General features: G+C 37.3%; 1 protein-coding gene across 4 annotated transcripts; it reads left to right on the plus strand.

Moving 5' to 3' along the window:
• Nucleotides 1-408: 408 nt before the first annotated feature.
• Nucleotides 409-93,232, plus strand: AEBP2 (AE binding protein 2). 4 transcript variants are annotated; one of them, XM_042945935.1, is made up of 9 exons: nucleotides 409-1,255; nucleotides 22,753-22,960; nucleotides 30,856-30,963; nucleotides 53,156-53,342; nucleotides 57,125-57,249; nucleotides 63,430-63,497; nucleotides 66,076-66,189; nucleotides 68,792-68,818; nucleotides 93,043-93,232. In XM_042945935.1, the coding sequence occupies exons 1-9, from the start codon at nucleotides 588-590 to the stop codon at nucleotides 93,080-93,082; spliced, it is 1,545 nt and encodes a 514-aa protein (XP_042801869.1). In that variant the 5' UTR covers nucleotides 409-587; the 3' UTR covers nucleotides 93,083-93,232. The 4 variants fall into 4 exon arrangements, with proteins under 4 accessions (XP_042801869.1, XP_042801870.1, XP_042801872.1 ...); XM_042945936.1 differs by lacking the exon at nucleotides 93,043-93,232 and adding an exon at nucleotides 75,544-75,628; XM_042945934.1 differs by lacking the exon at nucleotides 93,043-93,232 and adding an exon at nucleotides 69,360-71,907 and having other exon boundaries at nucleotides 410-1,255.
• Nucleotides 93,233-115,109: the final 21,877 nt, after the last annotated feature.

The following is a 115,109-nucleotide window of genomic DNA, read 5'->3' on the forward strand; positions in this document are numbered from 1 at the left end:
CCTATGGATTTAGTACCTTGCATTGTATTACTTATTTTTATCCATTTTAAATATCTCTCCTCGTAGATTACAAGCTCTCAGAAGCCCGGGGCTCATTGCCTGGCTCATTGCCGGTACCCAGGGGCACTCCCCAAACATCCCCGGAATGAATGACTTTATCGTGAGAACTCAGACGGCTGTTAAAATCCCCGGCTAGCACTCAAGCTTTCGTTCTGCGTGTCCTGGCGGCTGCGAGGAAGGGGAAGGCGTGGGAAGGCCCCAAAGAAACTCTGAGGACTCGGCGGATCCGGGCGGGTGCCGGGCGGGTACACGGGTGGGGGCGCGGGCGCGGAATCCGCGGCCCGGGGGAGGCGCTACCTCGTGCCGCCGCGCAGGCGCGCAACCGTCTCCGCGTGAATGCGCGCAGTCGCGCGCCTGTCCCCGCGCGGGCTCCGTAGCGCGTGTGTAGGCTGACGCAGCTCGCGGGCCCTCCTCCTGCTCTGCAGCGGCGTCGGCGGAGTTTTGGGCGTTTGGGAGGGGGCGAGGGAGCTAGAGTCGGGAGAGGGAGGCGGCGGCGGCGGGGAGGAGGAGGAGGAGCAGGCGCCGCCATGGCCGCCGCTATCACCGACATGGCCGACCTGGAGGAGCTCTCTCGCCTGAGCCCTCTGCCCCCCGGCAGCCCTGGCCCGGCGGCGCGGGGCCGGGCTGAGCCCCCCGAGGAGGAGGAGGAAGAAGAGGAGGAGGAAGAGGAGGCCGAGGCCGAGGCGGTGGCTGTGCTGCTGTTGAACGGCGGCGGCGGCGGTGGGGGCGGCGGCGGTGGCGGCGGAGTGGGGGGCGGCGAGGCGGAGACGATGTCGGAGCCGAGCCCCGAGAGCGCCAGCCAGGCCGGGGAGGACGAGGACGAAGAAGAGGACGAGGAGGAGGAGGACGAGAGCAGCAGCAGCGGCGGGGGCGAGGAGGAGAGTAGCGCTGAGAGCCTGGTGGGCAGCAGCGGCGGGAGCAGCAGCGACGAGACGCGCTCGCTCAGCCCCGGCGCCGCCAGCAGCAGCAGCGGGGATGGGGACGGCAAGGAGGGCCTGGAGGAACCCAAGGGACCGCGGGGCAGCCAGGGCGGCGGCGGGGGCGGCAGCAGTAGCAGCAGCGTCGTCTCTAGTGGCGGCGATGAGGGCTACGGGACCGGGGGTGGCGGAAGCAGCGCGACCTCCGGGGGCCGGCGAGGCAGCTTGGAGATGTCGTCGGATGGGGAACCCCTGAGCCGCATGGACTCGGAGGACAGGTCAGTGCACTGAAGCGTTTTCCCTTCCCTTCCTCCTTTTGCACTCATGGGCCCCTCAGAGGGGGCCGAGGGGACTTTTTGCTGAGATCTCCCCGCTCCCCAAATCTTCAGCCCTTCCCCCAGGTTCTCAACTCGCAAATCTCTCCTGGTCGCCGCGCCCCTCTCGCTGCGGATAGCCGCTTCCAACTCTCAAACCATTTCCCCCCAACTCTCCTTTCCCCGCCCTCTTTCCCCTCGGCTCTACACTCTTTACGAACCTAAGCACAACTCTAACTCAGAAACAATCCTCAAAGTAGGCCCAGATCCTCTGGCAGGGCTTAAGAGGGCCTTGATGTACACACCTCAGTACACAAGGTTAGCTTCATCCAACCGTGTTCGCGAACACTTGTCAGAACTATAATTGACAAGTGTTTTCCAACATGGCTGGTCTCGCCTGGATTTAACAGAACTTCCTTGTTCGGGGAGGAGACCCCAACTATCACTTTTCGCTACTTAATAGGGAAAAGACTAGTCTTTTATATTTAATCAGTGCTTCTAAAATCCCTAATGTGTGGTCATTAATATGATCTCCAAACTGATTTTAGTAGCTTCTATTTGTGATCAAATCTGGGAGAAAGTTTAAAACAAGTATAAATTATTGTAGAAAAGAATAATGAGTTGATATCCTTTAAAGTAATTTTACGGAATCAAAGAGTTGGAATCATAATAAAATACAGTGTGGAAGGAAACACTCTATTAGTGTGTGGTTTATAATCTTTATATAGTAGTGCTTTAACATGGATGTCATGATTTTAGAGGATAATATTTAAAGTCATGTATTGGAGAGCTCGCTGAAGAAAGTAACATTTTTTTAAAGCTTGTGAGAAATAACGTGGATACCAACAAAAATAAGCTTCATTTTTTTCAAGACATTAAAATTTATTGTATTAGTATGTTTCAATTGTTATTACTTTTGATCACTTTGGAAACTAATTGGTTTTTAATGTACTTTTTTAAGCGCAGAGAACCATGTCATGTATGTTCTGCTTCTAAAGTATACTAGCATGTATTTTGACCATCTAGTATTTTGATGAACAGTAGAATTTTTAACAATCCATATTGATTTGGCTTGAAAAGCTTTAAGTATTCTAAAGTTCTAGAAATTCTGATTGGTAACTGATAAAAAGACCATTTTGGTTCATATTTAATATTATAAGGAATACCAAGCTTTAAATATTATGAAAATACAGCTTTAGATACAGCTAGTGAGGAAAACATCTTGGATGGGCTAAAATAAACTACAAAAATTGTACTAAACTACATAGGCATGGCAGGAAGGAGAATGTCTTCAAGACCACTAAAAATTGATGAGAACCACACAATGAAGTATATGTTATTTATCCTTTTATTATATCCTCCTTCATTGGTACCAGTAGATGTTTGAAAGTTGATATTAGTTTATACAGTTAGCATCTACCATAGTTCTTCCATTTATCTAGAGTGCGGACACACACACACACACACACACACACACACTCACACTTAGTACTGCACAATTTAAATATCTCCGCCTCATTCGCACAACTCTGGTGCAAGATAGGTATTATTTTGACTTCCATTTAACAGATGAAGAAGCAAGTTGAGTGTCTTACTCAAAACAGTAAGTATAGAATGCAAGTGGTAGAGCTGGATCTGAATAGAGTACATTATCAAGTCCCCTGCTATTTCCACTTCACAAGAGTAAAAATACTTCACCTTAAATAACAAGGTGTATGTGTCAGGATTTTTTTTTCTTAATCTTGTTTTTTTTTTTTTTTTAATATCTGTCTACTACATCCCTTTAGGGGATGATGGTTGGTCAAGTAGTATTTCAGGAAGTGGAGTTTTGACTTCATATTTATAAGGTATACACTGGAATATCTAATTTTACATCATATTTCAGAGTAAGGAGTAAGAGATATTAGTGCCACAAGTCCAAATAAGGTTCAGACCTGATAATCAAACATACTTGGTTTTCTTAATGCTTGAACATAAGAGACTACAAAATCTCGTAATCATTTTACTGTTTCAAGGTAATAAATTTATCACTTGTATGAAAAAGCTTTACTGGTGAAGCTGGTTATGGTGGTCTTGATAATCTTAATTCTGAAATGACCCCTTGTTGCCTTTTAAGTTTTTTTTTATTTTTTTAAGAGTCCTTTTAAATTTGGGAAGGAATCATAGTTCTTAAGAACTGTCCTGCAGATTACACTAATCTATGTGGATTTTATAAATTGATTTCATGGTAGGAGGTGTATATTTTGTAACCGATGGAAAGATATTGTGGTTTTAAAGTGCTTTTAAAAAACTTGAGGCATTCTTATCAAAATGATTTTATCATTAGAATTTACTGTTTCTTTTAGAATGCCATTCAGTTTTTCTCACTTTGAAATGAGATCATGCTTTTGAGTTTATCTAGCATACTTTAGAATTTGTTGAAATATCTTAAATATTTTTGACTGTAAGTGCTTTTTAAGAAACATTTAGATATAAAGACTTAGATATGAAAGCTCATGATCCAAAGTGTCAGTCTACAAGTGTGTACTATAAGTGTTGTGTGGTGAACAGTGACTAATTTATAAAATGAATAAATGACACTTGGTACAAAAACATTGGTTATTTTCCCTGTGAGAAAGTTATTCAAAACCAGAGTAAGTGTATTATTAGTGTGTTTATTTTGATAAAGTTAGAAAAACAAATGTAATTTCTTTTCTTTGGAGGAATATTGAGCTGTGCAAGACCATTAAAAACTAGTTTCTCTTTTACTTTGAACCTAAGCTTAAATACTTTTTAAAAAATTACCACTTAAAAATTATAACCTTTTGGGTTACTTTAGGGGCTAATTAATGTTTAAATAGAATTTTAGAATTTAAAATGTCTCTGAAATTTTTTTAGTTGACAAATTCTAGCTATTGAGTCAGATTATACATTGAAAATATTCTTACCTTCTTATCTGTATAAGTGAACTGATAATAACTTTTTTGTGGTTGTCTTTTTGTATATATGTCTATATACATATATTTTCAACTAGAATAGAAACCATGACTTATTTTGAAAAAGCCAAGACTGCTTTTCAGCCACTTTTATCAGCCTTCCTGGGTAAGTCCAGATGTCAAGTAAAAGGGCATGTGTAAGGATGGGATGATAGGGAAGGGCATATAGTTTGAAACTTAATGATCAGGAAGGCCAGAGGCCCTTACCATTTTGTGGATCAAAATTTGGAATCCCAGCCTTACAGGTTGCAAACTTTGAGGTATAACTAACATTGCTCAGATGCTGGCGAGATAGACCTATATTGCCCAATTTCTCATTAGTATGATTTGGAAGATCTTATGATATAGAGGCTAACCAGTCATTCATTCTTTCATTTATTTAGTTCTGAGAGATACCCTGAGCGTGCGGGGGGGGGGGGGGGGGGGGGGGGGGGGGGGGGGGGGGGGGGGGGTGGCAAAAAGCGAGGGAGAGAGAATCTCAAGCAGGCTCCACAGTGTCAACCCAGAGCCCAATGTGGGGCTCTTCTCTCTCATGACCAACCATGAGATCATGACTTGAGCAGAAATTAAGAGTCGGACGCTTAACCGACTGAGCCACCCAGGTGCCCCTTGGACTCCTTTTTAAAAAAAAAATGTTTATTTATTTTGAGAGAGGGCTTGTGCAAGTGAGTGGGGAGGGGCAGAGAAAGAGAGAATCCCAAGTAGGCTCCATGCTGCCGGTGCAGAGCCCCACAAAGGCCTCCATCTTAAGAACCATGAGATTGGGACCTGAGCTGAAGTAAGAGATGCTTAACCAACTGAACTACCCAGGTGTCTCCATGATGAACTTTCAGTATTTGCCTCTTCAACTCTGAAGCAGCTGTCTATAGGCTTTGAAATCATTCTTTAAACTACCTTTTTATTTTGATTAGGGAAAGAAGCTTGTAGTAGCTCTCAGTTTTCATTGATAATCTGTATCTCTCTGTTAAAGGAAGGTATGGCTCTGTGCCAAAAACAAACCATGAAAAAACTACAGACTTCAGGGTTGAATTTATGGAGAGATTCTAAGGGGCCATTTTACTTTTAAGAAACATAAAGACTACTATGTTTAGTCAATTAGAGAATCCTGTGTGTAAGTTGACTTACTAACCAAACAGGTATTTACTATGTGCAGGACTCTTCACTGAGTTTTGTGGAAAATGGGAGGAAAAAATACTTCCCACTTCATGTTGCATATTGCTGTGAGACTTAATTCCAACTGTAGGTTTTGCTCTAGTTCCTAGCACAAAACTTCATTGGCTCTAATGTAAACAAAGTCAAATTTCACACCTTGCCAATTGTATTAGCTGTTTATTGCCGTGTAATAAATTTGTCTCAACTTTAGCAACTTCAGGGAACAGAATTTCTTACCACGTGTGGTTTCTGAGAGGAGTGGAAAGGCTTAACTGGGTGGTTCTGGCTCAGGGTTTCATGAGGTTGCAGTGAAAATGTTGGCCAGCATTGCAGTCATCTGAAGACTTGACTGGGGCTAGAAAAGTGTTTCCAAGATGGCTCACTTATTGTAGCACTTGGCAGGATGCTTCAGTTACTCACCAAGTCAATATCTGTTTGTGTGTGCTCCTGACATAGCAGCTATTTTCCCTCAGAGTAAGTGATCTGAGACAGCAGGAAGAAGCCACAAAGGCTTTTTATGACCTAAATATACCTGCTTATGTTTTATTCTTCCTGTCTTTTTATTCAGCAGAGAAGTTTTTCCTATTTTTCTTTTCATTCATACCCTGTTACACAATAATTCTTTCAGATTTTTTCACTGAGGCCACCTTTTAAAACCCATCAAAATGCCACAACGAATCCTTTCCTGGTTTTCATTTCTTTTTCCTTTTAGTTCTCACATATGTATTTTTTGTCTTTTTTCTCTCCCAGCCTATGGCTCTATTCTATAGGTGGAGAGGTTAGAATATTTCAGTATTAAGAGCATGTAATCTGAGTTAAAGGAAACAATTCAGATCTTTGTATTATGATTTTAAGTAATATCTTTGAGTCTTAGTTTCTTAACTGTGAAGAAAGTTTAGCTTTTACTGTGAAGATTTTAAGAGTCCTGTGAACTTTTCTGAAGAATCCATGCTATTTGAGTGCTTGCTTTATCCTTTTTTGTTGTACAGTGGTATTTTTGAGAACAGGGACAGTTCAGTTCATTTAGATCTTTATCGTGTCTAAACACAGTATCTTGGATATGGTGGGTACTCAGTTATTAGAATTAAATGGAAATGCCAATAATAGAATTTGTATAAATAAAGGAGACTATAAACTGAGGGCTAGGAATTAGTGCCTTTGGTTGGATCATTGTATTGTGGTATTGATAAATTTAAAAGGGTATTGGGTCAGTGTACTCCAGTAAGGCCATTGAGGTCATATGCAAAATTTTATGTGTCTCTGAGAAGATGTCAACAACTTCTATCAGCTTTTCAAAAGAGTTTGGTCTAGGTTAAGAACTACTGCTGGCTCAGTTGGTAGAACATATGACTCTTGATCTCAGGATTGTGAGTTCAAGGCCCATGTTGGGACTAGGGTTTACTTTACCAAAAAACCCCCCCAAAAACCAAACAAAAAAAAAAAAAAACCCCTGCCAACTTAGAGGAGGTCCAGAGGTGCATGATAAATGTTTAAGTGATCAGACAATTCTGAAATTGTGAATTTTTATAAGACACGTTTTTATAAATGAGTATGAGTGTGGAAAATCCAAAACGGATAGTCACCAGAGGGTTTTTTCCAAATCATTGTTAAGGCATTTATTGTATAAAAATGCTTAATATTTTATTAAAGTTAAATGGAAATTTTGAAGTTAAGGAGAAAGTATAAGGAGTAGTGGTTTAAGTCTGTGATTTGAGTCAGAATGTGTGGTTTGAATTCTGGCTCTCACTTAAACTGGTGACTATGAGACCTCACGAGGAGGGGAGACAGACTGCACAAATGAACTAGAAATAGCTAGTAATGATCTTTTGTTGTTATGAAGCAGTATAAGATTTGAATGCCAAAAAGTGCCAGACCAGCTGTTAAATGTGTGGCAAGTATCTGTAAATGAGTGCTGCAGAAACTTGCAAAAGGAAATGCCAGGTCAAATATTTCATTACAAAATCTACATTTTAATCAGCTTTCTTTAACATGTATATCTATTCAGTGGTTGACCTAAAAGGTCTCAATACTTTTTAATGGTTTTTAATATGTAAGCGAAGCTGCTGACCTATTACTAAAAGTCTTTGGGGTATGTTTTCTAGTAATGGTAATGGATTTGCAGTGATCTAACCACATGTTGAGTTCATTTTTATGACTGATAGTTTGCTTTTGTGAAAATAGTGGTTATATTGGCCTTAGAACTAAATGGACAATTTTGGGCATGGATCAGAGGGATGGATGGATGTTTAAAAAAAAAAATCACATTTTGAGCATTTACTCTGGTAGTTAGCATGGTGCTCTGTTTAGTGATAAGAGAGAAATGTGATAGTGCCTCCCCAGATACTTCGTTTTTATTTTAATTTAATTTAATTTTATTTTAAAGTAGGCTCCATGCCCAGTGTGGGGCTTGAACTCACTACCTGGAGATTAAGAGTCCCCTGCTGGGCAGACTGAGCCAGCCAGGCACCCCCAGATACTTAGTTTTTAATGAGAAGACTAAAAAGATGACTCCGTTGTTTCCTAGTTTTTCTGTAAATTGTTTGTGACACAGTACATTAAAATAAAAAGTCAGTGATTAAAGTTTTCGTGGGGAGAGGGCTGAGTTTTAGGGTTAGGTGAGTGATGAGAAATTTTTAGAAAGCCTAAATGAAACAGAAAAGAAAGAGCCCACCATGTTCACGAGGCTTTCTGCCTAGATCAGAGGATTCACATTGGAACTGAGAAATAAGAACGGCTAAAGTGAGATTTTGCATGCCAACACAGATGTGGGCATTTTGTCAGTATAGGTTTGTGAATCAGATTCTTTTTCCTCATCCCAACTTCTGTTTTTGTCAATCCTAGTCACATTCAGATCTTATCTCAAGCATTTTCTCAGGCGAACTATTCCTGATTCTATGTTAGTCACATTGCTAGCATTCCCAGGTTCTTCCTTGACCTTGTTAACATTTTATTATTTACTGTTTATTTCTCCTGCTAGAATGTATGCTCCCTGAGAATAGGAATTGTGTCTCTTGATGATTGTTCTATTCACAGCACCTGGCACAGTGCCTGATGCTTATTTTAGTTTTTTTTTTTTTTTTTAAGATTTTATTTATTTACTAAAGTTTTTTCTTTTTTACTTTATTTTAGAGAGAGCAAGCAGTGCGGGGGTGGGGGAGAGGAACAGAGGGAGAGAGAGAGAATCCCAAGCAGGTTGTACCCTGAGCAGTTCCCATGATGCTGGGATCGTGACCTGAGCCAAAATCATGCCCCTGACTGAGCCACCCAGGTGCCCCAAGATTTTATTTTTAAGTAATCTCTACAGACCTAACATAGGGCTCGAATTTATGTAACCCTGAGATCAAGAGTCACATGCTCTGACTGAGGCAGCCAGGTGCCCCTTAGGTATTCTTGAATGTATTTTGGATGAATGATGAAACTGCTGTGTTACAGGAAAATGTGGCAAAGGTTGGAAATTTTGGGAGCTGGGAGACCAATTAGGAAGTAGTAGGAATAGTACAGGTGTGAACTGAAGAGATTTGAGCTGGGGTAGAAGTTGGAGGAAAAGTCATGCTTGGGAAACAGAATCAAAGGAAAGAAAAGCTAATTTCCTGAGTGCCCTGTAAGAAAAATATTGTTATTATTTCTGAGTAAAAAGCTTTTTTCTTGAGGATTTCTTTGGAACAATAGCTTGCTTACTTTTCCAGGCATATCCAGCACTAAAATAACTAAAAGAAAAGTTGGGTAGTGAAAGGGCATGAACCTTAAGTTAGAAGGAATTATAATTTAACTTCTTAGAAGTTGTTTCCCTGCCTGCAAAATAGAATACTTTCGTGTTGTGATTAAATGAGATGGAATATGTAAAGGGCCTAGGGCTCTATTTAATTCAGAGAGTCATTTATCCTTCCCTTTCTCATGCCTAGAGATGTGAAAAGAAAACTCTGGTGAAAATAAGTGATTGAAATTGTAGTACTGGCTTTACTAGAGACTGCTTGTAATCATTTCATTTCTTTGAACTTCAGATTGATTCTTTTTCTTAAAAGTGAGGGTTTAAACAACATAAAATAATTTGGAGCTCAAATACGATAATTCAGATGTAGACTTGGCAAATATTCTCTTTTATCCTTTAGACAAACCCAGAATATTGCAAGCATGGCTTTGCTTTATCCAGGATCTCAAAGATACTTTAGATAGGTTCTTCTGGGTTCAAAAATCACCGTAATTTATGGTGTTGTATTGAAATATTCATTTGTGTTTGTCTTGTCTAGGCTGTAACATTTTTTAAGAATTAAAATCTGGTTCTATTTATTTTTATACTTCCTTTATTACCAGCTGCACTCACTCACCTATTACATTGCCTATCTTCAGAATTCAGGGATTGGTTGAATTTAATTGCATGTGGATGTACTTGATTACACAATTTCTTCTTTCTTACTATCAGGACTATAAGAAATAAGGAGAACTGTTTTGTGCCTTATATCTTCCCCAAAATCTTTTTAAGTTTTTTTCTTTTTTTTAAATTTAATTAATCTCTAAACCCATTATGGGGCTTGAACTCATGACCCGGAAATTGAGTCACGTGCTCTTCTGAGGCACCAAGGCATCCCTTCCCCCCATTCTTTTTAACAGCATATGTGGAAACAGTATTTGAGAAAAACCGTGATGTTTGAATTATTTATTTATTTTTTGATTTTTGAATTATTTAGAAAGTGGACCTCCCATATTTTGTTTCCCAACAACAAAAAATAAATGCATATACTATTTTAGGAGAAAACTGCGAGTGTCTATTTTGCTTATGAATCTGAGACTCTTGAGCTAATTGAAAAGATTTTATGAAGTTCAGTTCACTGCATCCTCACAAACTGCTAATGAGGCGAGAAAGCACAGACATTATAACTTGCCCAGAGTTACACAGCTCCTTGAGAATGCAGGCAGTCCTGGCTCTGGATGTGGTGTTAGCTACTATACTGCCTAAGTGACTCTTATAACCAGCCTGGACTAGGGAAGTTTAATTAAAATAGTATTAAGTCAGTGGCTATTTTAAATTTCAACCTGTTTCTTTTGCAAAGAATAACTTAAGTACTTGAATTCATTTACATTTCTGGGCCTCATTTTCATTTGTAATTATAATATACATAGCCTGTATCTCTTTTAAGACTATGAAATACAAAAGTTGATATTTAAGTGTTGTAGTTTTTCAGTCTTTAGGGGAATAGAGAGTCTTTATTGGCATTTTATTTCTTTAATTTTAATGCTTTTCTAAGTCCCTGTCTTTCTGGTTTTCATTTATGTTTCAATATTCTAGAAAGATGAAGTGATACTAATTAGAGAAAACAGGGATTTTAGAAGGGCATTTGTATTTCTCAGTAAATACATTTACTAGTTCATTTCTTTTTTTTTCCTTCTATGTACTGATGTTGATATAAACTAGCATTGTAATGTATTCTTTTTTTTTTTTTTTACTTTTTTTATTTATTATTGAGAGACAGGCACAGAGCATGAGCAGGGGAGGGGGAGAGAGAGGGGAAGACACAGAATCTTAAGTAGGCTCCATCCAGGCTCTGAGCTGTCCGGTCAGCACAGAGCCCGATACGGGCTCGAACTCGCAAACTGTGAGATCATGACCTGAGCTGAAGTTGGTTGCCTAACCAAGGGTGCCACCCAGGCGCCCCAAGTTCATTTCTAAATTATAAAACTTATGTCATTGCTTTTTATAAATACTTGTTAAAGTTCTGATAGTGGATGAATCAGCTGTGGAATTTTTTAGTGCTTTAAATTCATGTTGACAGTCATTTGAAATGTCTTTTGAGGTGTTGAGGACTACTGGAGGCATTTTTGTCAGAAATGTGTGTACTGAAATCATCTGATAAAATCATATTTATGATTTAAAACTAACTTAAAAAAAAAACAAGTAATGATTGCTTCTGTATAAAATGGGTGTTATCCTTCACAGCAGATTTTTTTACGTACCGTCTTTGCATATAGACATTTTCCTGGAAATCTTTGTAAGAAGGTAAAAGATAAAAAAGGTAAAAGATAACTCCTTGTAATGTAATTATATTGAAATAGAATGTTTCTAGTATTACAGTGTTTTTGAAGATAATTTCTTGCTGATCTTGTCTTAAACTGTGAAAAATGTGGGTGGAGTAATCTTAAAGAGAGCAATAAACTAGACTATTGCTTTCTGGACTAGACTAGAAATGAGAAGGAAATTTAAAATGATGTGCACAGTGCATAGTAGTGATATAAGAATGCAACCTACTTGTTTTCCATAGGCTATATTTCATCATTGTTGCATAAAGTCCCTTTTGACCAATTTAGTGAATGCTGCTGGGTCTTGAGGAAAAAATCTTTTGTTTTTATTCAGAGAAATAATTGTAGGGATGGAGAGTAGTCTTTTTCTTGATTAGAAAAACCCATTTTAGCTTTTTAAATTACAGTGATAATAGCTTGTAATTACAGTAACAATAGTAATAATAATATCTTGGTTTTGGCTAATGATTTTTAGTGTGCCTCCAATTAATTTTTATGATTATCTCAGTGTGACAAAGCCATATATTTTCCTTGCCTTAAAAATCCTACTTAAATTTGTCACTAAAAGTATGTGAGCATTTACTGTGTGCAAGGCACTGCACTACCTAGATTTAGGAGTTTACTCAAAATGAGAGGCTTATAGGTGATTCATAATACAAATCAACCAGATCATAAGGAAGCAGAATTCTTTCCACCTTAGGTGAGTAGGGAGGGCCTTAGGGAGATGTGACTTGAGCATGTGTAACACACGTAATAAAACAAGCACTTGTCTTTACTTCTTTTTTTCTTTTTTACTTATTTTTTCTAATTGCTTCTGAGTTTAGAGATCTAAAAGCCTGTGGTACCATAGCAGTTTGGAAGACAAAATCAGATGGCCTTACAGAAATCTGATGTGATCTAAATTCTTTTAGTCCCATTTACGACCAATTTCATAATTATTTGATCTTTTTAAAAATTTTTTTTTAGTGTTTGAGAAAGACGGAGTGTGAGTGGGGGAGGGGCAGAGAGAGAGGGAGACACAGAATCTGAAGCAGGCTCCAGGCTCTGAGCTGTTAGCACAGAGCCAGACGTGGGGCTCGAACCCACAAACCATGAGATCATGACCTAAGCTGAAGTCGAACGATTAACTGACTGAGCCACCCAGACCCCCCCCTATTATTTGTTCTTCATAAAGAAAAATGAAAGTGACTTCCCCTTTATCTCTAAACAAATTAATATTTGGAGTTGGATTTTATGTTGACTTTGTTAGGCTCCTGTTCTAATGGTCTAAGTTCTAAATTTGGGACAAGTTCTACCTGAGGATTGGGTTGCTTTCTGTGACCTTGAATTACTTTTTTTATGAAACTAATTGACTTGTAGGAATCAAATTTAATAGTTTATCTTGTTATCAAAGCTATCCGCCTAAACGAGTCAGGTTATATCTAAGTGTTAAATATCCTTTGTGTGTGCTATATAGGTGTGCAAAAGCAAAGAAACAACTTCTTGTGTGTGCACACCAAGTGAAACTGTCAGTTATTTTGATGTATGATATGGGTTGTATTTCAGTATTTCTCAAATCTGTGATTTACTCAGATTTTTCCTTTGTGTAAGTCTGGCAATCAACTTTGGCATTAGTGTTTTATATTTGTCTGACTTTGGGCAAGTCATGTAATTCTGTGTCTCAGTCTGTTTTATTAAGATGAGGATACTAATAGTACCTACCTGATATGGTTGTTGTAAACATTAAATGAGTTACTACATATCAAGCATTCTTCTAGTTACTATGGCTGCATGATAACCAACTCCAACATTTAATGGCTTAAAACAGTCATGTTGCCTTTAAATCTAAGATCTGAGCAGGGCTGGGTAGGGTTAGATCATTCCTGTTCCACTTGGTGTCAGCCTAGAACAGCATAAAGGCTGGGGACTGTAGTCACCAAAAAACTCACCCACTGACATTATCAGTCACACGTGTGGTGCCTGGGTTGAGAAGACTGAAACATCTGGGACTCCCTGGTATCTCTTTCTAGGTCTGTGTACTTTTTTCATAAGATCTCTTCAGCATGGTGGCTTCAGGGGAACCAGATTTCTTTACATGGTAGGTCTGGGCTTCCAAGCTGTGTGTCCTGAGAGAGAGTCAGCTGGTAGCTGTAGTATATGACCTTACCTTGGAAGTCTTGCAGTGTCACTTTTGCAGTAGTCTTGGTCTTGTTCAGATTCAAGGGTAGGTAATATTGAGTCCCATCCCCATGCCATTTTGAAAGAAGAGGATGTGGAAAGTGTATATGGTGTGGCTGTCTTTGGGAAATAGACTCAGTAAGTATTGGCAGTTATGATAAAGTATAGGAAGTCAGATTTAGATAGGCTATCTTGTTTTTGTGATACAAATTTTGATATAGTAAGTTACATGATCCCTTTTTTTCCTTAACAGAAAGTCATAAAATGTAACAGGCAGGCAATTCATAATTTTCTTTTTTTTTTAAATGTTTATTTATTTTGAGAGAGAGTGTTTGGGGGAAGGGCAGAGAGGGAGAGAAAGAATACCAAGCAGGCTCTGTGCTGCCAGGGTAGAGCCCAATGTACTGGATCTTGTGAACCATGAGATCATGACCTGATCCAAAACCAAGAGATGCTTAACCAACTGAGACACCCAGGAGCTCCCATAATTTTCTTGAACTGCCTGTTTCTTTTTTTTTTTTTTTTTTTAGTTTTTATTTATTTAAGTAATCTCTACACCCAATGTGGGACTTGAACTCACGACCCCAAGACTAACAGTGGCACGCTCCTCTGACTGAGCTAGCCAGACGCCCCTTGAAGTGCCTGTCTCTTTTAACTGGTTTAGTTTTGGCTTTTAATCTCATTGTCGGTGCCTAGAATAAGGAGCAGGGCACAAAATTATAGTCTATTCCAGCAAATGGAGGTGAGGAATGGTAGAATTTCACTCTTAAAGTTGTATATTATTAATATATCCATATAATATTAGGTATACAACTTCATACTTTTGAAGAAGGCTTGTCTTAAGTGCTTGGCACTCTTGAATTTTAGCCTTTAATAAATTTGATTATAAGTATAGAAGAGACATAATCATTCTACTAGTAAGTGGCAATTTCATAGATGAAAGGAACGTCACCCACCTGTTAGCCAAATAACAACTTACCCTGCACTATGATTACATTAGGAATCCCTGATGTGTGGGTATAATGTTTACCTACAATTTGGTAAATACTTTGAAACTTTATATAGTATACTTATTTCTACACAAAGCTTATTACCAGTTACAAAGTTAAGCTAAGTTTATAATGCTCGATTTTACCTTGTTAAATGTAACTTACAAATCTGTAGAATTTTTGTTTCCTTTTATCTCATGCCACTTTCTTCAGTCCCTAGGGAGGACCATGTTCCATTCTTTAAAAATGAGAATTATAGAATATTTGGTTTTTTTGTTAAAAAAAATTTTTTTTTTAATGTTTATTTATTTTTGAGAGAGACAGAGACAGAGTGTGAACAGGGGAGGGACAGAGAGAGGGAGACACAGAATCCAAAACTGGCTCCAGGCTCTGAGCTATCAGCCCAGAGCCTGACGTGGGGCTCGAACTCACAAGCCATGAGATCGTGACCTGAGCTGAAGTCGGACGCTTAACTGACTGAGCCACCCAGGCTCCCCGAATATTTGTTTTATAATAATTCAGATGGAAGCTATGAACCTAAGACTTCCTAAACATATAGTTTTCATCAGAGAACAAAAATAAAACCGCCTTGTTTCTTTAGAGATTAGTGAGGTTCTTTTGTGGAACCTCAATCAAGAACTTCCAGATCCTGAAAGAATTGGTTAGATGCCTTGATCATCCTTTTTTCCTATTACATTCTTTTTTTTTTTTTTTTAAGATTAAAAAAAAAAATTTTTTTTAGTGTTTTATTTTATTATTTTTGAGACAGAGAGAGACAGAGCATGAATGGGGGAGGGTCAGAGAGAGAGGCGAACACACAATCTGAACCAGGTTCCAGGCTCTGAGCTGTTAGCACAGAGCCCGACGTGGGGCTCGAACTCACAGACTGTGAGATCATGACCTGAGCTGAAGTTGGACACTCAACTGACTGAGCCACCCAGGCGCCCCTTAAGATTTTATTTTTGAGTAATCTCTATACCCAGTGTGGGGCTTAAACTCACAATCCCCATATCAAGAGTCACAGGCTCCAACTGAGCCAGCCAGGCGCCCCTTGCTACTACATTCTTTAAGTTTATGGTACCTTTTATCCTTGATGTCTCTTACTCTGTATGTAATACAGCTCTATGGTTTTTTTTAATTTTTTGTTTTTTTTTTAATTTTTTTTAAAGTAGGCTCTACACCATCAGGACCCTGAGATTATGAGTTGCATGCTGTACTGACTGAGCCAGCTAGCCGCCCGTTTTCTTACTTTTTAATGTAAAATGCCATTCATTTCATAGTTAGTAGTTCCATAATTTTAAGGACTGTTGTTGAGAACATAAACAGTCTAAAAACAATTTATAGATTGAGTAGTGGATGAAATTTTTTCCCCAAATGAGTTTTTGTGTGGAACTCCAGTGCCTGAGACATGTTCAAATGGTATTTTATTAGTATTTAGTATTTGTAATCTCAAAATTTTTACATTAATTTATAAAGTCACTCAGAACAGTATAACTTTTTAAGTAAATTTAAATTCGAAGTAGGGTTTGTGAATGTTACAAATATATGTCAGTATTCAAACAGAATTTCCTTGTTCTATTTTGGCTGCTTAGTCTTGAAAATTTGACTTGCAGATATGGGCAGCTTGTCTTTCAGTCTCCATGTACTACACTTTAGTTCTGCTGATCAAGAGCTATGAAAGGGGATTACTAGTATGGAAATTTTGTTTGAAAAACACCATTACCTAATAATTGTCTTTATATCACAAATGCAAAAGTGACTAGAACCTCAAACTTAAGCTGTAAAATTCTTAATAATTGTCTTATGTCAACCCTTTAATTTGTTATTAGCTCCCCAGGAGAGGAGAGCACATAGTAAGTAACTGGTCTTCTTGGAAGGTGTTTAATTGGGTAAGGCATAAGGGTATGATTTACAGATCTAATTTTTTATAAATGGGACATGTGGAGGCCTAAATTAAATCTATAGTACAGACCTGCAACTTTGCTAATGAATGACATATTTTATAGGAAATTCTGATGTTTTAATTTTTTTTTTGAGTGAAGAGAGTAAATTATACTTAAATTCAAATTATACACCCATATCCATTTGGGTCTCTGTTCCTAACTCTTCTTTCAAGTTAGACATTTTAGGGGCACCTGGGTGGCTCATTCGGTTGAGCGTCCAACTTCGGCTCAAGTCATGATCTCGCTGTCTGTGAGTTCAAGCCCTGCGTTGGGCTCTGTGCTGACAGCTCAGAGCCTGGAGCCTGTTTCGGATTCTGTGTCTCCCTCTCTCTCTGCCCCTCCCCCACTCATGCTTGCTCTCTCTCGCTCTCTCTCTCTCTCAAAAATAAACATTAAAAAAAATTAAAAAAAAAAATAAAGTTAGACATTTCAGTAGCCTTGTAATCAAGAGCAGGAGAAAGAAAAGGACCCAAAGATACCAAGGAGAATCCATAGTAAAATGAATTTCCTCACAGGTGAAAAGAAGACTCCTGATAAGGCTTCTCTACCCATTGGACCTCAGATTCAATTTCCAATTCAGGAATTAAACTCCAAATAAAACAAAAATATTCCAGCTCAGAAACCTACTCTTTCCAGTACATTTTAGAGAGTCATTTAAACTTTGCACCAGAACAGTGGTTCTTGAACATTTTACTTTTAAAAACTCCTTTGCTTTCTTAAGTATTTAGGAATATGAATTATATCTCAATAAACCTGTTAAAGTTATTAAAAAAAATTAAAGAGCTTTTGTTTATGTGGGTTATATTTATCAATAAACTTACAGGATTAGAAATTAAAACCAAGAACTTTAGAAACATTAAAAATAAACCAATTATATGTTTGTTTGTTTGTTTCTTTCTTTCTTTCTTTCTTTCTTTCTTTCTTTCTTTCTTTCTTTCTCTTTCACATAGGCTTCATGCCTAATGTGGGGCTTGAACTTAAGACCCTGAGGCTGGTAGTTGCATGCTCTACCAACTGAGCCAGCCAGGCACCCCTACATAGTATTTTCTTAATGTAAAATAACTTTTACTGTTAAAAAACTAGAAGAGTGATGTTGTTTTATATTTAACATCTTTAATATCTGACTTTACAGCTAGTTTTTCATATCTACTTCTGCATTCAGTCTGTTGTAGTGAATTGATTTGGTTGAACTATGTGAAGACTGGCCTCATACAGATATGTAGTTGAAAAGGAAGGAGTCTTTTAATAACCTTTTTAGATTAATTGTGTGGCTATTTGATTATACACCCAAACTTGACAGGTGATAGTTTTTTTACAATGTTTGCAATGTGGAATCTGAAACTATATCAGTGAGCTTTTCTTATTCTGTGGCATTTAGACCGTGGGCTTGTCCTCCATCTTGATAATGTAACATCCATGTATTGCTTCCTCTATTCCTGTGTTTTGTCATTAGTAATCTGCCCTTTGCTTTTTAAAGTTGGCAACCCTGATGGCTGTGGTTATGTCTACCACACAAATGTTTTGCTTGACAGTAATTTGAGTTCTCAAAGAAGGGTATATTCTTACGTGTATTGGTTGGCCCTTGAGTTCCCACAGGACATAATTTTTTTTTTAATGTTTATTTATTTTTGAGAGAGAAAGCAGAGTGTGAGCAGGGGCGGGGAGGGGCCTAGAGAGAGAGAGAGAGGGAGACACAGGCTCCAGGCTCTGAGCTGTCAGCACAGAGCCCAACACGGGGCTCGAACTCACAAACCGTGAGATCATGACCTGAGCCGAAGTCGGACGCTCAACCGACTGAGCCACCCAGGTGCCCCCAGAGGAAATAATTTTCATAATAGCAATGTAGTTTACTCTAGATGTTATGGTAGAAATGGCTGGTGTGCCGGGTAGTTTCTTAAGAGGAAAAGAGAGAAAATGTTATGTTGAAAATCCTTCCTGTCCTTCCCTAAATATTGCGTTTGAATTTCTAACATCGTGTGGGATTTTCTTTTTTTTTTTGAAACTTATGGATTATGTGTTATCACAGGGTGTGTGTGTGTGTGTGTGTCTGTCTGTCTGTTTTTGTGTATGCTTTAGTTTATGTGATTGTGCAGTATCAGACACACACTTCATGAGATAGTCTGACCTGTCTTACTTGGGTAATAGTAAAAGATCTTTTAGTCTTGCTACTCAAAATGTTGTAGTAGTAGCATCAACAAGTAGGTGCTTATTAAAAATACAGTATCTCAAAAGAAAAATACAGTTATCTCTGGTCCTACCCCAAAATTCACTAAATTGGTATCTGCACATAATAAGATCCCAGGTGATTGTTAGAATATTAAATTGAGAAGCACTGCATTAGATTATTGTAACTATCTGAATAGTAGGAGTGCTTTTTTCTGGCTTAGGTTTCCTTCCAAATACTAAGCTGCTTTTGTTCACATTTTACAGAATTAGTAGGTGTTCACTGGGAAGGAGAACTAAGTGAATGAAAAATGTTAATATGTAGGATCCTAGGAATATTACAGGATCAGGTGGAATGTCTTCTTCTAGTTCAGATTATCTTGTTATCTTACTGTTACAGGAGGAAGGACACTGTTTCTATGGGATCTATATCTAGCTCAGTGTCCTGTCAAAATAAAAAATTAACTATAACTTGTCTCTTTTGTTCTCCCACGTCAGGACTGTTGCCTTTTTGTTTTAGGAGTGGAGAAAACCATAGATTCCAGCATGGATCTAGGGCCAAAAGGGATCCTGGAGGCTTAGGATTTGGACATTTCCTAGAATTTGCAGGAGCCTAAGAGGGGCTACGCAGCAGGACTCCATTTGGCCCTGCTAGGCTTTGGGAGGCTCTGTGGTATGCTGCACATATGTGAAGGTCTCTTGAGTCTTCTAGGGCATGAGGTCTGTCCCTTACCACCTCTGCCACTGCATATGCAGCTCAGTTGCCAATGATAGACACAGTTCATATTCTTAATATCAGCATTATACTGTCTTTTTATGAGGATCTGTATCCACATGAAGGCTTGTGTTTCAGTGATACTGCACATAGACTGATTACATGATCTTCAGTGTATATGGATGTTTGCAGTTACAAGGTTCCCCTTCTATGGTAAGATTAATAAAAGTACATTAAGCACTATGTAGATAGACTGTATATTGCTAGTTGGATTTATTATGAGTCTCTTGGCCTTTGTCCAATTTAAGGAAAATTGGTTTCATTTTCAACTGAGTTTGGACTTTTCCATAAAAGCAGTACAGGTATGTGGTTAAAAGTGATACAAAAAGGTATTTATAGTGAAAGATTCTCTCCTTCTGATCCTCCATCTGCCCCTCCAAAAAAACATGGACGATGTTTTGTGTATCCTTCAAAGGAAGTTTTGCCTTAAAAAACAACAACAACAACAACAACAACAAAAGTTTTGTCTTGAGAGAACACCCATGTCTATATCTGTCTCCCTCCCCGGCCTAGGTATGGATATGGAAATTGGAGCATTACTACCCTGTGTGTTTGTGTGTGTGTGTTACACTTTGCTATACCTTAGAGATTGCATTGCAATAGATCATTGAGATTAATCTCTTTTCCTAAGATGGTTTATAATTTGAGTGTGGTTGGTTGTCCACTGAAAACTATTAATATTTTATTTGCCTTTGGTGTTAATTAGTATGGTTTATAAAAGTATGAGCTTTACAGTTAAAATGTTTTAAAATCTATGAAATCTAGGAAAATAGGTGATTGTTTCATGGGTTAAGGGCCTCATGAAACTTGAAATTTCTAGGGCCCAAATAAAAATAATGTATTTCTGTATAGAAAAAACGCCATACTCACAATTTATTCCTGCAAAAAATATGACTAAGTATTCAGATAACCAAGCTTATTTGCATTTGAGAACTTAATAGAGATTACAGAAAAATTTTTTAATATCTACACCCAATGTAGGGCTCAAACTCACAACCCTGAGATAAAGAGTTGCATGTTCTATGGATTGAACCATCCAGGTGCCCCAAGATTACAAAGTTTAGAATGAAGTTTTAAAGTTCTAATTTAGAACTTATATTGACTGGTAGATAGCCAGATGAATTTAAGCATGTGAATATTCTTTAAAGGGGAATCAGACATTTTTCATGTCTGAAGCATCCTATTAAAAAAAAAACAAACATTTTTGCTAGCTCTTTTTAAATGGGTGCATTGGATGTTAGACACTTTTTTTTTTTTTAAAGTTTATGTATTTATTTATTTCAAGAGAGAGCCCGAGCAGGAGAAGGGCAGAGGGAGATGGAGAATCTCAAGTAGGCTCCATGCTCAGCTTGCAGCCTGACGCGGGGCTCAAGCCCATAACCCTGGGATCACTACCTGAGCTGAAATCAGGAGTCTGACGCTCAACTGATTGAGCTACCCCCAGACACAAATCATTTTTACTTTAATAAGTTAAACTTTATTTTGACTCTTACATATAAGCAAATGAAGTTGTGATTATAGATAAATGTTCTTATTTTTAGGTGGTGTGTGCTGAAGTGATTGTGGTTGAAGTATCACGTTTGCAACTTGCAGATGATTGAGAAAAACAAATTACATATAGCAAGTAGGACAAAATGTAAATTAAAAAAAAAATTTATTTTAAGTGATCACTATACCCAACATGACACTTGAACTCACAACCCTGAGATCAGGAGTCGCAGGCTGTACCGACTGAGCCAGCCAGGTGTCCCCAAAATGTAAATTAAGTTCAAATTTATATAACTTTTCTGTGTCTTTGAAATTTTCTGTAGTAAAAACTTGGGAGTTGGGAACATACTCCTTAAAAGTTAATATAATTTTCATAATTTATTGGTACTTAGATTGCAAGCAGATAAATAAATAGCTTTTGATGGATTTAATGTGCAAACATTCTTACTGTTGAGCCCTCTGGTTGAAGCTACTTTCCTGTAGTCTCTGTTGGGAAGATACTGAAAAAAATTGTTTTAATGAATTGCTTTTAATTTTTTAAAAATTTTATTTTTATTTTTATTTTATTAAAAATTGTTTTTTGTTTATTTGTGAGAGAGAGAGATAGAGTGTGAGCAAGTGAGGGGCAGAGAGAGGGAGACACAGAATCTGAAGCAGGCTTCAGGCTCTGGGCTGTGTCAGCACAGAGCCCGATGCAGGGCTTGAACTTTTGAACCTTGAGATCATGACCTGAGCTGAAATAGGATGCTTAACCGACTGAGCCACCCAGGCACCCCAAAAAGATTTTATTTTTAAGTGATCTCTACATCCAGCATGGGGCTTGAACCTACAACCCTGAGATCAGGAGTCAGATGCTCTACTGACTATGCCAGCCAGCCGTCCCCTTAAATGAATTGCTTTTGAAAGGAAGGCAAAAAAGTGTTTATTAAGATGAGAAATTTTGAGCATTCAAAATTCTATTACTTTCATTTCTTTCTTTTTTTTTTTTTTTTACTTTTATTTCTACTAGTATGTAATTTTCTTAGTAAATAAAAGTGTCACTAATATGTTATACTTAGTTTAGTGAATAAAAAATAAAAAAAGATTGGCTTTTTCAGTCCTTTTTTTGTGGATAGAGATTAGCAAAAAAAAAAATTGAGGTCTAGAAAAAGACATTTTATTTGGACTTTGGTAAAATTGGAGAAACTTTTTATTGCACTCAGTTTTCTCTCTTCTGCTTGTTTATTTAGAAGGGAAAATATTGCACAATTTCCCAACTTTTTTGAGTTGGAGAGAAGTAGGATATGACAGCAGTTGTATTCTTAGATTAGTGAATAGAGGAAATGATTATGGATTAACAAGTGATTTGCAGAATTGTAAACATACTCTTGGTTCTGAATTATTTATAGCTGGACACTATAACTCTATTACTTTATTGTGCTTCTCAGAGCTATGCAAGGGCTGAAATTTGAGGAGCTATACGTATGGGGTGTGTGTGTATGTGTGTGTGTGTGTGTGTGTGTGTGTGTGTGTGTGTTTGCTTTGCTTTGCTTTCTGTAGGTTATAGTATTGAGTTCATGTCTGCCAAAAGTTACTTAAATTATCCCATATCTGGTTTTGAGGTACCAGCATTTCTTTTTTTTTTGCCTTGATTTGCACTTTATTGCCAACTAAATGATTTCAAAGTAGTGTTGTTTTCTAATAGAAAATATGGTTTAGTATGCTTTGTATGGAGCAGAATGTCAAGTAGTAATCTTAATTAAGTATAAGATCATATTCATGTTAGTGAATTTCTAGGAATAACACAGCCTTTTTTCTTCTTTTGTAGCATAAGCAGTACTATAATGGATGTAGACAGCACAATTTCCAGTGGGCGTTCAACTCCAGCAATGATGAATGGACAAGGAAGCACTACTTCTTCAAGCAAAAATATTGCCTATAATTGTTGTTGGGACCAGTGCCAGGCTTGCTTCAACTCTAGTCCAGATCTGGCAGATCACATCCGTTCCATACATGTAGATGGTCAGCGAGGAGGGGTTGGTTTTGTCATTTCTTTTTTTCACTCCCTGTTTTTATTAGTTTTATTAATTTGTAATCGCTAGCTAGGTTTTTTTTTTTTTTTTAAAGTAATTTGAGATTGTTTTTACACAGGCTTTATTTTTTTCAATTTTTTTTCATTTATTTCCCACATAACTTGAAAGGATCAAATGAACATATGTGTTGGATTTTAATTTGCTCTTAGAAGAGATTAGACTTTCTAAAATACAGTGCGAAGAAATTCAGTTTTCTAAAATACAACAGTAATATTAGACTTTCTACAGGATTAGTATAAACAGTTCTGTTAAATGACGGCTTGCAGTCATTATTTGTGAATGAGAATTGATCATCTTTTCCCAGGTCTTAACAGAGCTGGCTTAGATAGGAAGTTCTGGTTAGTGAGTATTGACCTATACCTTTTTAGGAATAAATTTAATTGTGTCAGTCTATATAATTTTTATTGGATAGTGCTTTAAGAGCTAAGCAAATTAGGTGAGTCAAAGTGTAATGGATCAAAGTATTATAATGTTACTTACAACTTTTTTCAATTTTATCTAGGTTTGTCTTGAATAGTTAACCACACTTTAGTGCACTTTCCAGAAATTAATGTCACATTGTTAAGTACAGATAATCTTTAGGCCACATATTTCCTATCAGCTTGCCATCACTGTTGAGATCTACTGATACTAAAATGGTTTAGGATCATTATGGTTTAAGTGAGTGGGTAGCTGTTTCCAAGGTTGCATTGATAGTTAGATTGCATTGATCTTTTTTAAAAACATGCAACCATATAAGCATCTCTCACATTGTAACCAGTGGTATTTGTGCATTGAAATCTTTTAAGAAATCTTTGCCTTTGTCACAGTATGTTGTAATGTATCAGCAATTTTTTGATTATTGAAATTTGATGAGTAAACATTTGTCTTACTAGATTTGAATTTTGTGATGTCTAGGTAGACAACAGATAGTGTATTAAAGAAATTTGCCCATCATATGGTATTTTCACCGCTTAACCCAACCCAGCTCAGTGGTTAGGTTACTTTTGTAACAGTCTTTTTTCCCTTCTTACATATATCAGATTTTTATTGTGAGCTATGTTAACCAAGTTGGTTTCCTAGTTATTATAGAGTTGTTTTTTGTGAGCCAGTGCTTGATATCATTCGGTATATATCACTAAGTCTTTTGAGCCATGGCATGATGCTTTTTTAGTCACTTGATTTAGCAACTATATATAGGATCATGAACTATGTAGAAGGTTACTGAGCTTCGTGTAGTAGGTGTGGGAAAATCTCACATTTCTAAGTCTTAGATCTTACACATTGAGGAGTTGGTACATAGCCTTATGAGAATGTTTTCAGCTCTTGAAGGATCTACAGAAGAAATCGAGGTGCAGACTGAATCTATCATGTAGTCACGGCAGCTATATTTACCTTATGTCATAGAGCAAGGCATGAAGTCTTGGTATTTCTACAATAAGTATAAACTTGTTGAAATGACCCCCCCCCCCCCCCGTGTCATTTCTCAAATACTTACTCATAAAATTACTTTATTAAAAATAGGATTCTCTGGCTAATTTTAAGCTTAATGCTGTTTTGACCACAGAAAGGAGGCCTGATCTTTGAAGGACATTAATTGCTAAACTACAAATGTTAGAGAATAGAGAAAATACACTCAGATTATTTTTACATATCAGTCATTGGCCTATAGATCAAGCTTTCAGTCTGTATACCGATGTATGAACGAAACTTTGAAAACTTTGTACAACTATGTAACAGGAAATCTTGATCTGGTTTTGTGCTTAAAATAGAGTGGATGTTGGTTGGGACATCTTTTTTTTTTTTTTTTTTTTTTTTTTTTTTTATGGCCTCTTTGAAGGGAACTTTAAAAAAAAAGTGTTTTTAAGTGTAGAGTTCATTGACGTTAAGTACGTTTATATTGTTGTACAACCATCATCACTGTCTATCTCCAGAATTGTTTAATATCTCAAACTGACATCTGTACCCATTCAACAATAATTCCCCATTCCTCCCTTTCCTCAGCACCCCAGTTCTACTTTCTGTCTTCATGACTTTGTTCTAGGTACCTCATACACCTGGAAAACAGCTGATTTTCATAACATAATTTTTTTTTAGATTTCTTATCTCTTCTTTCTACCCCAAGTGTTAAACTGTCTTAATGGAACAGAAGCAAATGAGGAAAAAATTGGTAACTCTAGAGGACTTTATGCTTCTACTTATTAAAAGTTGACGGTTTTATTGGAGTAGTATGTTAGCAAGATCTGAATACTATATTATATTAATTCCTGTTCTTTTTCTCATCCCACTCTAAGCTTCACCCTGGGAAAACAAAACCATCCTATAATAGCTTAGAAACTTCTCTCTCCCCCCATCCCCCCTTTAAGCTTTTTATGTTTCCATGTCACATGGACTTTAATTATATTTGGAGGCTGAAATTGGGTAGAGTTTGGGTCTTCATTGACCTTTTCATATATCAAAGTGGGTAGATTCTTCTATTTCAAAAGTTAAGCTAACCACTTAAACACCAGATTGTGAGTGTACCTTTTTTTTTTTAATTTTTAAAAAATACCTTTTTTTTTTTTTAATTTTTTTTTTTTCAACGTTTTTTTTATTTATTTTTGGGACAGAGAGAGACAGAGCATGAACAGGGGAGGGGCAGAGAGAGAGGGAGACACAGAATCGGAAACAGGCTCCAGGCTCCGAGCCATCAGCCCAGAGCCTGACGCGGGGCTCGAACTCACAGACCGCGAGATCGTGACCTGGCTGAAGTCGGACGCTTAACCGACTGCGCCACCCAGGCGCCCCTAAAAAATACCTTTTTAAAAAAATGTTTATTATTTTTGAGAGAGAGACAGCATGAGTGGGGGAGGGGCAGAGAGAGAGGGAGACAGAATCCGAAGCAGGCTCTAGGGTCCTAGCTGTTAGCACAGAGCCTGATGTGGGGTTCAAACTCACAAACTGCAAGATCATGACCTGAGCTGAAGTCGTATGCTTAACTGACTGAGCCACCTAGCTACCCCAATTTTTCTTTCTTTCTTTCTTTCTTTCTTTCTTTCTTTCTTTCTTTCTTTCTTTCTTTTTTCTTGCTTTCTTGCTTTCTTTCATGTTTATTTTTGAGAGAGAGCGTGCGTGAGTGAATATGCCTTTTAAGGAAGACTCATGAAAGTACTTTTTCCTATTTAAAATACTAAAAGACGCAAAACATTTTTAAACTTTTTTTCGTTAGGTATAATAGAATCGGGTTCTGGGGTCATACTTCTGTGCATGATTGGATTTCAAAAACTAGAATGAGGTATTTTATTAATCACATTTCAAATCCCAGTGTCCTATTCATATACACTGAAGTCTTGGTAAGCAGGAAACTTTGTCTTCTAGGATTTCTGTGGTTTAGTAATATCCATTAGTGTTGTGTTCTTTCCGTCTTAACTATTTCTTATTAAAAAAAAAAAAAAAAACAGATTTGCCAGAAAGAAACCTGTTTGTGTTTCTTGATGCACGAGTTATTTTACACGTGTCATTTTATTAAGTTCATTTTTGTGTATGTTCTTTGGTGTGTTTGAGGGCAGAGGGCCTGAAGGAGATTTCGGGGAAGGGATGGTAGGGTATTATTCAAAGGCTTGAATAAGATCAGTTACCTTTATACGTTACATAAAATGACACTCAGGGTTAAATTGGAATGAGACTAGAAAGTGAAATCAATCTTAGGAGGTCACTTTGAGTTTTGATTGCCTATCTGATGGCTTCTAAAACATGCATGAAATTGGTCATAGATTTTGTAATAAAGGAAAAATACTTAATTCTTGTAATTTGAGTGTTCTATTAAATATTTTTGTCCTCTGTTTTATTAAATATCTTTTAGCAGAGAAAATTGAAAATGTTCATTTAATGTGGCTAAAAATAATAGGATATAAAATGATAGCTGTTGTTTTAGATCTTGGAAGAACAAACTGATTAGAAACAATAATTACATGTAAAAAATATTTTATTTCTCTTTTGTTCGCATTTTGTAAAAGAGTGAGCTGGGTTTTTTCTAAGTAATATTAAAGCTTGGGGTGCCTGGGTAGCTCAATCAGTTAAGCATCCGACTTCGGCTCAAGTCATGACCTCACAGTTCATGGGTTCAAGCCTCGCGTTGGGCTCTGTGCTGATAGCTTGGAGCCTAGACCCTCTTCAGATTCTATGTCTCCCTTTCTCTCTGCCCCCCACCCTCAAAAATAAAATAAAACATTAAACAAAAAAAGAAATGAAAGTTTAAGGGATCCATAAAAATCATCCAATCCCTTCCTGACTTTAGATGGTATTATCTCTTGCTTTATACAAAATCTTTTTGTATTATTTTACTGCAAAAGGAATCTAATTCCTTAGTAAAGCCAGCCCCTTCCCCCACTCCTGCATGTAAATTATATTGCCTTCTGGCTCTATTTAGAATATATTTGGCTGATTTTAATTTACCTTACTACTAACTGAATTTTCCTTATGCATACTTAGATTCTGTCAGGTTACATTGCATTTTTTTTGCAGTAGATTTTACAATTTACTTACAGAAAATTTTAATGGATCATTTGCACACTTTAGTGTGAAATGTTAGTGACCAGATAAGTACAAGTATCTTTATACTGTCACACAAGCTGTCAAAGGTGTAGGCCGTGAATAAATTCAGAAAACTACGTTGCTGCATTTGGTCAAAGAAATTGATGAAAGTGAAGAACACTTAACACTACCCTTGGTTCTCAGGTTTGTACCAGTCTTTTTCATTTTGGGCATTTTGGAGGAGTTGCCTTAAAGTTGACAGTTTGAATGAGTGAGGATTTCTAAAGGACTTCTCAACAGAAAGCCCAAACCTATAAAATTGAAATTTTAGACCTCTACATCTTTAGTTGGGTCATTGTAAATTTGAAGATTCTTTGGTAGTCCAAAAATATTCTGATTTAATTTAATTTAATTTAATTTAATTTAATTTAGTTTAGTTTTGTTTGAGAGAGAGCCAGGGAGGGATGGGGGTTGGGGGAGAAGGAGGGGAGAGAGCGAGAGGGAGAAAGAAAGAAAGAAAGAAAGAATCCAAAACAGGCTACACGCCCAGCATGGAGCCTGATGTGGGTATCCCTGAGTTGAAATCAGGGAGTCGATCGCTTAACTGACCAAGCCACCCAGCCACGTCCACAAATATTCTTTTAATAACTGTGTGTTTTGATTTGATTTTTAAAGATAGTTTGGCAGAAAAATTTATTTGGTGGCAGTTATTTTGAAAAGGGGCCTCCAGTGTCTAATATAAACCCAATTTTTCTGTTAAATAGTTTAGAGTATCATTTTGCATTTTCATTGTATTTTGGAGTTAGTGAATGTGTGCTCGTAGTGTCTGTTTGATGAGAAAGGAAATAGACGCATAAAGAAGTGATTCTTCCAGGATTACAAAGCTGCAAAGTATGAAAGCTCTGTATACAATTCAGGTCATTTACTGTGTGCTATTTTTGTTACATCTAATAACCTAATATAAGTCTGTCTATTATGAGAGACTAGACTATGTACCTATATGTCTCAGTATTCTGATTAATATAGCTAGATCTTAATTCATTTTTTTTTTAGAACTTAATTCATCTTAAGGTATTATAGAGGAAGCATCATAGATTTTATGCTTGAATAATTCCTTTCACATTTGGATTAGATTCCTGTGGTGTTTGGTTTTCAGAGTTAATTTTTACAATGAAGAAGTTTCTAAAAATTGATTATGAGAATGTTTTTCACATATTGTGCATCTAAAAACTCTCAAGTTTGAAGAAAGACCCTTCTGTCAGATTTTAACTCTTTATCAAAGGGTGTCCTAACATAGATTAGGGAAAGAAATTCAGCTTTTAACAGTTTTGTGATTTTTGTGGATCCATGGTGTGGAGTTTTAGTGCCTGTTTTGTCTTTGTGCAAGTTTAGTGCTTCCTCTCCCCCTCTCTCCAAACCCAAAAATTATTTTCTAAATATTTCACCCCAGTATAGCTAAATATAGTTAGCTTTGGTCTTTTTACACTTACTTCCATTTCCTATAAAATTCATTAGGTTGAAGGTTATGGTTTTTCTTTGAACCTGAAGGTGTTGCTCTAATAGTGTTACTAGACATTATTTCATCTAGAGTCTGGACCATAACTACTCATCTTGAAGGCTATTATCTGGTGGAATTACAGTCTGCCATTGTCTCCATATGTGTGTTTATTTCTAGGAAAAAAAATTGCTAGTCAGAGATTGTTGTTTCTTTCACATATAGTGGTTGGCTAATGTAAGGGGCAGTGTTTGAATATTTATCTTCTTGTTTCTTTGAGAGTAACTCAGCTTAAGAGTTAAGACGATAGAATTCTTCACTGTTTTAAAAATTATTACATAAATGATGGTAGATTTGTTTCAAGTTACTTTAATGCATCTCTCTTTATGTGGTATGGCTTGTGAGAGAATTTTAAATCAATCTCTGATTCCTATTTATTGCTTGAACATTTAAGACTCAGAGTTGTCAGTAAGGAAGTTGATAGCACTACTGATTATCTGCATGTGATTATTAAACATTGAATTAATTTCCACAACACAATTCATGTAGTTTTGAAAACATTTTTTCCTTTTTTTGGATTCATTTTAAAAAGTAGCTTTGAATTCTGGGAACTTGTGGAATCATTTTATAAACACAAACTAGGGTCAAGGATTTTAAATATGAAGGAGGAAATGTTTTGATTTCTGTGTCTGTTTAATTGAAAGAAATGAGCCAATCTGTAGAGGAATCAGGATACATGATAACTCTATAAACAGTCATATCAAACAGCAATAGCAGTATTGCCTTGTTAGACCTATCTAATATAAAATGACTTTGGTTTTGAGTAAAAATTCAGTTATTTTAGACTGTTGATTTTTCTAGGCTTTAAAAAAAGTTTATTTTAAACTGTTTAATGATGCTTCATTTCTGCATGTATCTTCATTCTATTCTACATGTAGTATGTAATAGTCTTGAAAGTATGGCTCTATTTATAATTACTCTTCCCTTAGAAAAGAACAGAGCTTATATATAAGTGGCTCTTTGAAGGCTATAACTACAGTGGATTCAGACTTCTTTTACTGGTGTTGGGAAGCAATTTTAAATGTTCAGTTTGATGGAAATACAATCAGTTAGAAACTTGATATGTCACTAGTAAGAAGATGATAAAGATTAGATTGTTAGTTGTTAGACTGGTATTTTCCAAACCCAGTCATACTCAATTACCTGAATCCAAGAATGTGGATCTGTTATGATAAACAGCTTATGCCCATTGCTTTTACAACTGTATTAATTTAACATTTTGTATTAGATTTTGTTTCATAAGATAATGGGAAATAATTTTTAAAGAATAGAATAGTATAAAAATAAGTATTAGCATGCATATGAGAATAAGGAATCTAGAGCAGAAAATTTTAACTTAGTAATTTAATTACTATACTCATTTTCTGACATTCATCTTCAGAGATTAATATTTGAGTATTTTGATTTATTTTCATTATTTCTTTATACCGTTATATTTTCCTGTCATAAATAATACATGTTAGTTCCCTCATGCAGTAAATACAAAATAATGGTGTATAGTTCTGGTTCCAAGGCTATATTGTTAATATTTTGTATTTTTCCTTCTGAGTGACACTTTGGGATTGGTTTTTCAGTCCTCATTGAGGGAATCGGACAGCAGCCTTAAGGGGAAAGGATTGACACTGTGCTTTTCATACTGGAAGTTCAGAAGTTTATGCTAAGCATTTTGATTGACTCCTACATTAATGGCTCTTTCTGTCAGTTAAAGACTTGCAGCATGTTCATTTGAACTTACAAGGAATAAAACTGTTGAAATAAGTGATGAAAATTATTATGGCTCTTCTTTTAACAGGTATTTGTTTGCTTATGGAAAGGTTGTAAAGTATATAACACTCCATCAACCAGTCAGAGTTGGTTACAGAGGCATATGCTGACACACAGTGGAGACAAACCTTTTAAGGTAAGTAAGTATATGTGAGTTGTTTTTAACTTTTAGTTGATGTATTTCTTTTAAAAAATTTTTTTAAACGTTTATTTATTATTGAAGGACAGAGAGAATCAGAGCGTGAGCAGGGGAGGGGCAGAGGGAGAGGGAGACAGAATCTGAAGCAGGTTCCAGGCTCTGAGCTGTCAGCACAGAGCCCGACGCGGGGCTCGAACTCACAAACTGCGAGATCATAACCTGAGCCGAAGTCGGACGCTTAACCGACTGAGCCACCCAGGTGCCCCTGGTTGATGTATTTCCTAATGGGCATATTTTTGCCCTTCTAGCAATGTTTAAAAATATTCCTGTAGATACATGGAATTTAAAAAAGTGATGGAGGTAAAGATAATTTAATCCAATTTGTAAAATTTGGAGAACAGAAAAAAGTCACTGTGGAGGGTGGATTGAGAATAGCTAATGGGCAGACCTGTTTGAATGCATGTCTTTAAAATTGGTGGCTTTTAATACCTTGTGATGTGTGTTTTCATTGCTATAGGTTTCAGCCTTTTTATTAGCAAACAACACTGATTATTAATAATTCCAAAAAGTGAAATTGTACAACGTTAAGGGAATTGATTGCTTTCACTCAGGTTTGAGGTCATGTTACTGAGTTTACTTGTAAATTACTGTGTCAAATGGATGTATTCTGAAAAATTGTATGAAGAACCAGTTCTGTAAAAACCGTTTTTCCATTTATCTTCATTAAAAATTAAACAAAATATTTTGGTTTGTAATTATGGAAAGCATATACCATAGAGGTTAAAAGTTTGTGTTTAGAAAACTTTAATAGCTGTTAAACCCATAATTTACTGGTATGTAAATACCGTGCCAGAAACGTCCCCTGGGTTTCATTAGAGAAGGAGGTAATTCTTATGGAGCTGCTTTTTAAAAAAATTAGTTTATTTTGAAAAGACAATCTTTAACAAGTTAAAAAAATTTTTTTTTAAAAATTTTTAATGTTTAATTTTGAGAGAGAGAGAGACACACACACACACACACACACACACACACACACACACACACACACAGTGCCAGCAGGGGAGGGGCAGAGAGAGGAGACACAGAATCAGAAGCAGGCTTCAGGCTTTAAGCTGTCAGCACAGACCCCAGTGCGAGGCTCAAACTCAGGCACCATGAGATTATGAGCTGAGCTAATGTCAGACTCTCAACCAACTGGGCCACCAGGCGCCCCAAGTTAAAAAAAATTTTTAAGGAAATTATTTACGTAGAGAAATCTTGCTCCCTTTTCTTCTTTCCTTCTTCCCTCTTCCTCAAATATGTAACCACTGTTACTAGTTTCTAGTGAATTCTTCTAGTATTTCTTTATGAACCAATATATGTAGTTTCATTCTTCTTTCTTACACAAAATCCAGTAAACTATATACTGTCTGTACTTTATTTCTAACTATCTTTTTTTAAATGTTGGTTGGTTGGTTGATTTTGAGAGAGAGAGAGAGCGTGCACAAGCAGGGGAGGGTCAGACAGAGAATCCCAAGCAGTCTCTACACTGTCAGTGCAGAGCTGTATGCAGGGCTCAAACTCAGGAACCGCGAGATCATGACATGAGCGGAAATTAAGTCGGATGCTTAACCGACTGAGCTACCCAGGCACCCCTGTCATTTTTTTTTTTTTTTAATGATTTTATTTTTAAGTAATCTCCATACCCAGTGTGGGACTCAAACTCAAATCTCTGAAATCAGAAGTCGCATGCTCTACTGACTGTGCCAGCCAGGCACCCCATATACCTTATTATTTTTTTCTTTAATCAACCTTTTATTTTATAGCAGTTTTAGATATACAGTAATATTACAAGGATTATAAAGTTCCCTTATACCCTATGCCAAGTTTCTCCCACTGTTAACCTCTTTCTTGCATGTATGTGTACCTTGCTTTTTAAACTTACTGTATTCTAGAGATCTTTCTATATTTGCTCCTAGAGAGTATTCTTTCAGTTTATTTAACCAAATTTGTATAGACACTTGGGTTATTTCTAGTCTTTGGCTATTATAAATAGTGCTGAAGTGATAAATCTTGGAACATACGTGTCATTTTGTACATGTGTAAATATATAGGGAGGAAGAATTCCCCGAAGTGACATGAGTGGGTGGATCAAAGGCTATATAAGCATTGATGATTTTGATAAATCTTGCCAAATTGCCCTCCTTAGGGTTTGTGTCCTCATGATCATTGTTAGACGTCTGCCTTCTCAGTAGCTGTGCTAGGATAAGAAGGTGTTCTCAAACTTTTGGATTTTTGCCAATCTAATAGGTTAGAAATTCCATCGTTGTGTAGGTTTTTTTCTTGTTTTCATCCTAATGTAGTTTTAATTTACTTCTCTTTAATTATGAGGAAGTTTGGGTATCCTTTTTTTCTTTTTCTTTTTTCTTTTTTAATGTTTATTTTTGAGAGAAACAGAGGATGAACAGGATAGTGGCAAAGAGAGAGGGTGACACAGAATGCGAAGCAGGCTCTAGGCTCTGAGCTGTCAGCACAGAGCCCGATGTGGGGCTCGAACCCACTAGCTGTGAGATCATGACCTGAGACGAAGTCAGACGCTTAACCGACTGAGTCACCCAGGCGCCCCTGGTTATCTATTCTTATGTTTAACTATTCGGGTTTATTTTTCTTTCTTTTTAATTTTGTCTATTTACTTTAAAAAATTTTTTTAATTTTTATTAAGCAAGCTCTGTGCTCAGCATGGGGCTTGAACTCATGATACTGAGGTCAAGAGTCTAATGCTCTACTGACTGAGGCAGCCAGGAGCCCCTCTTTATTCTTTTTTAAATAAATGATCTCATTGACCTTTCTGTTGGCATGTGGGCCTTATAACTTTAACACCCTAGTCTTTCTTGGGGTCTTACTATAGATTCTACCCCTGGTATGTTCTGGAAGTGTATGATCTGGGACAGTTTTTAAACTTCCCATTAAGATGTAGCTAGTAAGAATAGTTACCTCATAGAGCCATACAGTATGTATCCAATAAACATAAGAGATTATTGTTGTTAAAGTGAAAGAATCATTTACTTTTTTACTGTATTTCTATATGTTTTTCTTTAAGGCAGCAATCCTCCTGGTTGATTGTGATGTGCAGATTGATTTCAAAGCCTGTCAAATGCTTTTTTCTCCCAGATCCTCCTTTTAGAAACTGTAGAAGATTCCCATTGGAGAGGGGGAATGAAGTTGTCTTTAAAAGATAAAAGTTGGGGTGCCTGGGTGGCTCAGTCAGTTAAGTGTCTGACTTTGGCTCAGGTCATGATCTTGCTGTTCGTGAGTTCAAGCCCCACCTCAGGCTCTGTGCTGACAGCTCAGAGCCTGGAGCTTGCTTCAGACTCTGTGTCTCCTTCTCCCTCTACCCCTCCCACCACATATATTTTTCTCTCTCTCCCTCAAAATAAATAAACATTAAAAAAAAAAAAAAAGCCAGAAGTTAAGGAGTATGAATTAGTGAGGCATTGTTCTGTAAGTCATAGGAATCATTTAAATTCAGAAAGTTGATATCTATAGTACATGGCAGTGTGCTAGGCACTTTGGAAGCAAGGTGAATAAGATCTAAATTTAAGTAATGAAATGTTTTACGTGTTTTAATAGTTGACGTATGAAAGGTTCTATGGAAACTTAGATTAGGTATCAATTAAATACTATAATAGGGACTGTGGAGGAATAGTAGAAGGTAAGTGGGAGTCAGCTATAGAAAGAAGGTCATGAGGTGATGATGTTTGAGGTGAGTCTTTTTTTTTTTTTTTAAAGTTTTTACTTATAATGTATAATAAAGTGTCTTAAGTATACTTAAGTGTTCAACAGTGTAAAGATATGTTTTATATGTGTGTATGTACCTGTGATGTATGCACCTGTGTCACCACCACCCTGATGAAAAATATTTTTTAATAAAATGGAATTTCTTTAATGACCCTTTCCAATCTATTCTTCTCCTGTCCTCTGTTTTTCCCCACAGGCCATATTATGATTTTCCAGTCTATTCTGTCCTCTGTTATTCTCCTCAGGCCATATTAGATTTCTGTCATCTGGTTTCGTTCTGGCTGTACCAGTTTATTTATTTACATTTTAAATGGTTATTTATTTTTGAGAGAGAGAGGGAGGTGGAGAATCCCAAGCAGGTGCTACACTGCCAGTGAGGAGCCTGACACAGGACTTGATCCCATGAACCATGAGATCACGACCTGAGCCAAGATCAAGAGAAGGATGCTCAACCGACTGAGCTACACGGGCACCCCAGAATAGGGCATTTTTAGCTTTGGAAATGACAAACTCTTCTCCAAATTGGTCATATTATTTACATTTCCACCAGCAGTGACTTAGAGTTTTTAGTTGCTCTATCTTATATTATCAAATGTCTTTTAATTTTAGCTATTCTGGTGGATATATAAGTGGTATCTCATTTTTGCTTTCATTTTTATTTCCCCAGTGAATAATGATGAGCACATTTTCATGTGCTTATGGCTATTTGAATTTCCTGTTTTGGGGAAGTGCCTATTTGAACCCATAAACCATGAGATCATGACCTCAGCCAGAGTCAGATGACTTAACTGACTGAGCCACCCAGGCGCCCCTATTGTATAAATTTTTATATATTTTGGATATAAGTTCTTTGTCAGTTATATGCACATCCCTTCTGTGTTTGGTTTCCTAATGAGATCTTTTGAAAAAGGTTTTTAAATTTCAATGAAATCTATCAGCTTTTTTTTTCAATATATGAAGTTTATTGTCAGATTGGTTTCCTTACAACACCTAGTGCTCATCCCAAAAGGTGCCCTCCTCAATACCCATCACCCACCCTCCCCTCCCTCCCACCCCCCATCAACCCTCAGTTTGTTCTCAGTTTTTAACAGTCTCTTATGCTTTGGCTCTCTTCCACTCTAACCTCTTTTTTTTTTTTTTTCCTTCCCCTCCCCCATGGGTTTCTGTTAAGTTTCTCAGGATCCACATAAGAGTGAACACATACGGTATCTGTCTTTCTCTGTATGGCTTATTTCACTTAGCATCACACTCTCTAGTTCCATCCACGTTGCTACAAAGGGCCATATTTCGTTCTTTCTCATTGCCACGTAGTACTCCATTGTGTATATAAACCACAATTTCTTTATCCATTCATCAGTTGATGGACATTTAGGCTCTTTCCATAAATTGGCTACTGTTGAGAGTTCTGCTATAAACATTGGGGTACAAGTGCCCCTATGCATCAGTACTCCTGTATCCCTTGGGTAAATTCCTAGCAGTGCTATTGCTGGGTCATAGGGTAGGTCTATTTTTAATTTTCTGAGGAACCTCCACACTGTTTTCCAGAGTGGCTGCACCAATTTGCATTCCCACCAACAGTGCAAGAGGGTTCCCGTTTCTCCACATCCTCTCCAGCATCTCTAGTCTCCTGATTTGTTCATTTTGGCCACTCTGACTGGCATGAGGTGATATCTGAGTGTGGTTTTGATTTGTATTTCCCTGATGAGGAGTGACGTTGAGCATCTTTTCATGTGCCTGTTGGCCATCCGGATGTCTTCTTTAGAGAAGTGTCTATTCATGTTTTCTGCCCATTTCTTCACTGCGTTATTTGTTTTTCAGGTGTGGAGTTTGGTGAGCTCTTTATAGATTTTGGATACTAGCCCTTTGTCCGATATGTCATTTGCAAATATCTTTTCCCATTCCGTTGGTTGCCTTTTAGTTTTGTTGGTTGTTTCCTTTGCTGTGCAGAAGCTTTTTATCTTCATAAGGTCCCAGTAGTTCATTTTTGCTTTTAATTCCCTTGCCTTTGGGGATGTGTCAAGTAAGAGATTGCTACAGCTGAGGTCAGAAAGGTCTTTTCCTGCTTTCTCCTCTAAGGTTTTGATGGTTTCCTGTCTCACATTCAGGTCCTTTATCCATTTTGAGTTTATTTTTGTGAATGGTGTGAGACAGTGGTCTAGTTTCAATCTTCTGCATGTTGCTGTCCAGTTCTCCCAGCACCATTTGTTAAAGAGACTGTCTTTTTTCCATTGAATATTCTTTCCTGCTTTGTCAAAGATTAGTTGGCCATATGTTTGTGGGTCTAGTTCTGGGGTTTCTATTCCATTCCATTGGTCTATGTGTCTGTTTTTGTGCCAATACCATGCTGTCTTGATGATGACAGCTTTGTAGTAGAGGCTAAAGTCTGGGATTGTGATGCCTCCTGCTTTGGTCTTCTTCTTCAAAATTACTTTGGCTATTCAGGGCCTTTTGTGGTTCCATATGAATTTTAGGATTGCTTGTTCTAGCTTCAAGAAGAATGCTGGTGCAATTTTGATTGGGATTGCATTGAATGTGTAGATAGCTTTGGGTAGTATTGACATTTTGACAATATTTATTCTTCCAACCCATGAGCACGGAATGTTTTTGCATTTCTTTGTATCTTCTTCAATTACCTTCATAAGCTTTCTATAGTTTTCAGCATACAGATCTTTTACATCTTTGGTTAGATTTATTCCTAGGTATTTTATGCTTCTTGGTGCAATTGTGAATGGGATCAGTTTCTTTATTTGTCTTTCTGTTGCTTCATTATTAGTTGCTTCATTATTAGTGTATAAATACAACTGATTTCTGTACGTTGATTTTGCATCCTGCAAGTTTGCTAAATTCATGTATCAGTTCTAGCAGACTTCTGATGGAGTCTATCGGATTTTCCATGTATAATATCATGTCATCTGCAAAAAGTGAAAGCTTGACTTCATCTTTGCCAATTTTGATGCCTTTGATTTCCTTTTGTTGTCTGATTGCTGATGCTAGAACTTCCAACACTATGTTAAACAACAGTGGTGAGAGTGGACATCCCTGTCGTGTTCCTGATCTCAGGGAAAAAACTCTCAGTTTTTCCCCATTGAGGATGATGATAGCTGTGGGCTTTTCATAAATGGCTTTTATGATGTTTAAGTATGTTCCTTCTATCCCGACTTTCTCGAGGGTTTTTATTAAGAAAGGTTGCTGAATTTTTTCAAAGGCCTTTCTGCATCGATTGACAGGATTATATGGTTCTTTTCTTTTCTTTTACTAATGTGATGTATCACGTTGATTGATTTGCGAATGTTGAACCAGTCCTGCATCCCAGGAATGAATCCCACTTGATCATGGTGAATAATTCTTTTTATATGCTGTTGAATTTGATTTGCTAGTATCTTATTGAGAATTTTTGCATCCATATTCATCAGGGATATTGGCCTGTAGTTCTCTAGCTTTTATTTTTTATAGTTAGTGCCTTTTGTATTATTTAAAAAATTTTTGCCTACCTTTAGTGTGTGAAGATGAGGAGGCTCTTACAGAAAAGCTGAGTTTTATTTTATGGTTATAGGAAGATCATTTCAGGTATATATTTAAATAAAATTTCATTCTGTAAAGTTTACCCAAGTGTACAATTTAGTAGTTTTTTTTAGTGTATTCACAGTGTTCTGCAACCATCACCACTACTTAATTGTAGATGGAAGTGCCTTTGGGAGAAAGAAAAGGAAACATAAAAGAATGAGTGGACTATTTAGGGAGTAGTATGTTGCATATATATAGATGGTACTTTATTGTGGGAATTGAAATATTAAAACATTTTTTTTTAAGTTTATTTATTTTGGGGGGAGAAGGAGAGCACAAATAGGGGAGGGTCTAGAGAGAGAGGGAGACATAGAATTCGAAGCAGGCTTCAGGCTGAGCTGTCAGCACAGAGCCCAACATGGGGCTCGAACTCACGAACCGTGAGATCATGACCTGAGCCAAAGTTGGACAGTCAACTGACTGAGCCACCCAGGTGCCCCTTAAAAAGATTTTTGAAGTTTAAATTATTTGTTTTGAAAGAGTGAGAATCCCAAGCAGGCTCCACCCTGTCAGTGCAGAGCTTGACATGGGGCTTGATCTCGTGAATCATGAGATCATGACCTAAGCTGATATCAAGAATTGGATGCCTTGATGTCATGGTTTGTGAGTTTGAGCCCCACAACCCCCACATCGGGCTCCCTGCTGTCAGCGTGGAGCCCTCTTTGGAGGGCTTTGGAAATGGAATATGTCTCCTTTGGAATATGTCTCCTCTTTGCCCTTCACCTGCTTGTGTGTGTGTGTGTGTTTTCTCTCGCTCCCCCTCTCCCTCCCTCCCTCCCTCTCTCTCTCTCTCTCTCTCTCTCTCTCTCTCTTTCAAAAATAAACAAACAAAAAAAGAGTTGGATGCTTAACCAAGTGAGCCACCCAGGCACCCCTGAAATATTTTCAGACCTAGTTCTGTAGACTGGTGAGCCTGGACTATCTAGAAATTAAATGTATAAGCAATTGGTTTCATAAGTTTTTCATATTGGGATGCCTGGGTGGCTCAATCAGTTGAGTGTCCGACTTTGGCTCAGATCATGATCTTGTGGCTTGTGGGATCAAGCCCCATGTCAGGTTCTGTGCTGACAGCTCAGAGCTTGGAGCTGCTTCAGATTTTGTATCTCACTCTCTCTTTTCCCCTCCTCCATTTGTGCTCTGTCTCTCTCTGTCTCTGTCTCTCTCTCTCTCTCTCTCTGTCTCAAAAATAAACAAACATTAGAAAAAAGTTTTTCATACTGAATGTTTGAATATTTGTTGTATAATGAACAAGATGAAGGTAAGGGTCAGAAATAATCATGATTAGCAAAGGCTTTAATACTACTTTGTGGCTTGCACATTACCTACATATTTTATTGTATTACCTATTAACTACCTCTTAAAACAATTCTGTGAAGTAATTACTGTTTTGCCCTCATTTTATTTATTTATTTTTAAAGGTTTATTTATTTTTGAGAGACAGAGAGCGTGAGTGGGGGAGGGGCAGAGAGAGAGAGAGAGAGAGGGAAACACAAAATCAGAAGCAGACTTCAGGCTCTGAGCTGTCAGCACAGAGCCCAATGCAGGGCTGGGACCCATGAACTGGTGAGATCATGAGCTGAGGTGAAGTCGGACGCTTAACCTACCGAGAAAACCAAGCGCCCCTTATTTTATTTTTTTAAAGTTTATTTATTTAAAGCAAGCAGGGAAGGCAGAGAGAGAGGGAGAGAGAAAATCCCAAACAGGCTCCGCAGTGGTAGTTTTAAGCAGCCCCGTGTTGGTGTCAATCTTATGAATCGTGAGATCATGACCTTCCAAAATCAAAAGCCTGTTGCTTAACCGAGTGAGCCTTCCCAGGTGCCTGCCTTCATTTTATACATGAGGAGATTGATGTTGGAAGAGAAGAAATATTTTCTTTTTTTTCTTTAAGTTTTGGTTTATTTTGAGAGAGGGGATGCAGGGGTGGGGTCAGAGAGAGAGAATCCCAAGCTGACTTCACACTGTCAGCACCGAGCCCAATGCAAGTCTCTAACTCAAGAACGGTGAGATCATGGCCTGAGCCTAAACCAGGAAGTCAGACCCTTACTCAGCTGAGCCACCCATGCGCCCTGAAATGAAATATTTTCTAAGGTCATGGGCAGTTAGTGGCAGATTCAGGACTTCAGAGGCAGTATAAATCAAGGGTCTGTGTCCTTAACCATTTGTATTCTGGTAATTTATAATGCAGAATGGCTTTTGTGTAACGTATGTATTGTATATTTGTGTTTAGATTACTGTTATTACCTCTCACTGTTTGTTAGCTTGGAATTTGATTCTAAGGAGTTTGCATTGTATATTTTGGCCTTTTTCATTGTGTTTATAATATGCTTTAAGCATTCACCAAAAAAAATGGTTTTATTCATACCTTAAAAAAATGACAGTGTGGCTGCTCTTCAGTTGTGCTTTGTGTGTGGATAATTGATTAAATTACCTTGGGGCACCTGGGTGGCTCAGCAGCATAAGCCCCTACCTTGGTTCAGGTCATGATCTCATGGTTCTTGAGTTTGAGCCCCGAAGTGTGGTGCTCTCTGCTGTCAGTACAGAGCCCGCTTCAGATCTTCTGTCTTGCTCTCTGTCTGCCACTCCCTTTCTTTCTCTTTCAAAAAAAATTAAAATGAAAAAAATACATACATAAGTAAAAATAAAAATGTTTTTAAAAATTGATATGGGTTTTTTTTTAATGTGTACTGTTTTTGCTAAAAATATTTAATTCTTTAGGATGAAGTCTGAATAAAGAAAAGGGATGGAGAATAGGGAAAGGAAGGGCTTAGTATATAGTACCTAAATTTGCCTGACTCTGACAGACCTTGGAATTTCACAACCAGCAAAGTTTTTTCTGAATTCCTAGTAGTTGCTTGCTCTTCCACTCTGTCACATGGAAATAAGTATAACAAATGTAATACTTGCTACTACTAAAGAATTTTAATTCTGAAAAGCTTCAAGAAGATAGTATAACTTTAACATCTATAGAAAACCATTGTTTATTTTTTAGTACTTATTTGATTTCTTAACCTGTACAAAGCAAAGAAATAAATGGAATCATTTTGCACCTACATGTAACTTACTTTTTCATTTCTATATTGGACATTGCTTCACATTTATAAATTTATTACTTTTTAATGGTTGTATAGTATTCCTATGTGATAGTTTATCATATTTAATAGTCCTTTCTTGATGGATCGTTTTTTGCACAATTATCCCCAATGTAAAGAACAATGTAATTAACATTCTTATAAACTGCTTTTGGGAGCTAATATAAATCCTAAAACCTATGTTACTAGGTCAAAGAGTATGTATAGGCTTGCTTTTTATTGTTATTTTTTAAGTTTATTTATTTTGAGATAGAGCTTGTGTGAATGGGGGAGGGGCATGACCTGAGCCTTAATCAAGAGTCGGACACTTAACCAACTGAGCCACCCAGGCATCCTGGATTTTTTCTTTCTGATTTATAAAAGCCTTAATTTTGGGCCCTAGGTGGCTCAGTCATTAAGCATCTGACCGGCTCAGGTCATGATCTCACGGTTTGTGAGTTTGAGTCCCACATCGGGTGAGCTCATGCCCCACTTTGGTTGATCTGGAGTCCCCTATCTGGTGAACTCAAGCCCTGCTTCTCTCTCACTTCCCTGTCTGTCTGGCTGTCTGTCTGTCTGTCTGTCTGTCTCTCTGTCTCTCTGTCTCTCTCTCTCTCTCTCTCTCAGCCCCTTGCTCACTTGCGCCCTCTTTCTCTCTCAAAAAAAACCCCAAAGCTTAATATAAAGTGTACATGTTTGCTGTAACAGATATTTTGGTCTAGCTTGTCATTTCTCATAAAATTTTGTTTGTTCTGCCATCTGGAAGCTTCTGTATATTGGTATTGTACATTTCTACATATATACATGTAGTTACACACAATGTAAATGTAAATACGTGTATACACAATGTAAATATGTTTCTATATATTTTCATTACCTTTCTTCCTGTATTATTTTTGTAATTTTAGGTTGGAAATTTGTTAATCTGCTTAAAAGTAGGAAAAACATTTCCCTGCTATGATAGGAATTAAATATTTTTCTTATTTTGACTTTTTTTTCTTTTACTTTTTATGGTGCTTTTTCTAAAATGCAGAGTTTTAAAACTTAATTTTGAAGTAATTTCAACTTGCAGAGAAGATGAAAAGCTCCCATATATTTTCTCTCTCTCACATGAATGTATAAATTCCATATATCCTAACCCGGATTCACCAATTAACTTTTTACTACATTTGTTCTATATTTATCCATCATCCGTTTCTTCATCTGTCTACCTTCCTTCCCTTTCTCCCTTTTTCTCCTTCCTTACCTACCTACACACACATTTTTTGGAACATTTGAGAGGAGCAAAATCCCTAAATACTTCAGTGTGTACATTTCCTAAGAACAAGGATATTCATTTACGTAACCTTAGAATAGTTGTCAAGACCCAGAAATTTAACAGTGATGCTATTAGTTATTGAAGTTCACTAATTGTCCCACTAATGTCTTTTGTAACAGGTTTTTTGTTTGTTTGGTTTTTTTGTTTGTTTTATTTGTTTGTTTTTAATTTTTTTTTCTCCGTCTGCTTAGAATCCAGTTGAGGATCTCATATTGCATTTAATTTTCATAAAGTTTTCTCAGCCTTTCTGTATTTTTCATGGCACTGATATTTTTGAAGAATATAAACCTTTTATTTTGTAGTATATTCCCTGTTTTGGGATTGTTGGTAATGATGAGATTGGGTTTATGAATTTTTGGAGAAAATACAACAAAATTCTCACTATTATGTCAAGGGATACTTGATGACAGTTTGTTCCATCGTAGATAATGTTACCTAGATCACTTGATGAAGGTGGAATTTGCCAAGTTCTCCACTGTAAACTTATTCTTTGTCCCTTTATAATAAGTTTTGGGGAGATACTTTGAACGTACGTAAATAAGTTGTTTCCCATTGGAATTAGTTTTAGTTTCTATTGGTGATTCTTGGCTGAATCAATTATTAATATAAGGATTACAAAATGAGTATGTTTTCCGCTTCTCAATCTAAACTTTTGGTAAGTATTATACTTATAGAGCCTTCTTTGTTCTTTATATGTCTGTCTGCCAATTAATCATTTATTTAGGAATGGACTTGTGGGGTTTTTTTTTGTTTTGTTTTAATTTTTCTTAGTGTTTATTTTTGAGAGAGAGAGAGAGAGAGAGAGAGATGGAGCGTGAGTGGAAGAGGGGCAGAGAGGGAGACAGAATCTGGAGCAGGCTCCAGGCTCTGAGCTGTCAGCACAGAACCCAAGCTGGGGCTTGAACCCACGAACCATGAGATCATGACCTGAGCTGAAGTAAGATGCTTAACTGATTGAGTCACCCAGGCGCCCCTTAACTTGTGTTCTTGTTTTATTCCTTGGTTTGTAATTCATGACTATTATTATTTTGATGCTCATCTAATCAGATTTTAAAATATTGAATATATCTGAATATATATATCTGAATATATATATCTGAATATATATGTAGTTTCTGGGGCAACTGTCTAAATATTTGAAGGGTAGTAGTCTCCATTGTAGTGTTGGCAATGGCAGAGGCTTGAAACTGAAAGTCATTAAGACCTAAGTAACTTGTTATTAGAAATAAAAGAAAGTGGTGGATGTGTCATTAGGTTTAAGGCTAGTTTTATGTTTCCTAAACTTAATGTCTGATAAGAAGATAGTATCATATGAAAATAATCATGTTAGCTTATGAAACTTTAGTTTTGTAAAATCAATGTACTCTTAAAATGCAAATACAGTTTCTTTGCCAAGGGCTTTTATGATATTTATATTTGATAATTAAAGTACAAGGATTGTTCCTAGATAAAATTCCCCCACCCCACGTTCACTTTGTCAGGTATATATACCTGTGCTTTATATATACATTTAGACTTTGTGGGAAGGGGAGTTGCTGCTGCCATTTTGTTAAATGTAGTGAAATATTTTAGTTATTAAAGGTTTGGAAAACATTACATGTGTTGGAATGCCTGGCTGGTTCAGTTGGTAGAGCGTGGGACTCTTGATCTTGGGGTTGTAAATTTGAGCCCCACATTGGGTGTAGAGATTACATAAAATCTTTAAAAGCAAACAAAACATTACATGTGTTCACAGTAGTAGAATATGGCAATATTTTAAACTATTCTCTTGGTCTTCTTTTTTTTCCTTTTCAATTTAAATTTGATTCTTGTTATCTGGTGTTAAGCTTTATCAGAGTCAAGTGGCTTCAATACCACCACACTTAGAAATACATATTTTGCCTAACTGAAGAAAAAAAAAAGTAGTTATATACAGCTTGTTTGGTGATTCTTTTGATTTCCTTTATTGCTAATGGGGCAGTGGTTTGTCTTGATGGATTTGTATTTGTTTGAAATTATGTAGTTATACTTTTTATGAGATAAGCTCGATATGTAGTTTTGCTTCCCTTACATGTTTCTCCTTACTTTGTAAGTGGAGTGTTAAAGTCGCCTGCAATTACCACATTCTTATCAATAAGGTTGCTTATGTTTATGAGTAATTGTTTTATATATTTGGAGGCTCCGGTATTCGGCGCATAGACATTTATAATTGTTAGCTCTTCCTGGTGGATAGACCCTGTAATTATTATATAATGCCCTTTTTCATCTCTTGTTATAGCCTTTAATTTAAAGTCTAGTTTGTCTGATATAAGTATGGCTACTCCAGCTTTCTTTTGGCTTCCAGTAGCATGATAAATAGTTCTCCATCCTGTTTCTCCTTACTTTGAACAGAGTATAGTTATTTAATTATCTCGGATTAATTTATTTATTGTGACTTTTCCTCAGCAGATAGCGTCCTGTAGCTCAACATGATTGACTCCATTTGTAATATTGACACATTTGAATAACTTCTCATTGTGTTAGAGTAGTGCTTGAAAACTCAGATTTTCTTTCAAGCTTGATACATAAAGTAGTCATTCTTTTTAGGTGTTTTGGAATCAAAACGCTAGCCTGCATTCTTGATAAAGAAAAAATTTTTTATCAAACCATATTTAACCTATGATAACTTTACAGTTGTGCATTCAGGCAGTTTCTGGTAATTTGTTACATAGTGAATGATACTGGTATTCACTGTGGTGGATGATGAAATAATTTCCTTCTCATGTTCTTTAATGACCTGTTTTGTAATGATAGTTGATTTTGATAATTTTTAAATCGCTTGCTTTTTTCCCCCAGGTTTTTGAGGTATAATTGACAAATAAAATTGTAAGAAATTTAAATTATACATCGTGGTGATTTGATACATGTATACAGTTGTGAAAGTATTCTCTCCATCTAGTTAACTCATCCATCACCTCATATATATATGTATTTTAATATATATATTTGTAAGAATCTTTTTATTTTTAAGACACAGTCTCTGTAATAATATGAAGCTTTAAATACCCTGTTCTGCTGTCTTTAATTCTTCTTTGACATTTTGTATGTCTGTATTTGAAGCTCCCTAGCCTTGGCAGCCAGTGCTTATTAGGAGGCTCCTGCTGACCAAACATGGAATTATTTGACTATAAAAAAGAATAATAACTGCATTGGTCATCATGATTCTAAAAGACAAAAAATGATTCCCTTTATTCCCCCAAAAGAAAAATGAGTTGGTCACCATTGGACAATGACAGGGATCTCATTATTTGAAAAGCTGTTAAGACTGAAGTAGTTCTTCCTTTACTGTATGAACTGTGCTACTGGCTGTCCAAATCCTGGTGCTAGAGTTGCATCCAGGACCAGTTAAATCAGAATCTGGGGCACACAGCCAGGCATTTTGCTATGTTTAAAAAAATTGAGGGGCACCTGGGTGACTCACTCAGTTTAGTATCCGACTCTCACAGTTCGTGAGTTTGAGCCCTGCACTGGGCTCCGTGCTGACAGCGTGAGCCTGGTTGGGACTCTCTCTCTCCCTCTCTCTCCGCCCCCTTCCCTGCTTGCTCTGCCTCTCTCTCAATAAATTAACATTTTTTTAAAAAAATTAGGTGATTTGGATGTGTGCCTAGGCTTCAGAATTACTGTTCTACAAGGTATTTCTCTTAACAGGTACTCTATACTAACTAAGCAGCATTTCTATGGTAAATGTGACTGCCAGTTCAATGGTCTTTGAAAGGGGGGGAAAAAGCATTGAGGGGGAAAAAGATATGCTGTGTACTGTGTGCATGTCACATTTGGGATCTTATTTTTATTGATGTAACCTTTCTTTTCTAGGCCTCTTTTATACCACACTTGCCTATTCTTCATATCTCCAACCTCTATTTCCAAAGCCATTGGCTGCTGCTCCTGTCTAGTCAGTTTTGCTGATCTCTGCTCGGTATACCTGACTTCTAAATGTTGGAGAGTGCTCTCAAAGTTCTTACCCTAGGTGTCCTTTGGTTTTAAATACTAGTAAATACTTTTTATATTCTGATTACTCTCAGATGTTTATCTCTAGCCCTAACAATATTACCTCTTGGATTCCAGAATGGAATATTTGGCTTGGATGTCTAATAGAGTATCTTGAACTTAACATGTACAAAATCTTGAGGTTTTTCATTTCAAACATGGTTCTATTCTAGACTCGGTAAATAGTAAGATCAAGGGCTCTCACTTTAAGAGCCCTGTATCATTCTTGATTCCTCTCTTAACTTTTCCTGTACTCCTGTAAATACATTAGCAAATCCTGTCAATTTGACCCTCTGTATATTAAAAAAAATTTTTTTTAACATTTATTTATTTTTGAGACAGGGACCAGAGCACGAATGGGGGACAGGCAGAGAGGGGGGGAGACACAGAATCCAAAGCAGGCTCCAGGCACTGAGCTGTCAGCACAGAGCCCGATGCGGGGTTGGAACCCATGAACCGCAAGGTTATGACCTGAGCCGAAGTCAGATGCTTAACTCTGAGCCACCCAGGCACAGATCCTCAATATATTTTGAATATGACTGCTACTTCTTACTCTACTCTTTTACCCCCCGTTTATCTTCTGTGGTTCTGTTAGTCACTCAGTTTGAAATCCATGATAACTCCTCTTTCCAAATTAAAATCCCTATTTCTTAGCATGATGCATAATAAGATCTTCATACCTGTTATTTATCTGCTTCATGACTCATTTGTTCCCTTACTGTAGTGTTCCAGCCATAAGAACTACTTGTAGTTCTCAAATGAATCACAATCATTGTGGCTGTGCTTTCTACTTGGATTTTTTGTTTGTTTGAGAGAGAGACAGCAAGTGTGTGCACCCATGTGAACAGGGGAGGGGTGGAGAGGGACAGACAGAAAGAGAGAATCCCAAGCAGGTTCTGCACTGTCAGTGCAGAGCCCAACATGGGGGCCGATCTTGGGAACCATGAGATTCTTGAGCCAAAATCAAGAGTTGGATGCTCAACTGACTGAGCCACCTAGGCATCCCTCTACTTGGAATTTTTAAAAGCTTTTTATTTTGGAAAAATGTTAGATTTACAGAAAAGTTAAGCTGCAGAGATATAACAGACTATTCATGTGCCTTCACCTAGTTTGTTTCCCTTAGTGTTGCCTCATTCATATTACTGTGATACATTTGTCACAACTAAAAAAACCAACATTTCTACCCGCCCGGAATTTTTATTTTTCTTTAGATTACCTACTTTATTAATAAATACTACCATGTCTCCTGTGAAACTGATGTTTTGTCCTCGGTGTTTCAGTAGCCCCTTGTAGATTTTCATAGCACTTCTGGGAATATATGAATAAGGCGGTCTTAGTACTAGAAAAGACATTGTTAGTATTGCTTCATTTGAACATGTTTGGGGCGAAAAATAAAAACAGTGATTCCACATTTTAGAACAGCTGCTTGACCACAACAGTAGTCAGTATATAGAGAGTATTTCAGTGGATTTGGGAAATAGATCATTTAAAGCATTTGGTATCCAACAACCAGATTTTCCCCTGATTGTTGAAATCAGGACATCAATGTGGTGGCTTGAATTCATGGATCATTGTATGTGTTGGGGAAAAAATGAATCTTTGAACATTAAAACCACATTCACCATGAAATATTCTTGTTGAGAGGAATGAAAGTCCACTTGAGGCAATAGCCGATTTGTCTCTTACCTTGTTTTCTGTGATATATACATAATGGATGGAATTTTCATTAGATGATGCTTAAAATTATTTTCTAGGGTAAAATTTGTATTTAAGTGAAATGTGTGTGATTCTTGTATTTCTTTTTTTTTTTTTTTAAATGTTTTATTTAATTTTTGAGAGAGAGACAGAGTGTGAACAGGGGAGGGGCAGAGAGAGGGAGACACAGAATCCGAAACAGGCTCCAGGCTCTGAGCTATCAGCCCAGAGCCCGACGCGGGGCTCGAACTCACAAGCCATGAGATCGTGACCTGAGCCGAAGTCGGACGTTCAGCCGACTGAGCCACCCAGGCACCCCCTCGTATTTCTTTTTAATAAAGGACTCTCTCTCATTTTAAATTCTCATTGTACTTTTAGGTTTTCTTTTTTAGATTTGTTTATGATTCTTGATGGATGAATGATTAAAAGCAAAGATAAAACTATTTTCTACTAGAATTCTCATTCATTTCCAGAGCATTGAATCACCACTGATTAAAATACACTTGTGATATTTACTCAGTTCTAGATGCTTTCAGGGCCTATTCGTTGCAGTCTTGAAGGATTCTGGGACAAAATGTATCTGCTATTGTATTGGGACCCTTATAATTAAGGGTAATGCTGGATGGAATTACATCACAAAATCCTTCTGAATTTAAACCTGAGGGCTTGGATCTGAAACTGTTACTGTCATCTCTGTCTTAATTGTATTCAGGTAGCTATTCGGAAGTTTGAAATGTGATGTTTTTCCAGCAGATTTGTTTGAATAACCAATATTAAACTGGGAATTCCAGGGCAAAGACTATCTTACTTATATTGTATTCCTTAAAGTATCTGACACATGGGCCACCAAAGACAATTAATGTATGTTTTTAAAGTAGATGTTAGGAAATACAAGGATGATATCTTCTAAAATTGAAAAGTAAGAAAAATAAATACTCTGTGGCTTTATTTTGTGCAGTACTGTGTAACACAAATATGTGTGAACCAAATATATAATTTTAAATTCTCCAGTGTTTCATTAAAATAATTGAAATGGGTGAAAATAATTTAAACAATATCTTTGGCTTAACTCCTTGTATTGATTCAACATCTTAGCAATATACAGAATTAATGAAAGTTTTTGCTTTTTTGGGTACTAAATCTTCAAAGTTCAGTGCATATTTTATACTTACAATATTTTTTAAGAAGAGCCATATTTCAAGTGCTTAGTACTATAGGTATCTAATGATTAAAATGTATTGGACAGTGTAAAACTAACCCATGAGGGTAATTTTACTTAAGCCTTCTCATTTCAGATGCTGAATACTTGATCTTTATTTAGATTTCAAAAATTTGTAGTTGGAGAGGTAGATTCACGTAGCAAGCTATTGCAGATACATTTAAAAGTTTTTCAGTAGTGAAATTGAGTATCAGGTATTTAATTGAAAATTAAAATGGAAGGGCTGGCCTGAATGTTAATAGTAAAAGATTACTTTTTTTTTTTTGCTTTTTTAAGATTTTATTTATTTATTATTTATTCTTTTTTAATATGCAATTTATTGTCAAATTGGTTTCCGTACAACACCCAGTGCTCATCCCAACAGGTGCCCTCCTCAATAAAAGATTAATAAAATAAACTGAAAATAACAAGTGTTGACAAGGATGTGGAGCTAGCTGGTGGTTATACAATGTTGTGAATGCACTAAAGACCACTGCATTATACACTTTAAAGTAGTGTGTTACATGAATTTCACCTCAATAAATAAAAATTAATTTAAATAAAATTAAAATTTTGTTTCTTAGTTACAGTTGCCTTAAAGTGTTAAGTAGCAACATTTGGCTAGTGGCTTTTGTGGACAGTGTCGTTCTATGGCAGTGTGGTAATCAATAGGAGATGGAAACTTTTAAAAAGCATTATTTTTTCTTGGCACTTGAAATGTATATATTTTTTTAAATATAAATTTTTTAATTCTAAGAATTCAGTAACCATTAGATGCTAAACTTTTCATCGCCAGAATCTGTAGCTGAACATTCTTGATATAGGCTGAGGGTAACACTATTGATAAGGTCATTGTAAGACTTGAATGAGGAGCACCTAGGTGGCTCAGTTGGTTAATTGTCCAACTCCAATTCAGGTCATGATCTTGTGGTTCTTGAATTTGAGCCCCACTTGGGGCTGTCTGCTGTCAGCACAGAACCTGCTTTGGATCCTCTGTCCCCCTCTCTCTCTGACCCTCCCCTACGTGCACTTTCTCAAACTGATCGACTGTCTGTCTCTCTTTCTCTCAGAAATAAACATTTAAAAAAGTATTAAAAGAATTGAGTGAAATACTTTCAAGCACTGGATATGGTTAATTGCTCCTTTTCAGGGTTCCCATAGCACTCTGCCCCCTAAGCCTAACTGTAGTTCTTTAAGGTGTCATATGCCTACTGACATATTGTAAGCTCTTTCAGGGGGGTACTGTGTCTTATTCATCCTTATACTTCTAGCATCTTGCATGGTGCACAGTACATAGAGTAAATATTTTTTATTTTATTTTGAGGGAGAGAGAGCTCGCGTGTGCAAATGGGGGGGGGGGGAATCCCCAAATAGGCTCCGTGCTTGAGCCTGACACAGACCTGATCCCACCACCCTGAGATCATGACCTGAGCCGATACCAGGAGTCAGATGCTCAACTGACTGGGAGCCACTCTGGTCCCCCTGCCCCGTGCCCTTAAAAAAAAAAATTTTTTTTTAAATAAGTATTTGAATTAAAACCTTGAATCATTCCTCTGCCTCTTAGTGTACACCTTAGAATGGGCAAAGGTTTTTATTAGCAATGCTGAGTGCCATTAAGCCCATAAAAGGTCTGTTGTATACAGAATAAATAGAATATTTATGAATGACACTGCCTGAGGGGCTTGCTCTGAAATGTTTCAGCCAGCATCAGTTTTACCAGAATCTATAAATAGTTGAGTTCTTCAGATATATTTAGAAATAGCTATGATTTGCAAGGTGGTTCTGGATACACACACACATATGTATACGTATATATATTCATAAAAGTATGTTCTTGCCTTCAAAATACCTGAAGAAAGGATTAATTGTGATACGTAGATAAGCAGTCTGAAAGTGTGAGAGTATCTTCAAAGGAGGATGAGCTTTTTTTTTTTATAATTATTATTTAATTTATATCCAAGTTAGCATATAGTACAACAATGATTTCAGGAGTAGATTCCTTAATGCCCCTTACCCACTTAGCCATCCCCCCTCGACATCCCCTCCAGCAGCCCTCTGTTCTCTATATTTAAGAGTCTCTTAGGTTTTGTCCCCCTCGTTTTTATATTATTTTTGCTTCCATTCCCTTATGTTCACCTGTTTAGTATCTTAAATTCCTCATATGAGTGAAGTCATATGATATTTGTCTTTCTCTAATTTCGCTTAGCATAATACCCTCAAGTTCCATCCATGTAGTTGCAAAGGGATGAGCTTTTCTTAAGTTGGGTAGATTTAGAGAGAGTGAATAAAGATATGATCCCTAGTAGAGAGTTGAAGTTTAAAATGGTAAAGTTGCCTGGATTGAAAGAAAGAGCCTGGAAACATGTACATTTTTTTGTGGTATTATCTAGATAAACTCTATTGTACGTTGAACCACCTAGGAACAATGTGATAGATTTATTTGGTGTTTGACATGATTTGGCGGATTTGGATGCTTGGAGTTTGGTTGTCAAGTCAGAATCTAAGTAAATTGGCTTAGTTACCAATAGAAGAGCCCCTGGAAATCTAGCTATGAATTTTGCTGTGGTGATCATTTTGTAAATGGCATTTGTTTTAATTACTAACATTCACTTGTTAGATGTCATACACTTTGTACTGTAGCTAATTTGTTTATTATAATTTTAGTGATATCTAAACGTTCTGCATTCATTGTTGGAGTAGCAGATCTGCCAGGTGACTTGGGTAGTTATCTCAGTCTTGGCAAGTGCTGAAGGCTAAAGAGGTATTATTTAATGGAACTTAACGAGTTGGGTAAAACCAACCCTGAGGGTAAGTCTTCTCGGAGTAGCTGGGTCTAATTGTTTAAAAGTCAGTATCACTGTATTTCTTCCCTGTTACAACAGGGTAGAACAGTAGGGAGGCTGCTGAACGTATTAAAGTAGGATGTATGGTTAAGATAAAAATAATTTTAGAAATCTAGGAGTCCCCAGGTGCCTCGGTGGCTCAGTTAGTTAAACATCCGACTCTTGATTTTAGCTCAGGTCATGATCTCACGTGTCATGAGTTTGAGCACCGCGTCAGGCTCTGTGCTGACAGCACGGAGCCTGCTTAGGATTCTTTTCTCTCCCTCTCTCTCTGTCCTTCCCATGCTCATCGCGCTCTCGTGCTCTCTCTCTCAAATAAATAAATAAACATTAAAAAAGAAATCTAGGAGTCCCAAGTAATTGTCAGGATATGTAATTCTCTGATTTAAAAAAAGTTAACTGTTTTTCTTAGCAAAGTGATTAATTCAAAACCTGATTTTTCTGGGAAGAAGATCTCACTATTTTTGTCTTGTGTACAGTGGGAAGAGCAGTAAACTGGAGAGTCGTGACACTAGAGTTTTATTTCCCAGCTCTGCCACTGCCTAATATGTATTATTTGGGGCATCTTATAAAAAGAAAGGGTGTAGTAATCTCTCGTAGTTTCTATCTGGAATAGTTCTGTAGTGTTACTCATTTACTTCTGAAAATAACAGAATATTCACTCCTTCATATACTTGTGCCTTGCATAGCATCCCTGACATCCTTTTTTATCTTTATCTAGTGTGTTGTTGGTGGCTGCAATGCCAGCTTTGCTTCTCAGGGAGGGCTAGCTCGCCATGTACCCACACACTTCAGTCAGCAGAACTCCTCAAAAGTTTCTAGCCAGCCAAAGGCCAAAGAAGAATCTCCTTCTAAAGCTGGAATGAACAAAAGGAGAAAATTAAAGAACAAAAGACGACGTTCATTACGTAAGTTTTTCACTAAAAATCTGTATGTAGTAGATAGCTTTTGTTTCTATGTTGGGCTTTCATGCAAATTCAGGTTTTACTGTTCTTTAACTCTGTGTATTTTTGTTAACAGTAATAAACAGATGGGATCCCTTGGGTGTTAGTGTGAGAGTTCAGTGATGTATGTTTTGTCTTACCTTTCTAGTTAAGAGAGGGTAAGTATATGTGGCCTTAGAATACAAAGTCTGTATACAGTTAGAGTTTGAGGGTTCCTTTGATTCTGCTGTAAAACAAGAAAATTTAAAATATGGCGGTGTTGGTATTTTAGAAAATTTGAACATGTTAAAGGTAATAATGAAGTAAAAGTAACCAATCTGCTGCACAGTGGTATGGGTGAATAGCAAAACTATTTGTAGTGTGTGTCTCTGTACTTAAATGTGTTGTAACACATATGTTAATATGTTTAATTACCAGATTATGAAATGTATCCTCAATATTTAGGATATAGTCTAGATGATAAGTTTTATATACATGGGGAGCAGGAATTGATGTTGAAGCTCCACAGCCTAGCACTCTGCCTGGTTTGTGGTGTGCTGGCTGATTCAGCGCATCCTGAATGGAGAGCGAGAATTGACTGAAGCTGTTATTGAAAGGGAGTCCACTGCAAGGGTGAACTAGATAGAAAAAAAATAGATTGTACCTTACCTTTTCTCTTGGGATTTGATTAGAACGTAGAAGAGACTCCAGACACTAATCCAGACTAGAAGGCTTGTCTCTAAAATGTTCAATTTTTTTTTGTTACTACAGAGCTACAGTGGACAAATGAACAAACCGTGGGTGACAAACTTTTCTAAGCTCTCTTTTAAGTTTCTTATTTTTGAAATAAATGTTTATTTTTCAAAGTTGGCTATTGAATTTAGGTTATGGATCCATTTTCCTTTTGACTTCCTTTTAGAAAAACAGAAATTACATCTGGTTTTTTTTACTTGAATATTGATGTGGTACTTGCAATCACACAGAAAATTGCTAAATATATATTATGGTATTCAAAGTTGAGAATCACTTTCCCGCCTCTTTGACTCAATAGCCTCATTACTATTTTCATCTCTGTGTATACGTAGTAATCATTTAAACTTACTGACTTTTCGTATTATTTGGTAGTATCTATGCAATTTGCTAGTTCTTATAAAGAGAATGGGTTAAATATCTAGTTCTTTCTTAGAGAAGGAGGGACTGGTGCCTGCTTAAGTATATGGCCTCTTTTGAGAGTGTTGTTTTTTCCAGTATTAACTACTAAAACAGGCTGTATAGGGAGAGTGGTGGGGAAAAACAATCTTTTTGTTTCCTGTTTTATGGGGGGAGAATAAAGATAATCCTGAGTATATGAGCTTTAAAAGATTCAGGAGCTGTCGTTGTGAGCAGTCACTATTAAGATTTGAATGGCAGGGTTGCTGCTGTTGCAGTCCATTCCTTCTTTAAAAATGTGCCTATCTGTAGCAGTGTAGTAAAATCATCACTTTGCTAGTGCCTTCCTCATGTGATTCAGAAAGGTCATTTTCACTCAACTGAGAGAGAAGTATATCAATGAACAGTAGAACTGCAGCTTAAGTCATTTTCTCTTTGATACAATTTATAAAATTTATTTCGAAGCTTTTCTGTTTTAACATACTTCAAAGTAAAGTGGAAAGAAGAGTACAATAAATACTTGCATATCCTTCATTTAGAGAATATGCCATATTTGCTTTATCTCCCTATATATGTAGTTTTTTTGTTCTGATTACAACATAGATTCTTAGAATGCATCTCCTAAGAATATTCTTTTACATAACTATGGTACTGTTCTTGGGAAGGATACCCATAATACCATACCTGAAGGGCAAAAAAAGAAATCAGATGGTATGTTTAATTCTGAACCACAGGAAAATAGAGCCTCTATTTTTGTGGTCTCCAGAAGTTTTTGATTGTACAGCTCATCAGTTAAAAAGAAAAACAAAAAAAAATGCTTGGGCACCCTCTCCCAACATGTACTTACACAGTACACACAGGTAATGCTGCTGATGCACGTTATAAAACAATCACCAAGAAGGATATATGAAAAAAACATTGAGATGGAAAAAAAAAAAGGAACCTGCTTTGGAGACTATTATTTTAGTTTCTATTTTTCCTAAGTGCTTATCATGCTCAGGAAAAAGTGTATTTGGAGAGCATGGACAGAATAGAGTATGCTTTCTTTTCCTCCCAGTAGCTACAAATCTAACAGGAAGGGAATTTGTTTCTCAGTGTTTAAGTAAAACCATGACTTTTTTATTCCGTATATGTCAGATATTTTTTTCTTACTGATTTCCTGTTGCATTCCTAGTGTTGTGGGTTTTGCTAGTTTATTACTTGATGTTGTTTTGCTTATTTCCTTTTGAAGAAAGATCCGGTAAAAAAAAAAAAAAAAGCTATTTAGGTTGTTGTATTGAGTATGCCAACTGGTGAAACATTTCCCCACAAAAGCTCTGGTGAATTTGTGTAGGTGTTCTGAGAACTCCATGATTAGTAGAGGAAAATCCACTTCATATAGTAGTAAATCAGAATAGTGTGGTAAATCAGCATCCGTGTAATTCAGAATATGCTGTAGCAGGAAATCAAGCCCTCTCTTTTAATGTCAATAAAATGTAATTCTTAATTACATATGATCTTGAAAAACTACATGTATTAGTAAGCTCCGCAATTGTAAAATAAATTCATTTTCCTTGTTGTGAGCAATGTTCTTATTAGGAATAAAAATAGCACAATTTATAATAATACTAGCGGGATGAAAATAGAAATTTAAAAAATGTTCTTACCAAATTAAACCTTTAGTGTATAGTTTTGTGATTACACTAAAGCTTACTCTAGGTTTGTGAGTTTATTTTTAAAAGTAGTATAAGCTTATTAATATAAACTGCTTTGTGACTTATGAAGGCATTTTTCACATGCATTTCTTTTTCCTAAACTATAGCTGTTGTTATCTCCGTTTCACAAATAAGGAAACAGGCCAAGTAGATTAAGCAGTTTGCCTAAAGCTGCACAGCTAATAACTGGTGGAGTTGGGAGTTAGAAAGAATTTTGGCGGACTCATTGGCATTCAAGGATGTATTCATAATTTTCTTAGATTGTTGTTGGAAGAGTTATTTACAGTCAAGAAAATAATTGTCAAGAACTCCAAAATAATATTACCAGTTTGTCAAATTTGGAATTTTTTTTTAAGTTTATTTGTTCAGATAATCTCTACACCCAGCGTGGGGCTTGAACTCATGACCCTGAGATCAAGAGTCGCATGCTCCTCCCACTGAGCCAGCCAGGTGCCCCAAATTTGGAAAATTTTTGATTACATGTTTATAAACATAGAGTATTCCTGACATACATGTTATATGTTTGGCTGTGGTGAATTAGATCTCAGTGTGTTGATAGATGGAGATACTCATCAGATTGTTGAAAATGCAGGACTGGTGCTCAGGCAAGATGCTGGAGTGAAATATGAAATTACATGGAAAAGATAGCTGAAATGTGGAATCATGAGGTCTGAGGTTACAACCTCCCACACCAAACGGCACAATTAAGCCACATTCACTCATTAGCTTTTGTATATTCTTCTTGTCAGCTAGAACCCATGTTCTGAAAGCAAAATAAAATTTTTTATTTAAACACCAGATAGATTCTTGTTAATTGTTTTAACCCTTACTTATTACATTTTTGTAGAAAATGGACTATTTGGCTGTTTGGCAAATTGTTACATTTTTCTAAATATTCTTTACTTCTTTTGTGTTGACTTTTAGCACGACCACATGATTTCTTCGATGCACAAACACTGGATGCGATAAGACATCGAGCCATATGCTTTAACCTCTCAGCTCATATAGAAAGTTTAGGGAAGGGACACAGTGTTGTTTTTCATAGTACTGTAAGTATTTGTTTTTGTTTTTTAATTATCTATGTAGGTCTGCAAGAACATGTATTTTGACTTTCACAATCACATTTCTAAACTGCTCAAAACCTTAGAATATATATTTTAACAAAATCAAAAAGTTCTGCTTTATTAGTATTTTAAAAATTACTTGTATTGTTGGTTGTAAAGCAAATACAGTTAACTCTTAAGCAACATGGGTTTAAACTGCACAGATCCACTTACATACAGATTTTTTTCAATAAACATAGTAAAGTACTGTAAATGTCTTTTTTCTTCCTTATGATTTTAGTGTTTTCTTTTAGTTTACTTTATTGTCAGAATATAGTATATAATACACATAATGTACAAAATATGTGTTAATCGACTGTTTATGTTTTCGGTAAGGTTTCTGGTCAACAGTAGGCTGTTAGTTCTTGGGGAGTCAAAAGTTATACGTGGGTTTTTGACTGGGTGAGTGGTTGGCAGCCTTAACCTCTGGGTTGTTCAAGAGTCAACTGTATTCCCCACAGTTCAACATTTTGATGATTCAATTGAATATTTTAGCCTTTAATTTGAGCTATTTAGGAATATTAGGGTGACATTTGGGCTTGTAGGCATTTGCAGATCAGGCTTTGACCTTATAATTAGGTGTCTTTTCTGGTTTCCTCATTTGTAAAGTTAGAGTATTAGACTTCTTTTAAGTCTTATCCCTGAGTGCTTACATGCTTTTCCTTCAGCCTCAGAAACACATCTAAAGAAATAAGATAATGGCCATAAAATTAAAGATTTATGAAAGAGGGATTTTTTTTTTTAAGTTTATGTATTTATTTTGAGAGAGAGAGACATGGAGACATTGTGAGTGGGGGAGGGGCAGGGAGAGAGAATTCCAAGCAGGCTCTGTGCTGCCAGCACAGAGCCCACCATGGGGCTTGAACTCATGAAATTGTGAGATCAGCCTGAGCCAAACCAAGAATCTGATGCTTAACTGACTGAGCCACCCAGGTGCCCTGAAGGAGGGATTTTTTATTTATTTATTCTACTGATGTATCCCAAGTTTCTGTAATTGTTCCTGACACATAGTAGTCCGTTTATTTGCTGAATGACTGTGTTGTTCAATATAGGAAAAGTACCAAATTTGAAAAAGCAGTAACTATTTTTGGTTAGCTAGGAGGTAACAGAGTTGTTCTTTTTCCCAGGCCCTTTGCTGTTTTATTATGCAGTCATCTTTATTATTTTTTTTAGTGTTTTTAAAAAATGTTTATTTATTTTGAGAGCGGGGGTGGGGGTGGGGAGGAGAGGAGCAGAAAGAGAGGGAGAAAGAGAATCCCAAGCAGGTCCCATATGCAGTGTGGAGCCCGACGTGGGCCACGCTTGGTTTTGTGAACCGTGAGGTCACGACCTGAGCTGAAATCAAGAGTCAGATGGTTAACCAACTGAGTCACCCAGGTACCCTGAGGTAAATTTTAGGTCAGACCTTGTTGATTTGAATCTCTGGAGAAAGAGATTGTTTTGACTCTTGAAATATAAAATATACTAAATTTAGGTTTTAGTATTTAGATCAATCAGAATACACAAGGATAAAATACAAAAGATCATATTGATACCAATTTCTCTGCTGGTTTGAATATCTGTTTTTTCCATCTCCTGTAACCTTGAGGTTTTGTTGCATTGCATTTTTACTTTTTCATTTGTGTATACTTCCAATGAAAAATTCCCGGTTTTGACTATGATTGCCAGAATTAAAGGCAACAAATGTAGAAGATTAGACACAAAGCAAGGGAATCATTGCTCTGAGATTGGAGCACATGAGAGGTGTGAGTTTGGGTTTGAGGAAAGGTGAAACTGTATATTCTCTATGAAGAAAAATTGGATTAAAAAAAATATTGGAGGGGCACTTGGATGACTCAGTCTGTTAAGTGTCTGACTTTGGCTCAGGTCATGATCTCACGGTTCGTGAGATCAAGCCCCCCCATGTCAGGCTTTGTGCTGACAGCTCAGAGCCTGGAGCCTGCTTTGGATCCTGTGTGTGTGTGTGTGTGTGTGTGTGTGTCTTTCTGTCTGTCTCTCTCTCTCAAAAATAAATATAAAAAAAATTGGAAATACAGTTATCTAAATAAGAACAAAAGTATTGAAAGGAAAAACAGAGTTTGTGAAGACCAAAGCTAAAATGGCTGTAATGGGAATTTTGTTGGGATTCAGCAAGATCAGGGGCTTGTTCAGCAGTGATGGTTGAAGTCCTCCTTTGAAGTTTGGTAACGTAGGCTTATGATTTGGTCTATAATTGTTCTTCTTTTCAAAGGTCAATAAGTAAGTTGTGGTCACCAGACCCATAGTATGGCATTAGTACTCATTTGTCCATTCACTTAAATACTGAGCACCTGCTTTGTACTAATGATACAGCAGAGAACAAAACTGATTAAAACAAAACAATAAACTATGTCTAGTGGAAGAGACATGATAAGATGAAATAGTAGAGGAAGTGAGGGTGTGAACCATTCAGTTATTAGGGGGATGAACATCATCACTAGAGGGAAAATCAAATATAGAATTGCAAAGTGGGAATATGCCAAGTATGTTTGAAAATAGGCCAAGTATGCACGAAAGCAGAGAGAGTAAGAGTTAAGTCAGAGTGGGGAGAACCTTGTTTGACTAAGAGTGTGGCTTTTATTCTTTGTGTGATGGGAAGCCATTGAAGAAATTGGAGTAGCCATGGTCTGATGTTTTTTTTTTTATAATAATTTTTATTGAGGTGTAATAAAATTGTACCCACTTAAACAGTTATCTATGAGTTTTGACAATTGTACTTACCTGTGAAACCACTACCACCGCCACAATTAAGATACAGAACATTCCCATCACTCAGAGGTTTTCTACTGTAATTTTATAGTTCATCTCTGCCTCCATCCCCTACCCTGGTGAACTCACTGATCTCTTTTCTCTTGTGGATTTTTTTTTTTAATGTTTAGTTTTGAGAGACAGAGAGCGCGCAAGCAGGGGAGGGGCAGAGAGAGAGGGAGACACAGAAGCTGAAACAGGCTTCAGGCTCTGAGCTGTCGGCACAGAGCCTGACATGGGGCTAGAACTCACAAACCCTGAGGTCATGACCTGAGCTGAAGTCGGACGCTTAACCGACTGAGTCACCCAGGTGCCCCTCTTTCATGTGGATTTTAATGTGCTCACTTGTTTTGTGTGTTGAGGACAGAATGTAGGTCAGGGTGGGGGAAAGAGACATCAGCCTTTTTATTTCAGGTGAGAAAAGGCCAGAATGGTTATGGTGGAGATGCTTAGAATGGTTAGATGTGGAGAAGGGTTAGATTCTGGATATCTTTTGAAAGTACTACTAACCAGAATTATGATGGATCAGATGTCAGGTTTGGTAATGAAAATAAGGGATGCCCACAGTGTTTCTGGCCTGGGCAACTGGGCAAAATAGTGGAGTTGCTATTTAATAGAGGCTTTGGGGAAAGCAGACTGGGGGAGAGGGGAGTGTCAAGATCTATAATTTTGATACATTCAGTAGAGAATCTACTCCCTCTTTAACTTAGGCACATGGATGTAAGAGTTTGAGCTCAGAGAAGTACGGCAACAGGTACAAATATGTAAGTTTTCAGCATATTAGTGGTATTTAAAGGAATCAGACTGGATAGAATCATGTAGGAACTAAGTATAAATAAAGAAGTCTAAGGAGTGAGATTTGGGCTTATCACTGATTTTAAAGGACAATAAATCTGATGAAATAATGGTTTGGTAATGAGCAAGTATCTCTACATATTAGGGAATAGTGGTGACAATGATGAGTACAGTTGTGTTTTAAGAAATGAAGCATCAACATTCACATGCTTTCATTAGAGCATCTCCCTTGTGATGAAATCCTTAGGTTCACCATGGGAGGAATAGTTATGATCAAAAAAGTGAAGGACCTAAAAATAGTGGTGATTATACTAGGAGTCTGGAAAAATTCTTTTTTAATTTACGTGGACAAAACCATTTATGAAGATGAAAACATAAGCTTTTTAGCTGTAGAAAACATTTGAGAGATTTTAAGAACATACCTATGTTTGTCATACAAGGTATGACAAGTTTTTTTTCCATAAAAACTAAGGAGTAGGGATGATTTGCATCTCAAGTGACCTTGTGGAAGGACCTTGACTAAGGAAGAGCCACAAAAGTAGAGTGTAATCTTGAGGAATGCTTTTTGCTGAGGAAAGTGGATGGAAGAGGCATCAATCTGGGAACAGGTCTTCGTGGACATAATAGAAAAGAAAGGAGTGGGACACCTGGGTGGCTCAGTCAGTTAAGCGTCTGACTTCAGCTCAGGTCATGATCTCACAACTCTTGAATTCGAGCCCCGCATTGGGCTCTGTGCTGACAGCTCAGAGCCTGGAGCCTGCTTCGGATTCTGTGTCTCCTTCTCTCTCTGCCCTTCTCCCACTCACGTTCTATCTCTCTGTCTCTCAGAAATAAATAAATGTAAAAAAATTAAAAAAAAAAAAAAAAAGAAAAAGGAGTTAGGTGGACAGGTTCACCCAAGTTCCATGACTAGAAAGGTTTTGATGGAGGTGGTATGTGTTAAACAGAATCGCTTCTTTTAGCAGTCAGATATTCAATACGAACTGCAATTTTAAGTTTCCTTAGTAATCAAATAAGCATTTATAGGAAATACCTGTGTAGATAATGAAACGGTTTTGCAGAAAAATATATGTGTGAGGTGGTACTATGCTATATGCAGTTTGCCTAATTTGTCGTCTTTAATTGAAACATTTTCTTCTGAGCCTTCTCCAGAAGAGGTCAGCAGAATCCTAGTTACTAGTCAGTTGGTTTGCATTGTTTTTATATTATAATTTTTTGTAGAGGTGTTTTGTTTCAGCATCCTCAGATTTGTCTTTAGTCTTTTAAATTAATCTTATTATCAAGTCTAGAATTAGAGTACCTAACTATTGGTTTTTAAGTAATGGGAATTATAGGTTTTATTGATGTATAAAGTGCTGTTTTTACTTTAATATAATACTTCATCATATTTTGAGGTGGCTGTTTGCAGCTTAAAGTTGGTGAAAATACTGAGACTTCGATTATGAGAACACTACAGTGCTAATTTTGCTAATATGGAAGTTGTAAGAGTTACAAAATACCATTTTGGTCAGTTATTATTTAAGCATTATCTTAATTTTCAGAATCTAGTAATGAATGACCAGTATATTACCCTTTGTTAAAAATGTTTTATTTATTTTTGAGAAAGAGACAGAGCATGAACCAGGGAGGGCCAGAGAGTGAGGGAGACACAGAATTCCAAGCAGCTCCAGGCTCTGCGCTGTCAGCACAGAGCCCTACGGGGGGCTTGAACTCACGGACCGCGAGATCATGACCTGAGCTGAAGTTGGGCACTTAACTGGGCACCCCAGTATATTCCCTTTTTCATACTTTATGTTATGTAGGTCTTTTTAATTTAGGTTGATCTGTAGATTCCTTATAATTGAACCTAAACACTGATTGGCTGTTTCATTTAAAGTAACACAAACCAACCAGCAAACAAAAACACCCAAGCAAACAACAAATATCTTAGTCATAAATTATAGACTTCTCCCATCTCCGCAGTTCTTTTTTCTTTACCATCTTATTCTTAAAAATATTTCAACTAGGGGCACCTGGGTGGCTCAGTCGGTTGAGCGTCCGACTTCGGGTCAGGTCATGATCTCACGGTTCATGGGTTCGAGCCCCGTGTCGGGCTCTGTGCTGACAGCTCAGAGCCTGGAGCCTGTTTCAGATTCTGTGTCTCCCTCTCTCTCTGCCCCTCCTCCACTTGCACTCTGTCTCTCTCTGTCTCAAAAATAAATAAACATTAAAAAAATTAAAAAAAAAATTTTTCAACTAATGCATTGTTGGTTGGCAGTCTAGCTAATCTTCAGACTTTAATAGTAAAATAAATAGCATTTTTCAGTCCCTTAATAAAGATAATATGGTATTAATATTTGGGCATACAAAATTTTTTCAACTCCTTTTTTCTCTGTTTCTTTTGTGAAAATATATGATCAAAAGGTGAAGCTGCTATTAAAGCAGGTGAGAACAAAATTCTGTGATAATATCTGGTCCAGGATATGAATACTTAAAAATTCTTAATTAGAATCAAAACTGCTTTTTATTGATGCATTAAAATAATGTTTTACAAATAATTTTTATGATCTCTTATATCATTACTAGGTAATAGCTAAGAGAAAAGAGGATTCTGGAAAGATAAAACTTTTGCTTCATTGGATGCCTGAAGACATGTAAGTATTTGAAATACTGTATAATTAATAGACTCTTATTTTCTTTAAAAAAATTTTTTTAATGTTTATTTTTGAGAGAGACAGAGAGAGTGCGAGCTGTGGAGGGGCAGAGAGAGAGAGGGAGACACAGAATGCAAAGCAGGTTCCAGGGTCTGAGCTGTCAGCCCAAAGCCCAGTGCGGAGCTCGAACTCACAAACCATGAGATCATGATTGAGCCAATGTCAGACGCTTAACTGACTGAGCCACTCAGGCATCCTTCTTATTTTCTTTTTAATGTTTATTTTTGAGAGAGTGAGTATACAGGTGCACGTTTTGGGGGTGGGGCAGAAAGAGAGGGGACAGAGGATCTGAAGTGGCTCTGTACTGACAGCAGAGCTGAAGTCAGATGCTTAATAACTGACTGAGCCATTCAGGTGCCCCATAGACTCTCTTATTTTTATTATGATCTTACACTCAAATATCTACTGTGTTTGAATAGTTACTGTGTTTGAATATAAAAGAATTACAGAAATTAGACTGCAAAACATTTTGACCTGTCAGGGTTAAAGAATCTGTGAACGTTCTTATAGTACCTGACTCAAGTTACAACCTTTACAACTAGCTGTTTCTGTTTTCAATAAAAGTTGTAGCAATTTTTAATCATTTTTAGAATGTAATTATTTTTATGATTTTTAGATGACCCTCAGGCAGTACGCAAGCAGCCTTAGTTTTGCCTGTGTTTGAATCATTTAAAAACATTCTAAACATTTTCTAGCTCACAGTGATAAAGAAAAATCATTTGACTTGTTTTCCAAAAGCATTATATTTTTCTGGCCCTGAAAATCCTTAGGTTTTTCATGTTTTTGTGTTTAATTTTCCTTTTATCTTTTTTTTTAATGTTTATTTATTTATTTTGGAGAGAGAGAGAGCACAATTGGGGGAGGAGCAGAGAAGGAAGAGGAGGAGGAGGGGGAGAGAGAATCCCAAGCAGGCTCAGCACTGTCAGCGCAGAGCCTGATTGAGGGCTCAAACCCACGCACTGTGAGATTGTGACCTGAGCCAAAATCAAGAGTCGGATGCTTAGCCGACTAAGCTGCTCAAGTGCCCCTCCTTTTACGTTTTTATTAAAATTCTTTTTGTTAGAAAAGGTAATAAAGGTATATAAATCATAGAAGTTTGGGGTAAAATCAATAAATACCAAGAATAGAATAAATGAATGAATGGACTCTCATTGTGTATACTTGGTTTTTCAGAAATTAATAGTATGTGGTTAACATTTATCTTTTGTTACTCAGTATTTTTCTACAGTATTGTTTCTCAGACTTCATTCTAAGGAGATGTTAATGTGATGTGAATTAAGAGTTCTTCAATAGATTTGAGAGTTTACAATACATGTTAGCATATTAGTAAAGAAATCTAGCTTTTTTTAAATCCTGTGACTATCAAACTTCCATTAACGTAGAACATATTTTCCACACACATCCCCTCCATCCAGGTTTTGTGGAAATGCTACTGTAAAATATTTTGAAATGGCTGTGTAAAACTTATTTAATGAACTCCTTTTTTTCCTGAAACACTAAAGGTACCCGTTTTTCTCTGCTGTTAAAGAGATATTAAGATCAGCCAGTACACAAACTATGCAAATTATTGATGGGTTTCAATACACATCGCCTTCCTGAAAATTTGTGCCAATTATAATCCTACCCACTACATTAGAGAGCTTATTTCTCTAGTTATTAACACTGTTATCATTCTTACATTTTATATTTCTTTGATTACAAATAAGATAATTTTTAAACTGTTTTTATCTTTGGTGAATTGTTGGTTTGTATCCTTTGTCTATCATGTTCCTTTTTCCCTGATGAATATTCACCTGTTTCATACTGATTTGTAAGAGCTCTTTTTATGTTAAGGTTATAAACAGTTTCTTTAAAGTATAGTCAAATATCTGTGTATTTTTAGTATTTTGGATATTGATCAGTATAAATATCAATCAAATTGCTTTTATTTGAATTTCCTGATAGGATTGAATTTCTTTGAATTCAGGATTTTGGTCATGTGCATTTTTTTAAAGTAGAGTTTAATCTACTTCGTGTTTACTTATTTCTTAACTTGGTGTTACCATAAGGAATATAGTCAATATTACTATAATAATATGATATGGTGAGAGAGTAATTTTTCGAATTGTCGAATTACTATGTTGTATACCTGAAACTAAAATAGCACTGGATGTCAACTGTACTTCAATTAAAAAAAAAAAAAAAAAAAGAAAAGAAAAACTCCATCAAGTCAAGCTCAAGTATGACATTTACTCATTGAACTAAAAGACAAGGCAGTGTTCTATAATATGTGTTTCTAAGTTTGATATGGCTTTGCCACCAAAAATTCCTAATTCATTCCCAAATTCATGCCTGAAATTTCACTGTCATTTTTTACCTGGGACTCCGCATCCCGTTGCTATTTCTTTGGCTTCTGAGAAGGTTGTTAATTTCTGTGGCTCAGTCACGCTAATGGAAAAGTCTGGGTAATGTGAAATTATATAAAGGGTAAGTTTAAAATGAATGCTATTTCATTTATGACTTGTTTTTTAATTCATAGTCTGCCTGACGTGTGGGTGAATGAAAGTGAACGACATCAATTAAAAACTAAAGTAGTTCATTTATCAAAGCTACCCAAAGATACTGCCTTGCTTTTGGATCCAAACATATACAGGTAATCTAATTCTTGATTAGATGTTTTAATTTTTGAATCATAATCTTAAATTTCCCTAAACTTTTTGGATATAAGGTTAGGACTTAATTTTAAGTACTGAATTTCAGTACCAAGCATAGCTTGCTTTCTGGAGCTTTGTATATGGAAATTACATCACAAAAGCTTATAAATTGTAGAATCCAGAAAGATAATTATTTTGGTAAAGTTTATATGCCAACTTAATTCCAGATTTATCTTACATAGCTTAGATTCTAATGTACATACTATTTTGAAAATAAGTGTCTTTTGTTTACATACGTAATTCTTTTTACAATACCAGACTTTTATGGATCTGGGATTATACCACAAATGCCCTAAAATACCATAAATGATGAATTTTTTAAACTTCTACTCTACCCAAGCCTTTAGAACAGTTTAAATATTGTTGTGTTTGTTTTTAAGAGGAAGCTCAGTGTTCACATTGCTAATAATTTTCTGATCTGACCTTTGTTTTAGTGTGCTGTGCTTATGAAGGTATAGGGGGGGAAGGAGAAGAGACCAACATTTCTGACTATGTGCTGAGTCACTTTGCTAGGTGCTTTACATACACTTCATCCTCACAGCAGCCTGTGAAGTAGGTGTTACTATCTCTGTTTTACAGATTGGAAAACTGAGGCAAGAGTTTAAATAGCTTGCCTAAGGTTACACAGATAGGGTATGACTGAACTCCACACTGCCTCCATCCAAATGATGTATACTAGGGTGATTCAGAAAGTGGGGAAAATGCTTAAAAGGCACTCTTTATGAGCAGATTTTTATGTTTTAAAAATCAGTTTCAACTTGATATGTATTTTGCATAGGAATAGGTTGAATAAGAATAAGATAGCATATAATTGATAATCCCAAGTATGGATTTTAGCTGTCATAAAGAGACTCTGTCCCTATGTCAAATCCTGTAGCAGTTAAACATTCTGAAGGTTCTGTTTATTCTATGACTCAACTTCCTGGAATGTAATTCAGTTTAATAGGATTTCTATAATTTAAGATCTCTTCTGAGGGAAATTCTCACATAGTGAATGGGACTTGCCTTGTGGAAACCCCAAGATTCTTAAGTTTTCCCTATTCCCCCCAAATTATTATTTTTTAAGTTTATTTATTTTGATTGGAGGGGGAGGGCAGAGAGAGGAAGAGAGAATCCCAAGCAGGCTCTGCATTGTCACCATAGAACCCAACTTGGAGTCGATCCAACGACTGTGAGATCATGACCTGAGCTGAAATGAAAAGTTTGATGCTTCCGACTGAGCTACCCAGGCACTCCAACCCCGCAAATTGTTTTAAAGATCTTCTAGTGCAGATGCTAATAATAAGTACAATAAAAACTTGTTTTCTGTGTGATGGAACTGTGTTATTGAGAAATTAACTAGCATAAAAAACGGTGAAATTACCTTAGAGGAGAGATTGAGGGAAATCCACTATCAGAAATACGGGCAAGTCATGATTTACCTTTTTCTTTTTGAGAAAAATAATTGAATATTCTTTATTTACTGGTACTTAATTTAGGGTTTATTTCTGCTTACTCTTTGAAGGGAGTAATTAAAATTAGCATTTTAAAAGAGTGATATTTGGGGAGAGCCACCCTGCTATTAGAACTGGTTGTAAACATCCCTTAGGCAGAGAGTTGACAAAGGGGCATGAATCTTAATTATAAGATTCAGACTAACTTTTGTGTTTCTTCCCTGCATTCTACTTCTCCCTCTCTGAGGCTCTTCCTTTTTCACAGACAGCTTATTTTTGCTATTTTGTGTATATAGGAAGCAATTTAGATATTAGTGAAAGTAACTTAAAAAAAAAAAAACCATTTGGGTGCAGAACTATTGTCCAAAAGAGCATAGGAATTGCATTGTATGTTCTGAAAAGTGTTAAGTCTGCAATTCTAAATTGATGTCACTCTTGGGTAATGAAGGTGTTCTTAAGACATATTAAATGCATCTGTAGAGTTAATTTTCTTTAACTGTATTACTGCCCCCTGCCCCGGTCTTAACATTTAATTTTGACTCTAAATTTTCATGATTCTGCTATTCTGGAATTAGAATGGAGTCTTTCCTAAAGTGGTACAGATTAATAGAACTGGCTACATTTGCTGTGGTGTAACATGTGAGCGAGGTCTGGATTTTGATTTGGAGAACTTGTGAAATTAAGTAAAAAGAATAAAGTGATTATTCAAACTTGTTTTAGAAGAAATATTTTGTGGCTTATACACATCTCAAAATGAAAGCATGACAAACCTAAAAATATATTAACTTCAAAATGAAACTAAAAAGAACATATTTATTCAAGGTTTAAACATCAGTTTTAAAGTCCTAGTTGGCTAACATGCATGTGTTAGGCATGATATTCTTTTTTAGAATCACATTAGCCTACATAAAAAGGATTTATTAAAAAGCTATATTATATAACTGAAATTTGCATCCATTAATGTATGAATGCTTTGGAAATAAATTTTAATGATCAGTGATTATCACACTGCCTATATCTTATTAATGTTTTTAATGTCTCTTTTGAAATACTTAATGTGTTTTTGATTCAGTCCAATAAAAGAATATTCCTTTTTCTCTCTTTCTAGAACAATGCCGCAGAAGAGGTTGAAGAGGTAAAAAATAAATAAATACATAAAAAGCAAACAAGCGGGGACACCTGCAGTCTTAGTCACTGACAATGGGTTTAGTAAAAGTTGCACATTAGAGTCATAACCCCCTTCCTTTTTTTTTTTTTCTTAAATCCGGTATTTAGAATAATATTTATGCTTAGTGTAAACATTCTGTGAATGAAGTAGGCTCTTCTGTGGAATATATTAATATATTACTGTATATCCACATTTTCATGGAATGGTACTGTGGGAGACTGAGCAAACACTCTTCTGGCAACTTAGTGGAACAGCTTCTTAAAGGCTTTGCATGCTTGCTGCTTTAAGCTGCTTTTTTTTTCCCCCTTTAGCAATTACAGTAGTTTATATTGGAAAGAAAAACAATTACAACATGTGCCCTTAAAATACCAAAAGCACTGTAAGGATATTTGTCTTGACAGTGTCTGTTGAGTTGAAGTCATATTAGGAAATATTTAGACAATGAAAATTATCAAGAGATAATTATGATAAATAGATGTGATTGGTTGCCATTTGTGTTCTTTTGCAGAACTCTGATAAGAAAAGTGTTCAATTTGTATTTAAGCAAACAGTGAACGACATTTGCAATCAACTAAAAATTCGTCTATCGAATTAGGGCTGAAAATTTCTGTTAAAGAGTGTTGCAGTATGTCTGGTGGCTCCCTTTTCAGGACTAGGGTTTTCTCATGGAGTACAGTATGTTAATATTTACCTATATAACTAATCTGTTAACGGTTTTTGAAAAACCTCTATTTCAAATTATTTGAATAATCCTCATATTTTCATTTTAACCTATATAAGCCTCTAATTTTTTTTCTGAGGAAAGCATTTGGTTTATGAGCTGTTTTATCTTAACATAAGAAAAATTGTATTTTTTTTTTTTTTTTTAAGTATCTTCAAACTGAATCCTTTATGCACCAAAGTTGGTTTTGAAAAGGAAAATAAAATCACTTTCTTGCTTGGTAAGCAAGAAGCCATATGGATTTTTTTTAACTTACAGAAATGGAAATATGTGTAACTTGTTAGTATTGTATCAAACAAATGTTGCATAGAGATAATAGAACATTGCTTGTAAATAATTCAGCAGATTTGTAATATATTTTTATATTATGAAATGTACTGTAGATGTTTTTCTAGAGGCATGAAAGTTAAATGTATATATTATGGGTAGAAATAATATTGAAGGATATTGTAATTCACTAGTGCTGCCAGAGGAATTGTTAATAAAGCACCTTCTTTAACAATAAATGTCTTTGCAGACTTAAGGGACTATGTACTACTGTTAATATCTATAAGAACAAAACACATTGAACATCCTTCCAGAAAGTCTTTGAGGGAGGACCTATACCCATAATAGAATTATGGCACTCATTTCTGACAGTGACCGTGAAATCAATTATTTCCTTACTGTTGGAAGGACATATTGTAAAGTATATGTGGTTATATGCAGTCAAACTGCAGAAAAATACTCCTGATTGAGGAGTTTTCACTTTACTACAGTGATATAAAAACCAGCAGTTTTTACACTAAATTTTTTAAAGAAAAGAATAGACAAAAATATAGAATTAAGCCTTTGGTTCCAAAATGGGAAAGGTTCCATGATACATAAATCATTTCTCATTTACTTTAAAAAAATTTTTAAAATAATAAAAATTATGGGAGACTTTATTCGTTAACAGTGGGGTAAAGAGCTATCTATATACATGAAATGAGTCATATAAAATTAAATGAAGTGCAAATAAAAGCACTGCTACTATAAGACATTCTGGAATGGTTGTTTAATAAGGGTATTATCCATTTGATCTGTAGCAAATGTGATTTATTTTTTAAAAAGAAAAGGAAAGCAGTGTGTTTTACTTTTTTTGTTTTCTTTTGCTTAAGCACTTCATCAATTGCTTTATTCTGTATCTACAAAGTAATCTGCGATCTCCTTTGTTCTTTTAAAATTTTGATTTGTTATAAAATTGCCAAATAGAAGTGTTTCAGATATATAGTTTGTACCTGTATTTTTTATTTTATTGCCTCATGTTCTTGTAAGTCATTCTTAATTGACCGATGATTGTAGACCTTGCCTGAGTATTTTTTCTAATAAAACAAAGCAAATCACATTTAGCTTCAAAATTGTAACAATTCAATTGAATTTTAAAACGACATCTGAAATATACATCTCATTTTCTTTAGGGGCACAGCAAATAAATTAATTTTTTCGTGTAGAAATATTTATAGATGTCAAAACCTAATTTCATGGTTATTGATTAGCTAGCCTCTGAGTACTGAATCTCTCATGGTACTTTGCTGCTTATCTGACTTTGGTCTGATACTATATTAACACACCAAAAAGAATATGGAATTGAAATGAAATAGTTTTGTAACTTGTATATATACACACATACAATTAAGATTGGGAAATAAGTGTGAAATTTTTAATTTATAATAGTTCATTTAGTGATGTTTACTCTTTTATATTGTTCCTCCTGACCCCCATATGTGACATATTTGTAATATGGCACCTGAAATAATCTCTTACTCAAAATCCATTGTCTAGTTCAGCAGCAGACAAAGTGCAGCCCACAGGTATATCCATTCAGGAGAAAGTATGACTGCTTTCTCCCTGTAGTAGCAGAGTTGGGTAGTGAGAACTTAGGGCCTGCAAACCTAAAATATTTACTCTCTGACCTTTTAAGGAAAAATTTGCCAGTTCCTGGTATAGTTGATAAAATTTTTGGAAAAATAAACCTAAACCACACAACTTAATCTACATTTTGATTTGATAATGTTAATTTTGGTAATACACCAGTACATTAAGTTCAGTGAAAGTTGTTTATACTTTTCAGTAAATATTGCCATATTAGGTATCTGCAACAAATGGTGTTTTTAAAAAAAATTTTTACATTGAATTTCTCAATTTCACCATTTGTGTTTTTGTATCTTTAGGACTAAATGAGATTTTGTAAGTCAAGTTTATGTTTAAACCATAAGGCACATTTGCTCTATATAAAAGAATTTTGGAAGTGGAAAATATTGTAAAATTTAAAGTTGTTTATTTTTCTAATAAACTTTTTCATATATAAATCTTCCCTAAAGTGGACACATGACTTCTGAATTTCAGATGAAAGGAAATTAAGATGGACAATAATTAACTCTCAATGCGTATTTTAAGATTTGTTTAACTCTGATTGAAAGCATTGATAATCATGTCAGTAAATCTTTGACTGTAAAACTTTTTTCCCTTTCACACCTTAATAAAATGTTTTAAATATGCAAGTACTCTTAAAAGGATAGAATTTGCCACAATTACTTAAAACATCTTTTATTGTTTGCTATTTGAATTCTTGTTTTAATAATATATGATCAACAGAAGTGTTAGATACTCGGATAAAATTTTAAATGGAAAAATATGGTTGGAGTCTGTAAAATAGTTGGGTGCTTTCTGTATAAACTTTTGTTGTTGTTGTTAAGCCTTTAATACCACTGCATAGTTCTCTAAAAGGCAGACACAAATTCTTGGTTTAGGTAGATTCTCAGTATGAAAAACTGATATTTATCTGTAAAGAAGGCCTAGGGTTGTAGACCTACAAAGAGATGCTAATATACATACATAGTCTTTTTTTAGAAAAGTAGTTAAGTCATATATGTTATTTGAATTTTTTTTTTTTAAGATTTTGTTTTTAAGTAATGCCCAATGTGGGGCTCGAACTCACAACCCCAAGATCAAGAGTTGCATGCTCCCCCGACTTAGCCAGCCAGGCACCCTGAATGTTGTGGGTTTTTGAGAGAGGAAACAGTACATTTTGAAAATTAAAAATATTTTTCTAGACAATTAGAGACTATTTCTTAAAAGGATAAAATTTGTTAGAAAAATTTTTTTTAAATTTTTTTTTTTAAACGTTTTATTTATTTTTGAGACAGAGAGAGACAGAGCATGAACAGGGAGGGTCAGAGAGAGGGAGACACAGAGTCCGAAACAGGCTCCAGGCTCTGAGCTGTCAGCACAGAGCCCGACGCGGGGCTCGAACTCACGGACCGTGAGATCATGACCTGAGCCGAAGTCGGCTGCTTAACCGACTGAGCCACCCAGGCGCCCCTGTTAGAAAATTTCTTACATGTTTTTCTTTTTTAATTCTTAAAGAATCTGTGACCTGGTAGAAGGTTATATAATTCTAACATTATAGCTTTAATATAAATAAGAGCCTTCAGAATGCAGAATTCTTTTTTCTTTTTAGGTTAGAGTATTTTGTCATTTCCAATGGTTATGAGCCTCAGAGCCTTAAAAATGTAATGAAATGCTGTATTCTTATTTTTAATTAAAAAAATTTGTTTAAATATTTACATACTCCAATCAGATTTTTCTGAATCAGTTTTGCATGGTACATAACACATAGTTCTATTACTCTGAACATAAAAAGGAGTTGTTAGTGGTTAGGGCAGGAATTGCAACCCACATTTTTTTCTACATCAGTATTCTTTTCACTATACCACACTGCTTTTCACAATGTGAGAGAGGAAATAAATGTACAATTGCAATACCACAATAAACAACACAAACAACAATAAAGTTGTTTCCAGTGTTTCTGCTACAGCCAGTCCCTAGCATGATACATGGCACAAAATAGTCTGTAAAGGATTTGTTGAAAGAGTATTATAGGTGAGTACTTGTTATAGTAACATATTTTGAAGAATTCTGTCCATAAAACACTAGTAGGGTTGAAGCAGTCAGCTTAAACCATACTATGATAATGTTATGTACTTTTATTTATAAACCTATAAAGGGAATTGTAGTTTGCCTAAGCATTCTCAGTGTAAAGGATTACTGATGCTGTATTTTTATATATTCAGTTGTAACCATTTTTGGTTTATTTAATTTTGTGAAAAAGGTGCTTAATTTAGTTTTTGGTAAAGCTCCATTTTTTTTATTACAATAAGACCTCAATTATATTTATGATATGAGTAATATGTTTAAGTAATAGTATTTTGAAGGAGTTATCCAGCATTTGATTTCTTTATTTAAATGTGTTGTTGTCCCAGAGCATTGTCCCCACTCAAGGACCTTTTTCTCTTTGATATTTATATGCTTCTGCTAAAGAAAAATCTTAATGAATTTATGTGTCTTACAAATCTTATGAATTTATTAAGAAATTGCCAAGGATTTATATGTTTATTACAACCATTTCATGAATCTATGCCTAATAGCTCTTATATTAAGTTTACATTTGGGGTCTTTTTCCTTTTAGAAAAGCAGAAATAATTTTCTGGAGAATATGTAGCAAAGGAATAATAATAGATTGTAAAACATGAGCGTATTTACTCTTAATAGCTGGGCCCAGTGTGGATAGTTTTATATAAATGTCATTGAGTGTTGCAGAAGAGTGGGTCAGGAGATTCCCAGGTATGTCTTCTTGAATTTCAGAGATTAAGAAAGCCTAATTGGTTATCTTCTTATTACCTAAATATCTTTTTAATACCTGCATAATGCCCCTAAAAGATTGTAGTAAATGTCATTCTTTATAGAAGGTAAGAAAGCTTAGTTAAGTTTCTGTGAATCTCTTTCACTGTATGTTCTTCCCTAAATCAACCAAAATGTCTAATTTTCTTTTTAAATGTAATTCAGAACAGTTGGCAGTTCATTCAGAATTTGTCTTTAACATTGATAGTCATTAAAAATATATCTTAGTTTCTTTGTTATTAAATTATGTTTGCAAAAATGAAGGAATTAACAGTATGAGAAATAGGGATAAAAGTGAAAGTCATTACCTTCAACTGAGCACGCTTTTCCTGGTCTCCAGATAAGTATTTTGATGATTCCTTCCCAATCTTTGTGTTTGCTTCTTAAATTGTTATACACTCAGTTCTAGGATTTGGCTTTTACTCAAGACATCTGTATAGATCTCATTCTTTTTTTATGGCCAGGTGTGATACACCTTAAATTATTTAGCCATTTCTTATTGGTTAACATTAAGATTGCTTACAAATTTATTGTCATGTAATTAATACAGCAGCATTCTTGAAAATATAGTTGAAAAGATTTCTATAGTGTCATTTCCTGGAAAGGGAGTATTAGCTTACTTAAAAGAGTTGTGAGTTGTGTCTATTTTAAGTTTGTTATTACTGAAATGTTTTTCTGAAAGGGTGGTGCCAACATAAACTGGATGTCAGTGCTTTTTTCCCTGCCCTGTACCAATACTTGAATATTACCAACCTTTAACTTTAGTCATTCTAAGGTGGAAAAGTGAGTTAAGAGAATCGCTTGTGTTTGATTCTCATTTCAGCTGAAAACTGTGGTTTGGGGGAAGTTGAACCCTCTATGCCGGTTTTTTTTTCATTTATAAAATGGCATGCTATTATTACCTGAGAGGATTTGTATAGTCCTTGTTTTGATGAGCATGGTTTGATGGGTACAGTCTTAACCTGTTTATCTTATCCTTTCAAACCCACTTGAGATGTATGGTCTTTTCTTGTCATTGGAAGAAATCTATGTAGGTTCCTTCATCTTTCTGATTATTCTTGGGGAATAAAAAACTCCCCAGTCATGGGTGATCACACAAATAATCTTAACTAACTTCAGTAAGTATTTTATTTGTCAGTCAATTTTAATTGTACAGTTAGGTGAGTTTTGACAGATGCACCTAACTTTGAAATCAACAGTTAAGACAGAACATTTCCATCACTTCCGTAAGTTTCCTCATGCTTGTTTGTATTCTGTCCTTCTCTTACAGCCCAGCCCAGGCAACCACTGAGCTCTAGTCTCCATGTAGTTTGGTTTGCATTTTCTAAAATTTAAATAAACAGAATCATACAGTATGTACTCGATTGTGTTTGGCTTTCACTCAGCATAATGATCTTGAAATAGATCAATAAATACTGTAAGTATTTACATTTTCTGCTGATCTAGTGATACTGAACATTTTTTGTTATTTTCTGTTCATATTTTAAGTAGTGGGGGCACAAAATTTCTGAACTCTTCTGACTTCAGATTATTATTTCCGATCATTATTTCAGATTTACTATAAGTACAAAAAGACTTCTGGGATGTGATTAGGCAATGTTGAAGAATGAATTGTCCATTTAATCATAATTTATGTCAGTTTTTAGGTTACTTGTGTGGCTTCAGATGGAAGTCTAAGTATTTATACTGGAGATTTTAGAGCAAGTATTTCTAGCAAAGAAATTTGTTGCTGTTGTACTAGGGAATGTCATGAAGTTAACTGTTAGCCTTCAAATTTAATAAAAGATTAATGGAACGCAAACTCTTGGGGCATTTGCAATGTGCAAGGCGCTGCTCTGAATGCTACGGGTTCAGGCAGTGAACAAAATAAAATATTCTTGATCTCATGGAACTTATAAGTGTGGGGATGGGAGATGACAGGCAATATGCAGATGAGTAATACATATAGAGGGGGAGAGGTGGTGGAAATTCTGTGAAGGAAAACAAAGTGGAGGGAGGGATAGAGAATTTGTGATGCGATTTAAGTAGGGTAGTTGGTAAAACCTTACTGATCGGTGACATTTGAGCAAAGCCCTGAGAGGCTGAGTGGGAAGTCATGTATCTGAGGGATTAGCATTCCTGGCAGAGAGAACAGCAAGTGTAAAAACCCTTGAGGCAAGATCATTTATTTAAACACACATGAGTTTCTTAACGTTGTCCTACTAGGATTCCAGGTACTGGTGATGCTGCATTCAACAAAACATTAAAAATTCCAGCTGCTTGGAGCTTACATTACATCATGCATGGTGTGTTGTAGGGCTGGGGTTGATGTGAAAGGACTTTATCTTTGAGCAGATGGGGAGCCATTGGAGGAATTTGAGAAAAGGATCTGGATTATGTTTTTCAAGAGTCACCCAGACTGAAGAATTGACTATAAGGGAGCAAAGGCAGAAGCTGGAAGACCATTTTCTTTCTTTCTTTCTTTTCTTTTTTTTTAAGTTTTATTTAGGTAATTTCTACACCCAACATGGGGCTCAAACTCATGAGATCAAGAGTACATGCTTCTCAACTGAGCCAGCCAGGCACCCCTTGGAAAAGCATTTAAAAACTGAATGCTTATTCAGGAATTCAACCTAAGACCTAGTAGAGACAGATACTATTTGATATGCTTATCAGCTGCCAAATGGTGGTAAAGAATGATCAATGGTTCTAGTTACTTGTGATAAAAAATTTAGGTACACTAAGACAACTGCTTATCCCTTACAGCCTGTGTACCAAACACCAATTTAAATGAGTCACTTTTTTTTTAACCAGTGTGACAACATTTTATTTTTTATTTTATGTTTCAGCCAGAAATTTTTTTAATTGAAATCTAGTTGCTAGACAATGTTACATTCATGTCAGGTGTACAATATAGTTATTCAACAGTTCTGTACATTACATAATACTGTATTCTCTACATTGTACTTGTCATCCACATGACTTTATAACTGGAAGTTTATATCTCTTAATCCCCTTCACCTGCTTCTCCCACCACTCCACATCAGTTTCTGCTCTTTATTTATGAGTCTTTTGAAAAAAATTATTACTCATTTGTTTAGATTCCATGTATAAGTAAAGTCATATAATATTTGCCTTTCTCTGACTTATTTCACTTAGCAAAATACCCTCTAGGTCCATCCATATTGTTGCAAAAGGCAAGATCTTTTTTCTTATTGCTGATTGGTATTTCTCATTATTTTTACATATACATAATATATATGTGTGTGTGTGTGTACAATATACAGTTATATACATATTACAATACAATACATATACATATTAATACATAATATATTAGTACATACATAATATACATTACAATATATACATATTACAATACATATGTATATACATATGTATCTATATTGTATATTTTACACACACACACACATATACCATACTTTATTAATGGACACTTGGGCTGCTTTCATATCTTGGCTATTGTAAATAATTATGCAATAAACATAAGGATGCATATATCTTTTTGAATTACAGGTTTTGTGTTTCTTTAAACACCTAGCAGTGGAATTACTAGGTCATATGGTATTTCTATTTTTAATTGTTTGAGGAATCTTCATACTGTTTTCCACATTGGTTGCACCAATTTGCTTTCCCACCAACAGTGAACAGAAGTTCCCTTTTCTCCACATCCTTACCAACACCTTTTATTTCTTGTGTTTTTGATACTAGCCATTGTGACTCAAGTGAGGTGATACCTCACTATACCTCACTATAGGTTTTTCTGTTGTTTTGTTTTGTTTTTTATTTTAGAGGGAGTGTAAGTGGGAGAGAGGGGTAGAGGGAGAAGGAATCTTAAGCAGGCTCCATGTAGGGTTTGATCCCACAACATGATTGCAATCATGACCTGAGCCAAGAGCAAGAGTTGGATGCTCAACCAACTGAGCCATCCAGGTGCCTCTTCATTGTGGTTATGATTTGCACTTTCCTGATGATTAGTGAAAATTGAGCATCTTTTTATGTGTCTGTTAATCACTGTCTTCTTTGGAAAAATTTCCATCAGGTCATCTGCCATCTTTTAATTGGATGATTATATTTTTTTGGTGTTGAGTTGTACGAGTTCTATATATATTGTGAATTTAACCCCTTAATTGGATATATCATTTGCAGTTAAGTGAGTCATGTTACATATTTTTCCTTAATAATGTGGGTTAAGTAGGCATTAACATTATCGCTTGGAATAATAGGAATAGTGAACACCAAGTACCAGACTCTGTTCTTAGTACATTAACTCATTTAATCCTTACAATAACAAGTTGATATTACTCCATTTTATGGTGGAGGAAGCAGCTGCAGAGAGGGTGAATGATGTTTCCAAGATCATGTAAATAACAAGTATTTGGAGAAATTTCTTACAGAATTTGTGAGTGATATCCCAGAGAAAGCAACTTTGAAACTGGACATAGAAGGGGCATCTGGGTGGCTCAGTCGGTTAAGTGACCGACTCAGCTTGGGTCTTGGTCTCAGGGTTATGAGTTTAAGCCCCACAATGGGCTCCATGCTGGGCGTGAAACCTACTTAAAAAAATAAAAATAAAAATAAACTGGATGTAGGACATGGTGAAATTTGCCGGAGGAAATGGCATGTTCAAAGAAGACAAAAAGTTCAGTACAATTGTATAAATATTTAGTACCCAACACAAACTTACTACTTTGAACAAAAATGAATGCGTTCTCTTTATGCTTTGCAGATTTGGGAGTAGGGAGAAGTATGTGTGACAATTTCTGTCCAGTGTGAAGTGTCATGTCGGAGCTCTGTCTGGAGCATGGTGGAAGCACAGAGAGCATTTGGCTAGTCCCAGAGGATCAGTGTGGGCTCCCCTCAGAGGAGAACCCACAGTTACCTTTTAAAGACTATGACCAACTTAGTGCTGGAGAATGGAGGGGGACATGGGGTGGTTTAAGATAGGATCTCCATGTGCCGCAGCAAGGAACAGCCTGGTGTTTAGGTGGAGGGGTTGCCTAATGGGTGTGTGGGAAGTCTGCAGAAGTAGGGAGGGTCCCCTGCTGAGGGTCTCATCTCCATTTGTCACAGTTTGCACTTTACGTAAAAAATTAGTGTAAGTAATTTAAGGTTGCAAGAAGGGAAATGATGGTCAGATTTGTTTGGGCCACCCTGTCTAGTAGTAGATGCAAAGCTGGGCCTGGTGAAGAGGCAATGGAAATACCAGTCCGAAGGCTGCTGCTCTGTCTTGCTTTCCAGATAGCAGAAAATAAGGAGTAAATCAGGAAGCCTGGGTGGCTTAGTCAGTTGAGTGTCTGACTTTTGATTTTGGCTCAGGGTATGATCTCATGGTTCGTGGGATCAAGGCCCACGTTGGGCTCTGTGCTGACAGCACGGATCCTGCTTGGGATTCTCTCTCTCTGCCCCTCCAATGCTCATTCTCTTTCTCTCAAAATCGATAAACATTTAAAAAAAAAAAAAAAGTAAATCATAATTTTCAAAGTTTAAATTTTACTGAAGAGTAAGTTCCCAAGATTTTAAAATAATAGAATTCATTACTGGGAAAGTTAAGATCAGGTGTCTTGTTTTGTTTTGTTTTGTTTTGTTTTGTTTTAAATGTTTATTTTGGAGAGAGAGAGGGCAAGAGGAGGAGGGGCAGAGAGAGAGGGGAACAGAGGATCCGAAGCAGGCTCTGCCCTGATAGCAAAGAGCCCAATGTGGAGCTCGAACTCATGAACCATGAGATCATGACCTGAGCTGAAGTCTGATGTTTAACTGAGTAAGCCCATTAGCACCCCTAATATCAGGTTTTAATCAAATATACTATCAAATTCAGACTTGCTTTGGAGTGAGGTAAGGGGCTAGAATGAGTGTCCTTTTTAGCTCTGTGATGCTTTGATTGTACCATTACAGGTTTTCTTTTCAAATGGGATGTAAAAAAGTAATGGCCTAATACAGAACAATGCGTTGCTCCTTTTATCTTTGTGAGAGGTAAAACATCAGAAATGTCCTTAAAGCACTTAAAAGTGGGTCTTGCCTTTATGGTATGTTATATTCAATCTGGCAGACAAGTCCTACCTAGATGCATTTCCAAATAGGGAAAAATACAGCCTTGTTACCATAGGACTGAACCAAAAATTATTTGTTTTTTGCCTTCAGCATTATGACTTATTTTGGCAAACCACTTAGGAACTTAGCAACATATTTCCTGAAGTAGAGAACAATATTTTAGTATGGAGAAGATAGTTGATAGTTATAGTTTGTAAGGAAATTTGAACACGACAAATTCAAAGCAAATTTAGCTAATATCAGTTGAAATTTTATCTTCTTTGCTAGGAAAAAAAAAAGGGCAAAAGAAAATACAGAAGTGATTTATAGTAAGCAACAAAGAGTATGTAGCAGGCATTTCCTGTGGCTGTTAATATGGGCCACTGGGTCTGCCTAGATGCCATATTATGAAGATTGGAAGTTGAGATATTTTGTTAGTTTATTTTTGAGAGAGCAAGTGTACATGCACAAGTGGGGGAAGGGGCAGAGAGAGGGAGAGAGAGGATCCCCTGTCAGCTGTCAGTGCAGGGCAAACCATGAGATCATGACTTGACCCAAAATCAAGAATTGAATGCTTAACTGAGCCATCCAGGCACCCTGGAGGCTGAGATACTTTTAAAATGCCCTTCTAGGATCATTTCCTCCATCCCTTAGAGAATATAGAAAACTATTGGTTTGTTTTCCTTTTTAGTTCGAAATTACTTGAAAAAACTGAGCGGGGTGAGGGGGCGGGGTGCGGCGCCTGAGTAGCTTAGTCGGTTAAGTATCTGACTCTTGATTTCAGCTCAGGTTATGATCTCACGGTTCAAAGGATTGAGACCCCGCATCAGGCTCTGTGATAAAAGCACAGGGCCTGCTTGGGATTCTCCCTCTCCCTTTCCCTCTGCCTCTGCCTCTCCCTCTCTTTCTCTCCACCTCTTCCTCTCCATGCCCACCCCCCCAAATAAATAAACATTAAAACAATTTGAAATTACTTAAAATAACGTGGTTTTTTTTTTTTTTTTTTTTTTTTTTTTTTTAACATTATTGAGAGAGAGAGCATGGGAGGGGCAGAGAGAGGAGGAGACACAGAATCCAAAGCAGGCTCCAGGCTCTGAGCTGTCAGCACAGAGCCCAACGCAGGGCTGGAACTGACAAACCACGAGATCATGACCTGAGTCGAAGTTGGATGCTCAACCAACTGAGCCACCCAGGTGCCCCTGAAGTTACTTTTAATTTGCAACATGTAACAAAGTAAATATGGCAAAAAAAAAAAAAAAGAATATTTCATCCTCTCTTATTTCTTCTCTATTGCTCTTCCTTTATACAGATCTGAGCTTCTGACCTATATCATTTCCTTCTCTCTGAAGAACTTAAAAAAAAAAATTTTTTTTTAACTTTCATTCATTTTTGAGAAACAGAGCATGAGCAGGGGAGAGGCAGGGAGAGAGGGAGATACAGAATCTGAAGCAGGCTCCGGGCTCTGAGCTGTCAGCACAGAGCCTGATGCAGGGCTCGAACTTGTGAACAGTGAGATCATGACCTGAGCCTAACTGAGAGGCTTAACCAACTGAGCCACCCAGGTGCCCCTGAAGAACTTAAAAAATATATTTTATTTATTATTGATTTTTTAAGTAGGCTCTATGCCTGACATGGGGCTTAAATTTATAACCCCGAGATCAAGAGTCACATGCTGTACCAACTGAGCCAGCCAGGAACCCCCTGAAGAACATCTTTTAATATTTCTTGCAAGGCAGGTTACTGGTAACAAATTCCCTCAATTTTTGTTTGCCTGAGAAAGCATTTCTCCTTTACTTTTTTTTTAAATTGAAGTGTAGTTGACATAGTAGTATCAGGTATGCAACATAGTGCTTCTATACACACACACACACACACACACACATGCACATTATGAAATGATCACCATGACAAATCTAGCCACCATATGTCACCACACAAAATTGTTATCATATTGTTAACTATATTGTCTCTGCTGTGCATTTTATAACTGGAAGTATGTTTTTAATCCCTTCCCTCTATTTCACCCATCCTCCCACCTCCCCTCCCCTCTGGCAACCGGATTGTTCTCTGTATCTGAGTCTGTTTCTGTTTTGTTCATTTATTTTGTTTTTTAGACTCCACATATAAATGAAATCATATGGTGTTTGTGTCTCTCCTTCACTTTTGAAGGATAATTTCACAGGATACCGAATTCTAGCTTTTTTTTTCTTTCAGTACTTTATTATTATCTTTTTCCCTCAACACTTTAAATATTGCATTCCACTTTCCTTAATTGCATAGTTTCTGAGGTGTTGTCTGATATTGTTCTTATTTTTGCTCCTCTGTAGAGAAGATATTTTTTGCCTCTGACTTCTTCCAAGATTTTTCCCTTATCTTTGATTTTCTGCAGTTTGAATATGATATGCCTAGTAGTAAATTTTTTTGTTGTTTGTTTTTATTTTTATCCTGCTTATTCTTTGAGCTTCCTGTATCTGTGGTTTGCTGTCTGACATTAATGTTAGGAAATTCTCAGTCTCCTTTGCTTCACATATTTCTTCTGTTTATTTCTCTCTCTTTTTGTATTCCCATTACATGTATGTTGTGCCTTTGTAGTGGTCCCACGGTCCTTGGACATTTTGTTCCTTCTTTTGTTTGTTTGCTTTGCTTTTCAGTTTTGGAAGTTTTTTTTTTAATGTTTATTTATTTATTTTGACAGAGAGAGAGAGAGAGAGAGTGGGGGGGGGGGAGGGGAAGGGCAGAGAGAGAATCCCAAGCAGGCCCTTTGCTGTCAGTGCAGAGCCTGACAAGGGGCTCAATCTCATGAAGTGTGAAACTATGACCTGAGCCAAAATCAAGAGTCAGATGCTTAACCAATTGAGCCACCCAAGCATCCTAGTTCTGGAAGTTTCTATTGATATACCCCAAGGTCACAGATGCTTTCCTCAACTGTATCCAGTCATTTACAGTGTTTTTGATTTCTAGCATTTTTTTTTAAATTTTTTTTTAATGTTTTATTTATTTTTGAGACAGGGAGAGACAGAGCATGAACAGGGGAGGGTCAGAGAGAGGGAGACACAATCCGAAACAGGCTCCAGGCTCTGAGCTGTCAGCACAGAGCCCGACATGGGGCTCGAACTCACGGACCGAGAGATCATGACCTGAGCCGAAGTTGGACGCTTAACTGACTGAGCCACCCAGGCGTCCCTCTAGCATTTTTTTTTTGATTCTGTTAATTTCCATCTCTCTGCTTCCATTACTCTGTTCTTAAAGGTTGTCTACTTTTTTCATTAGCATATTAATCCTCTCTTACCATATTAAGTTTTAAAATTTCTCAGTCTAATAATTCCAACATGCCTGCTGTATCTCAGGGCTTACTCTGTGTCTTTAAAGTGTGCTTTTTGCCCTTTAGGATCCATGTAATTGTTGAAAGCAGGACATGATGTGCCTGGTGCAGCGTGCTGTGGTGAATAGGCCTGGGCAGTGTGGTGATGAGGTATTGGGGGAGGGCAAGTGGTCTATAGTCCCCTGATTAGGTGAGCATGTGCCCTGAGGCTGTGACCTTCACAACTGCTTCCTGTTTCTCCCTCCTCAGGCGGGGCAGCATGGCTGGAGGAGGCTGGAATTGGGTATTGACCTTCTCCCACTGGAAGACTTCTCCCCGGTCAGTTAGGCTCTCATAAAACCTTGTAAATAAATTTAGGTTCTGGTAAAATAGTTTCCTATGAGGGCAGGTCTTGTTAAGAACTGATGAATGCTTTGGGCGTATTTCAAAATGTCTACTTTCTCTCTTCTGCCAAAAGCAGGAAAGGGCTTTTTCTGTCTTCACTATGAGATTTGTTAGAACTCCTGGAGGTAAGACTTAGAAAATTATAGGAAGCCCTTCCCTAGGACTGGGTCCCCTTGGAGTTTTCACCTCTCATATTTGTCCACATCGAACCTTCTCAATTAGCCAATTACAGGTTAGGTTTTTCTACCCCAGTACTGGTTCCGGAGATTTCTGCCGCAGGTAAGTTGTGATTCTCTGTATCCAGCTGTCTCTCTAGTTTTGGGAGCAGGGGTTGGCCATGTGATCTCAATTCTCTAATGGATCTAAGAAGAGTTGTTGATTTACAATTCAGCGTTTTCACTTGTTCCTAGGACAGAGTGATGATGTCTTCCAAATTCCTTCCTTGCCGGACTAGAAACCAGAATTCAAACTGTTAGAAATAAATAGTAATCTGCTATTGATTCATCCATTTCTCTGGCTTCATTACTGACAATGAGAATTAAGCATATACAAGGATCAGGGATGTATTTTCAGATGGCCTGTTATATAATTTATATCCTCTTAGATTAAGCATTCTCAGGCAGAATTACAGAATTTTTGTTCCTATGATTTTTAAGTTTGTTTTTCCTCTCCCATCTATTCAAAATAAAGGAACTCAAAGAAAAAAAAGGAATCAGATGAGCAAAAAGGATCAAATGCGGATCAAAAAAATTCATTTGTTCGGTGCCTGCTGAATTCCTGCTATGTGCAGTGTGCTGGGCATACAGGAGTGACTGGAACAAAAGGCCTGCACTGATGGAACTTACGTTCCATGGGGAAGCGAGGGATGACCTATAGGAGGTCACTCCTAAGGGCCATAGAGAGGAGTAAAGCAGAGTGAGGAGCTAGAAATGTCGGACGCTATTTTATTGGCACAGTCAGGGAAGTTCTCTTTGTGGTGGTAATGTGAGCAGAGAGGCCTGATCTATGTGGGGCATGTGGGAGAAGCATGTTCCGGGCAGAGGGTGTAAGTACCGAGGCCTGAGGTGGGAGTGGGCTCAGCATGGAAGAAGAAGCTCACCAATGTGGCTGGAGCACAGCGAGTGAGGGGAGACCAGAGGCACATCAAACTTCTTTCAGTAAAAATATTTGGGTGCTTTAAGGTCTCTGTCATAGCTGCTAATCTTTGACATTGTAGCAGGAAAGCAGCCACAGGTGTTACATGGACAAGTGGGTGTGGCTGTGTTCCAGAAAAACCTTTTTTTAAAAATTTTTTAATGTTTTATTATTGAGAGAGAGAAAAAGCGAGCAAAAGCAAGCACAAGCAGGGGAGGGGCAGGGAGAGAGGGAGACACAGAATCAGAAGCAGGCTCCAGACTCTGAGATGTCAGCACAGAGCCCAATGCTGGTCTCAAACCCATGATCCATGAGGTCATGACCTGAGCAGAAGTCAGATGCCTAACCCACTGAGCCAGCCAGGTGCCCCTCATAAAAGCCTTTTTTACAAACACAAGCAATGAGCCAGGTTTTGCCTGTTGACCCTAGTTTGCTAACTAGTAATTTAGGGTCTCATAATCTGTTGGAGAACACTCTGGGTTTTATTCTGAATATAACCAGAGTCACTGGAGGGTGTTGAGTAGGTGAATGGGATAGGACTTACCTTAAAAGGATTACTGGTTGCTTTATGGGGAACAGAGTGTATTGTTCACACAAGAGTAGAAGCAGGGAAAGCAATTGAGGGTTTTGTATGAGTCAACTGAGGTATTGGCACTGGCAAGAAGGGGTTTGGCAAGAAGGGGTAGGAGTTGAGAGAGAGAGAGAGAGAGAGAGAGTGTGTGTGTGTGTGTGTGTGTGTAGAGGGGTGACTGTAAGGATATTTGAACAACTGAGTAAAAGGTGGAACACCTTACTAGTTTGGGGAAGAATAAGATTTGGTGGAGCAAATGAGTTAGGTTAAATTTGAGATGCCTATTTAGACATCTGAGTGCCAGAAGTGAGTAGGCAACTGGATGTATTCCATTTTCTCCCAGGAAGAGAGACAAAGGTGTGAAAATTATCTGGAAGAGTGAATGGAATAAGGAAATGTAATAGCACTGAGCTAACATGAGGTTTATCCTAACTTATTTTTTTAATTTGAATTTTTAGTTTAGACAGAACACAGGCATGAGTGGGGTGGGGGCAGAGGAAGAGAGAGAGAGAGAGAGAGAGAGAGAGAGAGAGAGAGAGAGAGAGAGTGAATCTTAGGCAGACTCCATGCTCAGCATGGAGCCTAACTTGGGGCTCAGTCCCACGATGCTGGGATACTGACCTGAGCCAAATTCAAGAGTCGGATGCTCAACTGACTGAGCCACCCAGGTCCCCCTGTCATCCTAACTTTAAAGTGAGAGCAGATACCATTACTATGTACATTTTCCCTCAGCCACAGTGAACTATGTGGGTGCAGGTGTGGAGTTAGTGGAAGGTTGGTTTTAACTAAAAGTTGAATTTTACTAGGCAGGTAGAATGGAGGAAGAGATTCCTAGGAAAATATGTGGTCTGTGGAATCCAGTTTGGTTAGGGAATAAAATATCAAGAGATCACAGGTTCTGGTGGGGTTGAAGAACTATTGGACTCATTGTCACTAGAGGAAATGAACTGGAAAGGCAGGAGTTTGGTCTGAGCAGACTGCTTGAAATTAAGACTGCTCATGATACATTAGTTGCTAAGCTAAATATCCAACAGATCCCGTTGAGAGTGGGTGATTGAGGTGAGAGTGAGGATGTGATCATTGGATGTAAGGAAGTCCAGTAACTGAGAGGCTAGAGTGTGCCATTAATCCTTTATATGCATTTTGGAATCAGAATGATCATAAGAATAGTAGCGGAGATCAAGACTATGCGTGGAGGCAAGCGTCACATAAATCATAAGTACTCTAAAATCATTATAACTGACATGCATCATGTTATATTTGTCTCTATTTTAGTCTCTACCATGTTTTATATTTTGGAAGATGTTCAAAAATTGTTATTGAATGAATATAAAAGACTTCCTAAAATTAAACTGCTTTTTCAGAAGCAGTTTTTCACCCTTTATGTGAATACAACATGATGAAAGTAGAAAATAATGGTTCTAATTGGCATATTTTGCTTAAAGTATGTGCCATTTACTAATTTTTTATATGTAAATAATTCTAAAGGGTATAACGTCTTTCTGTTAATAAGAATTTTGTAATCTGTAATATTGAACAACCAGTGTGTTATAGCTGAAGTATGTTTATAATAAGATATGATCAGGGTTATTTAAAACTCAGTTGGGTCAAATGCAGGAAAATGAATTTATTTCTGATAATGTTTCCAATTTGATCTTTTCTCTTTCAAGGATTTCAGTCTCAGATGCAGGTATTTCTTGTTTCCTTTAGCTCCTAAGAAGTAATCTGTAAAGGAGATTTATTTATTTATTTATTTATTTATTTATTTATTTATTTAAATGTTTATTTTTGAGAGACAGAGACAGCGTGAGCAGGGGTGGGGCTGAGAGAGAGGGAGACACAGAATCTGAAGCAGGCTCCAGGCCGTGAGCTGTCAGCACAGAGCCCCATGCGGGCTCGAACTCACAAGTCATGAGATCATGACCTGAGCTGAAGTTGGACGCTTAACTGAGTCGCCCAGGTGTCCCTAAAGGAATATTCTTTAAATCAAGATGCTCACTTTTCATTAAAAATATAGAGGTATCTAGGGGCGCCTGGGTGGCTCAGTCGGTTAAGCGGCCGACTTCAGCTCAGGTCATGATCTCATGGCTTGTGAGTTCGAGCCCCGCGTCAGGCTCTGTGCTCATAGCTCAGAGCCTGGAGGCTGCTTTGGATTCTGTGTCTCCCTCTCTCTGCTCCTCCCACACTCACATGCTGTCTCTCTCTCTCAAAAATAAATAAAGATTAAAAAAAAAAAAAAGAAAATTAGAGATATCTATTTATTCCCATTAAAAAAAAATCAATCCAAGAATAGGACCAGGCATAGAGTGTATATAGAAGTATACTGAGTTGGGGCGCCTGGGTGGCTCAGTCGGTTAAGCGGCCGACTTCGGCTCAGGTCATGATCTCGCGGTCCGTGAGTTCAAGCCCCGCATCGGGCTCTGTGCTGACAGCTCAGAGCCTGGAGCCTGTTTCACATTCTGTGTCTCCCTCTCTCTGACCCTCCCCCGTTCATGCTCTGTCTCTCTCTGTCTCAAAAATAAATAAACGTTAAAAAAAAAAAATTAAAAAAAAGAAGAAAGAAGTATACTGAGTTTATAGTCTATTTAGAAGGCAGCAGGAAAAAAAAAGCCTTTATGTACATATGTGCTCAAGAAGTATTTGTTAAGTGAATGAACGGTGATGTTGTTGTGATGTTAGATTTGTCTCTAGAGTTCTTTTAAAATTTACAAATCTCCTAATAACCGCTAAGGGCATTAGTGATCAAGAATGGAGATCATTTCCCTGTGAAAAGAGCAGTAGAGTGCAGCTGGGTTTTGAAAGGCTAATGGCTTTGACAAATTTTATTTGCCTACTTGGCTTAGGCAACAACTCTCATTTACAGCCATAGTTTGTGCAGACTGCTCCAATTTTGTGGTTGTAGATTTCTCCCCTTTATCTAATGAAAAATATCTGAACTCGTTTTTACTAGGTGCCATATAACTAGCTGAGAAATGTTCCTTTGGCCATGATTTACAGGAGAAATTGGGGGAGTTTTTGCTTTTCATCTAGGACTAGCCAGAGAGAAGTTAAGAGGAAAACTTAGGATATTTGGAAAATTGATGAACAAACCTCTTAGTTGTTTGCAGTCTTTTATGTACACAGTATGGAAGAAGGAGGTTTTGGTTCTAAATCAATTACTGTCTCAGTGACAAGACCCAGGGACTGGTGGACCCCACAGGAGATAGTATGTCATGTCCGAAGGAAGCCTTCCTTTTAGGTTACAAGATTAGCTAATTCATAAGGAGGAAATATGTATTGAATCTCCATTTAAGTTGTGTTGGCTTTACTTTTGGGAGGAGAAAACAGGTCGAAATTTCAGAAGAAACTGGAACACTCCAGATAGTTTTTACTTAAAATAGCAGGATAACATACAAGTAAAAATGGTGACTTCATTCTGAGCATTGTTCATTTGTGTTTCTTTTTACCTGAGCCCCTTGGTAAAAGAACAAAAAGTTGGGCGCCTGGGTGGCTCAGTTGGTTAAGTATCTGGCTTCGGCTCAGGTCATGATCTCACGGTTCCTGAGTTCAAGTGCCACGTTAGGTGAGCTCAAGCAAGCCCTGCTTCAGGTGAGCCCCACTTCTCTCTCTCACTCTCTCTCTGTGCCTCGCTCACTGTGCCCTCTCTCTCTCTCAAAAAACAAATCAAAAGAACAAAAAATTAGAGTAATTCCTAGCCAACAAAGTACATTTTCCAAAGTCTGAAATAGTCTCCTTGAACATTTTCTAAATATGAAAGTAACATATTCAAAGTAGAGAATTTAGGAAAAACTGACAAAAATAAGCAAAATTTATGATCTAATTGGGGTGCCTGGGTGGCTCAGTCGGTTAAGCATCCAACTACAGCTCAGGTCATGATCTTGCAGTCTGTGAGTTCGAGCACCTCATCGGGTTCTGTGCTGACAGCTCAAAGCCTGGAGCCTTCTTCGGATTCTGTGTCTCCCTCTCTGTCTGCTCCTCCCCCGCTCATGCTCTGTCTCTCTCTCTCCTTCAAAAATAAATAAAAACATTAAAAAAGAATATGATCTAATCATGTTTTGTTAATATATTGGGTATCAACGTATTGAGGATGTTTTCTTCTATCTACACAGATTTTTTTTCAGGTTAGGTTAATAAAGGATCGTGGATAAGTTGAGCATCTTCACATCATTGGACTCCTAGTGCTGATTTAATATTGTATGTGTGTGCTGTACTTCAGTGGGCAGGTAACCTGTCCTTTAATATTTCAGTTTCCAGTGTCTCACCAGTATAAATAGTGCTTTCATAAACATCTTTGAACTGAAAACTTTGTGTATTTGGTTACTTCCCTAAATTAAGTTCCTGCAATGGGAATTACTTTCTCAAAGAGTAGAAGCCTTTTTTTAGTTCTGGTGTCTTTTGTTATTTGCATTCTAGAAATGATATGTGGCATTGTTTTTAAGTACTCTTCCAATCTTGAATATTATCATTAAAATAAAAAAACATTAAGAAGTATAAAGGAGAGCTCATTGTTTTAATTTACATTTATTTTACTACAATAAAGACTGGGTATATTATTATACTTATTAGTCAATTATATTTCTTAAAAAATTTTTTTTAATGTTTATTTATTTTTGAGAGACAGAGTGTGAGTGGGGTTGGGTCAGAGAGAGGGAGACACAGAATCCGAAGTAGGCTCCAGGCTCTGAGTTGTCAGCAGAACCTGACATGGGGCTCAAACCCATGAACCGCGAGATCATAATCTGAGCCCAAGTCAGACTCTCAACTGATGGAACCACCCAGGTGCCTGTGGTCAGTTATATTTCTTATTTTATTATTCACATATCTAAGAATACTAATCCTTTTGTATGTTGTAGGCAGTGTTTGTCTAACTTTTGTTATTTTTAAACAGATTTTTAATCAAATCTCAATCTTTTTCATTATTTATCTTTTCTTGTTAATGTATAGACAGTCCTTTCCCATCTAATATCTGAATAAGTTGTTTACTTCAGATTATTTCTTGGTTTCATTAAAAAACCCAATTATGTAAAATTTTAACCATATTTAAGAGTAGAGAGAGGCATAATGAACCTGTGGTACCTATCACTCATTTTTAGCAAATATCAATATATGGCCAATCTTATTCCATCTCTATCTGCCTCCAGACCCTCTTTGGGCAGTTTGGAACAAATTCCAGACATCTGAATATCATTTAATCTGTTGATATTTAGGGTCTTACTTTTTAAAACATAACCACATGATCACTTATAAAGAATTTAGGGAAAGAATCTAATATCCATCATTTAGTTTCATTTTCCTAATTGACTTATAATTGTTTTTAAAAATTTGAAATTAGTTATCAAGTAAGGTACACCCGTTGCTTTTTTTTGATACATATTGAAGTTTCTTTTAATCTGTAAGTATCTCCTCCATATTTTCCCCTTCCTTCCTCCCCTTATTTTTTGTTGAAGAAATGGCTTAAAATTTTTTTTGACTCTGTAATGCAGCTGATTTTTTTTAATGTATATTTTGAAGCTAGGGTTTACTTCTTGCCCTTTGCTTCTAACAGTTAACCAATACCATTCTTTTTTATTAAAACATTTTTTAATGTTTATTTATTTTTGAGAGAGAGAGAGAGAGAGAGAGAGAATGGGGGAAGGGCAGAGAGAGAGGGAGACACAGGATCTGAAGCAAGCTCCAGATTCTGAGCTATCAGCACAGAGCCCAATGCAGGGCTCAAACTCACAAATTGTGAGATTGTGACCTGAGCCAAAGTTGGAACTTAACTTATTGAGCCACCCTGGTGCCCCTAACCAGTACCATTTAAAATATAATCTTAAATTCTTCATTGAAGTTCCACTTTTATAATACAGGAGTTATTATATAAGAAAAGTGTCATTTCAAATGAATGGAGAAATACAGTATTCTTACTACGTAAGAATTGACATCTTGACAGTATTGAGTTTTCCTACCCGGAACATGTATCTTTTTCATTTATTTAAGTGTTCTTTTGTTTCTGACAATGAAGTTTTGCTTTTTCTTCACTTTCTTCTTCTTTTTTTTTTCTTTGCATTTTGTCCTATTTGCTTTTCCATGACCACCTTGTCATCACGCACATATATTTTGCTGAACCACTTGAGTGCTCTTTGTAGACATCACCCCTAAATACTTCAGCCTTGTCTCCTAAGAAGATACAATTAATCACTTCCAGAAATATAATGTTAATGTAACAGTATTACCTAATTATGTTCAAATTTCCCCCAGTTGTCCACGTGAACTTTATAGTTATTATAAGAAAGACCCAATGAAGGAACAAGTGATACATTTATTTGTTTTGTCTCTTTAACTCTCCTTTAGGCTAACCAGTATAGTTTAGTAGCTTTATTATTATTATTATTATTATTATTATTATTATTATTATCTTTCATGACACAGTTTTTGAAGTGTCCAGGTCAGTTATTTTACAGAATAACCCTTAATTTAGATTTGCCCAATATCTTTCTCGAGACTGATCTGGAACATTTACTTACAGCAATACTTACAGTAATATGTAGGTGATGTTTTGGTCACTTAAGTGCAATACATGAGGAGGCACATAATAGCGGTTTGTCCAATTATTATTGATATTTGATCTTTTGGCAAGTAGTCTGCCATGTTTTTCTAAATTCTGTTTTCCATCAGTCTTTTATCCAGTGGTTTCAATATCCATAATTATAGCCTGAGTCAATTATGACGATGGTATCATAAAATGATGGTTTTCAATTTCTGTCATCTTTAGGTATTTATTTGTTGGCATTCTTCTGTCTTTTCCCTTTCTTTTTTGATGTGTCCCCATTTGGTAAGCCCTTCTTTCCTGGCACAATGAGTTATTCTAGACTCAACTTATACTTGCTTTGTTCACTTTGCACTTTCCCTGAGCATTTTTCTAAGGAGCCCCGGCTCCATTTAAGGGAGAGAACATTTAGGAGCCAAGATCTAGGCCTGGGTATGGGACATTTCCATCACCCCAAGAAGTTCTCTTATGTCCCATTCAAGTCTGTTCCTTTACCCTCAGCTCAGCCCCAAGCAACTGCTTACCACCTTCCTGCCACCATAAATTAGGTAGGATTCTTTTCTAGGGTTTCATATAATTGGAATCATGTTGTAATTTTTTGTGTCAGACTTCTTTTGCACGGCTTATTAATAGTTTGTCCCTTTGTATTGCTGTGTAGTGTTCCATTGCATGGATGTACTGCAATTCACCTGTAATGGATGGACATTTAGATTGCTTCCATTTTTTGGCTATTAAGAATAAAGCTGTCATGAGTATTTGTGTCAAAGTCTTGTGTGGACATATGTTTTCATTTCTCTAGGGTAAATACCAACATGTGGAAATGCTGGGATATATGGTAAGTGTAAGTATGTTTAATTGTATAAGAAGAAATAGCCACACTGTTTTCCAAAATGGTTGTACCATGTCTAGCATTAGTGAATAAAAGTTCAGGTGTTCCATATCGTCATCAACACTTGGTATTGTTTGCATGTTTATTTATGTTAATTTTTTAAAGTTTATTTATTTTGAGGGAGAGAGAGAGAGAGAGAGAAAGGATGAATGGGGGCAGAGCAGAGAGAGGGAGAGAGAGAATCCCAGGCAGGCTCTGTGCTGTCCACACGGAGCCCAACATGGGGCTTGATCCCATGAACCTCGAGATCATGACCTGAGCCAAAATCAAGAGTCAGACTCTTAACTGAGCCAGCCAGGTGCCCCTGTATTGTTTGCATTAAAAAAAATTTTTTTTTAATGTTTATTTATTATTGAGAGACAGAGCATGAATGTGGGAGGGGCAGAGAGAGGAGGAGACAGAATCTGAAGCAGGCTCCAGGCTCTGAGCCGTCAGCACAGAGCCTGATGCAGGGCTCAGACTCACAAATCGCAAGATCGTGACCTGAGCCGAAGTTGGATGCTTAACCAGCTGAGCCACGCAGGCGCCCCTGTTTGTATTTTTAATTCAACCATTCCAACTGGTATCTGGTATGCAGTATAGTATTATCTCTGTGCTTTTATTTTGTATTTCTCTGATGACTAATGATGTATATGTATTGGCTATTTGTATGTTTCTTTGAAGTTTGTGTTCAAATCTTTTGCTTATTTTTTAATTAGCTTCTTTGGTTATTTTTAAATTATTATATTGTAAGAGCTTACTATATATCATGGATACACTTTCTATTTGGTCAGAGATATGAATATATGTAATGCAGTTTGCTATTTTATCTCTTTTTAATATCTGTTGAAAAACAAAAGTTTTCCATTTTTTTTGAAGTGTAGTGTATTAGCTTTTTTTTAAATGGTTGGTTTTGTATGTCCTAGCCAAAAAGATGTTTGCCTACCTCACGGTAATAAAGATTTTCTCCTATGTTTTCTTTTAAAGTTTTATAGTTTTAGCTTTACAATTAGTTCTGTGTGCAAGCATTTTATGTTTTCATGCTTGTTGCAAAATGTAAATACAGTAGTCCGCCCTTACCCACAGTTTCACTTTTTAAGGTTTCAGTTAGCCGTGGTCAACTGGGATCTGGAAGCAGATGACTCTTTCTGAGGTATGGTCAGAGGTCAATAGTAGCCTAATACTACGTCCCAGTGCCTACATCATTCACCTCATTTCATGTCATCACGTAGGCATTTTATCATATCATCACAAGAAATGTGAGTACAGTTCAGTAAGAAATTTTGAAAGAGAATATTTGTTCACAGAACTTTTATTACCATATATTGTTATAATTTATTGTTAATTTCTTACTGTGTATGAGATTGATGATAGGTATGTATGTATAGGAAAAATCATGGTATATATAGGGTTTGGTACTATCCACGACATCAAGCAGTCACTGGGAGTCTTGGAACATATTCCCTGTGGATAAGGAGGGACTACTGCATAATGTATACATTATTTGTCCTTTAGGAAAATATTAGCAAATACTGGATAAGGTCAAAAGACAACAGCAGCAGGTTATTAGTCCTATTTGTCAGACACAAGGAGATGTAGTAGATACAAGAATGACTCATTGTTATTTCCAATTTTGTAGACACGTGGGCCACTCACCACTGTTTCTTCTCTCCTGCTGAGAGGATGGTGGATTATATTTCACCTCTTTGTATTACAGCTGTGTGAAATATGAGCGGAGATAACATACACTCTCAAGTAAACATTTAAGGAAATGTTTAAAGGAAACATTTAAGAACTGCAGCAAAATTTCCCTTTCTCTCTATCTCCTTCTCACTGCTGCTGTGACTAGCATGTTTCAGATGGTGGAAATAAAAGAAAGAAATCAATCGTTTTAAACTAGTGACAATAGGGGCTATCTCTTGCTGCAGCCCAAGCTAAGAGAGGAGACCAATATAGGAGAAATATATTAATTTCATGGTGAATATTCGAGGTTGGGGCTTCCGGGAAACTGAACCAATAGTCTCCAAGAACAGATAGGTGAGTTAAATTTGGGTCCGTAACTAGTAATTAGCAACAATCTGTCTAAACAGCGAACAAGTTATTACAATATGGATTTATTGCTGTGGGAATGTAAGTGAGTTTATAGTTTCTTATGATGGGAAGGAGCCTATGGAGAGGACAAGGTTGAAGATACAGAAATGAGGGAAAATGATTGCTAATATGTCCTGTAGAAGGCTGGAAAAGATGGGATCTCCAGAGCACCAGGGGAGGAGAGGAGTTACCTTTCTTATAGCAGGAAGAGGGAAGGAAAGTTGGTGGGTGCAGACACAGGTAGGTTTATAGATGTGCTGGGGGAGGTTGAGAGGTAAGAATTACAGTTGCTGACAGTGCTTCCCACCCCACTTGCTGATCCAAGTGCTTCACGAATTACAACTTGTTTAATCCTCACAACACTGCTATGTGATAGATACTATTATTATCTCCATTTTACAGTTGAGGGAACTAAAGAAGTTCTTTTTTTTTTTTTTAATTCAAATCCAAGTTAGTTAACATAAAGTGTAATAATGATTTCAGGAATAGAATTTAGTGATTCATCATTTCCATACGACACCCAGTGCTCATCCCAGCTAGCGTCCTCCTTAATGCCCTTTGCCCATTTAGCCCATCCCCCCCGACCCAGCAGCCTCCCAGCAACCCTCAGTTTGTTCTCTGTATTTAAGAGGCTCTTCTGGTTTGTCTCCCTTTCTATTTTTACATTACCTTTGCTTCCCTTCCCTTATGTTCATCTGTTTTGTATTTTAAATTCCACATGTGAGTGACATCATGTGATATTTGTCTTTCTCTGACTGACTTATTTTACTTAGCACAATGCACTCTCGTTCCATCCACAAAGAAGTTCTTGATGGGTGAATTCACTTTCGTCTTAGAAGTCTGAGGTGAGGTAGGTCATCTGCTGAGATTGAAGGTGGAGGTGAAATGGGAGTAGTTTTTTCAAAATTCATCCATCCTCACCCCTAAAATTACTTCAAATTGGAAAAAAAACTATTTGACAAGGGCAGTGGATCTTATATGAAACTTAAGTAAATTATAAATGAAAAGACCTTTTTTTTTTAACTTTTATTTAATTAAGTAATCTCTACACACAATGCGGGGCTCAAACTCATGACCCTGAGATCAAGAGTCACATGCTCTTTTGAATGAGCCAACCAGGCACCCAAAAATAACTTTTAAGTAACTTTGTTACTTCAGTTGACATGTTACCTAACAATCTAAGTATGAATTGTGAGACTCTGTGCAAATTCATCTCTGGATCATTCTTTTAGCCTCTTTACCAATTGTGTTGCTGCTTCTAAGTCTCTCTTATAACAACTCCTGAGTTGGTCCTGGTGGAGGAAGTGTGGAAATTTGGAGCCAGGAAAAACCAGTGTTCCTCTCACCCAGGCCAGGAACACCCAGTCCCTATCTTTTTTTTTTTTTTTTTTTTTTTTGTCTAATTGAATTTTTAATACTTTTTTTTTAAATTTAATTTAATTTTTTATTTTTTAAAATTTATATCCAAATTAGCATACAGTGCAACAATGATTTCAGGAGTAGATTCCTTAGTGCCCCTTACCCATTTAGCCCATCCCCCCTCCCACAACCCCTCCCGTAACCCTCAGTTTGTTCTCCATATTTATGAGTCTCTTCTGTTTTGTCCCCCTCCCTGTTTTTATATTATTTTTGTTTCCCTTCCCTTATGTTCATCTGTTTTGTCTCTTAAAGTCCTCATATGAGTGAAGACATATGATTTTTGTCTTTCTCTGACTGACTAATTTCACTTAGTATAATACCCTCCAGTTCCATCCATGTAGTTGCAAATGGCAAGATTTCATTCTTTTTCATTGCCAAGTAATACTCCATTGTATGTATATACCACCTCTTCTTTATCCATTCATCCATCGATGGACATTTGGGCTCTTTCCATACTTTGGCTGTTGTTGATAGTGCTGCTATAAACATTGGGGTGCATGTGTCCCTTCGAAACAGCACACCTGTATCCCATGGATAAATGCCTAGTAGTGCAATTGCTGGGTCGTAGGGTAGTTCTATTTTTAATTTTTTGAGGAACCTCCATGCTGTTTTCCAGAGTGGCTGCACCAGCTTGCATTCCCAACCCAATCCCTGTCTTTAAAGCTGTCTGTCCCTAGAAGTTTTTGTAAAACTGCCCATCTTTGTAAGAAAGGCCACTCTCTTCTCAGAAATCTTTTTCTTCCTGGAAAGTCAAAGCTCCCCTCTCTTGGAATCAAAGTTTGTGGTTTTTAGCGGCGCCTGGGTGGCTCAGTCGGTTGAGCGTCCGACTTCGGCTCAGGTCACGATCTCGCAGTCCGTGAGTTCGAACCCCGGGTTGGGCTCTGTGCTGACAGCTCAGAGCGTGGAGCCTGTTTCAGATTCTGTGTCTCCCTCTCTCTGACCCTCCCCCGTTCATGTTCTGTCTCTCTCTGTCTCAAAAATAAATAAACGTTAAAAAAAAATTAAAAAAAAAAAGTTTGTGGTTTTTAGGTGCCCATTTTTTCTTCTTTTATTTCTTCTCCTTCACAATTTTTTGGGGTTTTGATCTTCTGCCTGAGCAATTATTTTTTTAGAAATATGGGAGGTCCCATTTTCCTCCAACTAAATGGGTCTCGTGTCAGTTCACGGAGTAAACAGAGAAAGTGAATTTTGGTTGTAGCTTTATGGTGATTTAGACTGATCTGAATATCCTCCTTAGCATAGGTTGATACTGCTCTGGACAAAGATACTGGTGGTGTCTGTTGTATGTATGTGCAGGGATGGGGGCTGTGGGATGGGATGTGAGTCACTCCTGGTGATTTAGACAAGCACTTGGTTTCAACCATCCATGAAGGGGATAGGAGGTGGAGACTTAGCCTGGGTGGTCCAGGGAGTTAGAAATGAGATCCTCGCATCAAAACAGGACTCCTGAAGGCAGTTGGAGAGAAGTGTCAAAGGTTTAATGAAATCTGCTCAAATGAGACATGAGTGAGAATAATGAGTACAAATAGCCATGGCAGCTGAGATCACGAGGGAATGAAAGTGAGTTAATGTTCATTTTTTTATTTTTTAGTTTATTCATTGATTTTTGAGAGAGAGAAGGAGTGAGTGGGAGAGGGGCAGAGAATAGTGTTTCCATTCAGTAATTTCCAGACTTACAGGGAAACCAGATTATTCTGGTCTCTTTTTTTTTTCCCCTCTATCTTTGGACAGAGAGGTCTCTCTGTCATGTTCATTTGCCAGGTGATCTCAAGTGACCTGGCAGAATAAAGCCTATCAGCAGTGTATTTATATATTTAGGTATTTATTTGTTTACTTATTTGCACTTTTATAGTACCTATTAATTACATGCCATATAAAGCTAATAAGCATTTACTTATAAGTAAAATAAATAAATAGTATAATATTTATCATAGTTGTATTATAATAACAAATAAATAAATGCTTATTAAAAATCTTGACAGGTCTTGGCATATGGGTTTTGTGGAGTTTCTTGCTCCTCTACCCTCTTATCTTCCCTATGTGAATGTTCAGCTGGTGGAGAGAAGCCATTTTGGACCAGTTTCCATTCTTTCAACGCTCCCTGCCCTCTTGTGCTTTGGTGCCTTTAAATATGCTGCTCCTTCTACCTGGAACAGTGTCCACACCTTTCTACCTGAATCCCTGGTCTTGAGCATTCATCCTCTGGTCTTGGCTTGAGCATCACTTTCTCAGAGCAGCATTTGTTGGTCCCCCTCTATCTCACTTAGGGTCCCCTGTTTTAGCTTATGTCCTGTGGTACCAAAGTACTGATCGTGTTCGTGTCCATCTGTGCCCATGTGTCTTCTTCACTAGACTGTTAAGTTCCATGGAACCGGAATCTTATTTCTCTTCCCCACTTCTGGTGTTTATGTTGCCTGGTATGTAATGGACACAAAAGAAACTGGAGTCACAAATAAATGTTATTTTCACATGTATTCTTGGGTTTTGTTATGGAGACCTTCAAAACTCAGTTTCTAGTTAACACGAGCCATAGCAGATGTTTTCTGAGTTGTAAGACAAAACTAGAGATAGGTGTGACCCAAGTCTGTTAAGAAGGATGGGCTGCTGGGGCACCTGGGTGGTTTAGCTGGTTAAATGTCCGACTCTTGATTTTGGTTCAGGTCACGATTTCACAGTTCGTAGGTTCGAGCACTGCATTGCACTCTGTGCTGACAGCTCAGAGCCTGGAGCTTGCTTTGGAGTCTGTGTCTTCCCCTCTCTCTCTGCCCCTCCCCTGCTTGGTCTCTTATCTTTCTCTCTCTCTCTCTCAAAAATAAAAAAATAAACATTAAAAAAAATTAAAGAAAAAAAAAGAAGAAGGATAGGCTGCCATTTAATTCTTAGCTCATTGCATGTGAGAAGTTCATTGATGAGAGAACTGGAGCTGAGCTCCCTGATCACTTGAGCCGAGATAACAGTACTGTTGAGAATCCATTATTAGTTGCTGCGATGGAAAAAAACAATTATGTCTAACTGGTGTTTGGTCTTTATTTGGATACAATATATGTTGGTGTCATGTGAGTATCTAAAGAACTGGTTGTTCTATTCCTCCATCATGGAATTATTTAGGAATTTAAAAGTCAGGGTGTCAGCCTTGATTGGGAGCTTGTTAAAAATGCAGAGTTTCAGACTCCACCCTAGACTTACTGACTCAGAATATGCATTTTAACATGATTCTCAGGTGACTGGTAGGTCCTTTAAAGTTCAAGAGGCACTATTTTAGTATATATATATATTTTTAAAAATTTTTTAATGTTTATTTGAGAGAGAGAGAGAGAGAGAGAGAGAGAGCAGGGAAGGGGCAGAGAGAAAGGGAGACACAGAATCCAAAGCAGGCTCCAGGCTCTGAGCTGTCAGCACAGAGCCCCATATGGGGCTTGAACTCATGAACTGCAGTATCATGACTTGAGCTGAAGTCGGAAGCTTAACAGACTGAGCCACCTAGGTGCCCCTTAAATTTATTTATTTATTTATTTATTTATTTATTTATTTATTTATTTATTTTTAACGTTTATTTATTTTTGAGACAGAGAGAGACAGAGCATGAACGGGGAAGGGGCAGAGAGAGAGGGAGACACAGAATCAGAAGCAGGCTCCAGGCTCTGAGCCATCAGCCCAGAGCCCGACGTGGGGCTCGAACTCACAGACCGTGAGATCGTGACCTGAGCTGAAGTCAGACGCTCAACCGACTGAGCCACCCAGGCGCCCCTTAAATTTATTTTTTAATGTTTATTTTTGAGAGAGAGAGAGAGAGAGAGAGACAGACTGCGAGTGGGGGAGGGGCAGAGAGAGAGGGAGACACAGAATCTGAGCAGGCTCCAGGCTCTGAGCTGTCTGCTTGAACCCATGAACCATGAGATCATGACCTGAACCGAAGTCAGACACTTAACCACCCAGGTGCCCCATGGTTTTAGTATATGAATAACATCACAGATGATCGAGAGGCTCTAAGCAGAACCATTTGTGTGTGTGTGCGTGTGTGTGTGTTTTAATTTTAGAGAGAAAGAGCAGTTAAGAGGGGCAGAGGGAGAGAGAGTCTTTTTTAAAAGTTTGTTTATTTTGAGAGAGAAGCAGGGTGCGCAGAGAGAGGAGAGAGAGAATCCCAAGCAGGTTCTGCACTATCAGTGCACAGCCCAATGTGGGGCTTGAACTCACAAACCGTGAAATCATGACTTGAGCCCAAGTCAAGAGTTGGATGCTTAACCGACTAAGCCACCCAGGTGCCCTGAGAGAGAGAGAGAGAGAGAGAGGAAGTCTTAAGCAGGTTCCACGCTCAGCATGAAGCCTGATGCGAGGCTCAATCCCATGACCCTGGGATCATAATCTGAGCTGAAATCAAGAGTCGGCCAGCCCCTCAACCGACTGACTGAGCCACCCAGGCACCCTTAAGCAGAATCACTTGTAAATATTCATGTATCAATTCTTTCATCCACAAAACAAATAACTTTTAAGCATGTAATTTTTATTAGGCATTAGTAGTTTTGGCAATAATAACAAGAATAATGTAATAGGCACTTTACATAATGCATTGTTTCTAATTCTCACAACAACCTTGAAAGGAAGGTGTTGTCTGTTCCTTTGACATTGAAGTCGCTGGAGTTTGGGTAGCACGTCCATGATATTTCAGCAAGTGTGGGACTGAGCCCGGTCCCATCTGAGAAGTCTTAATTTTTCTACCTCTTTGTCCTAAAAACAGAGGGTGTAAGATCTTATTTTTCGAAATCCTTCATAATCTTATAGCTCATTTTTGGTGTGCATAAAAAAAGTGAAACACGATCTGGTTACTTATGTACTTAACTTGATACAGCTTCTCATGGGAAAAGGATGTGGAGAGGAGAAAAGCAGAAATTCCTAAATAAAAATGTTATGCTTCTCTGTGCACAGCAGATGTAATAAATGCAATAATATACCCAATGTGCCTTACAGTCTTAAGTGGAGGACTAAAATTAATTTCAAACCACTGAGTCTGAAAATGACCTGGAGAGCTGCATTTCTTGATGTTTTGCATCAAATCTTCTGTTTGACCTCAGAAGCCCACTAATGACTTCAGGTAAAAACCAGGAAAGGGATGCGTCTGCATGGCTGTGAAGGGGCTACTGATTTCTCTGAATCTCAATACACAATATTAACTAGGTGAATAGACAGGGAATACCACCTGTGGTGTGGGGCAAGAGAGCCATTTTTATTCTTGCTCACATATCAACTTGCTTGTCAGCTGAATACTGCCTGAGGTCTTGCTCTGTGTCTCTACCTTCTTTTCTGTCTGGAGAGAGATTCCAGCTGCCAGGCAGTTGATGCCACGAAATGCCTTTGATTTCTTCTCCATAGTATTGGGACATGCATGTTTGCTGGGCCCGTAAACATAGTTTTTAGTGTCATAGTCATATTTTCCAATGCAAGAAAGCCCCTGTATGATTTTAGCACCAAGAAGCAAAGAAACTTGTTTCCTTTTCTGCAAAAAAAAAAAAAAAAAAAAAAAAAAAAAAAGTACTATTTCAAAATAGTGACCAATTCAGGCAAAGCAAGGAAGATGTTTGAGGTGGTAAATCTACTTCAGGCTTTCCCAAAGCTGGGGAATTGGAATACCCACCCATAGCTTTGTTTAGGATTGCTATAGGCTCCACAAGCTCACTTTCTGTTTGTGCAAGAAAAGTTGCCTTTTGAAGGAATGTGGTACACACGCTCTTAATATAACATGAAAGGAAAGGTTCTTCGTGCCAAGAAATCACTCACGTGGCATGGAATCCTTTTAAATAAATCTGGCGGCAAGCTTTTTTCTGGAAGCTTGACGGGAGAATGAAATAATTTAAAATTTTGTTCACAGAAGTCACCCTCGACCTCTCATATGGAGCTCTCAAAGCTGGTCTCCAAACACAAACTCAGCCCTTGCAGCTCTTCTGTGCAGCCCAAATGGGGTGCAAAACCTGCTGTCACTAATTGGGATGGCTTTCAGGTGGTGGTGATGATTTTTAGATTTATGGCAAGTTCTAGATATGACTAGAGACACAGCATATTTGGAAGAATGAGGTGTAAGGGCGCCTGGGCTGGGAGGAAGCAGCCAATGCCTCCCAGGGTGATTATGTTCAAGTTCAGAACTGCAAGTTCAGCAATGAGAGAAACGGGCTTTTTTGGAGGTTTCTGTTTTCTCTACAGCCAAGGACTGAGCTTTTCTTTATTACGTTTGGCTCAGTACCTTTTTCTTTCTTTTTTTTTTTTAACATTTATTTTTGAGAGACAGAGTGAAACAGAGCATGAGTGGGGGAGGGGCAGAGAGCGAGGAGAGACAGAATCTGAAGCAGGCTCCAGGCTCTGACCTGTCAGTACAGAGCCCGATGCAGGTCTTGAACTCACTGACCGCGAGATCATGACCTGAGCCAAAGTTGGCTGCCCAACCAACTGAGCCACCCAGGCGCCCCTTGGAACTTTTTCTTAACTAGTCATGTTTTCCTTAGGACAAGTCATGTTTTGTCCTTAGAACATCTTTTTTTTCTCTAAAATTTTTTAATGTTTATATATGAGACAGAGCATGAGTGAGAGAGGGGCAGACAGAGAGGGGTAAATGAAGCAGGGTCCAGGCTGCAAGCTGTCAGCACAGAGCCCGACACGAACCTCCAACTCACGAACCTGTGAGATCATGACCTGAGCCTAAGTCGGATGTCCAACTAACTGAGTCACCCAGGCACCCCATTCCTTAGGACCTCTTGATGCTGCTGGAAGCAGAGGAACTTTCCACCTTTGGTCTCTGAGCCTCAGTTAAACTCCACTCATCTCCATGTTTGCAAATTTTTCCCATCCCGTTAACATTCCTCTTTAAAATGGAAACACACTGTTTCCATCTCAGCCCTGCTTGCTTGACCTTCCCTATCACTGATGATTTGTAGAAACAGAAAAGGCACTGCCGCCTTTGCATTCTTTTCCCAATTTGAGGCTTTTCTCCATTTGGAGAGACGGCTGCCTGTTGTTAGTGAGGCCCCTCTGACCTAAACCTTTGGAAAGAATTCAACCAAGGCAAGGACTCAGCCAAGAAATTAAACTGGATCAAACTTCTGAAGATTGGACAAAGCACAATGTTGGAGCACATATCTTCCCGAAAAAGGGCCCAAATCCCCCCTGCAAGTTACTTCCCTTAGCAACACTGGCGTGATAGGAAATACAAGGATGTTATTACCTTTTTATTTTTCTTTTTAATAAGTAATCTCTTAGGGTGAAAAAAAGTAGTTATTTTATTCATAATGGAAGTGGTAGCCATCATAAATCCCTGTTCTCTTGTTCTTTTGTCTTTTTTCTGACTCAATAGAATACGACTGTTTGAAGTTTGTTTGCTTTTGCCATCATCAAGGGCAGAATTCAACCCTCTTCCCAAATACGTGAGGATTGTTTTTAGATTTATGATGAAACCTAGACCTGCCTATGGTAAAGAATGGATATTTATTTCAATATGAAAGGCAGTCTCTTGAGAGCTTTGTGTGGGAACCATGCTATTTAAATATTTTTATGTTGGAAAGTCTGTCTTTTTCAAATCATTCTTGGCTTCCAGCCCTGGAGAGTGAAGCCTCATCCAGAGGGACAGAAGAATCCTGGGTTAGAAATCAAGAGATGTCCATGCCTTAGCTCAGTGTCTACTATGAATTTTCTCTGTCATCTTGAGCAAGTCATTTGTCTCCCTCTCTGCCTTGGTGGACAGGTGAGTGGAGTGATGTGGTTGAACCGAGGCAGTGAATTTGAACTTTTTTTATTTTATGTTTTTCATAGCAGTGTCCTCTTTGCAAATGTAATCTTACATAAACTCTAGTACATAATGTAGATAAAAGCTATATTTTACTAGATAATTGATGAATCCTAAATTACCATCTTTATTAAAAAATTAGGGAATGAGGGGGCACCTGGGTCTGTGAGTTCGAGCCCTGCATCGGACTCTGTGCTGACAGCTCGGGGCCCGGAGCCTGCTTCAGATTCTGTGTCTCCCTCTTGCTCTGCTCCTCCCCCAGTCATGCTCTCTCTCTCTCTCTCAAAAATAAATAAACATAAAAAAAAAAATAAAAACAAATAGCATCTAGCTACCACAGCTGATTGCAACTAAATTACATTTGAAAGATGTTTAATTAATGGAAGGTTTTGGTTTTTTTTTAAGCGCAGAAGTTATTTATATTTTAATTTGAAATATATGTAGTAGGGCCTTATCTTGGAACTCCTAAAAACTTCAGTGTAAAAACATACATTCAGGAACTTGCCACCCTTATCGTTAAAATAACTCTGAGAAGTCCGCCTAAGTTTAAAGACTCTGCCTCAACAAATTTGGTCAATTTTCATGCTTATCCAACTCCTTTCACGATGCCGTGTAGACCATTATTCTACATGGATGATGACCACAAGCATGTTTCAGCAACTGCTTTTATCTGAGCACCAATTTCTATGTCATCGGAGTAGATATGATACACTTTTGACAAGTTATTTGATGGTATATCATAATCTAATCTAAAAACCTAATTTTTTTCTCCAGTCATGTTTTATGTAGTAAGTCTTCTATGTGCTCATTAAAAAAATTTTTTTTAATGTTTATTTATTTTTGAGAGAGAGACAGAGTGTGAGCAGGGGAGGGACAGAGAGAGGGAGAATCTGAAGCAGCCTCCAGGCTCTGAGCTGTCAGCACAGAGCCTGATATGGGGCTCAAACTCGAACTCACAAGCGGTGAGATCGTGTCCTGAGCTGAGCTGAAGTCAGGTGCTTAACCAACTGGGCCACCCAGGCACCCTGTTTGTTTGTTTGTTTGTTTGTTTTTTAAGTAATCTCTCCACTCTACATGGTGTCTGAACTCACGATCCCGAGACCAAGAGTCTCACACTCCACCATCTGAGCCTGCCAGGTGCCCCCTCCCCCCATTTTAAAAGTATTCCTTGTTTCATTTGTGTGACTTTGTGTAAAAACAAGCAAAACACAGACACCCAAAACTCCATATTCTCATTGGTCTGAATCATAAAACCGAAACTTTCAAGGAGTTTGCCAGATGTGTACTTTGAATGTCCAATTTGGGGTTAGATCAGTGATGATAACCAGCATGGGATGGGCTCTCATAGGTATTTGGAAATTTGGGGGGACGTTTTTGGTTGTCTTGATACCTAAGGGCATCCTTTCTGGAGCCAAGGATGATGCTAACTGACCTCCACTTGTCTCCCTTAAATGCCAGCAGAAAGGAGGGGAGATTATGTTTTTGTAAACATCTGCTTGTTGAACATAACCCGGACTTTAAAAAGCTCTTTCTGGTAGAATTTATCTTTTCCTCACTTGTGACTTTGGATGGGCCTGTTAAGGAGCTTTTATTGTCTGATTTAAGTTTTGTTCATAGAAAATTTTTGTTGATGACACTGAGTAGTTCAGTTAGGCAGGAGTGTCTGAGTTGCTTGTTTTTGGAACTTTTGTGTTTTGTTTCAAAATCATGTAATGTAACAGAACCAGAGATTGGAAGATTTCACTGCCTGAACTATAAGAAGCTGAGCAATTTTAGTCACACTAAAATGAATGAGACTGGGTGACCACTGTCATTGTACTTTCTTGCCTTCAAAAACTTTCATGTGAAACGTATATAGGCACTTGTTTTCTTTCCTCCCCCCCACCCCGCCCCAATTCTTATTTAAATTCTAGTTAACATATAATGTAATATTGGTTTCAGGAGTAGAATTTATTGATTCATCACTTGCATATAACACCCAGTGCTCAACACAAGTGCCTTCCTTAATGCCCATCACCCATTTAGCCCATCCCCCCCTTCCCTCCAGCAACCCTCAGTTTGTTCTCTATAGAAATCAGAGTTTCTTATTGTTTCCATCTCTCTCTTTTTTTTCCCCTTCCCCTATGTTCATCTGTATTGTTTCTTAAATTCCACATATGAATGAAATCATATGGTATTTGTGTTTTCTGCCTGACTTATTTCATTTAACATAATACATCCTAGCTCCATCCACATCATCACAAATGGCAACATGTCATTCTTTTTGATGGCCAAGTAATATTTCATTGCATATATATACCACATCTTCTATAACTATTCATCAGTCGTTGGACACTCAGGCTCTTTCCATAGTTTGGCTATTGTTGATAATGCTCTTACAAACGTTGGGGTGTATGTGTCCCTTCAAATCAGTATTTTTGTACCCTTTGGGTAAATACCTAGTAGTGCAATTGCTAGGTCATGGGGTAGTTCTGTTTTTAAGTTTTTGAGGAACCTCCATACTGCTTTCCACAGTGGCTGCACCAGCTTGTATTCCCACCAACAGTGCAAAAGTGTTCCCTTTCTCTGCATCTTCAACATCTGTTGTTTCCTGAATTCTTAATTTTAGCCATTCTGACAGGTATGAGATGGTATTTCATCTTGGTTTTGATTTTTATTTCCCTGGATGTGTGATGTTGAGCCTCTTTTCATGTGTCTGTTAGCCATTTTCTTTGGAAAAATGTCTATTCATGTCTTTTTCCCATTTCTTAAGATATTATTTGTTTTTTGGGTGCTGAGTTTGGTAGGTTCTTTATAGATTTTTGGATACTAACCCTTTATCTGATATGCCATTTGAAAATATCTTCTCCGATTCTGTAGGCTGCCTTTTAGTTTTGTTGACTGTTTCTTTTGCTGTGCAGAACTTTTTTTTTATCTTCATGAGGTCCCAGTGGTTCATGCTATTTGCTTTTGAGACGTGTCTGGTCAGAAGTTACTCCAGCCCAGGTCAGAGAGGTTGCTGCCTGCTTTCTCCTCTAAGAGTTTGATGGTTTCCTATCTCACATTCAGGTCTTTAATCCATTTTGAGTTTATTTTTATGTATGGTTTAAGAAAATGGTCCAGTTTCATTCTTTATGTTGCTGTTGAGTTTTCCCAACACCATTTGTTGAAGGGACTGTCTTTTTTCCATTGGATATTTTTTCCTGCTTTGTCGAGGGTTAGTTGACCATATAATCATGGGCACTTGTGTTCATTTCATGTATTGTTGTACCATGCTGTGGTTGATCATTAGTAGAACATCACTTAGTACCAAATTGGCCCTTTTCATGATGAGGTACAATCATATTTATTTAACATATTTTCTCATTAAGCTTAATTTTTCAACCAATGACTCATTTCTACTTTTGAAGGTAATTACTTCATCTCACTAGAAATTTTTCAAAAAAATTTAAAGAAAACGTATCCAAAACTCACCATAAATCCTAAGCTTAAATAATTATCATGACATATGTTACTTGTTTGCTGCACAGCTTTCTGTGGCTTTCTGACAAGAGCAAGCCCTGGGCAGAAGCATCTGAGCCTCGTCAGGCATTTGACAAATTTGATTAATGTGTGCTAGGGTTAGTCTACTTCCCTGTATCATTTTACAGGAGAGGCCATGTGCAAGTCTGGATTAAAAAAAACAAAAACAAAAAAACAACACTGGTGCAGAATTACTACCTATTTAGTGTATTTTATATATATCCCAAAGATGACTAAAAAAAGAGAAAAAAAAGTTATAGTTCAGGGTCCCATGCATAAAAATGAAGAAACCTGTGGAACGCCTGGGTGACTCAGTCAGTTGAGCGTCTGACTATTGATTTTGGCTCAGGTCATGATCTTACGGTCTTGAGATCAAGCCTCGAGTTGGGCTCTGCACCGGGTGTGGAGCCTGCTTAGGATTCCCTCTCTCCTTCTGCCCCTCAATTTCTCTCTCTCTCAAAAAAAAAAAAACTTAAAAAAATATAATAAAATGAAGAAATTGGAATAAAAGTTAATATGATGGTGGTCTCCAGTGTTTTAAAATAAACTTCTTTTTAAGGAGGTGCCACACTTGTGGGGCTTGAACTTCCGACCCTGAGATCAAGATCCGAGCTGAGATCAAGAGCTGGATGCCTAACTGATTGAGCCACCCAGGCACCCTTCAAAGTTGGTGTATTTAAAAAATTTTTTTAAAGTTTATTTAATTATTCTGAGAGAGAGAGAAAGTGCGAGTGGGGAACGGGCAGAGAGAGAGAGAGAGAGAGAATCCTAAACAGCCTCAGCACTATCAGCACGAAGCCAGATGCAGGGCTCAAACTCATGAACCATGAGTTCATGACCTGAGTGTAAATTGGATGCGTAACTGACTGGGGTGCCACACAGGCACCCCAAAATCGGTGCTTTTTTTAATGTTTGTTTATTTTTGAGAGAGAGAGAAAGTGTGTGTGTGTGTGTGTGTGTGTGTGTGTGTGTGTGAGTGGGGGAAGGACAGAGAGAGAGGGAGACACAGAATCCGCAGCAGGCTCCAGGCTCTGAGCTGTCAGTACACAGCCCAATGCAGGGCCTGAACTCACGAACCGTGAGATCATGACCTGAGCTGAAGTCGGACACTTAACCAACTGAACCACCCAGGCGCCCTGAAAGTTGGTGTTTTTAATGGCACTTTAAAAATAGTTATAATGTATACTGGCTGATTTCGACCTGCCTGGACTCTCAGTCTGCCTAACAGTATTGCTTGGTCTGGTCCGAGCTAGCTCCATCCTTTTCTTTTTCCACAATCCAATCTCATCATTTCTATGTCAGCTTCAGTTTAAACAATTCTGGTGCAGACATGGGCCCTTCTCAAGATTTTCTCTTTTTCCCTCACCCAGCTCCCAATTCTAAACCCCCAGTGGCTGACACAATCACTGTTTGAGATAGTGGAGGAGGGGACACTTTATTTCTTGGTCTTTCCTTGGCTTGTTTCAGTGGGGAGTGAATGGCAAGTTAGCCTGTGTTTATTGAATTCACAGCAAACAACTTGGCACACAGGATGGCTCTCGAATTGAGCTGCGTTCTCTTTTACTTACGTCAGGAAGTCCATGCCTTAGCTTTGTAATGTGTTCCTTTTCCCTGCAGATGGCCTCTAGGCAGGTGTACATCCATGCCTACCCACATGGGGCCCGTGGAAACTTCTGGATCTCCTTCATCCCCTTAGGAGCTGCAGGGAAACCCAGGGGCTTGTTTTTAGCTCCTCTGTGGTATGGATAACGCCTTGTTGCCTTCTCTGCTGTCTTACCCCCTTAGAGCCCAGAGAGATCTGTAGGCTGTAACTTTCAAAATACTTCAAGTTTGGAGCTGAACACATGTTCTCTTTACCTTGGGATTTCCTAGTTTACAGGTTTTCCATATAGTCTTCTCTGGTGACTGGCTCCTGTGCTGCCATTATGCTGTTTCCTTCTCCAAAGCTCTCCTTTTTCTTTCTCCCTTCGAAAGCTTTTAAAAATCTATTTGTGGTGAGGGGTGGAGGAACAGAAGAAAATCTCTCGGTTTAGATCTACTTGTAATATTTTGTTGTCTTTCTCTGGGTAGAGGTGGGGGAGGCAATTTCCTGTTGACCTTAGAGATGAAGAATGTGGTGTCTTTCTCTCTCTCCTTGTTTTATAGCAAAACAAAGGGGGCGGGGAATCAGGTGAGCAGGTAGGAAAGAGCATACCATTAAGACTTTGAAATGTCATCATGCCACAAAAATTAAACAAACACAATGAGCACCTTAACAATCAACCATTTCTTCTTCCTTGAAATTTATTTGAAAACACCTTGTCTACAAGATGTAGAAAGTTCCTTTAAATAGGAAATTCTTTAGTTTTCTGATGCTGAGTGATGATGACAATTATACTTTGATTTCTCAAGGATTAACACAAGCACGGCAGAGTCATCCCCTTAAACACTGGTGATGGTGAGGAGATTTTCTTTGTAGAGAAAATGCGAACTGGTGGCCTCAAGGAAGAAAGGAAGGAGAAGAGAAATCATTGAAAGGTGAGAATAGAGGTAGCAGGATCCCTGTTAAAAGGAAGAAAAAATTCCCTACCCACAGAACACTTCTGAAAACACATGTGTGGGGTTTTTTCCCACACCAGCCCTTTCAAAACCAACTGGGTGTCCTATGCTTCAACTGATGATGCTATCCAGAATTAGCAGAGACCCCAGAGGTCAAGGGATCCCAAGACTGCCCCCAGTAGCAAGCCCCAAGTTGTCACCTGTACTTTTGACCAACAGGCTATAAATCAGAGGCTCCTCCAACCCCCTCCTCTGGTTCAGTAATTTGCTATCACGGCTCACATGACTCAGGGAAACACTTATGTTTACTGGTTTATTATGAAGGATATTATAAAGCATACAGATAAACAGCCAGGTGAAGGCGTACATAGGGAAAAGTCCGGAAGGGTCCTGAGCATGAGGGCTTCTTTCCCCTTGGAGTTGGGGGTGTGCCAGCTTCCTGTCACATGGATGTGTTCATTAACCCAGAAGTTGTCTGAACCCTGTAGTTTTGGGATTTAAAAACATTTTTTATTTTATTTTTGAGACAGAGAGAGAGAGACTGAGCAGGGGAGGGGCAGAGAGAGAGAGAGAGAGAGAGAGAGGGAGACACAGAATTTGAAGAAGGCTCCAGGCTCTGAGCTGTCAGCACAGAGCACAACGTGGGGCTTGAACTCACGGACCGAGAGATCATGACCTGAGCCGCAGTTGGATGCTTAACCAACTGAGCCACCGAGGTGCCCCCATCTAGCCCTTTTCTTAAGTAGGCAACAAGGAAAAACCACTCTGGCTAGTAATTCAGGTAAAAAGTTTACTACATAGGTGAGTCTCAGTCTCCGACTAAAAGTAACATTGAGGGATTTACAAAAAAGGAAAAAGTTCCTGATGGGGAAGAGATTGTACAGTAAAGACTTCAGTATAAACCTGTGCTGTTTTTGAAGGCCCAGAGCTGGGGTCAGAATCACATAGATGTGGATACTGTTTCTCCATCCTCAGAAGTGAAGAAATGTCTCTTATGATACAATTAAGGGAAACAAGTTAAAGTTGCAAATAAGAGAGAAATACTCTTGAGGAAAAGCTAGAGGAACTTCTTCGTCTTCCTACCTTCATTCAGATCTACTAGCCCACCTCCATTTGTACCCATGCTCTCTGCCTTTTCTCACTTTTTAATGCCCCTGCCTCTGTCACAACCAACTCCTTCACCTATATTCCAGATTCCTGTCCCTCTCATCTTCTCCTGAACTCTCCTGCATCATGATGTCCCTGTCCTTCCAGGACTGGTTCTGTCAGCACATAAACGCCTAAGTGTCTCCCATTGGTTGACCCCATGGGTCTCTCCTCTGTTTCCTCATTTCTCAATTTATTGTTTCTAACCTTCTTGAAAGTGTTGTTTATAATCATTGTATACTCATTTGCTCCTCCTATTCTCTCTTAACTGTCTCCAGGCAATCATCTGAAATAATAATTAATAATATTCAGTTGTTTACTTTTTTGTTATTGGTGTCATCCTTCTAGAATTTAAATGTATTGAAAATAAGGTCTTTTTTTTTTTTTTTTTTTTTTTGCCTTGATCAATGTTGGATCCTGAGTTTCTAGAATGATGTTTAGCACATGGTTGGCATTCGCTATTTAGTGAGTAGTAATAGAACATCAGATAGTTCTTCAAAGCCAAACTTTGAGTTCCAGAACCTAATGTTTACTGGGCCAATGCATTCCTTCACTGGTAATATTACCTTTTCTCACAATGACTATTTAAAAATTTTATTTTTATTTTTATCTTTTTAAAGTTTAATTATTTTCAAGAGAGAGAGAGAGAGAGAGAGAGAGAGTGAGTGCGATCAAGGAGGGGCAGAGAGAGAGAGGGAGGCACAGAATCTGAGGCAGGCTCCAGGCTCTGAACTGTCAGCACAGAGCTCAATATGGGGCTTGAACTCATGAACGGTGAGATCATGACCTGAGTTGAAGTCGGACACTCAACTGACCGAGCCACCCAGGCACCCCACCCACAATGACTATTTTAAAACTTTCTAATCTCTCTAGAATTTTAAGTACTTCTTGGTCCCTCTTTCTCACTTTCAGAAAATATTTTATACTCTACAAATCAAAAGGGAGCTATTCCTAGGTCATTATGTCTGAAGATGAGGAAGTGACTTATGTGTGTTCTACATTGTTTTTTTATTTATCTTTATTTATCACAACCTTTTTAAGCAGAATGTAACTTTGAGCACCACATTTCCATTCATACAACTTGGTCTGAGTTATTTTTCAAATACCTTTGCAACATGCCTAGGTAGGCTCGTAATTTTGCTGTCTGAACAATACTTTTTCTTTAAAAAACAAGCCCTATGGATAGTTACTCCCACCAAGTTGGATCAATTTAACGTACTAATTTCCAGTGGACTACACGGGAGAATAAAAGACACAATGTAATTTTCTTTTATTACATTTTCTGCACATCTGGTGAAACTTCACTAAGTTAAGATGCTAACAATCCTCTGCTTTTTTACTTGGTTTATTTAAACTTCTTTCAAATTAGAAGTGAAAAGGAAAAAGTAATGAATTGAGTGAATGGCCAGAAAACCTCATTGTGCAATACTTCAACCTGTTCCTCTTTATAGCACTTAAAAAATTATTTTTTATTTTTTATTTTTACTTATTTATTTTTTTAAAAGTAGGCTCTATGCCCAACTCAGACCTGAACTCACAACCCTGAAACCAAGAGTCGCAGGCTCCACTAACTAAACCAGCCAGGTGCCCCTGGAGATTTTATTTTTAAGTGATCCCTACTCCCAGCGTGGGGCTTGAATTTACAATCCTGAGATTAAGGGTCGCATGCTTTACTGACTGAGCCAGCCAGGAGACCATATTGGCACCTTTTTGTAAAGAGCTAGTATCTCTTAGCTTTGTAAAAATTTATTTGCCCGTGAACTGAACTCCTTTATACCCTGCATGACCAATGTTCATAAAAACAGTTAAGAGTTAACTTCATTCATTGTTTCCATGTACTGTCTTTCCCCTCTTCAGCTGATTCTAGTTTAACTTCTAGCCCACCACTGCACTGAATCTCTTCTACCAGTGAACTCCATGTTCTAAATCCAAAAATTTATCAATCTTTATTTGTAGACTCTTTATCAGTATTTAACACTATGGACTCCTTTCTTCTTCAAATGCCCCCTTCTATTGTTTTTGTGACCCTCCCCTCTTCTATGTTTCTTCCTGTCTCATCAATTTTAGCCTTGTGGGCTTGTCTTTCTTTATCCTTTAAATTGGCAATTTTTAGGGTTCTATCTGGAGCTGTCTTCCTGGCCCACTTAACACGTTTCCCCTCAATAATCTCCATTTTCTTGGTTTCAAGTATTTTGTATGCCAACAATTCCATCCCTTTTTATCCTGAGCTTCAGACCTATATATCTGCCTAATCTGTTAACATTTCCATTCAGTTATCTAGTCTGAATCTAAATCCATTGTCTTACCCACTAGACCTTCATTTTCCTGAGTTCCCATCTTCATGAAAAGTACTTTTTTCAGCCAAAGCCAAGCTTGACAAAGCCAAGTTTTTATTCCAAAATCTTGAAGAATATCAAGATTCACTCACACCCATGCTGTGTCTTAACAACACACATTTTCTCTAAGCAAGTGAGGAAGAATAGAGGAGAGGCTTAACCAGTGTCTACTAATTTACAATTATAGTCTCAAGCTAAGTATTTTTAAGACCCAGATGTTAACCTAACAAGGATAATAGGAGGTCAGCAGGACTATTTAGTGTAAATTGAATTAATGTACTCTTTATGGCCAGAGTTCTATTGTGTATTGATGGTTTGGACATTTGTTAATCTACCTTTCAATGATTTCAAAAGATGTGGCCTAAAGAGTTGTTGTGGTGATTTCTGGGGAGATTTTGAATCTAAACCCGGGGTACCTATATAATAGTCAGGTCCACTAAAATTTCAGTGAAATACTGTACAAGAAAGAAGAGTCTTCTATGCTAGAGTAAAATGATGTTAAATGAAACTTTTCCTTTTGTCTTAGGTTTTGGCTGAGGTCCCAGAACTGGGTACTATGGTTATTAAAATCCCACATTAAAGAGATATACTAGACCCATTTACTAATTTTCATTGGAGAGAGAAAGAAGTTTACTCAAAGGATTTTGTAGTAGAGTTTTGTGAAATTTTATCTCTCTGGCCCTTATAGAAGAGGAGTCTTTATCCATGGGTCCCTTAAGCCACGTGATGGGAGGATTTGGAACCAGTGTCACAGGGACTGAACCAAACAAAGTGCAATTACATCATGCTTAGGGGGATCCAATGATTTCCCTGGGGAAGAGAGACTGGTGCTTGGGATTGGGAAGTTGTGTTGGATGAGTAAGTTTTAAATTGGATATATAATAGAGTTTTAAAAAAATAAAATTTTATTTTAGAGTAGTTTTAGAAAAATAATTGTGAAGGCGTTCAGAGTTCCCACATATCCCACACTCAATTTCCCGTTATGAACATCTTATATATTAGTATGACAGAGTAGTCACAAACAATGAACCAGTTTTTTTAGTTTTTCCCTGAACTTTTCAGAAAGATACATAGGAAAAAATAAAAATAGCCAAAGTGTATATAATAGAACAAAAAAGATATATAAGAAATATAGTGAAGATATAACATGAGTATTCTCCTTCTCTTTTCCATCCCACTGTTATACACAGTTTGTCCTGCAG

This window comes from Panthera leo, chromosome B4 (assembly GCF_018350215.1).
Source record: "Panthera leo isolate Ple1 chromosome B4, P.leo_Ple1_pat1.1, whole genome shotgun sequence".
Taxonomy (NCBI): Eukaryota; Metazoa; Chordata; class Mammalia; order Carnivora; family Felidae; genus Panthera; species Panthera leo.

Excerpts from the sequence above, each read along its gene's own strand:
- AEBP2 (XM_042945934.1), top strand. The coding sequence starts at position 588 with ATGGCCGCCGCTATCACCGACATGGCCGACCTGGAGGAGCTCTCTCGC. Across the intron at positions 1,256-22,752 it reads CGCATGGACTCGGAGGACAG|CATAAGCAGTACTATAATGG; the intron begins GTCAGTGCACTG and ends CTTCTTTTGTAG. Across the intron at positions 63,498-66,075 it reads CATTGGATGCCTGAAGACAT|TCTGCCTGACGTGTGGGTGA; the intron begins GTAAGTATTTGA and ends TTTAATTCATAG.